Genomic DNA, 144,179 nt, shown 5'->3' on the forward strand with positions numbered 1-144,179 from the left:
AAAATAACAGTCTGGAATGTGTGTGGCATCAATCAGTGTATTAATGCTAGGGAGTAGTAGCATACCTTGAAAGGCACAACATGAGCATCTCTATAGTAAAAGAGAACCACCTGCAGCTCACCGGGAATTCAGCTTTAGCAGACACTGGGGGTGTCAAAGATATGTTTCATTTTTTTCATCATATTTGAGAGTAGTAACTGTGATTTATTTTAATGTATGATTCCGCATTCTTAAAGTGGTGATGTGTCAGAATCAAATATAGGTACTAAAGTTAATCACTTAGTGACATTAGTCAATCTCTATGACCCAAATGTGGTCTTTCGATGTTGAGTTGCTGGGAATTTAAGGAGTTACAATTCATTGTGCAGGTGACTTTAATACAAACACTAATCTGGGGGACATTTCTGGAACACTTACCCTGACGCCGGAGGGTCAACGTTGCTGCCGCCACTAGTGCCGCTGGGTCCCTGACGCTGACAGCTCCTCCCGCCGCCGGTGCTCATCACCTGCACGGCTGCTGCGAGGTGGAACTGCAGCTCCCAGCAGGCATTGCGAGCCCAGCCCAGCCGCTTCCCGTCACCACGCGCCCGGAGGCGCTGTAAAAGGGGGAGGCTCTCTCCGCATCCCGGACGCGCGCGGACGGCGCCGGGCGGAGCCCGGGCAGAGGGCGGGCCGTCCGGGGCCGGTGGAGGCCGGGACGGGCCACGGACCCTGGTTCATCTTCGCTGGACGATACAAACTGTGAGCTATCTCCCTTGTGAACATTAGTGACTGTACCTAAGTACCATCGGACAATTCTGTGTGCATTTTAAATTAAGCTAATATAACTAGGGCCAATGTCTAAAGCGAAGGCTGTAAAAATTCCCCAAGAGACTAGGACAATGGATAATTACCTAGTTAAGGTAGTTACCAAAATTAATAAAGAAAGGCGATTGTCTTTAAACCGGCTAAGCCCGCAGGCCATATCAACAAGTCCAAAATCCCCTGTAGCTGTTTCTGGGTTGGGGCTTAGCCCCAATCCAGACTCACTTGGTGGAAGTTTTATTGATGTTCCTCCAGCTGAAAGGGAGATAGATGGGGAAGATTCACTAGAAATAAGATCCTGCACGCCATCAAGTACTTTGCCTAGGCCCTTAGACACCTCAGATACCTCACCCACGGAGCCGACACCAGTACGTAGGGTTGCGAGGCCGGTGAGGGCTTGCAGAAAGACACAGGCAAAAATGGGAGGGGGCAGAAAAGCAAAAGCAAAGTCTGTGAGGAGCTTACCGACACCCTCAGGGAGCTTGCCAGAAAGTTTAGACATTGGCAGTAATGATGTCACACCTATGACCCCTGCTTACACAGAGCTCCTGGCAGGTATCATTGAGGCCAAATTGGAGCTCATAATTAAACCCTTGGCAGCTAAATTAGATGAGGTCATGTTGGAGGTGACAAGTCTTGGAGAAATTTTAAACTCTCACATAACACAAACCAAACCACAAAGGACCCCAAGGGAACCTAATAATTTGGTGAGTGTTGAAGGCCGTAGCACTAATAAGGGGAGTGAGGGAGGAAAGGTAACACCTACCATTAAACCTGCACCCATACCCCAAACAAACCTGCGTGCTAGTCCAATACCACCACACCAACTCCAACCACCAGTATTAGCGAACCAGCCTTTAACATCGAATCCTGGCAATCGAAACATTAACACGGGGGGGTTAGAGGTGGAAGGGTCGCTCCAAAGAAAAGAGCTGTGGCTAATTTACCTCCTGAGTGTGTTCCATACACAGTAGTTCTAACTAATGTCCCGGAGGTGGATTCACAGCTTACAGATTCTAGACTAGAAACCCATGAAGCACTAAAAAACAAGTCCTTGGCGTGGCTAGGAAAGAACTGTGGTTACCCACATGCCTTTGCTAATGATATTATATCAACCGAGCGAGTTAACTGGGTAGGAAATTCTAAGAAGACCACTAACGGGGATTGCATTATTGTGACCTTTAAGCACCCCCAACACGTGGCGACAGTCCTCCTCAGGGCAGCTTCGCTCCCTATAGGGGTTAATAATGTATGTGCACGGCCACTTGGGTTCTTCTATAACCATCTCACTAATAGCAGGACACCCCAACCGGCCCAGAGTAATAATCCTGTTTTTTGTTATGGGAGTGGACGTCCTTGTTATATGGAAAGTAGTCATCAACCTAGTAGGCAGGATCGATACAGCCAACGTATGGATAGACAGTATAACCCTTTTGTGCAACCCTTACAACTGTCTAATCGATACACCCCCCTACGTTCAATGGAGGAAAATGATTGACTCTTACCAGATCATAGTACCAATGTTGAATCTTTAGTTCCTGCACTTAGAATAGCCACATGGAATGTAGCAGGAATTAAGGCAAAATTGGGAAATGAAGCATGGATTGATACGATAAGAATGTTTGACATTATTGCACTCCAAGAGACTTGGGACCCATGTGATAGATTTTCATTGGATGGTTATAGCCATTTTTGTATTCCGGCAGTAACCGGTGTCGCAGGCAGAGCCAAGGGTGGCTTGTTAAGTCTTTTTAATGTTGATATAAAGGGATCTTTAAGGCAATGTGATTCGGGATCTGAGAACTGTCTTATTGTTGAATTATCTCTCCCGGAACATCCCAAGTTCTTATTTATAAATTTCTATAATTCCAATGCAGTTGAATGTACTTTGCAATCTCTGGATACATTGTAAACCTTTTTGTCAGTTTACAGTGAAAATTCAAATACCTTCGAAATTATATTCCTGGGGGACCTCAATATCCACCCTTGTAATATGCTGTGTATCAGTAATGAAGAAGAAGGCCCCCCATACTGCTCGCCCATCCACCTTGAACATTCCAAGCAGGGGGAGTATTTAGAACATTTCTTAGCCAGGTGGAATTTATGAGTCAGGATGTGGGGAGGGCGGTGAAAGGGTCCCCACTTTTAAGGGAACAGACAACGGCACCATTATTGATTATATTTTTATAACCTCATTTTTATTGTGTAAGGTTTTAATGTACAAAACTGTGGTATCTGTTTTCAGTGATCATAATCCGGTAATCATGGAATTAGCAATTACGGATTTATTTTCCATTAGAAATGGCCCACAAAAGGGCAGTTCTAATCTTAAAGTTAAAGACCAAGGGCGCAGGTTGAAATGGGACAGAGTAGTCCCTGAAACCTTTTTAAGAGAGGTACTGTCTGAAGTTGAGGATGAAGTGGGTGTGTGTTTATCCAGCGGGGCCCAAAATAGTGAAGTGGTACTTGCCTTTGGCAGCATCTGTGGTATGATCGATCTAAAGTTGACCGTCGGCACTAAGCCAAAGACCTCCTCTATCAAAAGATGGTTTAATAAAAGATGCTCGAAAGCGCATGGTGATCTTCTTAGCGCTTTGAAGGCAAAACCAAAAGTTCCTGCACTTATCACGAGCCTTAGAGCTCAGTATAAAAAAGCAATAGTTGACAGGAAAAAAGAACTGAGAGAGGAAGCATGGTCCCAGTTACTTGATCCAGTCACCATAAAAAATAGCGGGGAATTCTGGAAGATTGTTAATCAGCCTTTATTCTCAGGCGAGGAGAACTCCCCGCTTGAGACTAACATACCAGATGAGGGTTGGATAAAGCATTTCAGTCAAATCTACTCTCATCATAGTGGTGGAGCTGATGGGGGACCCGCTGTCCGTATTGCTGAGTGTCAGGCAGTGACCTTTGAGCCAGCAGAGGTGGAAAAAGCTATAGATCTGACCCTAAAAAACAAGGCGCCAGGACCCGATGGGGTCCCTGCGGATGTTTTTAAATGCGCTCCCAAATTTTGGTCAAAGTTGCTTTGTAAGGTTTTTAACACCTTAAGCCATGATAATATCCCGGAATCTTGGAAAACATCAATTATTATTCCTGTGTTTAAAAAGGGAAATAGGCAGGATCCCGCCTGCTATAGACCCATCTCATTAATTGACTCCTCAGTCAAAATACTAGGACGGGTCATTCTAGCGAAATTAAATGAGTGGGCAAATGATAGAGGCGTCTTGACAAATGTCCAATATGGGTTCAGACCTAAGAGAAGCACGTTAGACCAATGCCTTAATCTGCACCTGTTAGTGGAGAAATACACCAAGGCCAGGGAGGGATCCATGTACTTAGGTTTCATGGATCTCTCGTCAGCGTTTGACCTGGTAAACAGATCGAAGCTATGGACCATCCTGTTAGACATGGGCCTGGATAGGGCATTGGTTAACCACCTGGCGGACTTGCACTCGGGCCTTAAAGCCACAGTCAGAGTTACCTCTGCGGGGCGGTGCACAGAACCCTTTAATTCTGAAAGGGGGGTCAGGCAAGGCTGTATTCTGGCCCCCCTTCTGTTCACAATATACATAAATGCCCTGGAACCTGCTTTGAGAGAGGCGACTCTTGACATCCCACGTGTAGGGGAGCTGGGTATACCGGTTCTCCTATACGCGGATGACACGGTCTTACTCTCACGCACAGGGGTGGGGTTACAACGTCTCTTGGACGTTTTTGAGAACTTCATGGGGTCGTTGGACCTTAAAATAAACGCCAAGAAGTCCCAGGTTATGTTAATGGGTAGTGCCGCTAGGAAAAAATGCTCTAAAACTTTCTCCTGTGGACAAGAGAAGCTCTGTCAAGTAGCTACCTTCCCCTATTTAGGGATCACTTTTGATAAACGGGGTAACTGGGGACCTCAGCTAAAGAACAGAGTAATATCTTTGGCAAGAACATCGTCGGCCCTTCATGGTTTTTCGAAGAAGCTGGGCGCTAGGCCAATTGTAGCTCTGATGAAAATTTATAGTGCTAATTGCATCTCAGTCGCATCCTATGGTAGCTCAATCTGGGGATATAGGTGCTCGGACTCCCTTCAGATGACAGAAAATAAATTTCTAAGATCTGTCCTTGGTGTCCCACAATCTACTCCATCTTATATAGTACATGCGGAACTTGGGGAGGGCTATATCACAGACCTGATAAAAACATCACCTTTAGTAGCGTGGATGAGGATATGGCTAAATAAAGAAATACCCTTGAATCATACTATAATGAAAGATTGTTTATGTTTGGATAAAGTAAACAACATACAATGGCTGAGATACATTAAGGACAGTCTTACTAAAGTGGGGAGACCTGAGCTATATTCTGCGCCAGAGATGATAACATCTAAAGACATTGCAACAATTAAGGGTGCAATGCGATATATGTTAAGCCTGGAAAGAGAAGAAATGGAATTGAAAAAACCAACTGTGAGGGCTAGCTTAATCCTGAGTTCATATGGTGGCCCAGAAACTTACTTAAATACTGTGAATCACCCCTACCACAGGTTTCTTTTAACCCGATTTCGTCTTAATTTGATACATTACAATCTTGGTTCCTTCCCTGTATGGAGCACTCCAGAAAAAGCATTGCCATGCTCCTGTGACATGTTTTCCTAACAAAACACAATGCATTTTGTGATGTTCTGCGGTCATTATACAGATGTGAGGGGAAAGTTTCTTATACCTATTCTAAAAGAGGCTGGTTTTATACAAGCCAAACTTGCCCTCCTGTACTTACAGTTATTGCAGACTCCTAGGACTATGTTTTATGTAGCCAGTTTCCTTGTGAGTGCTATTAGGATTCGGAACAGGAACGTGAAAGACAATACCCCAATAATGCAATAATGAATTGATGTGAGTAAAAACTGTATCTTCTGACCACACTAGAAATTGAAATTATGGTAAACATTGACGTGGAACTGTTTTTTATCTTTAGATTTTTATGTTTGTATCTTTAATATTGACTATGTGATTCCTAATAATTATGAATGATATTTTAACCTGTTTTTATTGTGTGTATTTATCTAATGTATTTTATAACTTTTGTATGGTGCTACTGTCTTTATATGATATTAAGTTATCGCAATAAAGTATTTTGACTGACTGACTGACACTAATCTGGGAAGAGATAGAAGCACAACAAATGTAAAGGATCAGTCTATGGCAGCTAAATCTCTGATGCAGTTCCCAGACCTGTTAAAACCGGTGGATATTTGGAAATTAATACATCCTGACCAATCCAAATTCACATTCCACTAGGCGGTACCTAAGGCCTCATTTATATTGGAAAGAGTGCTTACAACCAGGGACGTATTCAATAGTGCAGACAAGGTCAATATATCATCTAGAACCCTATTGGAAAATTCACCTGCCCTGGTTCTTTTGACGCTTCAGCAGGGGTTTAACCCTGCAAGACTTTGAAGGTTTTGTGGCACTGCGTTGTTTGACCCTGTGTTTCGCACAGAGATCGAAGAGGATATTCAACTAAATCTGATACATATTTGGCCTCAAAGAAACTGGAGAGGGTTCTATGGAGTGAACTATTAAGGTGTATAACAGGATAATGTGTACAACTAAAGAGAATGTGATTCTTCTCGAGTTATACAAACTATTAAAGTGGGCAGAGTAACAAAAGGTTTATGTTAAATTCTATTAGAAGAATAAGGTACTTTCCTGAAGAACTATGCAAGGAGTTTCAAAACATTGCAAAGAAGGACTGTTAAAAATGAACCACCTAGGAGGAAAACAATGCGATACAAAGAACATATAGCAGGATGAAGAAACATCCCCTGTTAGATGGAATCAGCCATCAGCTGATCTGGGCTCTGGTGAGAGAGGACCGAAGAAGGTGCAAAACAACCCTGCATTGGGAGTCATCTGGTCAGGATGGGCAGGCTTTCTGATCAGAGCTTTGGACACTGGAACGCTTTTTATTACAAATTAAATACTATAAACATAGTACTCATACGCACATGCCATTCATGCACTCCTCACTGTCATACACCATTTCTAGGCACACTGTTTATACTCACACACATATCATTCTTGCACACTTTTCAAAGTTGTACACCATTTCTATCAACAATGTTAACACAAACACACCATTCATGCACACTTTTCAAAGTCCTACACCATTTCTGGGCACACTGTTACACACACATACCATTTACACACATAAACATGGGAGTCCTTCTACCAGGCACCATACACACAACACGCACTCGACATACGCACAGCGATATCAGCAGAGGGTCTGGACAGGGTATGTAAGCAGAACTTTCCACAAGTAGGCTTGTAGGCATCATGCTCTTACTAGTAACAGGTATAATAGGCTGTCCAGACACTATGGATTCAAAAAGAGTATGCTGCCATCACCACCACTCACTACATCTTCCCCAGGAACACAGGAGGTAGTCTTTTTTAACTAGAGAATATAATTAACCCCTCCTTGACCTCAGAGCCAAGACCTGCATCTCGTGGACAATTTCAGACATAGGCCTCAGCGCCATCACAGGATTTTGTGTTACTGCTCTGGGAGTACACAATACTCTTCTCTGATGAGCAAACGCAATGGAAGACTCAAAGTTGATCATTTGGCCTTCACAGGAGGAATCAAGCCAGTTGCATCAGTGTGTTAATTGATATATAACAATAACATGTTGTACCACGAATTATCAAATGTATGACTAGACTTCTGCACAATAGATAGTTGTCAAGCAACACAGTATTGGGGGACACTAGTGTGAAGTCACAACACAGTAGCATCTGAAACTAACGGCCTGGAATGTTTGTGGCATCAATCAGTGTATTAATTCTAGGGAGGTGAGGGAATACCTTGAAAAGCACCCCAGGAGTATCTCTATAGTGCAAGAGAACCACCTGCAGCTCACCAGGAATTCAGCTTAAGCAGACATTGGGGGTGTCAAAGATACTTGTCATTTTATTCATCATATTTGAGAGTAGTAACTGTGATTCATTTTAATGTATGGTTCCACATTCTTAAGGTGGTGATGTGTCAGAGTCATATATAGGTGATAGTGCTTGGTACTATAGTTAATCACTTAGTGACATCAGTCCATCTCTATGACCCAAATGTGGTCTTTCGATGTTGAGTTGCTGGGAATTTAAAGAGTTACAATTCTTTGTGCAGGTGACTTTAATACAAACACTAATCTGGGCAGAGATAGAAGCACAACAAATTTAAAGGATCGGTCTATGGCAGCTAAATCTCTGATGCAGTTCAAAGACCTGTTAAAACTGGTGGATATTTAGAAATGAATACATCGTGACCAATCCAAATTCACATTCCACTTAGCGGTACCTCAGGCCTCATTTAGATTGGAAAGAGTACTTACAAACAGGGACTTGTTCAATAGTGCAGACAAGGTCAATATATCATCTAGAACCCTATTAGACAATTCACCTGCCCTGGTTCTTTTGACGCTTCAGCAGGGGGTCTAACCCTGCAAGACTTTGACAGTTTTGTGGCACTGCGATGTTTGACCCTGTGTTTCGCACAGAGATCAAAGGGCATATTCAGCTTAATTCTGATACATATTTGGCCTCAAAGAAACTGGAGAGTGTTCTATGGAGCGAATTGTTAAGGTGTATAATAGGATAATGTGTACAACTAAAGAGAAAGTGATTCTCCCCGAGTCATACAACCTATTAAATTGGGCAGAGGAACAAAAGGTTTAATGTTAAATTCTATTAGAAGAATAAGGCACTTTCTAGAAGAACTCTGCAAGGAGTTTCCACACATTTCAAATAAGGACTGTTATAAATTATCCACCTCAGAGGAAAATAAAGGGATACAAAGGACATATAGCAGGATGATGAAACATCCCGTTAGCGCGAATCAGCCATCAACTGATCTGGGCTCTGGTGAGAGAGGTCCGAAGAAGGTGCAAAACAACCCCACATTGGGAGTCATCTGGTCTGGGAGCGCAGACATTTAACTGCACCGGCCACAGGCTTTCTGATCAGAGCTTTGGCGCCGGCACTCTTTCTATTACAAATTAAGTACTATAACGATAGTATTCATATGCACATACCATTCATGCACTCCTCCTCCATTTCTAGGCACACTGTTTATACTCACACACATATCATTCATGCACACTTTTCAAAGTTGTACACCATTTCTATGCACAATGTTAACACGAACACACCATTCATGCACACTTTTCAAATTCGACTCGTACACCATTTCTGGACACACTGTTACACACACATACCATTTACACACACATTCTTCACAGCTGCAGCCCATTTCAAGACACTCTTCACACAATACCATTTCCGCACACACTGTTCAGCCATACACGTTTCCTGTGCACAGATATATAAAATAATTTGCTCCACTGTCATTCGTATACCGTTTTTAAGCACAATGCGGACACACACACCCAATCCCCCACCTTTCCGACAGATTCTCTGCTCTGCATAGATTATCAGGAGGCATCGAACTGTCACAAAATATAAAAACATTTAGAGAACTAAAAAGCGGCAAATTAGAAAACTTGTAAATGAACTGCAGGATAACATCACGCAGGTTAAGATTCACTTTCACCAAAAACGACTCCGCGGAGTTTCAGTTCATAACAAAATAATCACCTTCGGTAACCAAAATCAGCTTAACACATTTTGCTACAGCTTGAGAATTTATTTTGTAACTCCCAAAAAGTTGGACAACTTTGTGCTAAACAAACTAATTAGGAAGCGCCACGTAATTAACAGAACACCGTCGTAGTCCACGCTTCACACCTGACCTCGGTGCGGCAGCACCACGTGGCTCTCTACAAAGCGAGACGTACGCGGAAGGATATTACGTACAGCTCGACGATCCTTTCACGTGCACCCCTCTCCCAGCACGTGCTGCGCGCGCGGAGGGCCTGGGCGAGGTGAACGTCGACGGTGAGAGGCACGTGGAAGCAGTGAGGAGAAATTACCGAGCAGCAAAAATCGACAGCGGCGGAGCCATGGAGCGTACTGGGACGGAGGACTACAGAGAAGGGTGAGGCCTTATTTTATATTAAGTGTCGACTAATTCCGCTATGAACCCGCGAAGGGCATGTTCCGCAACGAAAAGCGCTAATTGGCCGGCAGTCGTAGTGCTGAGAAGAGAGCGCCACGTGCCTAGGGAAACTATGAATGAACTGTGCTTGTTCTTGGGGTCAAACCGCTGAGGAGGAGGACGTGGGAAACATAAAAGCTGCTTAGGATGACACAAAATATTAATTTTTGCACACGTGAAAACATAGCTGCAATGAGAAACACACCGCCTTCGTCCAAATATTTGACGTGATTTTTTTTTTAGGATAATGGACAACTGACGAAGTTTAACAAAGAAATTGCAAATTCAAAGAGTGTGAAGCTATTGTTCAGTTTATGGTATTTGTATCAGGTCTCGTCTTTACATGGTCCTGATATAAAGTTTCGAGTTCCTGTATTATTTTTGAATTCTCAGTCACCGAGTTTGACTTGCGGTAGTTTTTTATGTATTGCCTAAAACACAGGCTTTTTTCTTTACTCCTTTAGTGACAGTTCCTTGTGCCCTCAGCGTCAGCTCTTTGGTAAACCTTGCCCGATATATACATTTATATCATATGTATATGAATCGACCATTAATTCGGCCAGTAGGCTTCGAGACGCACTCAGGAGCAGTTTCCTCTCAGTTGCCCTTCATGCACCTGTTGTTTTGCTTCCACATTTGAACCTTTGATTTGCCCTCCTACGTTTTTACATAATCGGTGCTTCCAATCGTCCCAGAATTTGTCAAGTGATTTTCTTTCCAGTATCGGGGCGTTACTTTGCCTATCAGTATGGTTTCATTCATTTTTATTTTAGTGTCAGAGTTTTCTCGACGTGTTTACTTAGTTTCAGTGTGAGTTAATTCATTTGCCTCTGGCGTCAGTCCTTTAGCTCGTTGCAGTATCGGTTCTTTGATGTGCTGCATTATCAGGGAAATATACGTCTGTGACCCCCTCCACAGCTCTCCCCATCACCCTTTCACCCCTGTCCTTCCGCCCAGACCTCCCTTTGCTTCACCCGCAGGTTCTCTTAAAACTCGGTTTGCAGTGCATGTCCAGACTCTGCCCACCGGGAGTGCAGACCAGCGGGGTGCTGGGAAGAGGTGGAAGGTTCGAGAACTCTGGTGCCTGCGCATAGGGCGTGGCCCGGCTGTGCAGAGGGGGTGCATGTGAAGTGTATGTGCACGGCCGGGGTGAGATGCATAGGCGGATAGAGAGGTGGGCGAGCCAACAGATTATCAAAAGTGATACTTTATAAACAAGAATTTAAAACCATTCTGCTCCCTCCCCCACTCTGGCGAAAGTGATGTTAATGAAGAGGAGAGCCAGTTGTCACGTGAACCCTGCGTGGCCCGCATTCTTGTAGATAGAGCAACATTATAGTCTAGTAAATCAAACACTATGTTTTTCTACAACTGATATTCAGAACACGGGTATTTGAAGGTACTTTCGTTTGCTATATTGAAGGAAAAGGAGGATCGGTAGAAGTAACATCTTTGCCTAATATCTCCCAATATGGTTAAGCAGGGAAGCCGCAATTAATTCAGGTTTTCTTGTTCACTTGGCAAAAATCAGCTACAAAATATGTGTCTGTGTGTTTCTCCTTTTTACCTGAAAGGTTAATGCTTTGTTTTTGATTCGTGCATAAGGGTAGAACAGCGACGGTGGCAGGCAGAAGCAACATGACAACTCGGCTCGTCACGGGCTCGAGGTTGCAACAACAGAACCTAAGGTGAGCCAGAGCCTGGCCCGAGCCGCCAGAGTTCGCCCACATCTGTAGGCGGGGTGGACCAATTTGGTGCTCGGAGGGTTCTTGAAGGGGCTTTGTGCTTGACTTGATGATGTGCGCATTGTGCTTGAGCATTTGCAACGAATGGGTGTGTCAGGCAGGGCTCTGGTTGGATAGTGTTTTGGAATTAGGTGTAAAGTGCCGAGGTAGCCTACGTAGGTTGTATCTGCAGCTGGCGTGACAGCATGTGTGAGGGTGTGTAGTGCATGGCTGAGTGCTCGAGAGTGGTTGCAGTCAGATCCTGCCCTCGGATGTACAGAGCATTGTTGAGGGCGAGAAGTGCTGTGTTCGAGCGACTGCAGAGCTCGGCTTATGCAGTGTTGAGGTGATTCGTTGTACAGGGCTGGGAGGGGGTTTCAAATGTTAATGAGGTCAGGACTAATTTTTTAATGCAGTCACAAGTCCATTGTGTTAGTGAAGTTTAATGTACCACCTTCATCAACTCTTTGACTGGACCTGGCATGAGATGTTTTATTGACTACAATGTTGGCTACTTGTGCAGGCATGTTTAGTTCTGTTCCGTACACCTGTGGGATGTGTAGTTTAGCTGACCACGACACAATGGTCATTTCCGACCAGCACAAAGTATGTTCAGACGGTGCATTAACTGGTTCCCTGCAGAAGCCATATATATATATATAGCGGTACTTGCTTCCAACCTATTGCTTCGTGGGCCCTTTTGCCCAAAGCATTGTTTAAAGCAGCCTTGGTTCCATAGATTATGCCAGGCCTGGCAACCAACCACTGCTTTTTTCAATGTGTCCTAGAAGACTTATCAGTTCACTTCATACCTTTATTCCCAAGGGGGGGTAAAAACACAGTTATTAATCCACAGGAGTCTTTAGCACCCTGCCCAGCAGGTATGGGTTCATTGACAGATCTGGGGGGCTGTCTGCTGAGGTGGCAGCATTTCCAGCTGTGCACTGAGCTCTTTTCCAGCTGTGCACTGAGTTCTCCCTTTGATCCACTTGTGGTTCACACACAAGTCTCAGCAGGACTCACTTGGCCCTTCTGACACCCTGCTTTGAGGTATCACATGAGACCGCCCCAGGGCCTATTTAGCCGTAGATTTCCTAGTAGCAGATTCTGCAGACCACCTTGTACTAGACCTCACGCGCTGGTTTTATTTTTATCTTCATTTCTTGGCTTCCATCCATATGATAATTTTACTAGTATCAGCAATACCATTGATAATGGCATCTGTTACTATGTTTGAAGTAGTCAGAGAGTTTTAGTTTTGTAGACTTTAGATTTTCCCCATGTCAATTGTAACTAAGCAAACGAAAGTTTTTATCACCAAATTCAAGAGTTGTTTCAAATGAGATTCCAATCCCTCTGTGTTCTAAATGGTTACAATATAGTTAGAGAATCCGGTGGCCTCAAACCCATTGTTCTGCATGGTCTTTGTGCTCTGTCCAGTTCTCATTTCTCCAAACACACTTCTGAGGTCATTCTGGCCGCACCCTGTTTCCATTTCTCCAAGCCCCAAAGGCACTGCACATGGCCTCGGCCATGGATGGCAAAGAGTAAGCACAGCTGAGCCTGAGGCGCCCCTCTATTGCCTGTCTGGTAAATGAAGATGCGTGGTAGGTAGCCAGTAGTATAGGTGAAACAGGACAAAGTTTATTCTTCGAGTAGAAGCCTCAGGTTACAGGGAAATTGCGTAGTAAGGAAGTCCCCCCGGGCGCAGCATCCTTGCTGCTCAGCTCACGCACTCCAGCTGACATTCACTCATTCAGGCACCCATCAGCATTTTAATTACATCACCGTCACTCTTGCTGAGCAGCAGGGGACAACACACTAAGGTGAGAATGCATGGCATGGAGGAAGATACCACACAGCCCTCTAATCTAAACCAATTGCGCTTTACCTCTGGCCATGGCCAGTGGTATCAGCACTGATCATAGCTTAAGGGCAGGAACTACACCCAGATCGTGGACCTCTGTAGTCTCTGCAAAGATAGAGGCAGAAAACAGCTGCAAGAGAGAATACCCTTGGTAGAGTGAAAGGTTTTTGGGGCTTAACTTGGACCCGTCTGTTGGAGTTGAGCCTTTTGGAGATTATCAAGGAATTGAATGGACTGTCGCACTACCAGAACTGCAAACGCGGATGGTTTGGCTGGTGAAACTTGGAGTCTGCAAAAATGTGCTACACCAAGTATAAGTTAGGTTTTTCAGGTTGACTGTGACTATGGATGAAATCTTAATAACAAGGCGCAGCAAACAAGACTATCCGTTGAACTTTCCCTCCCAGTCCTAAAATCACCTGTATTGACTTAATTACAGAATTACAACCATGAATGCTGCCCCAAAAATGGTAACAGTTGATCTGTTAATTGTAGTGTCTCATTTTGTATTACGTTACTGTGGTTTCATGGACTTGATAAAAAAAAACACAAAAAAGCAGCTAAAGAGCCTTAGTAAAAGTAGTATATTTCCCTGGAGGGTAGCAACCTCTCTTCCGATGTAATGACCAGATTATCACTTGTCAGCTAGGTTTTGAGTGCTTGAGATGTATCTAACCATAAACCCATACCTTAAATAGAAACAAAATGCCCTTCTAGCCTGTGGACTGGGCATACATTCAGCCTGTGGAAGAACTTTCAGTTTTTTGTGTTCCATGCATGCATGCAATAATTTGCAATTGTTCGCCGTAGGCCAATTGTCCCCATTCAGTGAAGGGGTCTCTTATCGCTTGGATGAGGTTTCTAAAGAATGAGTAGTTTTGTTCAGGCTTAGTGAACATACGTGAGCGAAGGCAATGGTTCACCTGCAGCCTTGTTTGTATTATGATAATACACAGGGCCCTCTCCCATGCATCTGTCTCAGTCATGGAAGGACTAATGCTGGTGGACTGTGGGAAAACAAATACTTTTATGAACTCATCAGAATTAGTAAATTCTGGTTAGCTTCAGCAAGCTAAAGAAAACTCATCCCTTTTTGTTGCAAGTTCACAATGGAAGAAACATGAGAAGAATGTTGCCTGATTTGAGTAAGCCTTACATTTCCTTCAAGGACAATTGCCCTGGCCATTTACATGTGAACTGTCTATGCCGGGTCTTTGGAAAGAGTGCAGAAAAGAAATGACACAGAATTCAAATACCCAATAGTGAGTAATCAAATCTTCCATTTGTCGCCAGGTGTGATTCTAGAAAAGGAAATTCTGATGTTGTCAAAATCTGAGTAGTTTGGACAGCTCCTAGGATATCCACGAAAAAAGAGAAGTGGCTATGAAATTTTTGCAAGAAGGAAGTGTTTGCTGGGGACTTGGAATGAGGTATCGGATCATTCTGAATGACTTTTCAAGCAGTGATTGCAAGTAGATGTTAGCTAGTCAGGACCAAGGTATCAATAAATGACCCCTTATCCCGACAACTTTCATAGTATTTCTAGGTACTTAAATTCCATCATCAGACATCATGGTGTACCCTTGAATAGAAATGTGGAGCAAGTTAATGTTTCCAGCTGATTGTGCTATCACTAAACCATTATACAAAATGCAGGTACAAGGCCCTCTTGGGGTGCACGTTCTGAAACATTTCTTCATAGCCATCTCCCCAAGCCGATCATCAAATAACTGCATGCTCAGTGGCAAAAAAGTGTTGGACAATTGCAATGACGAAGAACTGACAAATCCAGTATGTCAAGCAGTGCATATGTTGGTGGCTGAGCGAAACAACTGTTCGGAAGATGCTAATTTCATCACCAGTAACGTCTTATGTTTTGGATGATGCACACCTTTCTTAAAGGTTTGTGCAACTCTCTTCAAGATAGTGGACACAGAGTAAATTTACTCTGCATATCAATGGATTAGAGGTTGCGGTGTTAAGGTTGGCATTACTGGGTTTTCTTCCTTAAATCAAAGATGCAGACCACCGGAAACTCCCATGCCACACAATATGACTTTGGCACAGACAAAAGCAATGGAAGAGATACAAAATGATGCCTTGTGTGGCAGAAAGTCAGATGTCTATGGCATTGGGCTGTCAAATACACAGCCACAGGCCTACACAACACTGTGGCATTCTTCACAAATAGGTGCTGGATTTCCAGCAGTCTTGAGGAAGAATATTCAGTACACTGGTGGAATGGGATATTTGTGCGTTTACACCCATTCTGATTTAGATACAAATTTATTTTGCATCGTCATACTGGTTGCACTAGTTTGGACCTGCCAGCATTGATTTACAATCCTGTAAAACATGTCTGGATTCTCCTATAGTATTCAACCAAGACTGTCAAATTCACCCCTTTCTTGTTGAACACAGGAACTATTCAGCGTTGCATCTGACAGTCATGCTGCTGAGGACTCCATGGTTTGACTTGTCCATAGCTGCACAAAATAAGGCTGCTCTGTAATCCGGAGGAGAACCTGGACAAACTGTAGCAAAAACAAGTGGTTCATACCTAGCCAATTCTCGGAATGAGTCATATATATATATATATTTGTTTATTCTCAAGGTCTGCATCGTTATATCAACCTATGGTCAAACATAACCGTTCATCTACGCATTCTGCTGAGTTACTCACAGAGAACCACAGACCAATGTATAGTGGTGCAGATATTTTTCGTGAACAAAAAAAAATGTATTTTGCTTGAAGTTGAATAGCTACACTGGGCTCCTGCTGAGAATAAGTAAAATATGAAGCACCTAAATCAATAAACCCAGCTGGTGAGGGAATTATATAGAGTGGTAAACCAGATTGGCATTTGACACAAAACCAGAATATGGTTATACTTGAGTTTATATAATGTTTTGACCCTAACTGTACCTATTCATGGGTCTTTAACCCCTTCGACGCTCATGACGAGCTGGGCTCGTCATGGCGTAGCCTCCTCGCACGCTCATGACGAGCCCAGCTCGTCACGTAACATGCGATTTTTAAAAACCCAGCGTACGGGCGGAATTCCGCCCGCACGCATGCGGTTAAGCAGGACTACCATCAACATAAATGACTGCATTTGTAGTGGATATAGAGCCAGATGTTCAAAGATAAGGAATCACGGTTTCCAAACAGCGATTTTATACGAATCACTCCTTGGAAATCGCTATCCCTTATGTATGACATTTTTTGCTTCATACTTGCAATGCCTAGTGTGTTGCAAAGAGACCTCATGAATATTAATGAGGTGGATCGCAATTTTCGATACATTAGGAATGCCTGCCATCACAGGGATGGTGGACTGCTGAGGTCAGCAGACCACCATGTCTGTGGTTGCACTTGACTAGGTTTTTTTTGTTGGTGTTGAATTACAACCCCTTTTCCTTAACCCGTTCACTGCGGCGCAAATTCCGCCGCGGTGCAGGCAAAATATTGAGTGGGCAGGGTTCGGACTGCCCCCTGCCGTCCTCCGCACACGCCTACTGTGACGTCGGACGACCGGGAACAGTCTGACACATGAAAAGGGTTAAAGGAAAACAGGATGTGCTTCGGGCAAAAAGAAAATGAAGCAAAACTTTTCCAATTTTAAGCTTAGGCAGCGGTCCCTAGGACCACTGTCTGTTCTTAAAAAAATATTCCTGCAACATTCAAAAAGGGGCAGGGGTACCCTTTCCATGTGCAAATATGCATTACCACTAGTTTTGAGTTGGTGGTAAAATATGCAAGCGCATTTCGGTCAACATTGATACATAACACTTGAAATAGTTATTTGAAAGGGACGCCCTAAACACGCCCCTTCCAAAGAGTGATTTCTACACCCATACTGCGATTGTAGAGGATCGCAGTTCGGATGTTTGTACATCAGGAAAAGCATTTTTGGCATCGCAAACTGCCTAATTTTGCAAATGGGGCCGTTTGCGATGGAAAAAATGATTTGTACATATGACCAATAATACAGAGGGGCGGTCAGTTTGGGACAAAATTGTTATGTATATATCCTACGTGTCTATTCATAAATCAGACTATCTGAATGGTTGAAAATTATAATTGGTAGAAGGGCAGTCTGTTTCCTCTTGAATGAATTAGGAGAATCTATAAATAATAGTAAATAAAGGAACTTGGTTATATAAAAAAAACTGAAGTCCGTATAGTAGGCTATTCATTGAGAATTAAAACCTATAACAATAGATAAGAAGTACTGATGTAAAAAATAAAGAGGAATCTGTATCAGTAAGGTGAACAGAGCTAAAACTGAGCTTATGATTCTCAGGAACAACCCAACTCCTAAGCAGTTCCTGCACTAACCGGTATGTCTCTGTCCCCCTCCTGCCTCCAAAACGGTAATAAAAAATCTGGGGGTTTGGTCGGACAAGTCTTTCTCCATGGAAACCCAAGCTACCAAACTTTCAGCCAGCTGCTTTGGAATCTTATGCATGTTGCGCAAGATTTTCCACTTCTCCCTCAGTCCTCGAGGAGGCTGGTAGTCCATGGATTGAGTCTTTCTCGCCTGGACTGCAGTAACTTGCTCTACCTGGGGCTTCCAACGCAGGCATACAAAAATTACAAGTCTTGCTGAGTGTACACTGTTAGTCTGGTGGTAGACAAGGTCTGGTGGATCTTTACTGGCTTCCAGTTGCCCAAAGAGTCGAGTTCAAAGCTCTCTGCATCACACATAGAGCCCTATATGTGCGTGACCCCCCCATCTTATGCCAGCTTGTCACTCCCTACATCCCTAAAATACCACTTAGATCTACCAATTCCCATCTGGCCACCGTCCCCACAAACAGGAGAGCCAAAAGTGGCCTCAGTACTGCCAAACTTTGGAGCTCCCTCTCTGTGCCCGTCATATCCATGAACTATGAGCCGTGCATTCGAAAACAACTTAAGACCTGGCATTTTATTATCTGATCTTCCTGTTGCCACCTCTAAATTAATGGAGTAGCTCTTTATCAGCTAGGCCTGGGATTCCTACAGGTCGCCATGTGCTTTATTAATCCCATAGCCTAGCATGTGCATGTTCAAATTAATTGCAAAAAACAAAGGGGCCAACAAATTGCGGAGTCTTACCCAAGGTCCACAATATGTAACAATGAGACAGAGACATCATCTATCTGAAAAATACGAATAATAAAATATTAGGTGAAAGCACCCTAAGGTGAGAACAAATGCAGCACCAAATATAAGTGACCGCATACTTTTGGCATGAGTTTGTATATATTGTTTTTTTATTTGTTGCAATTCAGAATGGAAAACTTGAATAAAAAGATAATTAAAAAATGAGTTTTATGCTTCTTTGCTTTCATTAAAATGTAAAAACAGTGTGATCGAAGGGTACATGGGCTTAGCAAGCTTGGCTCAGTATACAGCTGTGGTTGGCTGAGACCACTGAGATGATCTTATGCCTGTGCGGAGACATACAAGGTGAGACAAGCCAAAAAGTGAGGTCCGTCCTTTGGACAGCGATAATGGGGCTTCAGTCCCCGTATTGGGCCGACCATTAGTGCCTTACCCTCCTAGAAGCCCCTGGATATGTACTGGTGAGGAGAGGCAGTGATCCAGTGGCATGGAGACCTTAGAGGCTCTGCATTAACTTTTTCGAGCATTTTGGTGGCACGTATTGTGAAAAGGAAAAAGAAGCACAAAAAGGACAGCAGCTGAGTGTCAGAGGACTGAGGAAGATGGAGCGCCAGGGCATGTTCAGGAGACCTCTAAAGTATAGGATTTGACCTCCTTTAAACACTACATCTTTAGAGTCCATGGTGAAATTATATGCAAAGATTTAGGTGTAGAGAATTCAGGGAGATGCAAGACCATGAGAGTGCTGGGCCTTCTAGTGGAAATTAAAGATGATGCCTTACAAGAATGCATGGTGAATCTCCTGGAAGCCAAGATGATATTGACTTCTTGGTGCTACTGAAGGTGGATTTGCTAAAAACATTGGGTGTCAGTGTGATTCCTGAGCTAGAGGGACCTGATCTTAAGAAAAGTGATACAGGAGAAAGCAGTGATGGGGTGCACCCAGACTCATTTATATTTTCCTTAATTTCCGTGGGTGCGGACTTCACGGCTACTTGCGCCCTTTGCTGCTAGGCCTACCCCCACCCCCGTTCTAAGACTTTTTTGGTCTATTTGGGGTAGTTGAGACTTAGGCTCCTGTAACTTTTTGTCCAGATTGTAGGAAGATTGCTCTGTATATACTATACTAAAGTGAGGTATAGTGTGCACAGAGTCCAGTGCAACCCCAAAGGTAGGCAGAGGTAGAAGTAGATAGCACCGTACTCTCTATTTGTGGTAGTGTGGCCGAGCAGTAAGGCTTTATCAGAGGGCAGTGTTAAGCATGTGTTGTACACACTCAATAAGAAAATATCACACACTCAAAGACTGAACTTCATACCAATTGATTTTGTATAAAAATATTCTTTTAGTTATTGTGTTTCCTAAAACCAAGCAAACCTGGCACAGGTAAGTGTTAAATACTTTGCAGTAATAACACAGTTTTGAATTGCAGTTATATATATACTTTGGTTTGGTTATAGTTTAAATTACTGGTAATGCAATACTGTGGAATACTGTACATATACTTTGTATTGAATTTTCATTAGCAGGTCATGTGAATTACTTTTCTGATTACTTTTTTTACACGGTGTAGTATACCTGGATACTACACTGAGATATTTCCTGTAAACAGGTAAGTAATAACATTTTTGGTTATTCGGTTACAGTTTTAAAGATTTTCCAACTCAACACTTATAAACTTTTCACAGAAAAACAGTCAATAATATCCTATGAAGGAAAATGGTGTTATCGGTTCAAAGGTAAGCATACGTTGTGGGAGTTGGCATTCTGGGGGTAGACTCAGGGGTCCTCAGGGGCACTAGGGTGGCCCGGTGCAGAGAGCTGAGGCCCAATGGGGGATAGGGGCCTCCGGTTGGTGGCTGCTTACGAGCAGGCCACAAGGTTGTGAGAGCAAAGCTCCTGGACTTGAGCTCAGGGCAAATGGGGGTTCAAGACAGCACCAAAGGTGTACCCTCAGCAGCACGAGGGCGGCCGGGTGCAGAGTGCTCTTTTGGCATTGAGCGCCTTGTTACTTTCAATGGGGTTTCTCTAGTTTGCAAACACACTGCAGGCTCGGGGATGAAGGACTTCTAGGTGTGACCACCACTTGGAGAGGTAAGTTGGGATGCCGGGGGTTGGCTAGACACTGTTGGTTGGGCCACCCAAGGCCGGGGGGGGGGGGGGGGGGGTAGGGTGCAGGGGTGTCTTTTAGTGTCGGATCGTCTTACCAGCTCCCAGTCGCGGTTGGCGGACCTTCCGGATTTAAGCTGCAGGCGTCGGCTGGAGGCTGGTCAGGGATCTCTGGATCTTGGGTCAGAATTGCCGGGGAGACCTCCTCGTGGACCACTCAAATTCAGGCCGTGGGCGTCAGATGCAGAGTAGTGCAGACTTGAGGATTTCGCCGGAGCTGGAGTCTGTGGATGAAAAAATCCGCTGTTCACGGGAGACAAAGTCTTTACTTTGGAAGGAAGGGCAGGTCCTCAAGGTTCTTGAGGTTGCTGGCTGCTGGACACACTGGTGTTTCGCTTCTGCAGGTTCGAGGTGGGGACAGGCCGATAGGGCTGGGGCCAAGTCAGGTTGCGTCCTCTTCTTCTTCGCTTCGGCACAGCTGTTCAGTCCTTCTTTTCTTCTTGTAGTTTCTAGACTGTGGAGGCAAGGTTCGGGGTGCCCCCTAAATGCTAGATTTAGGGGCGTTTCAGGTAATTAAAGAATGGGACCAATGGGTCCCTTCCTTGGGGTGGGTATTATGCCACCTTCCAGTGTGAGGGGGCATATGCCTCACTCTGGTTGGCTAGGGTACCCATCTGCAAGATGGCGGGGACCAAGAGTTATGCTTCACCTTGTCTCCCCCACCTGAGGGGTGGGGTTTGCAAAAGGGGGCACACCTCTCTTCCTCACTTGGGTTTCCTGCTGATTCTCCTCCCCAAAGTAAGGGTGAGAACCGGTGGGGGCCAGTTACTGAAAGCAGCAACAGGCCTGGGGAAGCTCACAAAGGCAGCAGGCTTTTGAAGCTTCCTCTTCGTGGACCCTGCCCATCCTCGGGAAGGAGGCTTAGCACCTCTTCCCATGATGTGCATTGTTTCAGGCACCCGAGACCTGCAGGCTCTCAACCAAGGGGTCCAGAAACATGTCTGTTGGTGGCAGCTGAAAGCAGCCACTCAGCCTCGACACTAGTGGTAGGTCGTTTTTCAGGGGGTATCTCTAAGATGCCCTCTGTGTGCATTTTTCATTAAATCCAACACTGGCATCAGTGTGGGTTTAATGTGCTGGGAAGTTTGATACCAAACTCCTCAGTTTTCAGTGAAGCCATTATGGTACTGTGGAGTTCTTAATGACAAACTCCCAGCACCATATACTCTTGATGGAAGCCCTGCACTTGGACACTGTCGGGGTACAGGGCTCATGCACCTGTACCCTCACCAGTGGCATAGTGCACCCAGCTAGAGGGGTGACTGATCTGTGCCAGAGCAGTGGGTTGTAGGCATTGCACACAGGGATGTGTGCCATGATGACTCTTCACTTTGTTCTTCACCAAAACACGCAGCCTGCAAAGGCAGTGTGTGTGTGTAAAGGTACAGGGCCTCTAAGGGTTGCACAATAAGTGGTGCAGCCCTTATAGGCCTTCCCTGGTCACAGTGCCCTGGGTACCATTTACCAGGGGCTGACCTGTGGCCAGTGAGTGCCAATTGGGTTGGGTCTTCAATGTAGTTTTTAGGGAAAGAACATAGGTCCTGGGTACCGGTTAAGCAGGAACCCAAGGCACAGTAAGTGAAAGTACATCAGCAGTTCAGTAAAAAGTGGGGGCTACCATGCAGAAAGAGGGAAATTTCTCACACAATCACCCCCCCCCCTTCCCCAACAAAAGAGGATGAGACTAACATTTCCTTAGAAAGTCTTCATTGTCTAAGAGGAAGAACCTGAAAAGTCCATCTGCATTGGCATAGGCAGTCCCAGGTCTGTGTTCCACTACAAAGTCCATTCCCTGTAGGGAGATGGACCACCTCAACAGTTTAGGATCTTTACATTTCATCTGCATTAGCCATTTGAGAGGTCTGTGATCAGTTTGAACTAGGAAAAGAGTACCAAACAAGAATGGTCTCAGCTTCATCAGGGACCAAACCACAGCAAAGGCCTCCCTCTCAATGGCACTCCAACGCTACTCCCTGGGGAGAAGCCTTCTGCTTATAAAGGCAACAGGTTGGTCATGGCCTTCATCATTGGTCTGGGATAGGACCACTCCTATCCCTAGCTCAGATGCATCAGCCTGCACAATGAACTGCTTGGTATAGTCTGGAGCCTTACGAATTGGTGCTGAGCACATTGCCTCTTTCAGGGTGTCAAAAGCCGTTTGACAGCTAACTGTCCAGTTTATCTTTTTGGGCATCTTCTTGGAGGTAAGCTCTGTGAGGGGAGTCACAATGGACCCACATCCCTTCACAAGCCTCCTGTAGTACTCAGTCAAGCCAAGGAATGCCCTGACTTGGGTCTTGGTTGTTGGAGCTGCCCAGTCCAGGATGGCCTGGATCTTGGGCTGTAAGGGTTGCCCTTGGCATCCACCAACAAGGTGGCCCAAGTATACCACAGTTCCCTGCCCTATCTGTCATTTGGATGCCTTTATAGTTAGGCCTGCAGTTTGCAGTGCTTTTAAAACCTTCCCAAGGTGGATCAGGTAATCCTGCCAGGTGGAAGTAAAGAACGTAATATCATCTAGATAAGCTGCACTAAAGGACTACAACCCAGCAAGGACTGGGTTCACCAACCTTTGGAAGGTGGCATGGGCATTCTTTAAACCAAAGGGCATAACACTAAACTGATAACGCCCATCAGGTGTGGATAATGCTATTTTCTCTTTGGCTCCTGGGGCCATGCTAATCTGCCAGTACCCTGCAGTTAAGTCAAAGGTACTTAGAAGTTTGGCTGCGTCCAATTTATCTATCAACTCATCTGCTCTTGGGATAGGGTGAGCATCTGTCTTGGTGACAGATTTGAGCCCTATATAGTCCACACAGAACCTCATTTCTCTCTTTCCACCCTGTGGATGAGGTTTTGGGACTAGAACAACTGGGCTGGCCCAGTGGCTCTCAGAGGGTTCAATAACCCCTAACTCCAGCATCTTGCTGTCACCAGTGTCCACATCATGGGTACGCCAGTTTGTCTGACCAGGGGTCAAGGAAAAGAGCTTAGCATACTGCTGCAATACTTGCTTGCAACCAGTCTGCTGTTGGGCAGTGAGGGTGTCTGGCAGACGCTGTGCCAACGTTGACGACGACATGTTCTATGTCGACGAAGACTACGACGACGACGTCTACCTCGTCGTCGACGCTTCAAGAGGTGAGGCCTATTTCATCTATCTTAAAGATTTCGTCGTCGGCCGTTAAACCTGCCTAGTCGACGCCTGTGCTGAAGCATTCATCGTCGAAGACTCTGTCGACACGCCCTTCGTCGACGGCCTCCTCTTCGTCGACGACAACATCCTCGTCGACGGCCAAGACATCGTCGACGGCCAAGACATCGTCAACAGCCAAGACCTCGTCGACGGCCAAGACCTCGTCGACGGCCAAGACCTCGTCGACAGCCAAGACCTCGTCGACGGCCAGGACCTCGTCGACGGCCAGGACCTCGTCGACGGCTGCGCCCTCGTCGACGGTTACGTTGACGGCAAGATCCTCGTTGACGGTGCCGTCTACGTCAACGGTTCCTCCTGTGTCGACGACTTCATCTTCGTCGACGACTCCGTCGACAGCACGGAAATCTACGTCGACTAAGGAGAAGATATTACCTCCGTCGACGACTCCATTGCCATCTGCTACCATCTCGTCGACGGCGCAACATTCACTCGCTACAGCAACTACTTTCACGGTGGTTACAGCTTCTGTGGTGAAACGGCCTGTTCCATTGAGTCCAATGACTGAAACTCTGCCAACAAAATTGTTTGAGTCTGCAGAAGACGACTCTGATGACGGTTCCTATGTCAATGAAGAATTTCGTTCTGCTAACAGTCCATCTGAACTTAATATAAAGTGCCAGGAAGAAGATGACGAGTATGATGAGGAAGGAGGTGCTCTTTTTCCTGTTCAGGATGCTCGCTTTGAGATACCACATGAACAACGTATGACGCAAATACCGTCTTCTCTGGTGACCAACTTGCGGAACATGTTGGATGATTACAATCGCAGGTTCCCTCCATCTGCGCGTACCTCACCAAGTCCTCATCCTGCACCGCCAACACCTGTACATACGGAAATAACGCAGTCGCCAGCCCATCCGCGAACAGATATGGATGAAGACGCGGATGTCCATCAGGACACTGATCAAAATGACGTCCTTGCGGACTGGGATAATTATAGAGCTCAAATGCCATCTACCCCACCGACATCGCCTTTGCCTTATCCGCCGGTGGACATTGGAAGTTTTCATAACTTAATGGTGCGTGCTGCCAAGCGCTTCCATTTAATGTTAGATTTGCAAAAAACGGATTGCTTCCTCTATGACTTCAAAGATCAGCCTCTTAAACAGACTCATACCATCCCAATCATTGACTTTATTTGGCAGGAATGCCTTAAACTTATGGCACGACCAAACTCCATCCCGGCTGTATTACCGCGCCTGGACAAGAAGTACAAGGCGCCTGCAGACTCTCCAGTATGCCTTGTCTCTCATCCCAAGGCGGACTCCGTTGTTACTCAGGCTGTCCAGAAACATTCGAGGAATCCAGCCACTCCTCTAACCTCCAGACCAAGAGGGACGCCGGTTGGATTCTATCGGCAAGAAGTTTACCACCATGGCTGCCACAACGGTCAGAGCGGCTAACTCCCTGGCCATCCTTAGGAGATATGACCGCCAAATGTGGTCTGAGATTGCGGCTTTGATTAACCAGCTCCCGGATTCTGTCCCCACCGAGGCCCAAACGATAGTCCAGGAAGGAGAAAAGATCTCTGCAGAGATGATAGATTGTGCTGTTGACAGGATTCAGACAACTTGCTGGAGCTGCCGTTTTACGACGCCAGGGCTGGCTCAAATCAACAGCTTTTTGGCCCGAGGTGCAGGCGAGAATTCTGGACTTGCCATATGATGGGGACTCACTTTTTTGCAAGCATGTTGATCACGCTCTTGAGTCTATTAAAAAGGACACTGATACTGCTCGTGCCTTAGGAAGCCTCCAGTACAGAGAGCGGCCCTTTCGAGGAGCACGTGGCAGAGGTAGCTCTTCCAATTTTCGTGGCTTCTCCCAGTATCGCTCCTATAGCGACAACAAAAAAAGGTACAGCTGTCAATCTCAGAATCGACAGTCCGATTCAAGACCTTATCGGAGGAAAACTAATTACAGAGGGGGAAACACCTCCAAAAAACAGTGACTTCCCCGACAAGTGATCTCCGACTCTGAAAATTGGAGGTTGAATCTCCCAAAACTTCTCCAACTGGTCTCGTATCACCTCGGATCGTTGGGTCCTGGATGTCATCTCGAAAAGACATGTTCTGGAGTTTACAAAATTTCCACCCAACCGTCGCCCTTCGGGTCCCCCACCACCTCATTTAAAAGATCTGTTGGCTCAAGTCAAGATCATGTTACAAAAAGGGGCTGTCGAAGTGGTCCCTCGAGCGCAACAGGGAAGGGGCTTTTATTCCCGCTTCTTTTTAATCAAGAAGAAATCGGGAGAATGGCGCCCCATTCTGGACTTACAAGCCCTCAACAAATTCATCAAATCACAAACTTTCCGAATGTTGACCCTCATGGAAAGTTTGCAATACCTCAATCCCGGAGAGTTCCTCTCCACTATCGACCTACAAGATGCATATTTCCATGTGCCAATACATCACAAACACAGGAAATATCTTCGCTTCACAGTCGGATCAAAGCACTTCCAGTTTAAGGTGTTGCCTATCGGCCTTCGATCAGCGCCGAGAGTCTTCACGAAGATCATGGCTCCAGTCGCGGCTTTCCTGCGCCTGCAAGGTGTTCAATTTTATCCTTATCTAGACGATTGTCTAATAAAAGCCCAGACACATCAATAAGCAAGACAGCATACCCAGACCTGTCTGTCACTATTTCACGCCTTAGGCCTTTCCGTGAATCAGGAGAAGTCTCATCTTCGCCCATCACAACAGAGGCGCCTTAATCGATTCTCGTCTGGCACAGGTGTTCGTGTCCCAGGAGCGACAACTTCGCATCCTCAGGATGGTCGCTTTTCTCAAACCAAAAAAGTAAGTTTCTGTCCGGATCCTGAAATCTTTTCTGGGCATGGCCTCCTCTTGCATACATCTGATCCCACACTGCAGACTTCACATAAGAGTCATACAGGAGGAGGTGGACAAACAATGTACACAGATTTCGGGGTCGTTCAACGACAAACTCTACCTGACCCCCCGCATTCAAACAGCTTTGGAATGGTGGGCTCATCTTCCGAACATCGCCGCGGGGCGGCCTTTCCAAGAAACACCTCCTTCACTCACCCTCTCAACGGATGCTTCCTTAGAGGGTTGGAGGGCACACCTAGAAGGCATGTCAGTCAAGGGCAAATGGACGACAGCTCAACGCAGATGGCATATAAATCGTCTAGAACTCTTGGCCATCTTCCTTGCCCTGAAGTCCTTCCGGATACTGATCCAGGGCCAATCACTGCTGGTGCGGACAGACAACACCACCAGCATGCACTACCTCAACAAGCAGGGAGGTACGAGGTCTCTCCTGCTTTCCAAACAGGCGCAAGAAATCTGGACTTGGGCAATCCAACATCAAGTTCACCTGACAGCAGTCCACGTGCCGAGCGTCTCCAACACCCTTGCCCACTGCCTCAGCAGATCTCTGGCAGACAACCACGTATGGGAACTTCACCAACCCATTCTGGACTACATCTTTTGCCAGTGGGGCCAACCACAGCTGGATCTGTTGGCGACTTCAACTAATCGCAAATGCCGACGCTTCGCAAGTTGGCATCCCCACAGAGAGTCGAGCGGGAATGCGTTTTCGATCAACTGGTCGAGCGAATTAGTCTACGCTTTTCCCCCGCTCCCTCTAATCCCGCATCTGCTGCACAGGATGAAGCTTCAACCATGCCATGTCATTCTGATTGCGCCCAGGTGGCCACGTCGCCCGTGGTTCTCGGACCTCCTTCTTTTGTCCATGTGCGACCCAATACCACTTCATCCTCTGCCCCACCTGCTCACCATGCACCAAGGCCGCATTTGCCATCCGGATCCGGTGTATCTCCAACTGCACGCCTGGAACCTGAATACAATGAATTTGCAAGTCTAAATATTGCTCCGGAGTGCAGGGATGTGCTGACTCATGCACGCGCTCCCTCCACCATTAAAACATATCAACTGAAATGGAAACGGTTTTGTGTCTGGTGCCACAAAGAATCTCTTGATCCAATGCACGCTAAGCCGGAGCAAATCCTGCCTTTTTTCTTATCTTTAGCAAAATCAGGACTTTCTCATTCCACTCTTAAAGTCTTTTTGGCAGCGATTTCCCGCTTTCGTCATGATGGCACCACATCTCTGTATTCCTCTCGAATCATTCAACAGTTTTTTAAAGGCCTCTTTCGACTGTATTCGCCAATTCGTCGTCCTCCACCACCATGGCGCTTGAATCTGGTCTTATCTCAACTCCTATTACCTCCTTTTGAGCCAATCCATTCAGCAGATTTTAAATTTCTAACGTGGAAGGTTGCTCTTCTGCTCGCACTGACGTCATCACGGCAAGTAAGTGATATTCAAGCATTCACAATCCAACCTCCATTTCTCCAATTCTCCAAGGACACTGTTACTTTGCGTACAAATCCAAAATTTATTCCCACGGTGCCCTCGGATTTCCATCTGAATGAGCCAGTAGTTCTCAGAACTTTCTTCCCAAATCCTCAGTCTCCGGCTGAGCGTTCTTTACATTCCCTGGACTTAAACCGCTTCCTGAAATTTTACATCCAGCGCACCGCACCTTTTGGTAAATCAGACCAGCTCTTTGTGGCCTATGGCCGACCATGTAAAGGACAGCCAGTCACCAAACAATCCATTACTAGATGGATCTCTTCTGCCATCTCCTTTTGCCATTGCAAAACCGGAAAACCTCTTTCTACTCGCGTACGAGCACATTCGACAAGGGCTGTGGCATTGTCTACCGCCCTCTTTGCTGGAGTGCCTCTACACCAGATCTGCAGAGCGGCAACGTGGTAGAGCAGACACACGTTCACGAGGCACTATTGTCTGGAATCAGCGGACGCCGTGGATGCTGCTGTGGTCCAAGCTCATCTACGAAATCTTTTTAACTAAAGTGAGCCTCTGTTGCTTCCTGCCTCCTGTTATAAAAGGCTTTAAATTATGTTTCACTGTATGCTATTTGAATAATACTATAGTGTTACTTCTCTGGTTTTGCATTGCCTTTTATGATTCATTCATGGAATATTTTACTGCTTTCTACTCTTATTCAAGCATGTGAATCTATGAAAGACACCCCTAATACTGGAGAAGAACATTAGTTACTTACCTGTAAACTGTGGTTCTCCAGTAGAGTTGTTTTTCATAGATTCACAGGCGACCCACCCTTCCTCCCCTCAGAGGCTCTCTTCTCCTCATGCACTCATGGTTACTTTGGTACTACGAAAATCTGAGGGCTTGAGCTTCTGAGGAGAAGGTTCTAGAGAGTGCTGTTGCCTGATTGGCTGGAATGTGGACCATTATAATGACTGTGATATGATACTAAAGTGATTTCTCCCTTTTAGGCTTCTTGGGCCTGTTTTCAGTTCTATGGTACGTTTAACTTTCTGTTATATTTATATATATTTTATATGTATTACATTTTATGTATATGTATAATTATATATAATTTTCAATATGTACATATATATATATATATATATCTTTTTTTTTTATTTTGCCAGTGCTTTTTTGTCAAAGGTGTTTTTATTAGCATTTTTAAGAACTCAGAAAAACATGCGACAATCCCGCACAGCTTCCCACGCAGGGGGCAGATAGGAAATCGGAACACTGTATAGATCAGGGATTCTGGGGGTAATGGAGAGTAAGGCCCGTGGAGACCGGTACATAGAAGAATCCCCGGATCCTGGCATGGGCCCATCGTCGATCAGGCAACCTGCAGGAGTTATGGCCCATAAAAACGTGGAACATTTCTTAGCAAGGGTCCCATAAGACCTGGTCTGTCCGGCCCCCATGGCAACATAAAGGCACTCTTTAAAGTGAAGGATCGCCAGAAACCATAATATAAAGAACAATACCCCCCCTCACACTAAGTCCCCAAAGTATCCCCCCCCCAGTGGTGGTAGCGTTCCTATGGATAGAATCCCATCTGGAGAAAGCATCAATTACAGTTGGAACAAATGGAGAGATCGAACATTGGGTGGGCACACCGCAGATGGCAGCCCGGAGGAAAGAAACCGAACCAGAGGGCCCCAGCGGAATTCAAAGTTTTTAAAATCATCTAGAAAGATGTCCGCCATTCTCTCCACACTCAACAAGCGCCAGAGTCTTGCATGTCAAAGGGAGATCGCCGGGGCCTCTGTCCGCTTCCAAGCTGCAGCCAGGGTTGTCTTGGCTGCTCCTATGCAGAGCCACATTATCTTCTTGTCCGCTTTTGTCTGGAACTCAAGGGTTGGGTCTCTAAGGCCTAGCAGGATGTGATCCAGTGAGTCCGCTATTGGGTAGCCCAGGATCTCTTTGATGTGAGAGAGTATCTCATCCCAGTACGGACGGATAGCAGGGCAGTCCCCCCAAATATGATGGAAATCCCCCAGCATGCCACACCCCCTCCAGCACCTGTCGGTAGAACCAGGGAAGATCCGTCGCAGCCTGGCTGGGAACATGTACCAGTCCATCATTGTTAGAAGGGGCGATCTCAGAGGGCCAGATTGTGCTCACCTGACCACCTCAGGACCCACCTCTCCCACAGATATTGCCGAGTCTTATCGTGAGGCCCCCACCGGGGAGGACTTCGAGTCTAGGATCGTACACACTGAGCTCACACCACACTTACGAACGGACACCACACCGTAGGTATTCAGTAATAAGTTCTTTATCAAACAGTAAAAAGAATCAGCACTCTTATTTACAAGCGATCGAGGGATCATAAAGTCTTTAGGGATTCGGGAAGAGGGAAGCGGGACAGTCTTAGTCTTTAGGTCAGTACGAAGCGTACCCTGCGCACAGCTCTCAATCCTCGAGCCGGGGGATACGAAAATGGTGATCGTACTAGCTGCTTCACTCACGTCGAGTCGGCTCAGGTCGTGATGGTAGCGTCGATGGTCCAGCCGGACCAGAGTACTCCTCGAGCTGCGACGAGGTCAGCAGGGCTCGATCTGGAGATGTTCTAGAGGAGCCGCGACAGCGTCAGCAGGGCTCAGATGGTTTCGAGTTCAAGCTCGAGTCACGACAGCGTCAGCAGGGCTCCGAGGTCTTAGTTCGGTCTTTGAGAGGACGAGCCGCGACAGCGTCAGCAGGGCTCCGATGGTTTAGTTCCGTGTTACGAGAAGGAGCCGCGACAGCGTCAGCAGGGCTCAGCGGTTCAAAAGGTCCAGTTCTCCCAAGGGTCAGCCGCGATCAGATCAGCAGGGCTTTCTTGTCCAGGATACAACTGCCCGCTAGCTGTGGTGCGGGCCTTGATATAGTCCAGTGGCCCTTTGATGTCCGGACCCTAGCAGGCAGAGGCCTCATGCCTTGGGGGCTGGTCGTTGGCGAGGTCCGGCGGTTGGTTCTTTGATCCTTGGAAGATGAGCCCGGAAATTCCCAAACGCCCAGCAGGTCTGGAGGCAGCACTCGGGGAGGCCAGAGGTGCAATCGAAACTGGTCCACAGGGAGAGGCCAGAGGTGTGACAAAAGCCAGTCTCTCAGGGGAGGCCGGAGGTGCCATCGAAACTCCCTGGCTTATCTCACTCGGGGAGCCCTTTACCCCCCCAGCCGGGACGGGCGCGCCTTGGAGTCTGAGTTTCGCTGGGGCCGGGGTCATGCTAGGCCCAGGGAGTCAGGGGGAAGGAAAATGGCTGCCGGGCCTTGTGGGGCAAGTAGGTTCTGGGCGCTCGGAGCCGGGAGCGGGGCGGGATATGCGGTGCTAGTCGTTGATTACGGGGGTCTGGGCGTACAGGGAGCAGGACGACCAGGGCACTCAGGGTGCAGGCTACGCTAACGGGGTGCTGCGCAGGGAACTCTAGGTGTAGGGCTACGCTAACGGGGGGCTGCGGAACGGGGGGAACCACGCCACGAGGCCAGGTCCAACAATCATCGTTTTGAGGTGGGCCTCCCGGAGTTCCACCGAGTGGTTGTGTTTCGCTATATCGGACCACAGATGGGACCATTCAGAGTCAGTAATATCTCGGCCCAGCAGCTCCTCCCATATGGACATATAGCGGGGTCTAGGGGATATGGCAGTAGACAAGAGGAGCCCATAGAGAAAGGAGATGACCCCCCCGCATCGAAGAGGTCTTTGATTGGAAGGATTCGAACGAAGTGGGGGGCCTGGTAGCTAAGTCTCTCACCGATGGGGATAGAGCCCAATGCAGAAGCTGGGCGTGGTGGTATCGTTCTGACCTCTGCACCCCATAGTCCCTCATACAATTATCAAAAGTGAGTATAGCAGAGCCATGAAATAAGTGCATAAGCGCATGGCAGCCCCCCTCCCTCCAGGCATCGAAGGGGCCCTCGAGCAACGCCGGTGTAAAAGCAGGATTAAAGTGTATAGGAGTAAAAGGAGAGGGAAACGTCGTCCATCGGTCATCCCCCGAAATCGAATCCCAGACTCTCAGGGTAGTGCTAGTGGGGGTACTAATGTAGGCGTTCTTGGGCCTATCCCCTTTGGGCTTCCACACTAAGTCCCAGATTGTCCTCCCTGCCACACTCCTGTCCATGTGCAGCCAGTGCTTTTCCGAGGCGGGCTGGGTCCATTCCACTAAGACCCGAAGTTGAGCTGCCTTATAATACAAGTGCATGTCGGGTAAGCCTACACCACCCTCTTTGGTCGGACGCCGTAGTGTAGCAAAGGAGAACCGCGCTCGGCCCCCCTGCCAGATAAAGCGGAGCATCATCGTTTTAACTCGTCGGAAAAAATCTCCCTGAAGGGCGATGGGTAAAGCCTGAAAGAGGTACAGCAGCTTGGGTAGGAGAGTCATCTTGATTGCGTGAATCCGACCCAGCCAAGAGAGAAACATCGGCTTCCAGCGGGTCAGGGACCGTTGAATTTCGGCGAGCAGTGGGGGGAAGTTCGCAGAGTAGAGTTTGCCCACCGTGGGAGTCAATTGTACTCCCAAGTATGTTATAGAAGAGTTGGTCCATGGAAGGGGTGTGAGTGGCTGGAGGTAGGCCACTGCAGCTAAGGGAAGGGTAAGGTTGAGGACAAACGATTTTGCGAAATTGACCTTAAAGCCCGCCCCTCCCTCAAAGCGGTCCAGAGTCGACTGTACTCGGGGGAGAGAGTGAGCCGGGTCCGCAAGCGAGAGCAAGATGTCGTCCGCAAACAAGGTGACCTTGTGCTCCTCTCCAGTGAATGGGATCCCCTTAATAGCCGGATCCTCCCGTATTGCCACGGCCAGTGGTTCAATGCTCAGGGCAAAAAGCAAAGGGGAAAGGGGGCAGCCCTGTCGTGTACCCCGGGAGTGCGAAAAAAGGCAGAGAAATGATCATTGACAGCCACTCTGGACCTGGGGGAGCTGTAGTTGGCCTTAAGCATTGTCAGAAATTTGGTCGAAAAACCGAATGCAGTTAGGGTTTGGAACAGAAACCTCCAGTGCACCCTGTCGAATGCCTTCTCAGCATCTAGGCCTACGAGTACCGCTGGGTTTTTGAATTTGTTGGCCTTCTTGATCAGGTGGATTATCCTTCTGGTGTTGTCGTGCGTCTGTCTACCCTTTATAAACCCAGATTGGTCCGGGTGTACAAGCACCGGCGTCAAATCGAGGAGCCTAGCGGCGAGGATGGATGAATAGAGTTTAGCGTCGAGATTGAGAAGGGCAATTGGTCTGTATGAGGAGCATTGAGAGAGGTCCTTCCCCGGTTTGGGGATGACCGATATGGTGGCCTCCGCCATGGTATTGAAAAGTTGCGTCAAAAATCCAGCCAGCTCGAAGGCGAAGGTCTTGTAAAAGATGGCCGTAAAGCCATCCGCCCCGGGGGCCTTGTGGGGCTTCAAGGCCTTGATGGCAGCAAGGACCTCCTCTCTAGTGAAGGGGGCCGTGAGTGTCTCGTTCCACTCCTTTGATACCTGGGGTAGCGGTAACATGGATAAGTAGTCCCCTTGTGTTTTGTAATTCAAGGTGTCTCCCGTGTGCAGGGTCTCGTAGAAACTGCCAAAGAGATCGGCTTTTATTTCATCAGTGTGCGTTAGGGTCCCATCTACGGATCGTATTCCCCCGATATATTCCTTTTCTCTTTTTTCTCGGAGCTGCCGGGCCAAGTGTTTCCCCACCTTGTTCCCGTGAGAGTAAGATAGTCGCCTCAATCTCAAGAGTGTGTATTCCGCTCTGTTGGTGTAGTGAGCCCTGAGTTTACCCCGCACTGCCGTCAGTTGCCGCATGGTCTGCCTGGAGGGGGTTTGCTTATGAGCCTACTCGAGAGAAGAGAGTTCCTCCTCCAATTTCTCCCAGTCTTGCCGTCGCTGTTTGTTAAGGGTTGCGTTAAGCGCTATACAGCTGCCCCGGATGGAGGCCTTGAAGGCGTCCCACTTGTTAAGGACCGAGGTATCGCTGGTGGGGTTTAGATCAAAGAATTCAGCAATGGCCTTTCGGAGCCTGACGCAGGAGGCCAAGTCCCGTATCAAGGGGGCCGGGAAGTACCACCTGCGGTGGACCGCGGAGGCCATCTCCCATCTGAGGCAAATAGCGAGCAAACTATGGTCAGAGACCGACAAGGGGAAGATCCTGGCCTCCCGCAGATCCCCTCTAAGGGATTAGCTCAAGAAAAAATAATCGAGGCGCGAGTAAGAACGGGTGACGTGGGAGAAAAAGGTATAGTCCCGTGAGCGAGGGTAGAGAGAGCGCCAGCCATCTATCAGCCCCATATCTGTCATAATCCGTTGGGTATCGGCGGAAAACACTCCCGCATCGGATCTTTGGTGGGGAGTACAATTGGTATCTTTATTCCACACTAAGTTGAAGACTCTCATCACTATCAGCGGCCCCTCGATCATATCTACTATCTTCCCCCACAGGTCTTGGAGAAATCTATTTTGTCCCACATTGGGGGCATACACGACCAGAAAGGTGCACACCCTGCCCCTAAGCCTGCCCTTGACCAGGAGCCAACATCCCTCCCTATCCCCTTGCACCTCAAGAGGCTAGAATTGAAGGGTTGAGCGAAACATCAGGGCAACACCTTTGTGTTTGGTGGTGGCTGAGGACTTGTAAATAAGGGGAAATTGCCTATGTTTAAGGCGGGACTCATCCGGTCTTGTGAGATGAGTCTCCTGCAAACCCACTATGTCTAGGTGATGATCGAGTATGTATTTCCAGACTTTCTGGCGTTTATGGGGGGAGTTCAACCCTTTCACATTCCAGGATCCTAATGTGATCGACATCGAAGAAAGAACACCAGGCCGTGCTCAGCAGAGGTGTGCACGTTAGCTTCCCATTCAGGCGCAGACCAGTCTCGCTTCATTTCAGTCACAGCTCCCACCAGGACGCCCGTCTCACACTTGCAAGTGTTCAGCCCACTCAACAGCCACACCGAAATGTACCACACCCCCTCCCATCGTGCACAACCGACGTCCCCCAGCTCTCGCGGTGCGCTTGGAAAGGGCCCTTCGCTACCACCACTGCCCCCCCTCCCCCACCCACCCCACACAACCCCCCTCCCTTCCCCCTCCCCACCCCAACCTCCAACAAAACCTAGGCTTAGCCAGAAATAATAAATGAAACCAACATAAGGACTCCCAAAGGGGGGATCCGAGTGTGACCGTAAGGGTCGAGATGTAGGGGTGTAGTCAATGTCTTCCCATATCCCGTCATGGTGTTCCTCCTCTAAGGAGGGCATGGAGTACCTGTGAGTCCTGGTGGGTTCGAGACCCTCCGGCGCCAGCGGTATCCCCTCTCAGGGGTTCACCTAGCAGGGGGGGTCATCTTGCTTCGTCGCCTCTGTCATTAGTGCCACAGAGGCCACTGCCGCTCCCCTCTCATGAAGGCTAGTAGAAGGGTCTGGTTTCTTCAGACCCTTGTTCCGGCTCACCCTTTGCCAGGCCGGAGAGCGCTGACGTCGTCTTTAAGGAGAACTTGTGTCTGTAGGTGCTGCCGCGGATTCTTCGAGGTTGAGGATCTCCATGGCCGACGCTAGGGACCTCACTTGGACCAGCTTGTTCTCCCATCGGAAAATGATGCGGAAGGGGTGGCCCCAAGAGTAGGCCACACCACGGTCACGCAAGAAGCTGGTGACTGGACGAAACTCCCTTCGCTTTTGCAGAGTCGAAGCTGCTAAGTCTTAGAATAACTGAGGACGATGGTCCCGAAACTGCAGGGGTCCGGCTTCTCGCGCCTTCCTCAGTATGCGTTCTTTTAGTTTGAAGTCATGAACGCAGACCAGTATGTCTGGGGGAGGTGCCTTCGAGCCCCGCGGGAGCCCCACTCGGTGGGTTCTGTCCATGCGTATCTCTGGAGGGTCTTCCTCGCTGAGAACGTGTTTAAAGAGGGCCTCCACATACTCCCTCAAGTCCTTGCCCAAGGCACCGCCCGAATTCTAATGTTGTTGCGGCGTGACCGGTTTTCCAGGTCCTCGGCATGGGCCTGGAGGTCTAGGTTCTGTTCCGTGAGTCGGAGAACGTCTTGCTGCAGGTGATGGACTGCCAATCCCACGTCGTGTTCCTCCAGCGTTGCCACCCGCTATCCCACTTCGTCTATGTCCCTCCTCACCTCGCGCAGATCCGCCGTCAGTTGCGAGCGGAGCTCCGATATGTCCGCTTTGATGGCTTTGAACAATTCGACCATAAAGGCCTTGGTGGCCGGTGCATCATCCTCCCCTCGAGGGGGCGATTTGCTGGGCCCAGATGGCGTTGTCGGCGGAACTCCTTTAGGCAGGCCATCCTTGCCGGGTTTATCTTTACGCGGTCTGCCCGCCATGTTGGGAACTTCAGGGCCTCCGAAACCCGGGCACGGCCTCGTGGCGCCCCTCCTTCCGGCCCTGTCCCTGTGTGGTCCAAACAGAGGTACGCTTGCCCTGCCCCAGCCCAGGCCTTGCGCCTGTGTCTCAGCCTCAGTCGCTGGGGACTCGCCGCTTCTCCGCTCTCCTCTGTCCTCTCCGCCTGTCAACTGCTCCGCGTCTTCTCAAGCTGCGCTGCCTGTTTCCTCAAGCCCTAGGTCCCGTCCTGTCAGGACGTGAAGCGGCCTTCAATGTTGGCTGGCCCACCGATCGCCGATGCCCCACCGTTGCAGGGGGTGAGTCCGGTGCACCCGGGGGACGCTGTACCGCTCTGCCCCTCAGCCTCCCAACCACGAGTCCTCGGCCAGGTAGGCCACACTGGGACAGCTCGCTCGGCTCCTCGCCTGCCTTAAGCCCCGGGCGCGGGCAGGCCTCAGGCGTCTCGTCTGCCCCTCCAGGCAAGGCCCCACAGCAGGTATTCAGGGTGGGTGGACAGGGTGGATCGGGGCACCCGCTTGCAGTTTCTCTCACCCGGCAATGTTCGCTGGTCAGTATCGGACAGGGGGCACAGTTCTACCTTACTTGTAGGCCTCGAGTCCGCGGTCTCCAGTAGCCCCTGCTGCCGTCCCTCGTAGAGCCCGGGTCAGTGGTGTGCACCAAGGGGGCCGCTCTAGGCGTGGATATCTTGGCTCCCGTCTCCCTCTTCCTCAGGCCGCAGCACCGTCTCTGCTCGAGCCCTGTCCCGGGACCTCAGCACCCTTCGCCGTGGGCTCGCTGCTCCTCCGTTTTCCCCCTTCCTCTCTGCCGGCTAGCTGCCGCGTGTCTTCTCTAAGTGTGTGATCCGGTTCCCTCAGCGCTAGGGCTTCGCCACGGCAGGGGATTAGTTTGGTGCACCTGGGGGACGCTGTACCCCTCTGCAGGCCGCCCGACCTATGCGCCCCTCAGCTTCCCAGCCACGAGTCCTCGGCCAGGTAGGCCGCACCGGGATAGCTCCTTCAGCTCCCCACCTTTGGCAGGCCCCGCTCACGGGCAGGCCGTAGTCGTCTCGCGACCCCTTTCAGGCCGGGCCCCACAGCAGGCAAGCAAGTTGGATCAGGGCACCCGCGGTGCACTATCTCACCCAGCAGTGTTCGTTGGGCAGGTCCGGGCAGGGGGCTCAACTCCACCTCCGGCCGCTCGTGTAGGCCCCGAGTCCGTGGCCCTCGCTAGTCCCCGCTGCCGTCCCTCCTCGATCCCGGGGCCAGCGATGTCCACCACAGGGGGCACTCCAGACGCGGAGTCCCCGGCTCCCGTCCTCCTTCGCCACAGGTCGCCGCAATCGGGGATGTGTCAGCAGTAAGCAGCCGGGCGGCAGTCCGGGGTCGGAGAGCGCGCCCTTCTCCCGTGGCGCCCAGGAGCAGTTCAGGCCTCCAGCCGCCGGGCGGTCGCGTTGCCGATCTTAGTCCGTCGGGCACCGGGAGCGACGAAAGAGGCACCAGCGGGATCACGGTGGCGGCGTGGAGTCAACTCGGATGGCCACACGGGCGTATGACGGCCCTGAGAGGTGCTTCACAATGCTATGTAGTTCGTGGTGCCGGAGGGACTCGGGTAAACGTCCTACTCCACCGCCATCTTGGCCACGCCCATATATATTTTTTACTACTATTTTATGTACCGTGGGACTCCCACTTCGACGACGGGGAATATTCAAGCATGTGAATCTATGAAAGACACCAATACTGGAGAACCACAGTTTACAGGTAAGTAACTAATGTTCAACTCCTTCACTTTTTGAGACATCTGGGGCCAGTAAAAGTGGCTAAATAGCCATTCCCAGGTGTTGGTTTGGCCCAGATGTCTAGCTAGGGGGATGTCATGAGCTAAAGTTAGCAGGAACTCCCTGTACTTTTGAAGCACTACCACTCTCCTAATGGCTCCAGGGTTTGGGTCTCTGGCCTCAGTGTACAGTAGTCCCTCCTCCCAATAAACTCTGTGGGTACCACTGACATCTGCCTTTTCCTTGGTAGCAACTTGCTGCCTCAGGTTTTCAAGAGTTGGAAAGTTCTAATGTCCAAGACACAGCTCTCCCCTAGAGGCCCCCCCCTGGGCCTAAGAGGTCCACCTGGTAAGGGTCAAGCTCCATGGGCTAACACTTCTTTCTACCCAGTTTTCTGCTCTGTACTCTTGTTTTTACACACACCATCTCAGGGATGTCCAGCATTGCTGCATGGGTTTTCAATTCTACCTCAGCCCATGCTGATGTTTCCAGTTCATCACCAAGCCGACATGCAGCTGGAAGCTTTGGAGACACCACTACCTGTTTCAGGCCTGTACACTCCCCCCTGCCCCCAGTCTAATGTCACCATGGCATGGTTAGTGGTAACACTGTCAGCATTGGTGACTGGGTAAGTTCTCCCAATCAAGTATTGCTCTGGGGAAACCAGTGTATCTCTCACCATAGTGACACTGGCACCTGTATCACTCAGAGCTTTTATCCTAGTCACATGATCCAAGGGTATTGCCGATATTTATTTAAGTTGGGTGGCCACACAGCTAAAGTGGCGAACTCAACTTCCCCTTCTGTGACTAGAACTGCTTCAGTGTGCAACCTGATTTGCTCTTGGCACCATGCAGATCCCATCAGGACACATGCTAACCCAGGTGTAGCTGTAGTAGGACTAGGGGACTTCTTGTTAGGACAAGTAGCATCTCCAGTTAAGTTTCCTTACTTCTTACAGCTGTTACACCATTCCTTTGGAGCATCAAAGTTCTTTCTCCTGTCCCTATTTTTGGACTGGGAAGAGTTTTTGGACCCACCCCCCTGTGCAGGTTTTTTGGGCCCTGTTGAAGACTCAGGCTTTTTTTTGGGGGGGGGGGGGGGAGGCGGGGGGACTCTCACCACCTTTCCCCTGGGGAGGTTTTTTAACCCCTTTCTTTTGGTCAGTAGTGGACAAAGTCAATTCAGGATTGGTTTTGAGTTTTGTGAGCCCCCTCCCAGAATCTAATTCTGTATTCCTCAGTTGGGAGTCCAAAGCCCTCTGTCAGAGTTCTCTTCATGAGGCCATACGACCCAGCATCTGCGCCTGAAAGGGTCAGGAGTCTGTCTTTGTAGTTACCAGAGACCAGTTCCCACAGGAAATCCCCCAGTGTGACTTCTTCTTCACTTTTCTCATTTCACAAGCCCTCTCAAAGGCTGTGAACCATTTTGTGATATCATCACTCCTCATATTTAGGGACAATCTCTTTGGGAATTTTAGCATCATAAGATTGCTCGTTATCCTTATTAAGTAAATTGCTGCCACCATTGATGGGTGCTAGGCCAATCTCTGCTCTCTCTCTAGAGCCAGGATTCTGGTTTCTAGGTCCAATCTTTTGGTCGACCTGACTAGCAGGTTGTCCTCATTGAGGCTGTCCTCAATGCTCTCAGTAGTACTTGATCCACCTGTATGGGCTCTAGGTACTGAGAGGTTTATTCTTGGATTCAGGGTTACTGGGGTACTTCTCTCCCTATGAAGTTGGGGGGAGGGGGAATTGGACTGTATCCTCAGCCCCTCCATCTTCTTCCACATCTGAAAGGTCTTCACCATTCTCAGAGGGATGGTCCTAGGCATACCCAGCCAACAGCCCCTGGAGCTTGTGTGTGGTCGAATGGGACCCCATGGTTATGTTTTTAGGTCTCGCCTGGAATTCGCATCCGAAGGATGCGTCCAGGTTGGAGGCTTATAGCTAGCTGACTCGGGGGAATGAAGGACAAGAAACTGCCATGCGCTTTTCCTCGGCTGGATTTCACTGCGTGCACGCGCTTTTTTCTTCAGTTTCCTTCAGCATGTTTCTTTCTTTGTGTGAGCGTGCCTTCGGTTTCGTTTCCTGTCTTAGAGCGCGTTTGCTTTCACTGATCGCTTTCGCTGATATGGGCATTTTTAGAACACGAAATAAAGAGAAGTAATACATTGCAAAATGGCAACGTGGACTTTACTTAAAGGTGTCAAGAAACTTCACGAAATAAACAGAAGTAATACATTAAAAGCATTACACAAAAACAAATGGTAATAGCATTTTTATATAGTGCGGACTTTACCCGAACAAATGGCAACAGCTTTTGTATTGCGACTTATATAGCGCACGTATCACCCGAAGGCATCAAGGCGCTTGCCTTGATAACCCGTCCTGGCTTTTCCCTGTGAGATAACCCCTACTGGGTATCCCCAGGGTGAAAGCCAGGCATCCCACAGCGGGTGGGCCGCCATAGTAGAGATTAAGCAACTATTGCCCAGAGTTGCAGCGTGAGACCCCATGATTAGAATAGGCACCGAGGCGAGAATTATCGGGTCCGTGGACATTTGGGGCTCAGGACCCTGCCGCGTCGGGAATTGAACCCTGGTCCCGGACCAGACCTCTGCATCAGGGTCTGCCGCTCTAATCAGTGAGCCACACTCCTCCACTCCTCCACATATAGCGCGGACCTTACCCGACTGCGTGAAAGCAGCATGGACTTTGCTTAAAGGTTAAAGAGACTTCACGAAATAAACAGAAGTGCGTGAAAGCAGCAGCAAGGGAGGGAGGGGTATTCTGATAGATTTCATCGGGGAGAGCTTTTGAATCAAGTGAGGGCAAGAGTAATTACTGAAATAGCATGCAACAGTGAGCCCATGTTAGAACACAGCTGCCAGTAGTGGATTATGGTTAATGAAGTTTAAGATGACATATCCGACAACAGTGGGGCTGTGAATATTGGTTAAATGTGAGGGGTGGAGCCCCGTTTCGCTAATCAAAGGAGGGGGAAAGCCAGACACGAACGGTACGCCTGGCAGGGCTCAGATGGATGTCAGCCTTTGTTTTGGGCACATAGAACTGCCTTTAAAATCACCTAAAATGGGCTGAGGTGAGGAGAGGAAACCGTAAGCATCCAGGCTCGCATCCCCAGGTGAATGCTTGTGCAGCTTTCTCTGAAGTGCAAACTCAACGGGGAAGTCCCTATCACACTGACGCCACGGTTTAACTACTGGCCTGAGGCAAAGTAATTGGGGCCCCACTGCAAAATGTAGGGAGGGACAACCGAGATATCAGTCTCTCAGTGAGATTTATAAGCAGGGTCGGATTGGAACATGTTTAGCCCGGGCACTCACAAAAAAAACAGAGAGTTAGTCTCATTTGAATCTGGCAGGCTACAAATGGCAACAGCATTTTTATATAGCGCGGACTTTACCCGACTGCGTGAAAGCAGCATGGACTTTGCTTAAAGGTTAAAGAGACTTCACGAAATAAACAGAAGTAATACATTAAAAGCATTACACGAAAACAAATGGCAACAGCTTTTTTATATAGCGCCGACTTTACCCCACTGCGTGAAAGCAGCAGCAAGGGAGGGCGGGGTATTCTGATAGATTTCATCGGGGAGAGCTTTTCAATCAAGTGAGGGCAAGAGTAATTACTGAAATAGCATGCAACAGTGAGCCCATGTTAGAACACAGCCGCCAGTAGTGGATTATGGTTAATGAAGTTTAAGATGATATATAAGACAACAGTGGGGCTGTGAATATTGGTTAAATGTGAGGGGTGGAGCCCCGTTTCGCTAATCAAAGGAGGGGGAAAGCCAGACACGAACGGTACGCCTGGCAGGGCTCAGATGGATGTCAGCCTTTGTTTTGGGCACATAGAACTGCCTTTAAAATCACCTAAAATGGGCTGAGGTGAGGAGAGGAAACCGTAAGCATCCAGGCTCGCATCCCCAGGTGAATGCTTGTGCAGCTTACTCTGAAGTGCAAACTCAACGGGGAAGTCCCTATCACACTGACGCCACGGTTTAACTACTGGCCTGAGGCAAAGTAATTGGGGCCCCACTGCAAAATGTGGGGAGGGACAACCGAGATATCAGTCTCTCAGTGAGATTTATAAGCAGGGTCGGATTGGAACATGTTTAGCCCGGGCACTCACAAAAAAAACAGAGAGTTAGTCTCATTTGAATCTGGCAGGCTACAAATGGCAACAGCATTTTTATATAGCGCGAACTTTACCCGACTGCGTGAAAGCAGCATGGACTTTGCTTAAAGGTTAAAGAGACTTCAGGAAATAAACAGAAGTAATACATTAAAAGCATTACATGAAAACAAATGGGAACAGCTTTTTTATATAGCGCGGACTTTACCCGACTGCGTGAAAGCAGCATGGACTTTACTTAAAGGTTAAAGAGACTTCAGGAAATAAACAGAAGTAATACATTAAAAGCATTACACGAAAACAAATGGCAACAGCTTTTTTATATAGCGCCCACTTTACCCGACTGGGTGAAAGCAGCAGCAAGGGAGGGCGGGGTATTCTGATAGATTTCATCGGGGAGAGCTTTTCAATCAAGTGAGGGCAAGAGTAATTATTGAAATAGCATGCAACAGTGAGCCCATGTTAGAACACAGCCGCCAGTAGTGGATTATGGTTAATGAAGTTTAAGATGATATATCCGACAACAGTGGGGCTGTGAATATTGGTTAAATGTGAGGGGTGGAGCCCCGTTTCGCTAATCAAAGGAGGGGGAAAGCCAGACACGAACGGTACGCCTGGCAGGGCTCAGATGGATGTCAGCCTTTGTTTTGGGCACATAGAACTGCCACCTAAAATGGGCTGAGGTGAGGAGAGGAAACCGTAATCATCCAGGCTCGCATCCCCAGGTGAATGCTTGTGCAGCTTACTCTGAAGTGCAAACTGAACGGGGAAGTCTCTATCACACTGACGCCACGGTTTAACTACTGGCCTGAGGCAAAGTAATTGGGGCCCCACTGCAAAATGTGGGGAGGGACAACCGAGATATCAGTCTCTCAGTGAGATTTATAAGCAGGGTCGGATTGGAACATGTTTAGCCCGGGCACTCACAAAAAAAACAGAGTTAGTCTCATTTGAATCTGGCAGGCTACAAATGGCAACAGCATTTTTATATAGCGCGGACTTTACCCGACTGCGTGAAAGCAGCATGGACTTTGCTTAAAGGTTAAAGAGACTTCAGGAAATAAACAGAAGTAATACATTAAAAGCATTACACGAAAACAAATGGCAACAGCTTTTTTATATAGCGCGGACTTTACCCGACTGCGTGAAAGCAGCATGGACTTTACTTAAAGGTTAAAGAGACTTCAGGAAATAAACAGAAGTAATACATTAAAAGCATTTAAAAGCCACACGCACCCCCCCCCCCCCGTCGCCGCACCTACACACACACCAGCGCACCTACACACACACACGCATGCACACATACAAAAACCCCCCGCCACCCCACTCACCGGCTACGCAGGATTTCTCTTCTCTGGGGCGGCGGTAGTGGGGCTCTCCCGATCCCTGGGAGCCCCGCCCGACAGCGCCTCTGTTCACCCAGTCCCCCATCTCGGGACCGGGACTCAAGGTGGGGCGGCCCGGGGCTCTCCCTAGCTCACGGGAGCCCCGGGCCGCGGGAGGACTCGGCCTCTTTGCTCCATCCCGGCGGGCAGCCAATCACAGCCCAGCAGCAGGCGGGACTTCCTGCTCGCTTCTGGCCCGGCCCACGTCTTCTCTCCCGTTGCCTGGCTTCCTGCCTCAGGAGTGTGTATGTATGTGTATGTGTCTTGTAAAGCGCACTGCTGCCCTGAGGCGTCGTGGCGCTGTAGACCGCTGGGGAACCCGTCCTGGCTATCCCTGTGAGATGGTCCCTACTGGGTATCTCCAAGGTGAAACCAGGCATCCCTGGCGAATGTGGGGGGCCGTTGTAGAGATGAGGCGAGCTAATGCCCAGAGTTGCTGAGTGTGATCCCTGGTTAGAGTAGGCACCGAGGCGAGAATTATCGAGTCCGCTGACCCTGGTCCACGACCCTGCCGCGTCGAGAATTGAACCCTGGTCCCGGGCCGTTCTCTGCTTCCGGGTCTGCCGCCTCTAACCAGTGAGCCACACCACTCCACAGGAGTCCGCCAATGGCAGCGCGGCCCCGAGCAGGGAGGCGGACACAGCGTTTTTTTGTTTCTCTTTTTAAGTTTTCTGACTATGACAATTTAAAACAAGAAAGAAAAGATTCCTGAAAGTGTGTAAACATCAGGGTGAGGCTGGACTACGATTATAACAAGGTTGCTGCAAGTCACAAGTGCAGGCGACTTAAATATAACGATCGTATAGGTCAAGAGGGAGCCCACTTAGCTAAAAAACCGAACGATAGACAGTTTTACAAATAAGAAACACAGAGTACCTGCGGGGGGGCTTACCTGTCCGTCGGTACGCAGCAATTTGTAGAGCCTGAAGCCGGAGGGACCGGGACTTTTTCAAGCCTCCTTTTGAGATAATATTTCTATATATCAATAAAATTTGATACTTTTGTACAAGCCATATTTTATATGTTCCTTTTTATACAACAAAACTTAACTACTGCATAAATAAAAAGACATTGCCGTTTACAATACTAAAAGCTCAAACTTTCCTAATGCGAGACCTATTGCATTGCAAATGCTTGTTAATTTTGCATAGGGACCATACCTCCTTGAAAGACAAGTGGAGGTAAGGGGTGAGGTCGAGCTCTTCAACCTGGTCCTCTATGCCATTGTGGTTATCCTCACTAAGAGCTGGGTTCTTGTTAAGAGATATTGTTAAAAGAAACTTCGAACCCCTCCTATCCCTAGCTGAATCGACTTTTTTCCCCCTAAAATTCTAAAGGAACTTAGCCAAGGCCCCAACAAGACTTTTGGTAATTTGGGAAAATTTGTCAATTCAAAAATCAGAATTCTAACGACACCCTGGGACACCAGTAAAGTCAGGCAAAGCCGACTGCACCATACCTGGGGCAACCTAGAGGTCAGCTCTTCCAATGGCAAGCATTACAACCCAGACGGCTCTTGCTGCACTATCGGCACATCAATGCCCTCCTCTAAATAGAGCACGTAATCTGCGCTAAGAGTGGATTCCTCATTCGATGATTGCTCGTGCACAGAATCTTCCACTCACTCCTCTGCCTCAGATGCAGAGTCAGTCTCTGAACCATGGTCAGAGGAAGACTCAAAAAGCATATCAACAACCTACTGAGCAGTAACCCTGAGACTAGCCCTAATCCTAAGAAAGGAAACTTCTCCAGTATTAGGGGTGTCTTTCATAGATTCACATGCTTGAATATTCCCCGTCGTCGAAATGGGAGTCCCACGGTACATAAAATAGCAGTAACATATGCATACATAAGTAAAATTATTATAATTATAAAATACATATACATATAAATATATATATATCTATAATACAAAAAACTCAAATGTACCATAGAACTGAATAGGCCCATATAAAGCCTAAGGGAGAAACTCAACTTAGCAACATATCAGTGTCATTATGGAATTGTGGTAAATAAATAAATAATACCCTATTTTTTAATGTATAAATGAATAACAGATAGCTCAATAAATAAGAGTCAAAATTCGAGGTAGTAGGAGTTTCGCAGGTTTATTACAGCATAAAGGGCAGGAACAGGACAACCTGCATAGGAATAGGATGGCAGGGCCCAGCAGCGCTGCTGGTGTCAGGATCGGGACAAGGAAAAGGATGACTTTTTTAATAACAGTGCATGAGCATATATACATAACGCAAACACATAGCATTACATTGCAATAGGCGTAGCAGTGGGTGGAGCAGAAGGTGTGACGCGTAGCAGTCGCGAAAGATAAGGGTGAAAAGAGGTGTAACAGGGCGTATACATAGACATGTGATGCAAACGTAACAGAATATGTCATGAATGGGGCGGAAACCATGGAGGGGGCTACCTAAGGAGCCGGGACCTCTAACCTGATGGTGCGCGCAAACTAGCAATGACGTATCACTAGGAGAAGCTGGGGGCTATGAACTCTGTGCTAGGAGCAGAGACTGAAGTCTGGAGAGTCAGAGCGACATGTACCTAAACAGTATCTAGTATCTGATGTTTAGAGAACATGTTGATATAAACTAGAAGTCAGGAGGGGAAAGGCTAACTTGATTCTAAGACTGGACCATGCATTATTCTACATGTAGTGCGTGATGAAGAATATTAAATGACCATTAATACAGTATTTCTCTAACGTGGAGACGTGAAGGCTAGACAATGACGGAAACTATTGATGCGATTCAGTAATTTAGGAATGCAGAGAAGGAGGACTGAACTGATAACTGGAATCATAACATACTCTTGGCAGACTCAGAGGCTGAGCCAGCCTGAACCGGGCACTGTGAGGCAGGAAGTAAGTGAAGGGTCGAGGATACAGGTGGGGGCTGTATCGCTCCTCAGCGAGGGCTCAGGAGACAGGAGCTGAATCTGGTGTCCAGGCCCTTTTGAGGCCTAGAAACAGGGACTTTACAATGAAATAACGTGCACACTGAGAAACGTGGCAACGTAGCTTTACATAGGCCTGATATTCGTAGTATTCACGAGAACTGGAAACTGGCATACTAGAGGTGGACACAACTATAATTGTGTCTTGAATCGAACATGGGGAATACATATGCATATTAATCATGCACACATAACATATGATGGATGACACGTAGTGACACAGAACATGGCAAAATTTACTTTTCCACATTCCCTCCTTGTCACTACGTTTCCATCAGGAAACATCAATATTCATGATACCATCTATCATTTCATACAGTATCATTTGCTCGTCTCGAATTATCCTGGAACGGGATTTAGAACGGGGCTTGGGACTAGGAATACAAGAGGTAGCACAAATGCCGCAAATCGCAGGGCCACATTGTATACAGAGGCAGCAGCTGAATATGATCGCTACTGCAATACCTAGAAAGGACAATATTTTCCATCCCCATGCGGAAATTATATTCCAGAACCAACCGGACCATGTCCAGGTGCCTGGATCTTGGTGTATCAGATGGGCAATTTTATGGAGTCGGGTTATAGCTGAATAAACAGACGGTGCGTTATTTGGAATGAAAATGCAGCAACTAGATCCGATGACTCTACAGGCCCCGCCCCTATCGGCCAGTATGACGTCAAGGACGAGACGATTCTGTAAAACGACAAATCTCATAGCAGATTGCTCTTCGGTTAAGTTACCTAGAGCAGAGGCAGTCTCATTGACTACTGCTTCAAGGGTTCTGGTTAACCTACGGATTAGCTTACTATTCTGGATAGGTCCGATAAAGAAAAAGAAACCTCTGTTGAAATCTGTATACTGTTCTAGAGCAGTTTCAGTATAATCGACAATTGGGGACTCCCTTCTATGTCTAATGTGTACTAGATGTGTGTTTCTATGATAATCAGATGGGGCTAGGAAAACTGGTGGCAGTAGGAAGGCAATGTAACAGGTTCCCTCCCAATCGAGGGGCAGACGAACATATGCAGTTTGACCACAAATAAAATAAGAATGACGTGAAGCTTTGAAAATAGATTTCCCACTGTCACTATACTTGACAATAGTAGTACAATCACTATGACCTACATGTACGGAACCATTATTTCGGACACATAATTCACCTCTGACTGGTAGTACTGAAATAGCAGGTAAGTCTGGAGTAGTATCAGACTGAACATTCAAGACCATGAAATTCGAAGAATAGTTACCTAAATTATACACTTCATTTTCTAGATCTAAACCTGTTCTGTGGGGGAGACCTTGCTTGTCTGGAAAGCATGTACTGTTAAGAAAAAACATATCTGTTGAGGATGACGTTAACGTGGACCATGCTCCACACGAACCATTATGTGAAAATGGATAAGGAAAAAGTGGCAGAACTCCCTTCGGTGTCTGGAAAGGGGGGAGTCGACCACACACCCAACAATTAGTGGCATTGCTGGTCTGGTGTGAGTAATGTAACATGCGGATGAATGAGTTATTTCGCATAGCGAGGCGGTAAGAGAGTTCATGAGGAGGCAGATCACTAAACGTGTGCTCTACTGTAGCATTAGCAGACTTATTTACATGAAGAACTGGGAAATACAAGAAAAATGCATAACTGGTGCAGGAAATCATAATGCTGAGAAATAATATGAAACATAGAAAAATGATACATCGGATTGAGTTTTGGCTAACTCTCTCACTATGGGGGTCTATTTTATACATGTCAGAAACAGTCTAACCGTTTCACCTAGGGGAGGACTTAGACAATCAAACTGACTGACTTATTTTACTAGACCGGAGTTTGAGTTTATACTCCTGTTGCGGAGTTTTCTCTAACAGGGGAGGGTTTGTAGCAATGTCTTTTGCGGGACAGTCCTTGAGAACAATATTTTGGCAATCCTTCAAATCCTGGGAAATGTTCTTTGGGACGGGTTTTAGTCCATTAAACTGTTTTACATGAGAAAGGTGCACCCAGCCTTTGCGACCTTCCAACTTCACGGCTGTACGGGTGGTGAGGAGGACCTGTCGGGGCTCTTTCCAGCGAGGCTCCAGCGGACTTGATCTGTCAAAATTCCTCACCAACACCATGGATCCTGGAACGATTTCATGCGGTGCCACCTCGGTATTGTCTGGAAATGCGGCTGTAACCTGTGAACGACATGAGTTGAGGGCAGACATCAAGGAAGCTAGGTAATCTGTCAGCATATTACTTGAAACATCGGTAATACTTCGGGGTCTAGGAGTACCCCACATGTTAGGGGGGCGGCCGAAAACGACCTCATACGGGGACAGACCTGATCTGGAATGTGCGACCATGCGCATATAAAATAAAGCGACTGGCAGAGCTACTAGCCAGTCCACACCTTTCTCTTTACACACTTTGGCAATTCGGATTTTCAGGGTCTGGTTATGTCTCTCTACGAGACCGGCTGCTTCAGGATGGCGTACACAATGGAACTTCCACTGGTACCCCAACAAAAGGGAAACATGTTTCATCAACTCAGATGAGAATGGCTGGCCGTTGTCAGAATATACGACTCTAGGGAGTCCATAACGGGGGAAGAACTCACGAACCAACTGCTTAGCAGTGGTCGCGGCTGTGTAATCTGGGACTGGATATGCTTCTGTCCACCTGGACAAAGCGCATACAACTACAAGGACATACTTGAAACCTCGACATCGCTCCATCTGAATATAATCCATCTGGAGGACTTCAAAAGGGTGGTCAGGGGGCTGGAATCCACCTTGTTCCACCGGGACACTTTTACCTGGATTAAACTGACAACATATCATACAGGTACGGACTTTCTGCTTGGCTGCAGCTCGTAAATGCTTGTTGAACCAAATGTTCTGGATACTGTCTAACATAGCTTTTTCTCCTAAATGTGCTGGACTATGTGCGGTATTAATAATGACTTGAACCATAGAGTCGGGGAGAAACCATGTGGCTCTACCCTTCGTTAACCATCCTTGATCTGTCTGGACCCCTCCTTGTTCGGACCATTTCTTGATTTCTTCGGGAGTAGCATGTAACTGGATATCTATGACATCTTGTGTAGGGTCCTTAACTGTCATGCATGTGGTCGGATCTGGAGTATGTGTCTGATTAACTGGAATGTCTGGAGTCTGTGCTGTAAACTTGGCTGTGCGATCTGCTAGATCATTACCTTGGGAAATAATGTCAGTAACCTTCGTATGTGCTTTACATTTCATGATAGCAATAGATGTCGGTAAATGTATGGCATCTAACAGAGTTTGAATAAGGAGACCATGCTGAATCTTGGTTCCATGAGAAGTCATGAAACCTCTCTCCTGCCAGAGCACTCCGAAGTCGTGTACAACTCCAAATGCGTAGCGTGAATCTGTGTAAACATTAACTTTCAAGTTCTTGGCGTGTATGCAGGCTTGGGTCAGAGCAACTAGCTCTGCTGCTTGAGCGGACAGGGTGTCAATGCGGTGTGTCTCAATAACTTCAGTATCAGTAGTCACTGCATACGCGGCGACTAGTTCTCCTGTACTTGTTCTCATACATGAACCATCCACATAAAGTGTCAGGTCGGGGTCTGGTAACGGAATATCTGTCAGATCTTGTCTTGGCTTTGTCGTAATGTTAACTACTTCCACACAGTCATGTGTGGCAGAATTCGGAGTAACTGATGGTAACAGTGTAGCAGGATTTAAAATGTTGCAGCGTCTGATTTCTATGTGTGGCTGGAACAGTGTCAATTCATAACCTGTTAAACGTGCAATTGTCAAGTGCTGAGTCTGTGTTCGGTTTAAAAGAACTTCCACGGAATGTGGAACTTGTACTGTCAAGGAGTGTCCTAAGACTATGGAATCACTTTGTCTGATAGCTAGTGCTGTGGCTGCAACTGACTTGAGGCACGCAGGCAGAGCCTGGGCTACAGGATCTAATGTGCTCGAAAAATAAGCACAGGGCTTGTATTGTCCTGCTTGATCTTGTGTGAGAACAGATAATGCTGTACCTTCCCGTTCAGTTACGAAAAGTGTAAAAGACTTACTGTAGTTCGGTGTCGCTAGAACTGGAGCTTGGCATAGAGCTTTCTTTAACTCATTGAAACTAAGTGTATGTTCAGATGTCCAAGGGAGGACAGTCGATACGGCTGCCTCCTGTGTCGTTAACTGTATCAGTGGCTTGGCTAGAAATGCATACTGGGGAATCCATTGTCTGCAGTAAGAAGTAAGGCCGATAAAAGCACGTACCTCCTTCTGGGTCTTGGGCTGAGGAAGACTCGCTATTAACTGGATACGGTCTGGTGTCAACTGCCTACCCCTCTTGGACAGTAAGTGTCCTAAGTAGACCACTTGCTGGACACAGAATTGAAGCTTAGAAGGGGACACCTTGTGCCCCATCTCGGCTAGGAAATACAGAACTGTCAGTGATGCTCGCTCGCAAGCACGTTCAGAACGGGCTGTGATCAGTAGATCATCGACATACTGGAGCAGGGCAGTGTCAGTTGGCATGTGAATGTTGTCTAGTTGTCTCTTGAGTGCTTGACTATAAATACTAGGACTTTCTGTGAAACCTTGAGGAGCTCGTGTAAACATATAGCTCCTTCCATTTAAACAAAATCCGAAAAGGAACTGGCTGTCTGGATGAATAGGGACACTGAAAAACGCGTTCTTGAGGTCTATGACAGTGAAGAACGTGGCTTCGGAATCAATGGCCGTTAATAGGGAAGAGATGTCTGGGACAACTGGGTACTGAGGAATAATACACTTATTAAGCTCTCGTAGGTCAATCACTAATCGATATACTGGGGGTGCATTTGGATCAGTACGTTTCATGACTGGAATGATCGGAGAATTACATACATTGGAGTCAGTTTCTACAACCACTCCTTGAGCCATGAGCTCGTCAATAATTTTGGATAAGGCTGCTACAGCCTCAGGTGGCAATCTGTACTGTCTGATTCGTGGTAACACTACACCTGGCTTGAGAGTCACACGATAGGGTGTGATTTGCATATAACCAACATCAGTTGGACCTTGCGCCCATAGATGCTGTGGAACATTAGACAGTCTTGAATCAAAATCTCGTAATACATAGTGACCCTTAAAGTCACGTAGGAACAATCGTATTCCCTCTGGGGAACAGCATATAACTGCACCTAACTCTTTCAGTGTTTTAATACCTAATAGATTTTCTGGACATGACTTAGTAAGTAACAGATCAGTAGTGCGGGACAATGGACCTACTTCTAGAGAAACTGGTTTTGAAATCTCATTTACGATAGGTTTTCCTGAAAATCCAAGGGAAACATTTCTTGAGCCTGAGAGCGGAGCCCCTGGAACTTCGGCGTGACTAATTGTGGTCCTACTTGCCCCTGTATCAATCAAAAACTTTCTGTCTTTCCCTAATACTTGACTGTGAACATAGGGACCTTCTTGATCTACAGGTATCTCGATGAGAGGCAAGCCTACCTCCCTCTCTAGGCTGTTTCATGAATACTGCTGGTACTCTGGATACTCAGACTGTGCATACTGGTACATCTGCTGTGTAACGTGCTGTGTTGCAGCAATAGGCTGCGGTGCGGTAACTGTCTGTGGTGCATTCTGTGGCTGAGGAATCTGTGAAACTTGTTCTTGTCTAGGCGGACGTGGTCTTTCTTTAGTCTTACCAGTAGCTATGTTGTGTTTCAGAACTGCACACTCATTTATAAAATGACCTGGCTGTTTACAATAATTGCAGTTCCCTTTAACGGGAGCTGCAGGATGACTGGCTTGATTCGGACCCCTCTTCTGACTGTCTTGAGGAACAGATTGTGCAACTAGTACTTTCATTTTCGTGTCTTTCATACGTTTTCTCTCGTGTTCTTGTTCTTCTCTGATTCTATTCTGGTGGTATTGAAGCATCTGCAACATCTGGGACGGGGTATTAGCTTGCCAGGTACTTTCGACTTTCAAAACTCGATTTTTAATTTGTGGACTTGAATTCTCGACTAATTTAGTAACAAAAAGGTGAGGGTATGACTCACTACTTGTCTTGAGGCCACTGTTGATGCTAAAACATTTTTCAAATCTAGAATAAAAATCACTAATATCTTCGTCTTGTTTCTGTTTACAGGCTGAGATTGCATCCCAGTCTTCTTTTCTAGTTGTCAATAATCTGGGTAAGACTTGTATTAATAATTCAGGTAATTCTTTACATTTATCCCCGAGACCGGTACCTGGTACTCGTGCCTTATCTTCAGCTTCTAGAACTGCCCAATCGATCTTTTTCTCTCCCACCTCCCATTCTTTTTCCTTGAGCTTTTCATACACCCCTGCGGGCAGCAGAACCTTTAACATTTTAATTATATCTGGATACGTGTATTCTCCCATACGGAGCATGTCTTTTAATTCTCTATGGAACCCTGCTGGATCTTTATCATGACAGGGAATTAATTTCTTCATCTCGAGGAGTTCCATCTTTGTAATCGGAGTGTAAACAAACACTCGTTCTAGTTCGCCACCCGTTCCTCTAACTGGGTGGACTTCTCGTAACGGATTCTGTCTCTCTATGTAAAATGGTTTACTTTCTGGGGGTGAGACATGAACAAAATGCGGGTTCAGAAACGTTCTATATTTGTGGCGCTGTTCTAGAATGACACTAATTAAATCGGTACCTAGACCTCTCCATCTATACTGGAGTAACTCGTTCAGGATATCATGTAACGGACCTGGATCAGAGTGTTGACCCTCATACAAAGTAATGAGGTGCTGAATCATATACATACCCACCAGTCGTTGTTCGGCTGGGGGCATTTTCAGAAACATTTGTGCCACTATTTCGTCTGGAAAAGTGGTAGAATCAGTAATCCATCGGACTGCTGATCGGGCTAGTTCTTGTTCATGCATGGTACTTAACTCACTGTAACCGATTCGTGATTTCAGAATGTGATCGGTAACTTGAAACACTTGTTCTAGTGAACCTTGTTCTGGTGCTGGAGAATGAAAAATAGACTTGTGTTCTAGGCGTAAATGGCGATCTGGAAATCTAGATTTTCCTACATACGCTATTCTGTCGGGATTCTCGTCCTCAACCTCTTCCGGATCAGAGTTACTTTCTTTCTCGCTTACTTGTGCTGCTTTACGCTGTTCGTGTAACTTTATTATTTCTTTACGGATTTTCTTGTACATACTCTCCATAGCACCGACGGTCTTGTGCTTACCCTCGGCTATATTATCACTCCACCTTGTCAGGGTTCTCATTTCAGCTGGATCTTTAGACGGGTAATCTTGTTCTCTTATTAGACAATTTATCAGAAACTTTAATATCATGAGCTGGATCTCGGCTTTCCTTTGAGACATGGCCTCGCTAATGCTTTCTGGATCATCCCCTGTACGGATGAAACGATATATTCTGTCTAGATCTTCTTTCATATTCGGTAAGGTGACTAGATACTCGGCCACCTTTCTTACGCGGAATGAATATAAAACCATATTATCCTCGCCTGGGACTGGATCATAGCCGCATTCGGCAAGGGATTTTCTTATTTCTGCTACAGTCTGATGTCTGGGCGTACGCTGTGACGCTTGTGCATGTAATTCGGCTGTCGTTAAACGCTTGTGTGGCGGCGGGGTTTGAGGAGTACCTCCCCCTGCGGCCCCTAAACTAGAGTCGTCTACTGAGGCTCTTCGTCCTGGCAGAGTGGGAAATGGAAATGCAGGCTGGACTTGTATGGCGGGCTGGACCGGGGGGACCGTAGCAGGTACTCCGGTGTCTGGAGGAGCGGGAAGTGCCTGATTTACAGGGACTGGCGGAGCGCGAACAGGATTTGCATATTCTGGGACTGTGTCGTCCAAATAGGACGAAATAAAAATATCAGCTGCGGTCTGTTTGTGACGTAGCTTAGTCGGAACTAATGGTGGCGGGAAATTACTGGATGCCTCTGGGGTCGCTTTTGGCAAGCCCTCGGCAAGAAGAGGATACATACCCCTAATAAGGGCATGCCTCTGTCTGTCTGACTGTTCGGCTTTGACTTGTTCACCTATCTCGATTAGTTCTTTTTCTTGTGCTCGTTCTAAGGATTCTCTACTTAATTCTGACTTTCTGATTTCCTTTTCAGTTCTTTTATGAGCTTCTTTGCGCCATAACTCGATGGCATCTTTCTGTGACTGTCTGGCTTTCTTTTTCCATAATGCTTCTTCTACTCGCATGATGCATTCGGCATCCCATGTACCCGATACGGGCCATCTATACTTTTCTTCTAACTGTTTGGTATACTCTACCCATAAATCTAGATACAGTACGGCGCTTATGCCATGCTTCTGATACATAAAATTACCTGGACTGTCCCTAGGCGGAACTGGAACTGCTGCTTCCAGCAGACCCTTTCTGGTTTTTAACTGACGTAATTTCGAAAAGAGCGGCATGACTGAACTATAATCTAGACACAATACAATACACAATAAACACGATACTTATTCCCCATTCATACCACGACATTAAAATACATGAAGAACATTTAAAAATAACAGTTCGAACAGAATACTACCTGGAATACGGAACACAGAATACATGAATTTTCTCGAGAACAGAACTGACTAGAACAGGAACTAGATGCACTGCTGAAACAGTACGAAACTTACCGGTCTCATAAAGAGACACGTCAGGACCCGCATCCACCGAAGTGGACACTTCGTTTGTGGGTCTGTGTACCACCAACCCACGGACCAGAGTCAATTAAATTGACCCTGTCTAGATACTACCCCAGTAACGGTACTCACCGGGCAGCAAGAACGGAAGGCCTCAGACTGGACGGGACTGCTTGGACGTCGGACGGACGAACTTCGGACTTCTGTTACGGGTGGGCCTCCGGATACCTCGGACCTTGAACTCTCGGCTTGGGCTCTGGTCGGGACTCGCCGCGTTCCTCCACCGTCTCGTTTGGATGCTGGACCGCCTCCTCCGTCTCCTCCGTGGGCCTGAGGGATACTTGAAGCAGAAATATCTGCCGGTGCGCAGAAGAGTTCCGTCACGACTGCAGAGGGTCAGGGGGTCGGCGTGGCTTCACCGACGCGTGGGGAAAGGGCAAGTCCCTATTCGGGCGCCATTATGTGGTAAATAAATAAATAATACCCTATTTTTGAATGTATAAATGAATAACAGATAGCTCAATAAATAAGAGTCAAAATTCGAGGTAGTAGGAGTTTCGCAGGTTTATTACAGCATAAAGGGCAGGAACAGGACAACCTGCATAGGAATAGGATGGCAGGGCCCAGCAGCGCTGCTGGTGTCAGGATCGGGACAAGGAAAAGGATGACTTTTTTAATAACAGTGCATGAGCATATATACATAACGCAAACACATAGCATTACATTGCAATAGGCGTAGCAGTGGGTGGAGCAGAAGGTGTGACGCGTAGCAGTCGCGAAAGATAAGGGTGAAAAGAGGTGTAACAGGGCGTATACATAGACATGTGATGCAAACGTAACAGAATATGTCATGAATGGGGCGGAAACCATGGAGGGGGCTACCTAAGGAGCCGGGACCTCTAACCTGATGGTGCGCGCAAACTAGCAATGACGTATCACTAGGAGAAGCTGGGGGCTATGAACTCTGTGCTAGGAGCAGAGACTGAAGTCTGGAGAGTCAGGGCGACATGTACCTAAACAGTATCTAGTATCTGATGTTTAGAGAACATGTTGATATAAACTAGAAGTCAGGAGGGGAAAGGCTAACTTGATTCTAAGACTGGACCATGCATTATTCTACATGTAGTGCGTGATGAAGAATATTAAATGACCATTAATACAGTATTTCTCTAACGTGGAGACGTGAAGGCTAGACAATGACGGAAACTATTGATGCGATTCAGTAATTTAGGAATGCAGAGAAGGAGGACTGAACTGATAACTGGAATCATAACATACTCTTGGCAGACTCAGAGGCTGAGCCAGCCTGAACCGGGCACTGTGAGGCAGGAAGTAAGTGAAGGGTCGAGGATACAGGTGGGGGCTGTATCGCTCCTCAGCGAGGGCTCAGGAGACAGGAGCTGAATCTGGTGTCCAGGCCCTTTTGAGGCCTAGAAACGGGGACTTTACAATGAAATAACGTGCACACTGAGAAACGTGGCAACGTAGCTTTACATAGGCCTGATATTCGTAGTATTCACGAGAACTGGAAACTGGCATACTAGAGGTGGACACAACTATAATTGTGTCTTGAATCGAACATGGGGAATACATATGCATATTAATCATGCACACATAACATATGATGGATGACACGTAGTGACACAGAACATGGCAAAATTTACTTTTCCACAGAATGGTCCAAATTCCAGCCAATCAGGCTGCAGTTCCCTCTAGAACTTTCTCCTCAGAAGCCCAAGACCTCAGATTTTCTACCGCACGTCGTGTGAAGGGAGTCTCCCTGAGCTCTGCTCAGTTTTTCTTCTACTCTAGCTGTTATTTCTTCAAAAATGTCTTCAAATAAGAAATCTTTGTTTAAAGCCTGCCCTTCCTGTGGAAAACTGCGCCTTTTTCATGAGGATCCTCACAGTAAATGCATTTACTGTCTCTACCCAGACCACGAGGTTAAGAACTGTAAGTACTGTCGCACTTTTCCTCCAAAGACTGAGGGATAGAGAGGCCCGTCTCCTTCTGTGGCTACAGAAGTTGAAGTCTTCGGAGTCTGTGGTTTCTGATGTGGAAAATTTTTCTTCAGGCATTTCCAGATCCTCTCAGAAGCGTGGGTCTGAAACTGAGGTTCCATCTCCTTTTCTTAAGAAGAGTAGACTGTTGGATTCCTCCAGGACTGTTTCCCCACAGGATTTGCTTCAGGGCACGTCTACGGGACCTGGTTCTCTGACGTCTGCGCCCAAAGCCTTGCCTTCCACTCAGAAATTTGGCATTGGCTCGTCGACGCGATCGTCGGCGTCTTCGACGAAGGCTGTAACCTCTACGACGACATGTTCTATGTCATCCACAGCTCCGTCGACGAGGATCACCTCGTCGACGTCAGCCTAAGAGACGAGACCCATTACGTCGATTGTTAAGATCTCGACGACGAGTGTCAAGTCGGTACCGTCGACGAAGAAATCCTCGTCGACGCTTCTAACGTCGACGCGGACACCGTCGACGGTTTCTTCGTCCAAGCAAAAATCGACGACGAAGACTAAGTCGTCTACAAGAAGCTCGTCGATGACAACCTCATCGACGGCGCCTCCGTCGCCGGCCATCACATCAGCGACGACGGCTATCCCGTCGACGGTTACGTCGTCATCGACGACCAAAACTTCAAAATTGTCGACGGACAAGAAATCTTCGTCGACGACGAAAAAATCTTCAATGGCAGCGCCTCAGGTTGGTCGTCCCACTACTGCTACAGCTACCACTTTTACAGTGGTTACTGCTTCTACCTTGAAAACAGTGCCTCTCATTCAATTAAGTCCAATAAGGAGTGGAGCCAGTCTTCCAGAAAAATTGTTTCAATCTGGTGGAGAAGACTCCGACCATGATTCGGAGGTGGAACAACTGGTTGAACAGGCATCTAGTCCCTCTGATTTGAACATAAGTGCAAGGAGTACAGTGATAAGGGTGACGATGCGGAATACGTCGAAGGTGGGAATGGTTTATTTCCTGTTGACGATGCAGAACCAGTCACTTCAGAACCAGTTATGCAAATACCTTTGTCTTTAGTCAAAAATTTGCAACACATGCTGGATGACTATAACCGCAGGTTTCCCCCATCTACACCTGCTTCTCCAGCACCACGACCACCTCCCCAGCCTCAACCTCCACAAGCACCTGCTCCGGTTCCACCCGCGTCACCTGAAGGAGCTCGTCCTGATACTGACAATGAGGATCCTGCTCCTCACGATACTGATGACGACGATGACGTCGATATGAATGAGTGGGACAATTACAGGGCTCAAACACCCTCCACTCCGCCCACCTCACCTCTTGCATCGCCCCCAGTGGACATCGCAAACTTCCATAATTTAATGGTCCGTGCTGCGAAACGCTTTCATCTCACTGTCGAGAAACAGCAACATGAGAGTGAATGCTTCCTGTATGATTTTAAGGACGTGTCACAAAGACAATCACACACAATTCCAATTATTGACTTTATTTGGACGGAGGGCATTAAACTTATGGAACATCCGAATTCAGTCCCTGCAGTCTTACCAAGATTGGACAAAAAATATAAGGCTCCAGCGTCCGCTCCAGCCTGTTTGGTATCACAGCCAAAACCACTCGGTTATTACTCAAGCAGCACAGAAAAGATCTCGTAATCCGGCCACACCACTCACATCTCCCCCTGATCAGGAAGGCCGCAAGCTGGACTCTATAGGAAAAAAGTTTACTACAATGGCGGCCACTACTGTCAGAGCAGCAAGCACCTTGGCTATTCTGGGCCGTTACGACCGCCAGATGTGGTCCGAGATTGCCGCACTAATTCCTCAAATGTCTGAGACAATCCGTGCAGAAGCACAGGCCATTATCTAGGAGGGAGAAGTAATCTCGTCTGAAATTATCGAATGCGCGCTCGATATTTCATCAACGGGCTTTCGCCAATTGGCTGGAGCAGCGGTCTTGAGGCGTCAAGGCTGGCTGAAATCTACCACCTTTCGCCCAGAAGTACAAGCAAAGGTCCTTGACTTGCCGTACGATGGAGATTCTTTGTTTGGCAAGCATGTGGACGATGCTCTAGAGGCGATCAAAAAAGACACTGACACCGCAAAGTCCTTAGCTACTCTCCAATATAAAAAGTGGCCCTTTCGGGGAGCGCAAGGTAGAGGCGGTGGCTCCTCTACTTTTCGTGGATCAGGCCAGTATCGCTCATACAATACCTACACCGATAACCGGCAGAGAGGTTCTTACCAAAACCAAAATCGTCAGTCTTCCTCCAGACCTTACCAAAGGAAAACAACTTATAGAGGTGGTGCAAACAACAAAAAACAGTGACAGTTTCAGTTCCTTTCGTCTGCCGACTGTGCATCTTGGAGGTCGCATCTCAAAGTTCTTTTACAAATGGTCCGAAATCACCTCCGACCAATGGGTCCTGGACGTTGTTTCCCAAGGCCATACCCTGGAGTTCACAAAATTCCCTCCCACTCGTCCACTTTCGGGGCCACCCTCTCCCCACCTCAAAGAACTTGTGGCCCAGGTGAAATTAATGATCCAGAAAGGGGCCATCGAGGTAGTGTCGCTAGGTCAACGTGACAAGGGATTCTATTCCCGCTTTTTCTTAGTCAAGAAAAAGTCGGGAGAATGGCGTCCAATTTTGGATTTACGGGCCCTGAACAAATTAATCCTTTCCAAAACTTTTCAAATGTTAACTCTGCTTCAAATCCTGAATTACCTCAATCCAGGGGAATTCTTCTCAACGATCGACCTCCAGGACGCATATTTCCATGTGCCAATTCACTCCAGACACAGGAAGTATCTGCGCTTCACAGTCGGACACCTGCACTTCCAATTCAAGGTCCTACCATTCGGCCTCCGTTCAGCACCGAGGGTCTTTACCAAGATCATGGCCCCGGTAGCTGCCTTTCTACGCCTTCGAGGCATACAATTTTATCCATACCTGGACGACTGTCTCATAAAGGCTCCGAATCTTCAACTGGCAATCCAGCATACACAGTCTTGCCTCTCCCTGTTTCAAGACTTGGGCCTTTCCATCAATTGCCAGAAGTCACACTTTCGCCCATCTCAACGGCGAGATTTTCTAGGAACCTCGCTAGATTCTCATCTGGCAATGGTTTTTGTCTCCCAGGAACGACAAGACCGTATGCTCCAGATGGTACAATCACTCCAGTCAAAACGGTACGTTTCAGTCCGGATGTTGAAGTCATTCCTCGGCATGGCCTCTTCTACCATACAGTTGATTCCCCACTGCAGACTACATATGAGGGTCATCCAAGAGGAGTTAGACAAGCAGTGGAAGCAGATCTCGGGATAGTTCAACAAAAGGACCCTTCTCACGCCCCGTATCCTAAGGGCTCTGGAGTGGTGGGCTCACCCTCCAAACATTTCAAAAGGTCGGTCTTTTCAAGACACTACTCCAACTCTAACGCTTACGACCGATGCATCCTTGGAGGGCTGTGAAGCACATATCGAAGGCCTATCAGTACAAGGAAAATGGACCGCGGTCCAACGCACTTGGCATATAAACCGCCTGGAGCTTCTGGCGATCTTCCTTGCCCTGAAGTCTTTTCAAAGGATTGTTCAAGGTCAATCTCTGCTGGTGAGGACAGACAACACAACCAGCATGCATTACCTGAACAAGCAGGGCGGCACCAGGTCCCTTTTGCTTTCCCAACAAGCGCAGGAGATATGGAATTGGGCGATTTGTCATCAAATTCATCTCACAGCCATCCATGTGCCGGGTGTTTCCAATGTTCTGGCAGATTCACTCAGCAGATCTTTCTCGGGCAATCACGAGTGGGAACTCAATCAACCAACTCTCAAGTTCATCTTCCGCCAGTGGGGCCAGCTGCAAATGGATCTTTTTGCGACTTTCACCAACAGGAAATGCCAACGCTTTGCAAGTCTTCATCCCCACAGAGAGTCATGCGGAAATGCATTTTTGATCAGCTGGTTGAACGCATTCAGCTACGCTTTTCCTCCGCTTCCTCTAATTCCACGCTTGCTACACAGGATGAAGCTTCAACCCTGCCACATCATCCTGATTGCACCCAAATGGCCGCGGCGCCCATGGTTCTCGGATCTGCTCTTGTTCTCCCAGAACGAGCCAATTCCGCTTCATCCACTGCCTCACCTCCAGCTCCATGCCTGGAACCTCAACACCATGAAGTTGCGCGTCTGACCATCTACGCTGACTGTAGAGATGTGTTGGCGCACGCCCGTGCTCCTTCCACCATAAAAACCTATCAGTTGAAGTGGAAGCGTTTCTGTGTCTGGTGTCACACCAAAGCCTTGGATCCGATGACCGCCAAACCAGAACAGATCCTGCCTTTCTTCCTATCCCTTGCAAAGTCAGGACTTTCCCACTCCACTTTAAAAGTATTTTTAGCGGCTCTCTCCCGCTTCCGCCATGATGGTTCGACCTCACTGTATTCATCTAGAATCATCCAACAGTTTTTCAAAGGTCTCTTCCGTATGTTTCCACCCATTCGGCGTCCTCCGCCTGCTTGGCGCTTGAATCTGGTTTTGTCTCAGCTCCTCCTACCTCCTTTTGAACCCATCCACTCAGCAAGCTTAAAATTCCTCACGTGGAAAGTTGCCCTACTGCTCGCCTTGACATCATCCAGGCGTGTCAGTGACATTCAGGCATTCACAATTCAGCCTCCTTTTCTTCAGTTTTCAAAAGACACTGTTACATTACGTACTAATCCAACATTTATTCTGAAAGTTCCCAGTGATTTCCATCTCAACGAACCAATCATTTTAAGAACTTTCTTTCCTAATCCACAGTCTCCTGCGGAACGTTCATTACATTCCCTGGATGTGAAACGTTGCCTTAAATTTTACATTCAGCGCACTGCATCCTTCAGGAAATCTGATCAATTGTTCGTGGCCTACGGCCCGATCTGCAAAGGACAACCTGTTACCAAACAAACTATTACTAGGTGGATTTCCTCCACCATTACCTTTTGTCATCAACGGGCTGGCAAGCCTCTTCCAGCTTCAGTACGTGCTCATTCCACTAGAGCTGTGTCAGCCTCTACTGCCCTCTTTGCGGGGGTACCTTTGCGATACATTTGCAGAGCTGCTACGTGGTCAAGCAGCCATACTTTTACGAAGCACTACTGTCTGCAGTCAACAGACGCCGCTGATGCAGCAGTCGGACAAGCGGTGCTGCGGAATCTTTTCCATTGAAGGTGAGCCTCTGTTGCTACCCGCCTCCAGTCATAAAGGTTTTTTCTCTTTAATACATATATATTTATTATATGCTTCAATTTACTGTTACCTTTATGACTTATATGGTGCTTACTGCTTTCTACTCTTATTCAAGCATGTGAATCTATGAAAGACACCCCTAATACTGGAGAAGAACATAAGTTACTTACCTGTAAACTGTGGTTCTCCAGTATTGGTGTCTTTCATAGATTCACATGCGACCCTCCCATCCTCCCCTCAGAGGCTCTCTTCTCCTCAGGCACTTTTGGTTACTCTGTGCTACGAAAATCTGAGGTCTTGGGCTTCTGAGGAGAATGTTCTAGAGGGAACTGCAGCCTGATTGGCTGGAATTTGGACCAATACATAATGACACTGATATGTTGCTAAGTTGAGTGTCTCCCTTAGGCTTTCTATGGGCCTATTCAGTTCTATGGTACTTTTGAGTAGTTTTTTGTATTATATATATATATATATATATATATATATATATATATATATATATATATATATATATATTTATATGTATTTTATAATTATAATAATTTTACTTATGTATGCATATATTACTGCTATTTTATGTACCGTGGGACTCCCACTTCGACGACGGGGAATATTCAAGCATGTGAATCTATGAAAGACACCAATACTGGAGAACCACAGTTTACAGGTAAGTAACTTATGTTCTTCACAAACAAGTCAACAACAGCCTACACTGTGCAAAATAAGTAATAAAGTGTGGCTTCATCACAAAGATCTATATACTCAAAAACACAGTAAAAAACAATGATATCCCACTAAAAAGTTAAAATAACAATAACTCACAAGCAATGTTCCCTCTAATTTTTTTCCTCTGTGTGCGGCAGTGTAAGGTCTATGTGCGCTGCAACCAAGGCTGTGTGCGCCAGTAAGCATGCGCGGGTGTGGGTGCAGCGCTCAATATTACTCCAAACTTTTGCTTAAAAAAGTGAAAAGATGGTGCGTTTCCGCACATACAGATCCATGTGAACGGTGTTAAGGCAGGTTTAAAACCGTCCCACATAGCAATTTGAAACCTTAGCAGCTATGTTGCTGCATTCCTTTTCTTAATAGAGCTGGGCTGCGGGGTGATTTTGTGCATTTGTTCAAGTTTTCATAATGATTTCAGCTCATGATGGGTGCTGCGATTAACATGAAATCTTTAACCAATGCTCTCTTTGAGCAGGAAAAATAAAATTATAATACCGTTATTATAATTTACTTTTCGCAGTTTCAGGGCTGGGTTGGGGTAGGGCCGCATCAGGCTTTCGACTAACACATTTTAATGCTAGTGTCTGCATCACCGCATTAAAATGCATTAGTCTCGTATTCTAGAGCCCCTCTGACAATACTGTAATTGAGGCACACTGCCAATGAGGCAGCACCAGCACGCTAAAATTGCTAAGATTCCGTTCCCCATCTTTTTTATTTGAAAAATGTGTCCCAAGATGGCAGAAATAGCCAAGGCCCACAGATAAGTTTCGGCGTTCATGGCAGGGCGGGTAGAGAAGGAAAAGGACTCTGTCTCTTCCTTCTTGCCCAGAGAAGACAAGGACAGTGTCCACTTTTGCTCTGCCGCTGGCAAAAGCACTCACTGATATTCGAATAATTCACGTAAAAGCGTCAAGGTAACCATGTTGTTCCTGCTTACATTTCACATGCTTTACTTAAACTTGCATTTCCTATGAATGTTTGCTTTTTCCATGATTTTGTAACTTTTTTTTTAGGCAGCATATTACTCTTGTCTAATGCGTAATTTGAATTGTGTCGCATCCAGGAGTTTATAGAGGGCCACAATTGGGTTGTAGCTGAAGGCAGTGCAAGTTTCTATCAATAGGGCAGTATGGTGTTCAGTGGAGGAGAGGAAGTGGCACTATGGTCAGAGCTGCCGAATTTGGAACTGGGGAACCAGGTTCAGCCTTCAAGGCCAGTCCACCAGAGCACTCTCCTGAGGGAGCACATTCCCTTGCTAGACCTTAGAAGCCCTGGTGTCTTTGCACCATCATGTGTACTCTAACGGTGGCAACTGTGGGTTAACCTTAAAGGCCTGTCAACCACAATCCATACCGAAGTTCACCTCCAGTCTTGCGGGCAGGCCTATGAAGCAGCACACCCTAGCGCGACAGTCACAGAGGAAACAGGACCCTTGAGCAAGGTGGCTCTAGGGCAGTGCGATCACACCGGGTGCTGACTTCAGGTGGGGTGTTATGCTTGCAAGTATATTATGTTTCTAAAAGCACTTGCTGCCTCCTTCCTGGCCTCCAGCAATTTTAGGCAACAATAAAGATGGCATGATAACTCTGGTGATTAATGTTCTTTCTGAGAGAGATGGTGTGTCAAGTGGAAGGTTTGACTCAAGGAAAGGTAGCGCAGAGGGCTAATTTGCCTGCTGTAAAGAAAATGTACCATCCAGATCACAAAGTGCACATAATGTAAATGGGTCAGTGGGTTACTGCTTTTATCAGTGAGATCATTTTGGTACTTACAGTTTATAAATAAAAATCCTAACATAGAACAGTGAACTATTAACTATCATCTAAGAGCTGCATGTTTTTTCCCCAGTCTGATTATCCTAATGTTGCAAAAAAGGTTCATTTGAATAGAAATCAATTCTGGTTATTATAGAAAACCCCTAATCATCACTATTAAACGATACTGCCTACTCATGGATGTCATGTGACTCCTACACCTTGTAGTCCTTTGTCTTATGTAACATTTCCTATACAGAGATTTACACACATATGATTAATATTGTCTCTGTGTAATGAGTGTGATGTAAAGTGCTCTGACACCCTACACTGGTATCAGTGGTGCTGTAAATCAAGTTAAATTCATCTGAGCAAGAGTATTGTTATGGAGACTTGAGGGGCACTGTTAAAGGGTGGTAGTGAGGGAATCAGTGGCGGAAGGAGTCATTGGGGGGGCACCAACAAACATTGTCCCACAAGACCCCACCAGCGCTAAAGCTGGCCCTGCCCTTGAGGCCAGGCTGCATCACCCGTTGGTCCCTCCGTTGGCCCTATTTCAGCAATAGTAGCTGTGACTCACCAGGGGTCAGCAATGCCGGATTTGCAAGCACACCAAACATAGGGGCCTATTATGATTGCGGTTTTTCCGCATCCTCCGGGCCGGCGGAAGCCACCGCCGGCCCAGAGGATACGGAAAAACCGCAGCGGACCCACCAAAGACCCACCGCCACATTAGGATGGCTGGTGGGTCCTGGTTTCCGTCCGCAGCTTTTCCGCCGCGGTTGGCTTACAACCGCGGCGGAAAAGCTCTAATATGGTGGCGGTGTCTCTCAGACACCGTCCACCATATTAGGAAGGGCTTTAAAATATACTTTTCCGCTGCGGGTTTTCCACCGTGGAAAAGCATGTGTAACTTCACTGCGGGGGCCCGTTGCGGGCCCCCTAGGTGAAGAGGGGGTGGGGGGTGCACATGGGGGTACCTATGGTACCCCCCTGCATTTGTATGCAGAAATCGGCAGGCACTGCATGGTGCCTGCCGCTTTCTGCATACAAATGCAATCTATGCATTTTTACCATTGCGGCGGATGCAGCTTGAAGCCGCACCCGCCGCAATGGTAAAAATAGAGGATGTGACCGCCAGGGTGGCGGTCACATCCTAATTGCACAGGAGGGAACTCCGCAGGCAATGCGGAGGTTCCCTCCTGCTCTATGGTGGTGGACGGACTCAGGTCCGTCCGCCATCATAATCGGCCCCTCAGTTCACAAACATCACAATCTCTCTGCTTCATGCACAAGCCCTTTTAACATGTGCTGCCTGCTTTGGGGCCCCTGGAATTATGCAGCAATGGAGGAAAAAATTATACCACAGTGTTGACTAAATTCTGCAGTAAAAAGAAGGCTGCAGCGTAATGCAGTATATTTTCTGATACTTTATTACTTTTACAGATGGTAACAGTCTCTGGAAAAATGTTGCCTTATTAGAATCAGTGTAACATACAAATCCAGCAGTGACAAAGGTGATCAGACAACCTTTGCAAAGGGCCTTCCATTTCGCAGAAACACTAGTCAAATGTTTTAGTAATTTTTTATCCGTTTGCGCTACAAACAATTTTTTTGTTAAAATCATCAAATTATGCAGCATATGGTGCATTATGGGGAAAATATTGCAGAACCAGAAATATATAGAAAACATTTGCAAACTAGGATATTTTGCCATTCATGCTTGAACTGCTCTTTTTGAAAAAGGGAGGAGAAGTGCTGATGACAGAAACTGCATGGCTCGGAGACAAATGGTTTGTGCTTCCACTTTTAAGCTTATGTCACCTGGACAGAGACATTTTAAGGCATGGGCAATGGTTTGTGCTTCCACTTTTAAGCTTATGTCACCTGGACAGAGACATTTTAAGGCATGGGCAATGGTTTGTGCTTCCACTTTTAAGCTTATGTCACCTGGACAGAGACATTTTAAGGCATGGGCAAAGTGGGCTCTGGCCCTCTGAAAGAGCCAGCTCTGTTCTGCAAGGCTTGCATTGACGACCTTGAATAATTCATTGACGACTTTGAATAATTCATCGACAGATTGTTTTAAATACTGCTTCTCTTTAATTTAGTTCATTTATTTATTTATTATTTATTTAAAACATTTGTAAAGCGCGGCTGACACCTTGCAGGTTTCCTGGCGCTGGAGAATACTCTTAACTAAGGGGGACTGACTGCGAGGAGCAAGTGAAATTGGGATTTAAGGGAATAGCCAGGTTTTGATGCGTTTCCGAAAGGGGAGGAGTTGTGAGATTTGACGGATTTCAGGAGGCAGACTGTTCCACAATTTAGCCGCTGCGACTCTGAAGGATCTGCCCCCCGTCCTGACTTTGTTGTATCTGGGAACATTTACCAGACAGACAGAGGCTGAGCGTAGGGTTCTGGTAGGGGTGTACCAGGTAAACATGGCCTGTAGAGGTTTGGGCCCAGCTCCGTGGAGCGCTTTGAAGACGAGGCAGAGGGTCTTGAAGGCCACTCGTTGTTTAAGTTGTGATGTGAGTGGTGCGTGAAAGCCTATTACAAAGATTTTGTAGCAAAATGTGTTTACATAGTGAATGGCGAGCGCTTTATACTCTCCCTTCATTGGTGCAACATGCATGTAAGAGCTGGATTTCATTTTAGAACGTGAGGAACACTTTTCCCTTTGGCATACCTAGTGTGCAGGGAGAGCTTCTGGTTTCCCCCAACAGACAGCGGGGGTCCAGTGCTACAGATCACATAAGTTCGTGGAAATCCTCAAGTAGCGTGTGCTGAGGGCTGTGGCCTTAAAGCTTGGTGGTTGCAGTTGCGGTGGTTCTCTGATGAGCAGGAGCCGAACCAGCAACAGTTGCCCAGGAGTCCCCTCCATTCCCAAGTTCACCCCCTTTACCTCACCTACTCTCCAAACCCCACAGTCTCCCTGCTCTCTCCTATCCTCGTATTACAACCTTCCTCAGCCTCACAGACCCTTCCACTTCTTCTCTTCCTCACATACTCTTTCTCTCTCTCCATCCTAAAAGTCCCTATTGCTCCCTCTTCGACGCACGCACTGTCACCACAGTCCCCATCACTACTTCTCTCCCATCCCCACAGACCTTCGGTCTTCCATCTGCAAAGATCCTTTCACACTCTCCCATTCTCAAAGGCATATAAAACATGCAGGGAACATCCTTTACAACGCGGATTTTACACCGCAGTTCCCTTACGACGCAAGTTTTACAACGCAAGTTGTAACAACGAATTGCGCTGGGGGGTGCTCCAGGATAGTAAATAGTTTAATTTACTATCCAACTCCTTCCCTACTATCCACGGGGACTGGAGTTGGAATAGTAAATTAAACTATTCACTATCCAGCCCCCAACAACGCAAGTCGTGGTAACGACTTGCGTTGTAAAACATGCGTCGTAAAGTACTGAGATGTAAAACATCGCGTTGTAACGACGTACATCCAAAGCATACACCTTCCATTTCACTCATGATCTTATCTTTCTCCCATTTACCCCCTTCCCGTTCTCCATTTACAGTTACTATTTGCACCCCCTGCTCTGGAAGGAAAAGAGGTGCACTTGGGGCAGTTGTAAGATAGAGTTATAATGGATAGCGGACACGGGTTTGGCATGGGGCTCTCCTTAGCCCCCTCATTACCTTAAATACTGAAAGAAAGCTCAGGAAAAATATAATTGCAGCACTTCATCTACGAAGTCTAATGTATTCAGTGTCCCAGTTAATAAATGTGGTTCTGCCAAAGACATTTTCAGAGCTGATCCTTCCAGCTATCCTTTGTACAGGTGATGATCGTGGCCTTGGCTGGTAGATCAAGGCTTGGGAGTATAGGTGCTGAATGGGTCATGATGGCACAGAGCTGATTACTGGCTCTGTGTCTCTTGGGCACTGTACATAGTGGCGCTATGTAAAGATGATCGCTCTTTTAAGGTTTCTTTCTTTAGGGTGCTGGTTGTTTTTAGTGCCCTGTAGGGTCATTTCTGCGCCCTGCCGATTTATCCTTATGCTTGTTATGTCACCACATCTACGTACCCTGCCGTTTTCTCCTGAACCTCTATCCATCACTGCTTTTTGCCTCTTATCTGTCTCCCCATCCTCTACATGCCTTGCGCGTCTCCCTTTTCTCAATACCCGGTGCCATTCATCATCTTCTTTCTCCTTCTCACAGTGCACTTTCTTCCTTCCACCTTACGGATTCTTCTCTTTTGTTTGGCCGCAATTCTTCTTCTTTGCCGTTACTGAGCATGGAACAGTGACACAGTCCTCAGTCAGCGCAGCTATGGGGCCCTCCTCTCACTCTACTCCAACTTGTACAGATGCATCCCCCTTGAGCTCGGCACCAGTGGGTGGTTTGTGTGGGGACCACATCCTCCTGCCGCTGGGAAATTATCGTCTGCCTTTTAGGTTCGGGTCCAGATTTAATGGTAGGCTATCGCTAATCACAAGGTTTATAGAGCTCTCTGCTCGGGGTCAAGGGGCAAAGTCTACAGATACACAGTTTAATTGTTTCTTAGACAGTTACGTGCTTTCACCAGAAAGGCTCCCGGTTATGCACTTTAGCCCTGCAGCGCTAGTGTTAGTTACCTCGCACGTCGCAGCGCCAATCTGAATTTCGAGCGCTAAATCCACTACTCTTTCGTGCAGAAAGTGAACATAAAATGAACTAATTTTAACACGCAGATCTTCTCAAAGCTCTTCCCAACATACCTGGGGTGTAATACAGAAATGGTCCAGGTAGTGTTTTTAAAAAAAATTAAATTGAGTGCCATTTTACACATGTATTTTATTGTGTGTTGCTGATTTCGTCCTGTGTACATGCGAGACAAAGCACCGCCCCCTGTCAGCGAGTAGTGAAGTTGACAAATTACCATGTAATAGGTAATAAATAGGAGCACCGGGGAACTGGGTGCTATCCTTTCTGGGGATTCATGAGTTTGTGTGCACTACCTAACTGCTCCCTATTCATGCCCTGACGATTGTGGTGTAAGCTTAGAAACACAGTGTGGGCTTTTAAGTGATTCTAAAAGCACACGCTGTGTTTGATGCTGCATTTCTTTTGTTTTCCAAAGCGTGGCTGTGGGCAGATTTGTGCTCCCACAGCCGCACTCTAGAAAACAAAAGACATTTAGCAAGAGGATGCACTTGCTAAATGCAGCGGCAGCGCGAATACTTTTGGTGATGTGTGCGCGCCACAGACACAGCAGTGCGCGCTCCGGGGCACAGAGCTGAGCGGGCGCGCGGCTTCGTGGGAACACAGCTCACAAGACAACAAAATACACATTGAGCACAAATGTAAAAAGATTTTCACACTCAATAAAACAGAAGCTAAACATACTGCTATTATTACACCATACATAAAAAACACATTCATGCAGGGAAATGAAACGCATTAAGAGTAAATAGTACAAAAACTGTTGTTACCTAACACATGCCTACATAAACTGCAGAACCACCAGTGACGAAACTACAACCTGAAACATCAGTAAAAGAAGTAAAAGCCTTGAACTAGAATAAAACATTACAATTGCAATTCACAAGTAATAAAACAATTAACATTATAACATGCAATGTCACTCCCCAAATGGCCAGTCTGTCAGATGGGCCTTCAAATAGGACCGACAAGTATCAAACCAAGCATTTGCAATGCAATAGGCCTCGCATTAATTACGTTTGAGCTATTGGCATTGCTAAATATTGCAACACCAATTGCAACAAAAGTCTATAAGTTGTAGGCCAAAAAAATGTGTATTTATTTTTGTAGCAATGGTGGTATGCTGCGCTTCAGATGAATATGTTTAAAAGTAAAGTGCGCCGTACTGCGATTGCTACAATAGTTAATTGTGGTTGCGTTAACAATTGATGTGTGCACTGATGGCTGGCGGTGTGTGTGCCTGGTGGAAGTGTGCACTGCCGGCTGGTGGTGTGTGTTCCTGGTGGAACCGTGCACTGACGGCTGGTGGTGTGTGCCTGGTGAAAGTGTGCACTGACGGCTGGTGGTGTGTGCACGCCTGGTGAAAGCGTGCACTGACGGCTGGTGGTGTGTGTGTGCCTGGTGAAAGCGTGCACTGACGGCCGGTGGTGTGGGGTGTGTGTGTGCCTGGTGAAAGCGTGCACTGATGGCTGGTGGTGTGTGCCTGGTGGAAGTGTGCACTGACAGCTGGTGGTGTTTGTGCCTTGTGAAAGCGTGCACTGGCGGCTGGTGGTGTTTGTGCCCGGTGAAAGCGTGCACTGACGGTGTGTGTGCCTGGTGAAAGTGTGCACTGACGGTGTGGTTGTGTGTGTGGTGTGGTTGTGTGTTGTGTGTGTGTTATGTGTATGTTGTGTGTGTGGTTGTATGTGTGGCTGTGTGTGTGATTGTGTGTGTGGTGTGGCTGTGGTTGTGTGTGTGTGTGGTTGTATGTATGTGTGATTGTGGGTGTTGTTGTGTGTGTGGTTGTGGGTGTGTTGTGTGTGGCTGTGTGTGTGTGGTTGTGTGAGGTTGTATGTGTGTGGTTGTGTGTGTGGCTGTGTGTGATTGTGTGTGTGGTGTGGCTGTGGTGTGTGTGGTTGTATGTATGTGTGATTGTGTGTGTGATTGTGTGGTGTGTGTGTGGTTGTGTGTGTGGTTGTATGTGTGTTTGTGGTTGTGTGTATGTGCAGTTGCGTGTGTTTTGTGTTTGTGGTTGTGTGTGTGCTTGTGGTTGTGTGTGGCTGTGTGTGTGTGGTTGTGTGTGTTTGGTAGGGTGTGGTAGTGTGTTCTACACAATGACTTATTTCCCTAAAGAAGCACCGGGAGTGGGTGCTGCCGCTTACCAGCACACACAACCCTCTCAAAGGACAGTCTGGGCTAGGTGGAGGCCCCCAGGAGAGAGGGTCTTATTTGCAATGTTTACATAGGCTGAAAGTATAAATCTCTTGAAAAACGAACCCGGGATTTCCAAATGCAGATAGCCTGTAATAAACAGACTATTTCCGGTCTGCCTGGGCAGGGAATGAGGAGCGCTCCCCGTAAAGGCTGTGACTAATGCTCCAGGCCTAATCCCCGGACCCGCCGCTGCTGTGGGCAAACTTTACGCTTCAGATTATCACCGATTTGGGCGATAAGTCACAGGCTAAGTGGGTCTGAATTGGTGCCACTCAGTAGAGAATAATCCCCTGGAAAGGAGGATTCAGAAAATGAGGGGAAAAAAGAGAGTCGAGATGGCAAAGCTGTGTTAAGGATAGCAGGGGTGCTTTCTTTTTAGTATAACATATATTTCTTTTTAATATAAAAAAAACAAGATGCTGTTCGCCATAGCATTTTAAGACTGGGCAGGGAAGATGAGATCCTGAAGCCGAGACTCGAACCCGGTTCCCCAACTCCAAAGTCGTCAGCTCTGGCCGAACAGGAAACGTATAAGGAACAGTCTCAAAAGAATAAATACTTGCACCTATGTCTTAAAATGGCATGGACACTCTAGTGGAAACTGAGCTGCTTAAAAGGAGAGCGTGAGCTGGTTGTCGTATGCTATAATTTCTGACAGACCTATGAAAAGAACATGTACCAGTAGGTGGCAGTGTTGCACCACCTTGCCTCTGCATAGCAACATGATCAAAACACGCAATTCAGCAGCAGGCCTTACATTGCAACCGTCAAAGTATATTAAGAACATATTTTTGCTTGTTTTTGTTTAAAGCTAAGTACACCGTAACCTTTTGAACAAACATTCTGATGTACAAAGAACATGCTGTTTATTGTATGTAAGAAAGCAATGCGGTTGTCCGTGTTCGCTTTTCTAGAACATATGGATAACATCTTTTCTTTTTTTCTATAAACATAATGAGAACACTTTTCAGTATATGGTGCATCAATCTCGAAATGTTGCTGACAATAATCATATTTCCCTGTAGAAGATGTCTGGGCGACGAGGGAAGGCTTACATTTCTAATAAACGTGTTTACCAGATGCAGAATGGATTACGGTTGCCTGACCGCGCATTGTTAAAAGAATTCTCAGTGTAAACACATGCTGGCAGGAGAGCGAAGTAAAGCCACAAAGAAAACTGGTGTGAAATAGCAGCAGGAAAGAGGGCGGAGAGGAGGCTCTGAGGGAGAGCGACTTAAAGCAATATGGCAGCTTTTTTGCGCGTGCACGCCTCGTGCACTGTAGCTTAATGCCAGCAATGCCAGCTGTAGCACTTTGAAGACTCCCTTACTAAATGTCTCGCTAGCAGCGCATGCGCGCTGGCTCAGCGAGACCTAAAAAGGGGTGGGGGAGGCAGGAAAAAGGGCGATTTAAAATGCCCCCATTTGGAAAATTGGGGGATTTTTCTTGCCCAAGGGATCACCCGCATGCACTTTAAATAAATAACCCTGGGTCAAGTGGGGTTTTCTGTACACATCCCCCCCTTCCCAGTGGCAGAATGCCAAAATAACTGGCAGATCTGTTCCCCACCAGAAACAGCAGAGTAATTTTCACCCTTTAGGAGCCCCCCCCTGGGGGGTGGGAGGGGTGGGGTGGGGGCAGAAATGTCAGAAAAACGGTCTGGTCTGTCCCCAGGTAGGGGCAGAAGCCAGCAGAGAGTAATTTTTCCCCTTTGGAAGCGACTCTTGACCAAGGAGACGCTTCCATCTGTAAAACAAATGAATCCCTGATGCCTAGTGGGGTTTTCTGCGCACTCCCTCCAAGGGGCAGAAATGATAACAAAACTGGCGGATTTATCCCCAGGGGTAACAGAAACAAGCAGAGAAAAAAATCTCCTCCCCCTTTGAAGGCGACCCTTGCCCAAGGGGTCCCGCTTCCGTCAGCAATAAAATAATCCCTGGTGCCTAGTGGGGTTTTCTGTTTAGGAGAGCAGAAAGGCCAAAAAAAGGGCAGATCGGTCACCGGGGCAGAGAGTTAGGGGGCAAAAACTAGCAGAAAAAAATAGCCCCCTTTGGAAGCGACCCTTGCCCTAGGGGTCGCTTCCATTAAAACACAAAATAAATCCCTGGTGCCCCATGCTATTTCTGCTGCTGCTTAGTCTTCACCTATTACAATGGGATTTCACCATTTGTGGTAGGAATGTATTTGACATCAAGTTTAAATAAAGTTATCAGAGGCACATCCAATGCTTCAGGGAATACTGGTCCTGAAGTACAAAGTCCAGGCCACAACCAGTTGGTGTTCTTTACACATTGATGAATTGGTGACCTGGACTTCATTTTGCGATGCCACTGCTGCATAAATCAGTTACATCATAACATGTACATACATTTTCAAGAGGTGTTTTGTGACCACCTGTGAGCGCAGAGATGGAGGTCTGCGAGAGACAGCTTTGAGGGACATGGCAGTTTTTTTTAAATAAAAGTTCACATGTAAGGAATGGCATTTTAGCCTTCTGCTAGTCTTTACTTGTAGCCAACTGAAGTGGAAGCAGATTAATTGTGGTTCAAAGTCAATGATTTGCATCCACATTTGTGGTTGCAAACCATGGATACTTTCCTTCACGACTCAAAAATAGAAGAGGAATGTTTCTTTCATAGCACACTTTTTTGACTTGCAAAATGACTTTTGCGCATTGCGACTAGTGATTTTGGGATTGCAAAGTGTGTGATCTTACAAATCACAAGCTTAACAATGGCAATATCACTTTATACAAAGGACCCACAGTTCTTACTTCAGTAACATTGATATAAAAACATTTTTCTGATTGCCTGCATAAATATATTTGAGTATTTGATATTGTAAAGGCCTAGCTTCAAGGAGCCAAAAAGCCATTTTTAGGGCTTGGCTGAACGCGCGGAAGCGCGTCTCCGCCGAGAACCCTATTGTGGCCGTGTCTGCTTCCCAGGAGACAATGCTGGCCACGCGCATGGCGATTTGAAACTGCCACGCGAACGCGCGCTGTGGCCAGGCGCTGTCTCCTGGGAAGCTCGAATCACCACACGAAACACCACACACGCATGCGCATACACACAGACACAAGCGCCCATGCACGCACGCACATACATACAGACACCCCCCACACACACACATACACACACACAAGTGCACCAAGGCCCCCCCCCTCCCCTCCCCTCCCCGCCGCCGTCACCGTCGCACACATACATACACACACGAGCATACACACACGAGTGCACCAAGCCCCCCCAGCCCTTTTGAACTTACCTGGCCAATCTCGGGGGACTCTGCTCTCCGCACGCGGCGCACAACCTCCTGCTGGCGCGGACCCGGGGCTCTCTACCGCTCACAGGAGCCCCGGGCGCGAGACGCATGGACTCTGCCTGCCTCCTCTTCCGGTCCGGACGCGGCCCCGCCTCCGTCACAGGCGACCTTGCCTGACTTCCGTTTTTCCGCTTCTTGTTTTTCACTGCCGTTCATGCCCAGAGCACTAGATAAAGGTAAAAACTTTAAATAGCTAATGTGGCCAGTCAAGGCAAGTGAGCTGCAGCAGTCCATGGCTTGGCTTTTCAGTCAGTAGATCCTCGAGCCACGCTGATCAAGCCACTTCACATCAGGGATGAAGTTAATGTGTTAAACTTGTTTCGAATTTTGGGGGAATATATTTAAAAAAAAATACAGAAAATATCTAACTACATAGGCTCGTTAGGAGCCGTGTTATTATGCCGCAATGAAAGATTGGTGTAACAAAGACTGTGGGTCTGTATATTCACAGAGCACGATTCTGTCACCTTCATTGGACCCCCGCTCACTTACCCAGACTTGGCTGAGTTTACAAATGTCCTATCAAAACATTCTGAACACCTATCTGTACATAAAGGGACACCTGAACTCACTCCGAGCACCTGTACATTCTCTGGAAAGTTAACCATTATCTAGCGGTGACCTCATTGTTCAGGGGAAAGTCTTTTTTGTTGTTGTAACTGTAGACTTGCATAACTTGTTTTCATTTTTTTTAAATTGCGCAGTAAATCTTGGCGAGTATTTATTTTTCCATGCCTCTGTGACTTTCTGAGAACACAGTAGCTGACCTGCCCTGTTTTCTGGTCTTTACTTGCGGATTTTTCCTGGAATGAAATCTTGTGTTTGGCATGCAGGGCACACGGGGTTCTGACCTGGGAAGAGATTGCGGGCTCGTATGCCGAGTTCAGTGCGGTCTTGGAGTGTGTGTGCTAAGTCTCTGCTCGGCTCTCACAGCTGGAGCTTCGGGACTGGCATCCAGTTCATTCTGTTCTAGACTTGCCTTTAATAACATCGAGTTAATCCAAGAAAAACCAATTCTCCGTATTTTACCATCGCTGCCATAGCGACATTGGTTCTGAGGTTGTTTTTTTGCTGCCGCCATGGTTCAGACGGTCGAGCGACTTACCTAGACTAAATCACCTATTTCGTCTCCCTATTCAATTGCCTTGTAAACTTGCAAGTTGCGTTGTCTGATGGACCTCTCTGAGAAAATCAGAAATTAGTTTCAGATGGTTTACTATTCTAGTAGATGTATGTGGGAGAGAAACTCTTGAGCAGACCAATAGCCATAAGTATAGAGTGTTCAAATGGTTCATATTTTCTCTCCACGTTTTATGAAACACATTTGGCCTTGGTGTGGAGGAGTGTGGCTCATTGGTTAGAGCGGCAGACCCTGATCAATCAATCAATCAATCATGGGCATTTATATAGCGCACTACTTACCCGGAGGGTCTCAAGGCGCTTGGGGGGGGGGGAGGGGTGCTGCTACTGCTCGAACAGCCAATTCTTGAGCTTCTTCCTGAAGGAGAGGTGGTCTTGGGTCAGGCGCAGGTCGGGAGGGAGGGAGTTCCAGGTCTTGGCGGCCAGGTGGGAGAAGGACCTTCCTCCTGTTGTTGATCTTCGGATGCGGGGGACGGCGGCGAGGGCGTGACTGGCTGATCGGAGGTGGCGTTTGGGAGCGTAGAAGTTGATGCGGTTGTTGAGGTAGCTCGGGCCTTGGTCGTATAGGGCTTTGTGTGCTTGGGTGAGGAGACGGAAGGTGATTCTCTTGTTGACGGGGAGCCAGTGCAGGTCTCTCAGATGTCCGGATATGTGGCTGCGTCGGGGGATGTCGAGGATGAGTCTGGCTGAGGCGTTCTGGATCCGCTGGAGTCTCTTCTGGAGCTTGGCGGTGGTTCCGGCGTAGAGGGCGTTGCCGTAGTCCAGTCGGCTGGTGACGAGGGCCTGGGTGACCGTCTTCCTGGTCTCGGTGGGGATCCACCGGAAGATCTTTCGTAGCATGCGCAGGATGTTGAAGCATGACGAGGAGACGGCGTTGACTTGTCTGGTCATGGAGAGGGAGGAGTCCAGGATGAAGCCCAGGTTGCATGCGTGGTCTGTCGGTGTGGGTGCGCTGCCCAGGGCGGGGGGCCACCAGGAGTCGTCCCAGGCGGAGGGCGAGGAGCCCAGGATGAGGACTTCCGTCTTGTCTGAGTTCAGTTTCAGGCGGCTGGTCGTCATCCATTCGGCTACATCTTTCATCCCTTCGTGAAGGTTGGCTCTGGAAGCGGCGGGGTTGTTGGTCAGTGAGAGGATCAGCTGGGTGTCATCGGCGTAGGAGATGATGTTCAGGTTGTGTTGGCGTGCGATGGGCGCGAGGGGGCTCATGTAGATGTTGAAGAGGGTGGGGCTCAACGAGGATCCTTGAGGGACGCCGCATATGACTTCGGTGGCCTCTGACTTGTACGGTGGTAGGCGGACTCTCTGTGTTCTTCCGTCGAGGAAGGAGACGATCCATTCCAGTGCCTTCTCCTGAATTCCGACGTTGCTGAGGCGCTGCACTAGGGTGCGGTGGCAGACAGTGTCGAATGCCGCGGAGAGGTCTAGGAGGATGAGGGCCGCTGTTTCTCCGTTGTCCATCAGGGCTCGGATGTCATCGGTGGCAGCGATCAGGGCGGTCTCGGTGCTGTGGTTGGCTCGGAAGCCAGACTGTGAGGGGTCGAGGGATCCATTCGTCTCGAGGAAGGCAGCCAGCTGTTTGTTGACGGTCTTCTCGATGACTTTGGCTGGAAACGGGAGGAGCGAGATGGGGCGGTAGTTCTTGAGTTCGGTGGGGTCCGCTGTTGGTTTCTTAAGTAGAGCGCTGAGTTCGGCGTGCTTCCAGCTCTCCGGGAAGGTGGCGGTGTCAAAGGAGGTGTTGATGATGTCCCGCAGGTGGGGTGCGATGACAGCGTCGGCCTTGTTGAAGACGTGGTGAGGGCAGGGGTCGGTCGGAGATCCGGAGTGGATGGAGTTCATCATGCGGACGGTGTCATCGGTGCTGATCGGAGTCCAGGCGCGGAGGGTGGTGGTGGGTGGCGTTGCTGCGGTCGTTGTGTGCGATGGTTGACTACTGAAGCTGTTGTGTATGTCCGCGATCTTGTTGTGGAAGTAGGAGGCGAGGGAGTTGCAGAGGTCTTGCGATGGGGTGATGTCGTTGTTACCGGCGTTGGGGTTGGAGAGCTCTTTCACGATGTTAAAGAGTTCCTTGCAGTTGTGTGCGTTGTTGTCCAGTCGGTCCTTGAATGCAGTTTTCTTGGTGGCGCGGATCAGTTGGTGGTGCTTCCGGGTGGCAAGCTTGAGGGTGGTCATGTTGTCCGGTGTAGGTTCCCTTCTCCAGACTTTCTCGAGGGCTCGGCAGTTCTTCTTGGAGCTCTTGAGTTCGTCGGTGAACCATGGGGCTTTCTTGCTGCCGGGTCTGCTGGGCGGGGTCCTCAGAGGGGCGAGTTCGTCCGCGCAGTTGCTGATCCACTTCGTGAGGTTGTCGGCGGCCTGGCTGGGGTTCGCTGAGCTGGCGGGAGGGTGCTGACTCAGGGAGGCGGTGAGCTGGTCGGCTGTGATCTTGTTCCAGCTTCTTCGGGCAACCTGTTGCTGGTGGTGGTGGGTCGTCGTTCTTCTGAAGGTGAAGTGGACGCAGCTGTGGTCTGTCCAGTGGAGTCCTGTGGCGTGGCTGAAGGCGATGTCTTTGCTGGATGAGAAGACGGCGTTGAGTGTGTGTCCGGCGAGGTGGGTGGGGGTGGTCACCAGTTGCTTGAGTCCCAGGTTGGCGAGGTTTTCCAGCACGGTGGTGGTGTTGCGGTCGTCGTTGTTCTCCAGGTGGAAGTTGAGGTCACCGAGGAGGATGTAGTCGGTTGAGGGGAGGGCGAGCGGGCTGATGAAGTAGGCGATGTCCTCGCTGAATTGTGTGCGTGGTCCCGGGGGTCTGTAGATGAGGGTGCCTCTGAGAGTGGTCTTGGGGTTGACGTGGATCTGGAAGTGCAGGTGTTCGGCGGGTGCGATGGTGTTGGTCGTGATGCGGATGGTGTTCCTGTGAAAGATGGCGATGCCCCCTCCTGTCTGGTTGACGCGGTCTCTCCGGATGATCTTGTAGCCGTCCGGGATGGCGATGGCGATGTCGGGTGCTGAGGAGGCGTTCATCCAGGTTTCCGTGAGGAAGGCGACGTCTGGGGCTGTGGTGTCGAGCAGGTTCCAGAGCTCGACGGCGTGTCTGTGGACGGAGCGGGTGTTAAGCAGGATGCACTTCAGGTGGCTGCTGCTGGAGTTCGGCTTGGTGGGTGCTGGTGCCGTGCCGGTCCGGGTGCAGGAGAACTTGCAGGCCTGGCAGATGAAGGGTCCGTGGGTGCGTCTCGGGGTGGCTCGGTAGCATCCAGGGGTTCGGCCGGCGTTGAGTGCGTTGAGGGTGGCGGCGTCGTACGTCCGGCGGGTGGGCTGGGGTCTGCGGGGGCCAGGGGTCCTGGCACTGGGCGCGGTCCAGGCGCGGACGGGCTTACCTTTGGCGCACCTTCGGCGCTCAATCGGTGCTCCCGCTGCGCGCGTCCGCTGCGCGGTCGCTCTGGGGGCGTCATAAGAGGGGAGCCGGGAGGGAGGGTGTGCGGGGAGGCGGGGATCGCGGTAGCCAATCGGCGTGCGGGGGGGCGGGGTCTCGTAGTGATCCGGCGGGAAAACCTGGGCGCTCGGCGGCGGCCCTGCGGTGGCTGGGGCGGCGCTGGGACGGCCCTGCGGCGGCTGGGGTGGTTCAGCGGCGGTCCTGTGGCGGCTGGGGCCACGTGAAGAACGAGGCACAGGCAGCAGGTAGGAGGAGCAGGCGGGGGGTGTGGGGGCGACCAGGCCAAGGGTGCAGTGGTCGCTCCGCTCCTGATGCAGAGTTCTGGCCAGTAACAATGCTAATAGCTCTAACTTTTGCAATGCCGAGACCGTTGCATTGTAAATGCTTGTTTTATTTTTGTAAGCAAATCATTTCAAACATGAACTGTGTGTTCATATTATGGTGTCTGAAGCCGAGCAGATACATAGTTATCCAGTATTGGGGTATCTTTCATAGATTCACATGCCTGAATCATTCCCCGTCGTCGAGGCGGGAGTCCCACGGTAAATAAAAAAGCAGTGCCAAAAGCACTTTGCAGTAGTAGGCCCTAGAAAAAAGGCCTGAGGCCTATATTATAGTAGCCTATCTACCTCCTTATGCTAAAAGACCCAAAGTCTTTGCTCCAACCAATCAGCTCACAGCACCCTCTAGAACCTTCCCTGCAGAGCCAGCTCTCCTCAGATTTTCACCGCACGTCGTGTGGAAGGGAGTCTCCCTGAGTCTTGACTCAGTTTTTTCTTCAGAGCTTCAAGATGTCTGACAAGAAGGCCTTGTTCAGACCCTGTAGAACATGTGAGAAGAAGAGGGTCCATGTGGATGACTTACACAAGGACTGCATTTATTGCCTTTATCCCAAGCATGAGGCAAAGACCTGTAAGATCTGTGTTACCTTCCCTGCCAAGACCTTAAGGGATAGGGAAGCCAGAGTCCTTTTGTGGCTTAAATCCTTGACAGAGCCTCTACCTCTAGCAAGAGGGCGAGGTCTCAAGAGGATAAGATAAGTGAGGGGAGAAAGCATGTTAAGGCCTCCCACTCTACTTCAGGCTCTTCACAGAGATCCAAACATTCTGTCTCTGGAGCCTCAGCCACCAACGATCCGGCAAAGAAAACAGTGAGTAAGACTTCTACTGTCTCCTCTCCAGTTACCACTGTCTCCACTTCAACCTCTTCTTCTATGGATATGATATCCACTACGTCTATCACTACACCTATTGTGTCTACTAAAATCAGTATCGTGACAAAAAGAACTCTCGTAGACGACTCGTCGACGAAGACGCCGTCATCATCAAAAAACTCGTCATCTAAGAAGAGCCCGTCGACGAAGTCGGCGACGCCGCCGTCGACGACTGCCTCGTCGACGAAGAAAGCATCAACGTCTATCCCGTCGACGACGAGCCCGTCATTGGTTGCCTCGTCGACGACCGTCCCGTCGATGGTGGCTCCATCGACGACGAGTCCATCGACGATTGTCCCGTCGACGTCCAGCCCGTCGACGACAGTCCCGTCGACGGCAAGCCTATCGTCGACGATGCCCTCGTCGTCGATCTCGTCGACGATAAATCCGTCGACGACAACATCTTTTCAACAAATGGATGCGCCTTGGTCTCAGGGGTCATCAAGGTCGATGGAACCAGCTTTATTAAGACCTGCCACTGGGAATCAGGCCTTTTGTACGCCAATAGCGACAAAAAACTTTCAACTGGTGTCTTTTAAGAGGCAACAAGGTTCATACATATCTCCACTTCTGCCTTCTCATCTTCTGGAAACCTATGTGGACGATGAAGAAGATGACTATGAGGATGATGATGATGAGGGTGCTTTTGGTGTGGCACGTCATCCATCCGAGCTTGTCATCAAGTGCCAAGATGATGATGAGGAGGATTCATACGCTGAGCACTGTTACCAAGAGGATATCATAGTGCCTCACTCATTGGATCATCAGAGAAGGCCTAGAGTCCCGGAAGTCACTCAGTTGCCGCCTAATTTGATACAGGATTTACAGGCTATGCTGGCGGATTACAAACAGCGTTTTCCTCCGCAAGTACCTCAATCTGACACGGTAGCTCCTCCTCGGCAACAGCCACCGGCTTCTCCAATTGTGGACACTCCACAACCGGTCTTGCCTCCACAAACTCCGGATTCATCATCAGAAGAGGAGGTAGAAGATGGAGAGTTGCCTAACATTCCTTCATCGGACCCATGGGATGAATATGTTATTCCCATGCCGTCCCCTCCGACTCCACAACCTTCAGATTCACCGCCTGATGATGTAGGTGGTTTTCACAACCTGATGCAGAGGGCATCAACCAGGTTTAAGCTCCCTGTTACAGTGGAGCAAACGGAGTGTTTTCTCCATGACTTTAAAGAGGAAACAAGGAAGATATCTAGAGCCATTCCCATAGTTGAGTTTATTTGGAAGGAAGGCATAAAGATAATGGAAAACCCCGCATCTGTGCCTGCTGTGTTACCCAGAATAGAAAAGAAATATCGTGCCCCGCTTTCTAGTCCGGCGTGTCTTATTGGCCATCCACGCCCGGATTCAGTAATCTCTCAAGCGGCGCAGCAAAGGTCAAAGAACCCAGCTACCCCTATTTCTACTCCACCAGATAAAGAGGGACGAAGATTAGACCTTATTGGGAAGAAGTTCTCCACTATGGCTGCAGCATCCATCAGGATAGCAAATTCAATGGTGATTATTGGACGCTACGATCGCCAAATGTGGTCAGAGATGGCTAGGTTCATAGAGCTATTGCCAGAGGACTCAAGGCAAGAAGCCAGGAAAGTTTTAATGGAAGGAGAGCGGGCAGCGGAAGAATCCATCGACTGCGCTCTAGATATGGCGAATACGAACTTCAGGCAGTTGGCTGGAGCAGCCGTCCTGAGACGTCAAGGGTGGTTAAAAGCCACTACGTTTCGTCCGGAGGTTCAGTTGAAAATTCTGGACATGGCTTATGACGGAAAGTCTCTCTTTGGTAAACATGTCGATGAGGCTCTCCAGACGATTAAAACTGACACGGATACCGCAAAGTCGCTGGGATCCTTACAATATAAAAGAGGTTCGTTCAGAGGAGCTAGAGGACGAGGTTATTCTTCCAGGGGAAGTTATTACCAACAAGGCAGACAGTATCAACCACAATACCGTCAAAACTACCAGTCTTCTTACAGACAATCTGGATCGGCTGGTTTCTCTCGTCAAGGAGGAAGAAGGCGCGCAAACAACCAAGGACGAGACAGTCACAAGAAACAGTGAGAGCAATTGGGCGCCGCCTCCAACCCCTTACCTTCCCGTGGGCGCGAAAATATCTGCTTTTCAACAACAATGGCAGAATATAACATCGGATCGGTGGGTGTTAGACTTGATCCAACATGGTCACACCCTAGAGTTCATCACCAAACCTCCACCAACTCCGCCCAGGGGCCCCCCTCCCCCTCGTCTTCACTTATTGTTCAAGGAGGTTCAAGCTATGCTACTCAAGAACGCAGTAGAAAAGGTTCCAATCCATCAGAGAGGGACGGGTTTCTATTCCCGGTTTTTCCTCATAAAAAAGAAAACCGGGGAATGGCGACCGATCCTAGACCTGCGCAATCTGAACAAATATCTCAAGAAGCAGGGATTTCGAATGGTCACCCTCTCGGACATTCTCAGTTGCCTCAACGAGGGAGATTACATGGCCTCCTTGGACATGGAAGACGCATACTTCCACATCCCAATCCACCCAAACCATCGGAAGTACCTCCGTTTCACTGTGGCAGGCGCCCATTATCAATTCAAAGTTCTCCCATTCGGCCTCAAGTCGGCCCCAAGGATTTTCACGAAGTGCCTGGCCCCGGTGGCAGCAGCTCTTCGGGCAGCAAAAGTGCAGGTCTTCCCGTATTTGGACGACTGGCTAGTCAAAGGTCCTTCAGAAGCCAAAGTGAGAGCCGACATTACGGCATGCTGCAATCTCTTCGCATCGCTAGGCCTCACAATCAACAAAACCAAGTCTCAGATGCATCCGGAACAAAGCCTGTTGTTCCTAGGAGCTTGCCTAGACACGGTGGAATGCAAGGCATCCTTGTCTCGAGAGAGACAACTCCGTCTGCAGGTGTTAGCCAGAAAGCTGGCAAGAAGAAAGTCACTTTCAGTTCACCTATATGCATCACTTCTGGGGATGTGTTCTTCAGCCATCAACCTCATTCCATTGGTGCGTCTAAAGATGCGACCGCTGCAAGAGGAGCTAAACTGTCAATGGCATCAAGCGACAGGTTCATTCGAGGACACCATCACAGTCACCAACAGGATGGTACACGCACTCCAATGGTGGTCTCAGATCAGCAATCTGGAGCAGGGGCTTCCATTCTTGCAGAATCCTCCGGATTTTATTCTTACAACGGATGCGTCCATGGAGGGTTGGGGTGGTCACCTCCAGGAACTGCAAGTGCAGGGACGATGGTCTCAGCAAGACAAGAGATGCCACATCAACAGCCTAGAGCTGAAAGCCATTTGTCTGTCTCTTCAAGCGTTCCTCCCCAGGATAGTGGGATCCTCGGTCTTAGTCAGAACGGACAACACCACAAGCATGTTTTATATCAACAAGCAGGGAGGAACGAGATCGGCAACACTATCCAAACAAGCCCAAGAGCTATGGAGGTGGTTAACAGTTCACAACATAACCCTCAAAGTGGAGCATGTCAGAGGCCTCTACAACACCTTGGCAGACAAACTGAGCAGAACTTTGTCAGAGTGCCACGAGTGGGAACTGGACAACGGCCAGTTGAACTATGTGTTTCAGAGATGGGGCAAACCCAGGTTGGACCTATTTGCGACCCAACAGAACAAGAAATGCCGGTTCTACGCCAGCAGGTATCCTCAACAGGGGTCAAGGGGGAATGCCCTTTCGATGCGATGGTCAGGGACATATGCATACGCTTTCCCTCCGATCCCTCTGATTCCACGAGTGGTGCGCAAAATGAAAGTGGAGAGTTGTCGCCTTCTCCTCATTGCTCCCAAGTGGCCTCGCCAGTATTGGTTTCAGGAACTCATGCTACTTTCTCAGGAGCCACCGATCAAGCTGCGGGTAGTTCCGAAGCTACTATCACGCAACGAGGGTCAGGTACTTCACCCAGATCCTCAATCACTGAAATTGCACGCATGGCTCCTAACTTCTTAGAATTTGAGCATCTTCAAATTCCTCAGGAATGCCGGGACATTCTAGAGAAGGCAAGAGCCCAGAGTACATTAAAGACTTATCGTCTCAAGTGGAAGCGTTTTTGCGCATGGTGCATCTCTAGTGCTTTGCACCCTATAGAGGCATCGGCAGAAAAGATATTGCCCTATTTGTTACACTTAGCGCAATCTGGCCTTTCTTTTTCATCAATAAAGGTCCACTTAGCGGCTTTATCCAGGTACAGAAAGAGGACCAATGCTCAGTCACTCTGCTCTTCATCGCTAATCAAGCAATTTATGAGAGGTCTGTTCCGGGCTTATCCACCAGTCAAGCCCTCACCACCGGAATGGGAGCTCAACACGGTTCTATCACAACTGATGAAACATCCGTTCGAGCCTATCCATAGAGCCGACCTAAAGTTCTTAACATGGAAGGTTGCTTTATTATTGGCGCTAACTTCCGCAAGAAGAGTGGGAGAAATTCAAGCTTTCACTATAAAGGAGCCCTTTTTGCATTTCTCCCAGGACTATGTCACTTTACGAACAAATCCAACATTCATACCGAAAGTGCCTTCCCAGTTTCATTTAAATGAACCTGTCAAGCTGAAAGTTTTCTTTCCAAACCCGTCAACCCCGGCTGAAAAGACATTGCATTCTTTAGACATCAAGAGATGCTTAAAATTCTATCTTCAGAGAACCAAAACTTTGAGAAGGTCAGATCAATTGTTTGTGGCTTATGGTCAAAATACTTTGGGGAAAGCGGTCACTAAAGCCACAATTTCAAGATGGATCGCATCCGCGATTCAATTCTGCCACGTCAAGGCTAATCGACCATTGACAAGGTCTGTTCGATCTCACTCCACAAGAGCTGTAGCAGCGTCTGCGGCTTTATTTGCAGGAGTGACGCTTGAGAACATTTGCCGTGCTGCGACATGGAAGAATGTCCACACGTTTACAAGACACTACTGCCTACAATCAGCAAATCAGGATGATGCGGCAGTAGGTCAAGCTGTTTTACGTCACCTGTTTCCATAAGGAGAATGTTCAGGTACTGATGTTCACTTATTTCATTTAAAGTATATGCTTTTATTAGATTGTATTGATATATATATGAAAGCATTTAACATGTTGTGTTTTTGTTGTATGATGCCTAAGATTTCTTTCCAGAAAGAAAATGCGTAATGTCAATGTTGAACTTGAACGTGATGTAGTAATGGTTCAATCTCTAAGCGTTTGTTGGTTGTTGACGATACACTCATGGGGGTGCACTGCAATAAGTCTCCCACCATCCGCAACCGACTTTGCCTGGCTTACTGCTTGCTATTCTGATTCAGGCATGTGAATCTATGAAAGATACCCCAATACTGGATAAGAAAACAAGTTACTTACCTGTAACTTCAGTTATCCAGTATTGGTATCTTTCATAGATTCACATGCAACCCACCCTCCTCCCCGGAGAGTCAGTTCTCTAAGTTTGGGATACTTGTTCCCACTTGTGCTACGAAAATCTGAGGAGAGCTGGCTCTGCAGGGAAGGTTCTAGAGGGTGCTGTGAGCTGATTGGTTGGAGCAAAGACTTTGGGTCTTTTAGCATAAGGAGGTAGATAGGCTACTATAATATAGGCCTCAGGCCTTTTTTCTAGGGCCTACTACTGCAAAGTGCTTTTGGCACTGCTTTTTTATTTACCGTGGGACTCCCGCCTCGACGACGGGGAATGATTCAGGCATGTGAATCTATGAAAGATACCAATACTGGATAACTGAAGTTACAGGTAAGTAACTTGTTTTCTTATAAACTCTTAAAAGGTGATCGAGCTGGGTGGACACTATGTACAATTTTAAATAGCACATATATTCAATTTGAGGCATGAGAAGCTAGATTTGCCTAGAAAGACATGATTTCAGTTCATGACCCGGGGCTACCATTATGCATTAGAACATTGGAATGTTGAGAGCTCCATTGGAAGACAGTGGGGTGCTACGGGCTTCTAATGGCCAGTAAAAGTCTGGAGTTCCAACATTCCAATGTTTGTCTTTCACAGGGGTTGCTACGGTGAGCCCGAGGGGATTTAAATCTCCACTGGCACATTAAAGCCTTTGTTTAATTTGTTAGAACAATCTGCCCTCTAGTGGCATAATGTTCTAATAGCCTTATAGCTGGGCTATACTAGCAATTAAAGGTTTGCTCACTTGTTGAAGGACCTCGCCTTTGGCTCGGGCCTTTCACATTGGAGCGGGCCTTTAATGGCTGTTATAGTCTGCTACAGCGGACTATAAAGGCTATATTAGAACAATGGAATGTTGGAAGCTCCATTGAAGACAGTGGAGTGTTCCAGGCTTCTAATGGCCGGTAAAAGCCCTGAGATACAACATTCCAATGTTTGTCTCTCACAGCTGTTGCTGTGAACTAAGGCTTCATGGAGCCAGAGGGGATTTAACCCCTTCCATGCTCATGACGAGCTGAGCTCGTCATGAGTTGCGCCGCTCGCATGCTCATGACGAGCTCAGCTCGTCATGTTACGCTGTGTTTTTTTTAAAAAAGCCGCACAGCGCGAAAATCGCGGCCGCACGCATGCGGTTAAATACCCTCGGGCTCACTGAGGCCTTTGTTTTATTTGTTATAACATTCTGCCCTCAAGTGTCTAAATGCCTTTCAGCCCGCTGAATGCTGGAGTGGGCCTTTAATGGCTGATAATGCCCAGTGGACTATAAGTAAGGCTCCCTGTTTTCCGTTTTACTTATAAATACAGACAGAAAACAATGTGTTTTAAGTCTGCATTTATTTTTAAAAGTGGATAAATACAGAAAATTGTGCTCCTTTTAAGTGACTCTCCATGCTGTCTGATGAATTATAGGCCAGCAAGCTGAGCATATGGACAGCATGGGAAATTGAAAATAGGATGAAATGTATTTCAATAACAGCATATGTCATCATGCATTTTTGGTATAATGATAGTATTTGCCAGTAGATGTTTTGTTATGTAATATTTGACAGCTTAAATAGCTAAAACACGACAGACATCAAAGTATGAGTGTGTGTCAATCAGTTAAATAAATATGGAAATGTACAGTTTCTCAACTACATTTATATGCAAAACATAATAAATATGGATAAATACAGAAAAAATGGCCCAAATATAAATAAACACAGACGGAAATGTTAAAAATATAAATACAACAATACTGGGAGCCCTAACTATAAGGCTGTATTACATCCATTAATGACACTTCTGCAGCACCTTCAAAGAACCTTACAACAATAAAATTAATCTAGAACCAGAACATGTAGTCCATAAATATCCCCTTCACTGAACATTCCTCTTCTTTTAATTGCTGCTCTTGGAGCGTTAAGTACCTTTATTTTAAATGCAAATGTATTTTTAGGTTTTAGATCTTTTTTATTATTAATTGAAAAGGTATGAGATACAATAACAGCCCACCAACATCCACTGGCTGATTGTGTACTTAACTATAAGGCATATGTGTGTCAAATGAAGGAAGAAACATAAAAAGATTAAAGATAGAGAGGGAAGACAGCAGGAATGCTGGGTATAGAAAGAGGGGCTATACCATTCAGGACATGTACTGACAGAGATGCGTTAAGTAGCTGTCAAACAGGTAAAGGTCATGAGAAAGGGTCACTTGTTGAGGTTAAATGGAGAATTTGCAAATAGAGTTAGCAGTACTATTCGCAGTATTCTTCCGAGAGGTATTGAGTGCATGGTTGCCACATTTTGTCAAATAGGGGAAGGTTATGTGTGGCGACTGCCGTTAAGTTCTCCATTCCCAATAACCCCCATACTTAGTGTAACAACTCTAAGTGTGTTGGCATGACCTCTGTGCCCCATTTAGAGTGAAGAATCTGTTTAGTGGCTCCCAGTGTCAGGGCAGTCGCCCTGCCTTTACTTGATTTCAGTGGATATGTTATCGGATTGAGAAGACCCAGAAGTTTATAGCTAGGAAATCTAGGGATATCAGTATTGAATATAGTGTTCACCGCCCCAGAAGGATTCTAGTTTGAGACACTGCCATAATATGTGTGTAAGGGTGCCCCGCTGGCCACACTGGTGCCAACAATTTCCATCCTTGCTCGGATCCCACACTGCGATCCTGGCCGGGCTAAAATATCAGTAGTGGACAATTTCCAAGAACATCTCCTTACTGGTGATGTTGAGGGTGGACACACGAGCACAGTGAAAAATGTAATTCCACTCCTTATCTGTGAAAGTACGGCCACACTCCCCCTCCCATCCGGATTTCAAGTGACAGTGATAAGATCTTCTTGTCTGAAGAGCGAGTGAGCAGCTACTTGACGTGAGCACCTGGCTAGCTTGTGAGCAAAACGAAAGGCTGCATCACCCAATAAGAGACTACCATGTATTGCCAGCGCACCATGTTGGGGAGACCAAAAGCTGATTGAAGCGTGGGGAAGTCGATAAGATCACTTATATCGAAAAGAACTCCTACTTACTTGCGGTAAGCCTCCTGCCAGGCTGCGAATGCAAACCCTTTTACAGCCAGAGGAAAATCCTGATTGCCTGTTATCGGTGTTAGTGAGGACAGGGGAGTAGACAGGCCATGTTTCAAATGTACTCTATCCCAAACCCCAACAGTGGCTCGCACCACCAGGGAGATATAGACTCCCACTGGCCTATGAATCTTCGGCAGCCAGGGCACCTTCCAAATGTGGATGCCAGCGACAGCCTGGTCTATGAGACACCAATGTTTTACACTGTAAGGTTGAGGCCATTGCATCATATAATGTAGCTGTGCGCTTGATAACACTGCAGGTTCGGGACCACCAACTGCTTGCGAAAGGTACGCGTGGGCCCTGGTCAACTGTGCCTCTTGCCTTCTCAGATTAAATCCCAAATAAGGAATTGCAGATTATCTAATATTCAGGGGGTTGGCTGTAGGGGTAGGGTCCGCATTACTTAAAGGATCTTGGGTAGAAGCGTTGTCTTGACCGCTGTCGAGTGTCCTAGCCAAGAAAGGCCATGGCCCTTCCATCTTGTAAAATCTGATCTAGTGGTTGCTAAAAGTCTCCATAATTATGTGCAGCCATGTTTTTGGGTGTGGAGTGAATCTGTAGGCCTAGATATGATAGTCCCTGATCCTCCCTTCGAAAGAGAAACTGGGAGGTCAGGCAGGCCTGTGCTAGGGCGGGAATAATCAAATTAAGAATGAAGGATTTTGGGCAAGTTGGTGTTAAAACTGGATGCTCCACCGAATTTGGGCAGTTCTGCCATCACATCCTCCATTGAAGTACGGTGGTCAGTTAGAGTCAAAAGGACGTCGTCCGTGTATAAAATAATGTTATGCTCCCTGCCTTCCATTTGGATGCGAGGTATTTGGGGATTGCCACAGATTCGTTCTGCAAAGGGCTCCATCTACAGAGCAAAGAGATGGGTTGATAGTGGACAGTCCTGCCTAGTCCCACGGGTATTGGCGAAAGACGCGGACAGCACTCCATTCATCCACTCTTTAGCCCTGGGGGAGGTGTAGAAGCAGTGAACCAATTGACGGAATCGCTGGCCGAAGCCTATACCCTCGAGGACCAAGTGTAGGCAGGGATAATGCACCTGGTCGAAAGCCTTTTTGGTATCAATCGACAAGAGGAGGCCTGTGTACGTTGCACCATGTCCAGTAAATGACACAAATAATTATACTATTCATTTACTAGCTGTTTAAATGTCCTATTAGAAAAACAAACTGACATTTTACAGCTTTTTTGTTTACAGTTATTGTCAGGTAACTCACTTTGCAGAAAGCACTAACTATAATAGGAGAAAGAAAAGTAAAACACATTTTCCATGAACAGATAAGCAACAGTTAGTAAAAAGACAAACTGACATTTGACCTCAGTCCTTGAACTGACAACAATGTGTCAAGATAAAAAAATGTAAAGGCGTCTTTATTGCTCATTCACTTTCTGAATGAACATAACACCAGTTCCTTCAAGCTTAAATGAACTCCCCAGCACGGTCGAGTAAATGCTAAATATAGCTTGACCTGCTAAAATCTCACTGGACAAGTGGATTTTTTGAGGCCTGCATATCTAGTGCTCGTAGTTGCTTCTGTGCTACCAGCCGACGGCGAACTGCCACTGAACCAGATTGAGTGTGAGAGACTTCCAATCCCTTAACCTGGGTTTCCAATTGAAGCTGTTTGGTGTGTGAATCTCTATTGTAGTCCGCAGCAATCGCAATAAAGTATCCCAGCACAACCACCTTTACGGGTCTCCCATAGGGTAGAGACAGAGGTGCCTGATGTGTTGTTAATCTGTAGAAATAAGGTTATGACTGATAGTGTATCTGTTAGTATGTGATCATAGGTAAGGAGTTTTGTATTGAGCAACCAGATCTTGGGGACCGGTGAGTCTCTACAAGGCTCATATCATACTATTAAGTTAGGGAGTGATTGGAAAGTGCTGCCGCATCAATATTTACAGACACTGATTCCTGCATTACTCGCGGTGATGTGAGAAAGTAGTCAATATGTGTGTATGTTTGGTGTGCGACTGAAAAAAAAGTATATTCAGTGGATGTGGGATGCATGTACCTCCATATATTCGCTAGACCCGTTTCCCCCAACCACTGTCTAGTGGCTGAAGTAAGGCCACCAACCTGACCCACCCGTGGTGTGGACCTCTCCCTCTTCACATCCATCACGATGTTAGAATCCCCGCCCACCACAACCTCTCTTCTGGCGTGGCTAGCAGCTGACCCAGGGAGTCCCTAATAAAGGATTCATTGATGGTCATTGGGCACATATATAGTAGCCAGGGTGCACCCAATCCCCTTCACATCAATATGTAGGGACAAGAGCCTGCCCGGTATCTCAGTGTAATCCTATACCACTCGTCCCGAAAAATGTGTAGCGAAGAGAATCGCAACTCCAGCCTTCTTGACCACCCCGATGAGGAGAAGTATTAGTGGTCAAACCAGAAAGAGCGCATCCGCCTCCAATCCACTTGCAGCAGGTGGGTTTCCTATAACAAACATAAATCGCATTTGGTGTCGCTAAGGAATGAGAGGAGTGCCAAACACTTAACCAGTGCATTAAGGCCTCTTACATTAAGGCTAAGTATGGATAGCACGACGCGAGTATGCGTAGCGGTGCAATAGGCGGCCTGTCTGTCGCCTGCAGTGAAAGGTATCTGGAGCAAAATATCGGGGAGAGGGTAAAAAAAAAAGGAGAAAACATAGGAGAGGAAAGAAGAACTTTGAATCAAAAGCGTCCATCGCCTGGGGACAACAATAAATATAATATGAGGGTCCTTGTCATTGGTGAAAACAATGTACAATCAATCGCTACATAGGGTTGTGGAGCCCCGCCATCAAAACCTGCAAGTTTGGAACAAGGGGAGGTCACTGCTAGCCTGGTTGAAACTGAGTCCAAGAAGTAAGTGGGAAGCCCTTCTCATGGAAGTTAAACAAAGGCGAAAGCAAAAGAGAAGTTAGTGATCGCCATCCGCTCCTGCAATATCGTTCACCTGTTGTTGCTTGAGTAACTGAGCACATTCCCTGCAACTATCAGCTGTGGAGGGTTTATTCACAGATTTCTACCTGTGCCTGGTGGAACACCGGGAATCAGAACCAGCAGCCACCAGGTCCCGGGACTCTGCAGTGACCCACAAACCAGATTGAAAATTAGGCAATTCTGGAAGGGAACGGGCATCTTCAAGATTGTGAACAATAAGAACCTCGTCCTGCCGAACAAATTGAAGGCAAAAAGGGTGACCCCATTTATACCTGATGTTCTTCTCCCAAAGAAAGTCCGTCAACGGCCGAAAGGCCTTCCTCCGCTGTAGAGTAAGTGCAGAAATGTCTCTGCTAAAGTCACAACCTATGGCCCTCAAATTCAATGACTGTCTTGTTGTGTGCCGCAGTCATAAAGGCCTCTTTCTGGTGGTTGTTGTGCAGGCTGGGTGCCAAGCTCGGTGGGTGCAATCAAGAACCATCTCCTGGCCCCCACCAATTGAGTCACGTGTCTGAAAAGACACAAGGTTACCTTAACCTGCCTGCAGGAGTACACTCTTAATGAGTATATATGAGAGTGCCGAGACCTATTTTCGAGGTCTTCAAGTAGATAGAGAAGCTCTAGATTATGATACTGAAGCTCCAGTAGTACACGACAATGGCCGTCCAGCCACTCCGCTCAAGCGTCCTGTCCCTGTTCCATCGAGTTTGCCCTGTTGCCCAGATCCTCCACATTTTGCAGAATGTCCTTAATCTCTGTGGCTATGTCCTGTTTGAGGCCTGTGAAGTCGTCTCAAAGAGTCCCAAAGAGCTGCTCCAAAAATGCTTTCGTTATAGGGGCATCTCCCTGGTTGATCTCGTCCATCCGAGTACAATCAGTGAGTCACGCAGATACCGCTACTTCAGGCATCTGGTCTGCCCTCTTTATCGAGTTCTGAGCACAAAAATCCTTCAAAGAGGGATCCTTCTACGTAGTGTCTTGAGAAGACATGGCAACACAGAAACTGGCCCCCCAGTGACAGGTGTGCCACCTCAATATACCACCAGGGTCTCCCGGAGCAAGGATGTGTACCCGGCATAGGTGTAGTCAGGGGCCCAGCAGGCATCCAATCAAGATGTCCACTGCCGCAGGGTGTGGGCAAGGTATATATGCAGAGGAACGCAGGGCGTGTGGGGCTCCTCCTTCCCTGAAATCACCAGGTGCTGGCACTCTTGATTACTGGGGCCGCGCAGTTTCAAATGTTGTGCCTTCTCCTTCCTCCTTGATCCCCAGCAGAGGCAACAGAATGCCAATTACTTATAATTGTGAAGGGATTGCCACAATAACATACAGCTGCCTCAGTATGCACCTAATTCAGCTCTAGTTTTGCACATCAAATAGTCCCAGGAGTCAGTTGAGGGGGAGAGGGAGGCCTACTATAGAGACATGCCAGCCCACCGCCAGCGGGCTGCAGAAGGTCCTAATCAACTGATCCTTGTTTCAGGCCTCTCCCCCAATGAGGCCATAGAGTCATGCGGGGGGAAGCAGAGTCACAGTGGCATGAACTCCATGATCCCCACCGTGCCGCAGTATAATGGGGCCCACCGCACATAGGCCCAAGCCAAGAATCATCCACCAGTCGCCACACTTTCCAGGCAAACGGGGGGAGAGGCAAAGTGGCAGCCTCTAGTCCGTGTGGACAGTTGGGGCACGAAGGACCAGCGGGCCGCCGATTATCCAGTGACTCCGCCACTTCAGCACCACACACACAATGTACCACAGGCACAGGGAGACCGCAACCACTGACAGCTGCGCTCCGCCCCGGATCTACAAACACACAAAAAGCGGGCTGGGGGGGTGCCGCCGATTTAAGCAGGTCATAAAATACCTCTGGATGTTGGGGAGCGGGCATACCGTGAAAGTCCTCTGAGCCAGTCTCATCACGCTGATCCCGCACCCTCCCATTCTGGTCACATTGACTCCGATGGACATGGGGAATTCCTTGGTTGCTCGGCAATATTCACCACCCTAATTGGTGAGGCAGGTGCCAAATGAAGCAGGGGCACCAAATGTGATGCTGGGGCTCCCAGTTGCTGCAGGTTCCACCCTTCATTGGAATGTTTACAGCCGAGCTCCTAGAGACGCATCTCACTCTGCCGCCATCTTAGACATGCCCCCCTGCAAATGTATTTTGAATAATATTTTTTGTTACAGTTTGTATGTAGGGAAGTATGGTTTGAATTAATGTGATGGTTTAAGTTCAGAACCAAAGCTTCTAATTTATAGAAGTGGGTTCTCATTTTTAATTATGTTAATTATATTGGGAAACATCAGGATTTGAGGAAGTAGCAAGAGTAGACTGTTTTAATATCGAGCTGCAAGATTTATGAAGCAGAACTGTGCTTAACGCTAGAATTAGGAGATAGTTTAAAGTAAATCATTGAGGCACAGGGAGGTTTGTTTAAAACAAATTAACGGTTTACCGACAATTGGTGGAGCCGCTCGAAACACAGCTCATGGCATGCGCCATACAGGTGTAGTCTCGTTGGGTTTACATGGAGGCCGGTCATGAATCTCAGAGAGCTGAACAAATGTTTGACATACAGACATTGCAAGAATCCATTGTATAAGGGATTTATTGATGGTGAAGGATTGGCTAGTGAAATAAATATTTACAATTGAGGTGGAAAAATAAACTACATCCACTTCAGTGCCTTCTGTTTGAACTATCTTTAGCACTTTTGTGTTTTACGAAGGTGATGAGAGAGGTCCTGTCATATTTCAAAAAGAGGGGAATTCACATGATAGTTTACTTAGTCAACATTCTTATGTCACAGGATATGGAAGAACTGAGGAAGGATTTGACCCAGGTGTTGAGTATGTTGGAAAGTGTAAGTGTTTGGGTGAATAAAGAAAAAACAGTATTAGTACCTTCACAGACAATAGAGGTTTTAGGTTTCCAGGTCGATACAGTTGAGAGTATATTACAGCTGCCAGAGAGGAAGATAAGGATGACAAAGAAAGAGATCCTTCAGATTCTAAAGAGAGAGTCTTTAACCCTGAGAGAACTGGCAAGGATAGTAGGTTTGCTGTCTTTTTCAATACAGGCAATTTCTCCAGGACCCACCCATTACTGGGCAATGCCGAAGCTGAAGGGGGAGGCATTGGGGAAAGGGTAAGGGGTGTGGAGATAGATTTTTATTGAGTGGGGATCGAAAGAAGAGTTAGATTGGTGGATGAACAATATGGAGGCCTGGAATGGTTGTTCAAATCTTGTTTGGGTTTTAAAGTCTGTTCTGGAGACAGATGCAAGACTCAGCAGTTGGGGAGCACGTTTAGGAAAACAGCAAACAGGTGGAATTTAGATAAAGGAAGAGAAGGTATGTCCCATAAAATGCTTAGAGTTGAAGGCTGGATTGTATGTGCTGAAAAGGCTCAGGAGGAGTTTAACCCGTTGCGTGCTCGTGAGGGAACCGTTCCGTCACGAGCCTCAGGTGGGCTGTGCTGGTGACGGAACGGTTCCGTCACGGCATGCTCGCCGCGCCTGCGCGGCGCGAATTCCGTGCCTGCGTTGAGCGTTCTATTAGGCGGGCAGGGCCGTGACAGAATCGTTCCGTCACAAGCACAGCCCACCCGAGGCTCGTGACGGAGAGTTTCCGTCACGAGTACGGGAGCGCCGCGCGCCTTCCCCCTCCCCCTTAGCGCAGCGGCGGAATAGCCGCCGCAGCTAAGGGGTTAAAAGGGCAATATGTGTTGATGAAAACAGACAATGTTTCAGCTGGTGCTTATATCAACAGATTGGGGGAACCAGATACAGTGCATTGGCAGAGTTGGCAAAGAGTTTGAGGATTTTGCCTAGAGCACAGGATAGCACTAAAGGCAGAATACCTTCCAGGGGTGTTGCATTTGACAGATGATTGGAATTCAAGACATTTGAGGGATTACAGCGACTGGAAGTTGGATCAAAGTTGATTTTACAAGACAGACGAAATTTGGGGTTCATTGGTTATTTGCTAGTTGGATAACTTACCAGATAGAGAATTATTTTAGCTGGATGCTAAATGCAAAGGCATCAGTGGTAGACGCATTTCAGCAGATATGAGAGGGAAGCCTATGCATTTCCTCGTTTAATGGTGATTCAGAGAGTGCTCTTAAAGCTGAGACAGGAGTGATGTCAGATAGTGTTGACACTGTTATGGGTTTCACAGGTTTGGTTCTCTACTGTCATGGAGTTAGCATATGCAGTACCTTTTTTTATTTCAGCGAGGGAAGGGTCACTAAAGAATGGAGTAGGAGAAGATAATCCTTTGATTCAGAGCAGGGTGCTGAACCTTGGAAGGTGTCAAGTAGGGCTGCAGAGTTGCTTGAGGAGTCCTGGGTTCCAGGAACTAGGAGAAGATATAAGGGAATATGGAAAATGTGGGCATGTTGGTGCATGGAAATGAGTCTGGATCCTTTGGATGCTCCTATGGTGGGAGTAATACATTTTTTAGTTGAAATATTTGAGAAAGATTTGGGATATAGGATCATGAATTGTTACAGGTCAGGGGGCGTGGCTAAGCACGCAACGGGAATGGCCGCCTTGGAGTAGAGCTCCACGCCGAGCTCGCCTTCCCGGTGCATTTATCCGGTAAATCACCGCCTGCAGATGGCAGAAAATCACTGGCGCTGCCGCCGGACACCATTGCCGACCTCCCGGCCGACTTTGGGGAAAATCGACACACCCGAGGTGCACCGGAGGTTCCGCGGCGCAACGGCCGCAGACATCGCTCCCGATCTCGGGAGGCGTCCAGGAAAGTCCGAGGCTTCGGCTGGAGCTGCAGGCCCGAAGATGAGACCTGCACGCACTGAGACCACGCGACGCTGGGGTGAGTGCGGAGACGAACTGCGATACCTGGCCTAGACCGATCGGAGGATCTGCTAGCTGAGTGCTGCCTGCTCAGACACCACACCAGCAGTACAGCTACACGAGGCCGGGTGGAGCCGCTCTGACCGGCACGACCAAGGGGCGGAAAGAGCGGAACCGACCCACCGGCCACAGAGGCATACCCCAGCCCAGACGCCCTGCTCCTTTGCTAAGAAGTTAACGGCGACGGGGCTAGACGACCGCGGAAGACCCGTGATGCGCGACAATGCGGCAGCGCCAGCCTAACCAACGACGCATTTGATAAAACGCGCCCACGTGTTGGCCAGAGACGGTGGGACCATACGGGCACCCTCGGCCCAGGAAACAAAACGCTCACAGTACCACCTACGCCATGAGAGTACCGCTACAACCCACATGGCCCACCACAGTGCTTAACCCACCACAGTGCGACACACGCTAACCCTGCGCCACGCACCAACCCAACCACACCAACCCGACAGACGCAAGGCGCCTCAGGCCACTGACCCGAGCGCACGCCCACTTGGGGGCCACGGACACTGTGCGGTGGTCACCTACCCCGCGGCTGGACAGCCGAGCACCGGGCTGGTCCTCTGAGGGTGAGACACGCTACTGGACCAGGAACGACGAGGTGGTGCAGATGTCTAACGGGCCCAGAACAAGAACTGGAACCGGCAACACTAACCCGAAGGCCAAGATGGACAAGACCGGGAAGAACGCTGACCCGGACCAAACGGCGGCTAAACTGGACACCATGCTGGCGGCGATGGAGAGGCTCGAGGAGTCAATAATCCTAACCCGCACCTCCTTGGCCACCAAAATTGACAGCGTGGTGATCGACCTCACGCACCTGAGGGCAGATCATAAAAAACTAGCGGAACGCACCACTGCCCTAGAAGGCACACTACAGACACTTCAGCCTCAAACCGACCAGTCACATAAGCACATACAGGACTTATTGAACAGGGTGGAGTTCTTGGAGGACAGGGCTGAAGACGCGGAAGGTAGGACCCGTAGGAACAACGTACGCTTGGTCGGGGTTCCGGAGAAATGGGAAGGGAGGTCCCCAGAAGAACACATGGAGCAGTGGCTGAAGGGCATACTACCGGAAGGATCGCTCTCCCCGCACTTCGTTATAGAACGAGCTCACAGGGTCCCCACCAAACCTCTGACGACGGGCTCCAACCCGAGACCCATGCTGCTCCGCATAATGAACTATCGGGACAGAGACTCCATACTGCGAGAAACACGCAAGCTCCAAGAGGTCCGGATCGAGAACGCGTCGGTGATGTTCTTTCCAGACTACACTGTACAGGTCCAGCGGCAAAGACATGACTTTATGGCGGTGAAAAAGCGGCTGAGACAGATGGGCCTCCAGTACTCACTGCTATTTCCCGCGAAGTTGAGGGTCGTGGTGGGAGAACGGACTCATTTCTTTACGGACCCCACGGAGGTGGAAACCTGGCTGGACAGCGGAGTAGATACAGAACCCAAAACGACAGCGGGTCCTGTGCCCCGGCGACAATCCGGTAATCACAGGCGAAGATGACGACCCCGCCGGAGTTCTCAGCCGGGATCGCGAGCAGCGACAAGAACTCCCCCTCCAGCGGATGCCAGACGGCAGGAGAAACAGGACGCCCTCCGCCTGGTGATGGAACTCAGCGGATCCCCTGCACAGAGCGAGGTGGCGGGCGGCAGCGCACAGGACCTCCAAAGTGACGATGAAGCCATCTATGGTGTGCCGGACTCCCCGACCTCGGAGGACCGACCTGATGTCACTCCCCAAACGGCGGACTACATCAGCTGACCACGCGACGAACACGGCACTCTACAAGAACGTTTGCAACTGACCACCACAACGGACCTAAGGCAACGCAGCTGCAGCGAGACCTGATCATGGCAGTGGACTACACCCCCAACCCTACATGCTGCGCACGCGGCTCACACACGCCGAACAACCCACCAATGAACATGAGTCCAGGAATCGGCGGTGGTGACCTGCGCTCGATCGGAGTGCAGCTACAGGGACGCTTTGCCTTGCCTGGTGGCGGTTCGATTGGAGCACGTAATGTATGGGGTTTTGTGCATGTGCATGATGGGTTCACTGTCTGCAAGGGCGGCCTAGACTGATACATTCCTCCCGGGAAGGCAATAAGCCTTCGTTCAACAACCATATTGACACAGACCAACTGATTTCGTGCATATAGCACAACCACCCCCTTAGACTTGAATTTTGTTGCTCTCCTAGAGAGTATGGACGGGAGCACGTTTCGCATCCGACCTTTTGGTATTTTGAAGGTTCATATTGTTCATTGGCTTACTGTTCCGTTAGCCATGTTTTTTTCCCCTCCTATGGTCACAGTGAAGTGGTGTGCCACATAAGGCGCTTACTTGATGGCAGGGACCGTTTACATGACGGCGGGCACAAAATGCATGGGGTGGTGGAGGGAGAGATGGGTGGGGGGTTTTGTTGCAATATTGTAATGTCGGCCATTAAGATATGCACGTGGAATGTGAGGGGTATACATACGCCATCCCGACGTTACCAAATCTATTCATACCTCAAACGCCATCACATACAAATTGCCCTCCTACAAGAAACACACCTTAACACCACGGAAACTCCCACGCTACGGCGCAGGTGACGCGGACAGCTCTATGCTACAGGGTTCTCGTCGTACGCTCGGGGGACACTGGTATGGGTCAAGCCGGGCACTCCATGGACCACACAAGATGTACACATAGATCCCGAGGGCAGATACGTAGCAATCCACGGCAGGTTGGATGGCAACCCACTGGTAATAGCCTCAGTATATGCGCCTAACGCGGGGTTAGCAGACTTCCTTACCCAATTGTCGCACACATTGGCCCCTTGGCATGGAATCCCCTGGGTACTTGGCGGGGACTACAATAGCTCACTAGATTTGGCACTAGACCGCTCTCATCCTACACCACCCAACTCACAGGCGCAGACCACTGCGAAAGCACTGCAGGCGTGGTCCACACAATGGGGTCTACAAGATGCGTGGCGCACTCGCAATCCACACTCCAGGGTCTACTCATATTACTCGGGAGCACACGCCCTGCATGTACGCCTTGATCGGTACATGGTCTCCAGTGAGCTCCTACCTAATGTCACGAACACCTGTTACATGGGCCGCACACACTCCGACCACAACCTGCACCTCTTGGACCTGATGTGGGACCAACCTCGGCCACCGATACCCACATGGCGGTTGCAACCTGACCTATTACTAGACGGCACATTTAGGGGTTCCATATGCACACAGACAGCGCAGTATTTCGAAGACAACGCAGGCTCGGCATCGACACCACAGATTGAGTGGGACGCCTTTAAAGTGGTCCTCAGGGGGCAATGTCTAGGCACTCAGGCCCACTCCCGACGGCAATTAGAGGCAGATCTCCGACGCCTAGAATCAGACTTGCTGCGACTGGAGCAGGCAGCAGCCACAGACACAAACACTGACTTATTACAGGCGCGGGCAGAACATGAAAAAACTGATTGACAGGTTGAAAAACATCAACTACAAGGCCCACTCGGCCCGCTCACATCACACTGGAGACAAACCTGGCAAGCTGCTGGTGTGGCTGATACAACGCGAGAACCGCGTAACGCCAGTGACAGCGGTACAATCGTTGGCTGGCCCAACGGTGTACACACAGGTGCAGATACACGAGGCCTTTGTGACACATTACAGCGCGCTATACAAGTCCCGTCTGCTGACCACACGACCCGTCATAACTGCATATCTAGAGGATGTCGCGCTGCCTGCCCTGACAGATGATCAACTGGATGACCTGGGGTCGCCGTTACTAGCAGAGGAGCTCCAAGAGGCCATCTCTGCCCTCTCGAATGGCAAAGCCCCGGGCCCTGATGGGTTGCCGGCGGAATATTATAAAGCATGCTCTGACATCCTGATTCCAGAGCTCCTAAAGGTATATACGGCGGCGCTGGAGGACTCGACCCTACCCCAGTCAATGAATGAGGCGACATTAGTGTCCCTTTTAAAGCCAGGTAGAGATGGTACACTCCTCGGCTCATATAGACCCCTAGCACTGCTAAACACGGATTATAAAATACTGGCTTCGACTCTCGCCCGACGACTAGCAGGACTGGTGCCAGACTTGATACATAATGACCAGAACGGCTTTGTGCCCACCAGATGCACCTCCCACAACATACGGAGGCTATTCCGAGTACAAACATACGCAATGCAAGATTGGCCTAGGTCGGGCTGCCTAGTCCTTGACCTAGAGAAGGCATTCGATTCGCTCGAGTGGCCCTACCTCCTGGCTGTGTTAGGCAAATTCGACCTTGGGGAAGACTATATTGAACTAGTGGGATTGCTATACAGACACCCAGTGGTGCGAGTCCGCACAAGCGGGCTACTATCTGACGCCATTAGGGTGCAACGCGGCACCAGACAGGGCTGCCCATTATCCCCATTACTCTTTTCACTGGCGATTGAACGCCTTGCTGAAATATTGCGCAATAAGGGCACGCACTGGGGCATCCCACTAGCAGATGGCATACACACAGTCTCGCTATATGCAGACGACCTCCTTTTGTACGTTAGGGACCTTACTCAAATACCACTAGACCTCTCGGAGATCTTCAAGTCCTTCGAGACCATGTCAGGTCTCAAGGTAAACTGGGCCAAGTCAGGGGCATACTCGTTCAACCCAGACATCCCAGACCCTGAATCATGATTAATGGTGAGCGATTGCCGTGGCACCTCACCACGTTCAAATACCTAGGAGTATACATCTACAGGACGCCCCAGGACATACTAGACGGCAACCTGACACGCGCCATAACGTCCATAAGGTCCCAAATTGCCTTTTGGAAATCCCTACCGCTCAATGTCCCGAGCAGAGTGACGCTGACAAAAATGATCGTACTCCCTAGGCTCTTATATTACTTCGCCAACATACCGGTATACGTGCGGGCACACACCTTCAAGGAACTGGCCTCCATGATCAGGGACCTGATATGGAACACTGGACGACCCAGAGTGGCCCTCCAAAAACTATATGCGCCAGTCGATGAGGGTGGCCTCGCGGTACCGAACCTCGAACTTTACTATCTGGCAGCCCAGCTACAATGGGTCACTGCCTGGCTCGCGGGAAACCACCTGGAGGACACAGCCACGATTACGGATGTGCTGTCCTCCACACAAATACATACCCTATTCCACCCCCTGACACACCCAAGGAAAAGGGCTCAACTACATGTGGGTGTAGCGGTAAGATGTTATGTCAGAAGCCTGCGGCTCACGAGACTGACTAAACCATATGCCCCAGCGCTCCCGCTCCTAGGCACCCCCAAGTCCACCTCTATAGTCACGGAAACAGCACTGGAACACTGGACGCGCACTGGAGTAGACACCATGGCAGACCTATACGCCGATGGTGTCCTGATACCTTTTGTGACACTGGCTGCTGACACGGGTCTCCCACCGGGACAGTTTTTACAACACGCCTCCTTACTTTTAGCATACACGCAGCGGTGGGGTAGCATCACTGAAGAACTGCCAACACATCAATTGATACAGAGCCTACATGTCATGGCAAACGGTACACACGTGGTGCACTGGCTACATCAGGCGCTATTGTCACACACGCAACACTCGTTACAACCGCTACGTGACAAATGGGCAACAGACAGGGGGAGGAACTGGACAGATAAGGAGTGGACAACGATACTGCTGGGCCCCAGGCACGTTCCCCGCAACGCACGCTTCAAACTGATACAGTTCTATATACTGCATAGAGCATACCTCTCACCCAGTAAAATTAACCAATACTTCCCGGATGCTACAGCTAGCTGCCCGAGATGTGCACTGGAAGGGGCAGACCTGCTACACATGCTGTGGCAGTGCCCACAGATTCAGGCGTACTGGGGGGCGGTACTGGTGACACTAGACAAATGCACGGACATGGTGATACCGCACACGTGGGAGGCATGCATACTAGGCCTATATAAACGAACTAAATTGAATAAAGTCCCCTCTCGTTTCTGGGACCTTGGCCTCCTCACGGCAAAAAGATTGATTACGAAACACTGGAAGCGAGCTACTCCACCACTAACGGAACACTGGCACACATCCCTGGACACCTGGGCGAAAGCGGAAAGCACCACCCTCCATAACGAGGAAATAGCAGGTCTACGACAGTTCCCAATTGCGGTATTATGGGATGTAATGCTCAACTCCTTTCATAGGGAATGCCATCTAGCACGGAACCCAGCAGATGTCAACCACCCGGATGATGCCAACGGCACACCCCCTGCTGATACTCCGTGCGGACAGACTTGATGATGCTCCCACCAGCACTCCCCTCACACCGAACACCTACCACAACTGACCCATTGTCCCCCCCCAAAGCCATGCTCACTCCATTAGTCAATTTTAAAATGACGCCTCCCCCCCACATCGATACACCCTCAACTAGACGCACACGTCACACTCTCGAATCAGATGACCATAGCCAACCCTTCCCATTTCCCCCCTTATGTCCTCTGTTCTCTTTCCTTCCCTCCTTCCCTCACTGTTTATCTCAGAAAGTTATATCCTCTGTTGCGCTAACATGGTTTGGAACATTTGTGATGAAAAATAGCCATGATGTATGAGGCGGAGAACTAATGCATTGGGTGATATGCCCCGTAAACATGACAGACATCTCTGAGATGTAGTACTATGTATATTGTAACATTCATGTTTTATTCCTCCTGTGACTCTAATAAAGGATATTTAAACAAAAAAAATGAATTGTTACAGGTCAGCGATTTCGGCAGTTCGTGCACATATTAATGGTAGGTCGGTAGGTTATGGTTTGGGGAATTTTTAAACGTTAAGAAGACCACCAAAGTCACAATACAGTGTGTTGTGGGAAGTCAACGCAGTGCTATCATAGTTTTTGACATGGCCTGCGATAAATATTTGGACTTGAAAAGACTTTCCAAAAAATTAGCAACTGTACTATGTTTCATTCCATGCCAAAGAGTTCTAGATATGATAGTGTGAGAGGTAGGTCAAGAAAACAAAGACCAAGTAAGTCAATCTAAGATTTACAGATGAAAAAAAGTTGTGTGTGGTGGATTGTATGACTTAATATGAAAACAGAATTGGAATTTCAGAAACATGAAGAAAGTTAAATATTGATATCTGACGTGAAAACCTATGGTGTAGTAAACACTGCAACAATTGCAAGCTGGGTGAAAGATATCAATGAAGGAGTTATTGATGTGAGCCTGTTTAAGTCACACTCATTGCGAGGGGCGTAAGCCAAGGTTTCAGATTGCTAATTTGTAGCATTTCCTTAATTTCAGTGAAATTATGAGTGACATTAAATGACTATAAGTGACACTTTTTCGCAATCAAAATCAAGCAATGAATATGAGGTAAACCTATAAATATGAGAAATTGCACCCATTTGAGCAACTGGAACTGTAAACAGATCTTAAAACTGCTGAAAAGCACCAGAAATGGAAGGGCACCTTAGTGCCAGCTCTGTTGTGCCATGAGATACTGCAGGACACTGTGGGGCAAGCGTTTTGCCGAAAAATAACAACAGCAACGTGTCGCCATAAGGACATAGGAGGAGGGCACTGTCTCTGCCGGTGCTGTGGGTCCAGATAAATGATGTATTTTCTGATATTTACCTGTTCCCATTGACTTCATTGCTTGGTTTTAATCGTGAGAAAGTGTCACTCTAATTGTCATACAATTGGTTTCTGAATGCCACTTAAAAGTATACTAAAACCATGAAAATGTCACACATAAACCATTTGAAAACGTGGCAGCTATGACAGTGCTGCTCAGCTCTGTGTGCCTGCTATTGTGTGCAGAGGACTTCAGTTATAGAGTTAATTAGTCTTAACTGCTGCAGTGCAGTGCAACCCGACTCGCTGCTGGAATATATTGTACTGTGAATTTTTAAATTGCTCAATAAACCACAGTCAACCCATCCGGCTCAGAGAGAGCTAATCACACGCCCTCTTTATTTCCCTCAGTGAAACATTTGATACGTATAAACCTCTCCAGCAATAAGAAGCTCTAAAAAGATCTTGAAACTGCGAAAAAGCAACCTGAAATGGAAGGTCTTTCACCCACTTCCTCTTTGTAAGCGGATTGTATTGTAAAACAGTTGCGTAATCATGCTATTAAACAATAAACAAGTCTTTCAGAGGAAGTAAATTGTTTTATTAAAGAACCGATCACATTCAAATCAATGATGGGCCTCCCCCCACAATACATCATAAGTGCAGGAACTGCTCTGTTTTCCTACCGACTATAGAGGGTTCTGAAATAGTCCACAATCAACAAAGAATTTAATTTTTTGAGTTCACAAATTGCAATACCACAACTGTACTGTACTTTAATCAGCTGCTTGTGCAGCAAGGCGTATGTGGGAATCACAATACAAGAGGTACGAAAACAAATATTTCAAGACAAGGCTAGGAACCATAAAAACAATCTTGAATGCTTTGCTAGCTTCATATTTTGGCAATTATAATTGCAAGGAAAATGATTTAGCGTTCAGAGTCTTAAAGCATGACGAAAGAGCACTACTGCAAGCCGAAGCACAGCTTATTTGAAAGTTGCGAACAGCAGAAACGGTATTAACCCCTTCGATGCGGATGACAAAGCCAGCTCGTCATGGGCGTTACCTGCGCTACGCGGATGACGAGCTGGCTTTGTCACAAACCGCGCGATTTTTTAATTTCAGCGCACAGCGGGAAAACCCGCTAGCGTGGTAGCGGTTAAATGAGATATCCAAAATTAGTTACACTTAAAGATAACATTCTCCAGTATTGGGGTGTCTTTCATAGATTCACATGCTTGAATATTTCCCGTCGTCGGAGTGGGAGTCCTACGGTAAATAAAATAGCAATAAAATGCTAAATATATATATAAACATATATATATAATCAGAAGAAAAAACCTGAAATATGTATCAGAAAAGGCATAAACTGCCTACCCAAAATTCTACATAGGAATGCAAGGGAAGGAGAAGACCATATGCAGCCTATCCTTATCATTATGTTAGTCCAAACTGCGGCCAATCAGGCGACAGCAGCCCTTTAGAACCTTCTCCTCAGAGCTCAGTGTAAGGGAGTCTCCCTGAGCTCTGCTCAGTTTTTTCTACTCTTCTGCTTTTGCTTGGTGTTTTCATCATGTCTTCAAGTAAGAAGTCCCTCTTCAGAGCTTGCTCTTCATGTGGAAAGCTTAGACTTTACTCAGAGGATCCACGCAGTAAGTGCATTTACTGTTTATACCCGGACCATGAAGTGGGAAGTTGTAAGTTCTGTAGAACTTTCTCCATTAAGACTTTGAAGGATAGGGAAGGCCGTTTACTCCTCTGGCTCCAGAGACTTAAAGATAAGGAGCATGTTCTTTCCGATGCTGAAAGCCTCATGTCTGGCCATTCCCACGCAGCCTCAAAAAGAAGTAGTGTGCAGGAGTTGCCTTCTCCGTACTTAAAAAAGAAGAAAATGACTCTTTCTTTGGCCCCTGCGGTGTCTCCACCTTTTCCTCCTACTTCTGGGCCCACGAGACCTGGCTCTCAGGCTTCTGCTGCAATTTCCACAGGTGTTTCTGTGAGGAAAACTGTTGCTCCGTCGACGACAGTGTCGACGACTTCCGTCGACGAGATTGGCTGTCTCTAGTACCTTGACGACGACGGTCACGACGACGCTGGCTCATCTACGGCCTTTCCGTCGACGCCCGCGTCATCAACGATGAAAGTGATCCTCAGTTCCAAGACTGTGTCGTCAGTCATTGCTATTTCGTCATCGTCGACGAAGAAGATTCCGTCGACGAAGAGTGTGAAGATGATAGCTCCGTCGACGCCCTCGACGACAAGAGTTCCGTCGACGAGTGTTCCGTCGACTGCGGCCCCGTCGACGAAGAAGAAGTCTTTACCATCGATGAAGGTCCCGTCGACGGCTACGTCGGCGAAGGTTCCGTCGACGGCTACGTCGACGACTACGTCGACGAATTTACCGTCGACGACGATTGCAACGACGACCAAATCCAAGAGGTCTTCCTCGTCATCGATGCTGACTACGGCGGGATCACTGCCGTCGACGATGGAGTCTCCAGCTGTGCAAACAGTGACTTCGCTGCCATCTACATTTGCCTCTCTTCCTTTGCTACCACTGTCTTCCACCGCAAAAGAGTCTTAAGGTTCCAAGTGCGCAAATCTCACTTCCTGGTGACACACTGCCTCCCTCACCTTTGTTCGCTACTGACTCAGACCAGGAGTCTGAAGTGGGTGTGCATGAGTCTTTCACTGACGCTCAAAGTCCATCGGATTTAATTATTAAATGCCAAGAATTCAGCAATGATGAGGAGGAACACTATGGCCAAGACAAACAGATGCCTGTTCAAATTCCTACTGCGACGTTGCCTTTGTCGCTCATTTCTAACCTACAGAACATGTTAGACGACTATAACAGGCGTTTCCCTCCATCGCCACAAGTATCTGCTGTTCCTTCCGTCCTTACGCCTACGGCGGAACCGTCAGCTACTCCATTCGTATCTCAGTCACCTGAAGTTACTGAGCGACATACACCCATTCAGATACACACTACTTTGTATCAGGATGAGGAGGAGGAGAACCCACCTGATAGAGAAGATGGGGAGGTAACGGATGTGGATGCTGATGATAATATGGCGGAGTGGGATGACTATCGGGCTCAGACACCGTCCCCATCTCAAGGGCCGCAAGGGGATTCTCCTCCAGTTGATATTGCCAGTTTCCATCAACTCATGGACAGAGCGGCTCAACGTTTTAAACTGCCACGAGTTCAAAGAGAGGAGGATTGTTTCCTATATGATTTTAAGAATCAGCCTTTCAAGCAGATTCATACTATGCCTATTATTGATTTCATCTGGGCTGAAGGTGTAAAATTTATGAAAACACCAAATTCCTTGCCTGTCCAGTTGCCAAGATTGGAAAAGAAGTATAAGGCGCCTGTAGGAACACCAGCTTGCCTCATTGGGCAACCGAAACCGGATTCGGTTGTTACAAAGGCAGCCCAGCGAGGATCCCGGAATCCTGCATCCACGATCACAGCGCCACCAGACCGTGAGGGCCGTCGCCTTGATGCGATAGGCCGCAAGTTCTCCACGATGTCATCCACCACAGTGAGGGTGGCTAATGCCATGGCCATTTTAGGTCGTTACGACCGCCAGATATGGGCAGACATGGCGCCTTAGGTGGCTATGCTTCCGGATGCTTCCAAGATGGAGGCGTTGCAACTCCTCCAAGAGGGCGAAAGAACATCCGAAGAACTAATTGATTGTGCAGTTGATGTGGCCTGCACTGGGTTCCGACAGCTTGCTGGAGCTGCTGTCTTACGAAGACAAGTCTGGTTACGCTCCACTTCCTTCCGTCAGGAAGTTCAAGCGAAAATACTTGATATGCCTTATGAAGGCGAATCACTTTTTGGGGCACACATTGATGAGGCACTGCAGTCAATTAAAAAGGACACGGAAACAGCACGTGCCTTGGGGACTCTACAATTTAAGAAACAGCCCTTTCTGGGTGCTCGAGGACGTGGCACCAACTCTAATTTTCGTGGGGGAAGCAATCAGTATCGCCCCTACAATCAAAACACTGAGTGTTACTCCTATAATCGACAGCAGTCGTCTCGCCAACCACCAAACAAGAACTACATAGGGAAGTCCGCCTACAGAGGATCTTCCAATAAGAAACAATCACTTGCCTTTGACCCTACCAATTTGAGGTCGAATCTCTCTGTTTGGTTCTCAATGGTCCTCCATCACCACGGACCGTTGGGTTCTGGACATTGTGAAAAACGGCCATGCCTTAGAATTCGTCGAAATCCCTCCTCCGACTCCACCGTCCGGACCACCTCCTCCGCACCTCACAGAACTTTTCCATCAGGTTCGCCTTCTGATTCAAAAGGGTGCAGTAGAGGTAGTGCCAAAATCTCAAAGGGGAAAGGGGTTTTATTCCCGTTTTTTCCTGATCGTCAAGAAGAACGGAGAATGGCGACCAATTTTGGACTTGTGAGCGCTCAATCAATATCTCAAGAATCAATCCTTTCGCATGCTAACGCTTACAGACATCTTGCGTTTGCTCTCAGTCGGAGATTTCATGGCTACGATCGACCTCAGGGACGCCTACTTTCATGTCCCAATACTTCCAAGTCATCGGAGGTTCCTACGATTACAGGTGGGGCAACAACATTTCCAGTTCAAAGTACTGCCATTTGGCCTCTGCTCCGCCCCTCGAGTCTTTCCCATATCTCGACGATTGCCTTCTGAAGTCGCAGTCCCGCTCACAATTGCTGCGCCATACCTCCCTGTGTCAGAAGGTATTTCGCTCCTTGGGTCTGTCTATCAACCTGGAAAAATCCCAATTGTGCCCTGCCACTTGCGAGGGTTTCCTAGGGGCCACGTCAGACACCACGCTAGCGAACACATTTGTATCCCTGGAACGTCAACAAAGGATCCTTCGTCTAGTGTTTCTTCTGTCAAAACAGTGCATTTCAGTTCGACTGCTGAAGTCATTTCTAGGGATGGCATCATCGTGCATCGCGCTCATCCCACATTGCAGGCTACGGACACGTCCTATTTAGGAGGAATTAGACAGGCAGTGGCGTCAAGTCACCGGATCCTTCAACGATCTGATTTTTATCATGACCCGCATGAGAGCAGCGCTCCAATGGTGGACACAGCCATTGCATCGTGCAGCAGGGATGTCGTTCCTATCAGACACTCCAGATCTTACGCTCATAACAGATGCTTCTCTGGAGGGATGGGGTGCGCACCTTCAGGACCTGTCCATAAAGGGAAAGTGGTCGGTACATCAGAAAACCTGGCACATCAACAAATTGGAGCTCATGGCCATTTTCCTGGCGCTCAAGTCTTTTCACCCCGTGCTGCACGGAGAGTCTGTCCTTATACAAACAGACAACACAACCTGCATGCACTACATAAACAAGCAGGGCGGAACGAAATCTCCGGCGCTGTCTCGCCTGGCACAGGCAATTTGGGACTGGTCGCTCAAACACCAAATCACGATCACCGCAGTGCATCTCCCAGGGTTGTCCAACCTCCTGGCGGATTCCCTGAGCAGATCCCGATCATCAACCCACGAGTGGGAATTACATCAACCAACTCTTGACATGATATTTCGCCGCTGGGGTTGCCCAACACTAGATCTCTTTGCAACACCGGAGAACCGTAAATGCCCAGCTTATGCAAGTTGGCATCCCCACAAAGGGTCACAGGGCAATGCCCTTTTGATGAACTGGTCAAATCTGTTTGCATACGCTTTTTCTCCAATCCCTCTAGTGCCTCGGGTGCTTTGGAAGATATGGAGAGAACCCTGCCACATCCTTCTCATTGCTCCCAGGTGGCCACGACAAGCGTGTCTCTCGGAGTTGCTCCTTCTGTCTCAGTGCGAACCCATCCTTCTACATCCTCGGATGGATCTTCTTTCCATGGACAGGGGTCTAGTTTACCATCCGGACCCCTCTTTTCAGAGCTTATCAGCCTGGAACCTGAACACTGTGAATTTGCGCATCTGACAATTCCTCAAGAATGTCGAGACATCCTTGCTCAGGCCAGAGCTCCTTCAACTATAAAGACTTACAAGTTGAAATGGAAGCGTTTCTGCCATTGGTGTGCTGCTGCCGGTGTGCATCCCTTGCGTGCAACGCCTGCTCAGCTCCTCCCTTTCTTCTACCAATTGGCTCAGTCAGGATTGTCTCATGCGACTTTAAGAGTTTTTCTTGCAGCGATTTCACGTTTTCGCCACGATGGCTCCACCTCTCTCATTTCATCTAGGATCATACGCCAATTTTTTCAAGGGACTATTTCGTAAATTTCCACCAATTTGGCGCCCTCCTCCTGTGTGGCGCCTTAACATTGTTTGGCACAATTAATGACTGCACTGTTTGAACCAATACATAGAGCTGATCTCGAATACGTCACCTGGAAGGTGGCTCTTCTTCTTTCTTTGACGTCATCGCGTCGAGTAAGTGACATTCATGCATACCATCAAACCACCATTTCTACAGTTTCAGTCGGATTGTGTGCTGTTACGCACTAACCGTACTTTTCTTCCGAGAGTGCCTTCAGATTTCCACATTAACGAACCTGTTATTCTGTAGTCTTTCTTTGCCAACCCGCAGTCTCCTGCGGAACAACGCTTGCACTCCTTGGACATTAAGCGGTGCTTGAAGTTCTACATCAGCAGGACGGCCCAGTTCCGCAAATCTGACAAGCTCTTCGTAGCTTATGGGCGTTTTCACAAGGGACGTCCCGTTACTACACTTACGATAGCCCGCTGGGTGTCTTCGGCTATTGCTTTCTGCCATCAAAAGGCAGGCAAACCTTTGCAAGCCTCGGTGAGGGCCCATTCTACAAGATCCATGGCGTCCTCTACTGCACTGTTTGCCGGTGTCTCGCTGCATCAGATCTGCAGAGCAGCCACGTGGTCCAGCAGGCACACGTTCACGAAACACTACTGTCTGGGTGCCATGAATGAAGGAGATACCGCAGTAGGACAAGCTGTGCTTCGTAATCTTTTTCAATAAGGTGAGCCTCTGTTCTACCCTCCTTCCTATTAGTTTCCAAATGTTTATTGACTGTTATATAAATAGATATATATTTTCTGTCTTTTTGTTATGCATTGTGATTATGGAAACTTTCCTTGTTACTGACTGCTATCTATTCTATACTCAAGCATGTGAATCTATGAAAGACACCCCAATACTGGAGAAGAACAATTGTTACTTACCTGTAAACAGGTGGTTCTCCAGTATTGGTGTCTTTCATAGATTCACATGCGACCCTCCCTCCTCCCCTCAGAGGCTCTCTCCTCCTCATAGACTCTTTGGTCACTCTTGTGCTACGAAAATCTGAGGTGCTGAGCTCTGAGGAGAAGGTTCTAGAGGGCTGCTGTCGCCTGATTGGCCGCAGTTTGGACTAACATAATGATAAGCATAGGCTGCATATGGTCTTCTCCTTCCCTTGCATTCCTATGTAGAATTTTGGGTAGGCAGTTTATGCCTTTTCTGATACATATTTCAGGTTTTTTCTTCTGATTATATGTATATATGTTTATATATATAGTTAGCATTTTATTGCTATTTTATTTACCGTGGGACTCCCACTCCGACGACAGGGAATATTCAAGCATGTGAATCTATGAAATACACCAATACTGGAGAACCACCTGTTTACAGGTAAGTAAAAATTGTTCTTCCTCTGGAATGACTTGCACTCATTTAACCCCTCCCATGCTCATGAGCCACGGTGCTCTTGTGCTCATGACGAGCTGAGCTCGTCATGGCCGTTAAAACGCTCACACACGGGATAATTCCCCTGCTGTGCTGAGCGTTCTAAGGAAACGGGTGTGGCCGTGACGAGCTTAGATAGTCATGAGCACACGAGCACCGTGGTTCATGACGAGCTGAGTTTCTCATGAGCACCGGGACGTTGTGCGCGCCCCCCTACCCCTAGCACAGCAGGAGAATAACACCCGCAGCCAACAGAACAGGTTAAAGGTCATGAACATCAAGGCCTCCAACCGCGTCAAGTCACAATTTGTGCTACTGACAAGCCTGTCCATGATAGAAGAGTGATGCTATTAATGCACAATCTTTTACATTATAGGATTCACGCAAGTTGAACACGAATGTTGTATTTATTGAAATCAGAAAAGCGAGACTGAGGGTAGGCGGTAGCATCATCGCTTATCATGCCCCGGCCCTTCAGGGAGTTTTAAATTCTGCACCACTCTCCGGTTAACAGCTGATGGTGGCTGTGCGCGAAGTGGGGCAGAAAGGAGTTTAAAGGCTGGAAGATGACTGTGGTGACAAAGCAGGCTGTGCCAGGGTGAGGGAGGGGGCTGGGACTCTAGGGTTCACAATCATGCTCTTGTCTGTCCCTTTAGAGGTGCCCTGTTGTGCAGCCCAACCACGGCTGCCCCAGACCTTATTGGGCACTCTTATGCTGTGCTGCTGTTAATGCAGCGCGCGGATCAGGAGAGGTTATCGCTCGTCGCGGTATGTCACCAATTCATTCTTGTATTTTTTTAGGGTCTTTTAGGGCTTTGGGGCCAGGATTCTGCAGTTTTTTTCTGTCCCGTATTGCAGGAGCCTCACACCAGTGCGGTCATCTTCCTGGGCCGCCTTCTAGCGCCCCCAGACTAGCTAACCTGTAACCATGACAACATCAGCCAAACACACAAGATGATGGACGGAATGTTGCACAATGGCAAAATATTCACCCCCAGTCACAGATCTGATTTTAATCCATCGTTATTTTGCTCACCAAGCCATCCCAGTTCAGACATGGCCATATGCAAATCAGTCTTGACCCTGTGTCTCATGGGAACAGTCCAGCCCGAGCTGCCAAGCCATGTCTTCCCTGGACCGGAATCAAGCATCCTAGGACCGGTTTCTGGCTATCAGCCATCTTCAGCCAGGATAGCTTGACTCCAGCGGCTTAGTGAGCAAGCCTGGCTAGCACCCTGTAACAGTAAAGCGAATGTACCTGTAAGAAAAACTCAATAAAATACTTTGAAATAAAAAAAAGTCAGTATGATTGTTTGCTGGTGGTGAGAACTATAAGGAGAAACATAAAATTTGCCATCATATGTGCATATTTCCATATCATTATACAATGTAAGCTGATTTATGGTAGGTCGCAAATGTCCTGGCCTGTATTTAAGTAATATTTCAAAATATTAGCCATGTTTGTGCACCCGTGCAAAGCTGCTGAACAGTGTCCGTACGTCCAGTTTAAACACAACCCCTTGCAAGTATTCCTAATCAAGAACCTTCCCGTGTTTGTTGCTGCTTTCTATTATTTACTTCAAAATCACATTTCAACAGAACATGTACTCACTGTACTTGATTTGACACAACCATATTCCTTGAGTATGGCTTTCACACATAAAATTGAGAAATATGTTTGTGGCCTAACAGCTAGAGCTGCTGACTTTAAATCTGAGTAATCATTTTCAAGTCTTTGCATAGCCTCACCCTCCTTTGATTCTGGCCAAATCACTTAATCTCCTTGCTTAACATGAATCTGACCTTGTGTTATGTAATCTGGAGCTCTTGTAAAGTGCACCAATGCCCTTAGTCTGTGCTCACACTGTATAAAACTACAAAAAATTATGTATATATGGATTCCAAAATGCACCACTGAGCCTTGTTTCCACACAAAACATGGATTTGAGGCTTCCCCCTATACTCTGCTATAAAAGTTATTTTTCAAAGTTGCTAACATTACTAATATCAACACCAACTTTTGCCATTTTTATGGGCAGGTCAGTACCTTAGACACAGTCCGATATCAAAGTGCGTGGTCAAGGTTGTGATACAAACAATAGCTGTTATTACATTTAAAAAAAAGCCTGCCTCGTGTCTATTAAAGCTAGGTGGGTCACGAAAATCTGTTGTAAAAATAGCGTTGTGGTTCTAAAAAGTTTAGGAAGGCATGTATTACTATGTTAGCATGTCCAGGAATTATTAGAAAGGTAATTCAAATACTTCTTTTTTCTTTGCAGAGGTGACAATAACATCCATGCACCCACCATCCAAGAGATGAACAGCAATGTTAAGCACCCTGTGCAAAGCTCTGTGCCATCAGACAGCAACAAAGCTCAAGAAAAGAAGCGGAGTGCTGCTTCTACCAAACCACCATCCACTGGTTCAGCCCACCAAAAGGGAACACATACTGTGGACAAAGTGAGTCATCCCTCTGCCGTCATCAACCCCGTTGTGGATTTGCAATCTTCTGTATTTGGTCGTTCAAATTCCTCCTTATCTTCTATGACTGTGCCAATACGTCTTGATGCACTTTCCTATCTCCTTAACAATGCTCTTATGGGTGCCTATAGAATGGCTCCTCCAGTGCCTATGTATGCAAACCAATGTGCCATGCCTGTGTGCCAAAGCCCAGGTCCTCTCTACCCCAACCCGATGGGACAGGTTGCCCCGACAAATTGTGCAGGACACGGATGTTGCTCTGCACATATTGCAGCTCCGGTGTGCCCTACAGCTCAGTTGTTAACTCATCAACCGCAAGTGTATCCAGGGAACACATGCCCAGATCCTTCAAGATTGTTGATTAGGCCAACAGGAACGCAGAATGAGACCACTGTACTCTACCCACCAGCAGTTCAACGAGACCCAAATGCAGTATCAATGAATACAAGTGCAGGGAGCTTTGCACCGAAAAATGAAACTGCAAATGTGATAGAGCCAAATAAGTGGAACAGCAAGCCTGTTGAATCAAATCTGGAAAATCAAAACCCCAACTTTGTGCAGCCAAGGGGTTCCTTCTCTGGCAATTCTGATGGGCCGAACATGTCTCCCAAAAGAGGCTTTAGTAACTCGTCACAGGGAAGCTTTGGGAGCTGGAAAGACAACCAAAGAGGCAACAATTGGTCTGGGCGTCAGCAGAGAGATTTTGACAGACCAATGGGGCGATCCAATGACAACTTCGGCTCTGGTTCCTGGAGGGGAAATTCAAGGGATCAAAGCAGGGACTCCGGATTTGGAGGAAAACCATGGAACTCTGATTTTGGAAATCGAAAGAGAAATCAAGATGAGAGTTCCTGGTCTCAGGATGAAGGCCAGGGTGGCTTCAAGCAAGGGCGCTGGTCCGGTGGTAGAGGAAGAGGAGGTGGAGGTGGAAGAGGTTCATGGCAGCAGAGATCTGATGACTCGACAACACAAAATGAATTTGGAAGTTTCAGAGACAGGTTTAAACCAAGTGCAAGTGCAACACCCAGTCTTGCATCTTCATTTTCTAAAAATGATAATTCCAGTGATGATTGGGAGACATCCTACAAACAAGATAAAAATGAACAGTCAAGTTCATCTACTTCAAAGATTTCTTTAACAGTTGACAAAACGCCTTCATATTCAAACTCCAGACCATCTTCAACACCAAACGCTGGCCATGCATCTATATTTCCTGAAAAGGAGAATTCAAATGATGACTGGGAGACAGACTATAAATCAGAGCAGTCAAGTAAGACAGTTGCGAAAGTACCAAGTGAACTGGACCAAACACCACTGGACTTAACAGCTCAACTGGCCAACCGTAACAGAGAAGATGTGGACACTGCAAATGCCACTGTGGCTGAAGCCCCTAAAGCAATGGAAATTGCAGATAAAGGGGAGACTGGGAAAGACAGTGCTACTCTTAAAGAGGAAAGCAATGCACCTGAACCTAAAACACAAAAAGATGGAGAAAAAAGCATATTCGACAAGCTTATGTCATCTTTTCTTTCAGATACAGCACCAAATAATGGCTCTACAGGTCAGTCTTCTGTACATCAGATGGAAGAAGGAGAAGTGAATGACACTTTGATAAATGTCAACTCAGAGCACTTGCACATGAAACCTATCAATGAAACAACCTTGTGTTCTAGGATTTGTACCTCACCATTACAAAGTGAAACAGAAACCTGCTGTAGGGAAGTTCTAATCTCCGAAGATGTAAAAACACAGACGGATTCTATAAATGCATCTACATTGTTTGAGGCAGGTGTCTCCCAAAAAGAATTGCCAGACACATCTGCCAACTCTGCAACATTACCAACCCATTCATTCTCAACACCATCTACAATCTCTGAGACTGATTATTCACAGAAAGAATTGTCACTTAAATCTGCAGTTGCTGAAGTAGGGGAAGCCGCAGTGGAATTATCCATGGAAGCCTCTGAAGTAGTTATTGCAACAGTAGATATTGCAGATACATGTGCATTCAATGAGGTGCTTAAAAAACCAGAAGCCAATACAAAGAAATCTCCTGGCCTAGTCTTGGTTAATTCTGCAAAAGACAATACCAACAAACCTGTACTAGATGAAGATGTTAACCGACCAGATGACCCAACAAAAAAATGTGAAATCACTGAGACAGTTAGCACACAACAGGACATTACAAACAAATCTGAAGTCTCTGAAGCTCTTACTCAACAGGACATAACAAATGAACCTGAAGTCTCTGAAGCAGTTATTACACAGCAGGACATAACAAATGAAGCTGAAGTCTCTGAAGCAGTTATTACACAACAGGACATAAGAAATGAGGCTGACGTCTCTGAAGCAGTTGACGCACAGCAGGACATAGCAAATAAACATGAAGACTCTGGAGCTGTTAACTCACTGCAGGACAAAACAAGTGAACCTGAAACCTCTGGAATAATTGTCGCTCAGAAGAACAACACACAAAACTCTGTAGTGCCTGAGGAAAGTAAGACAGAGAAGGGCATTGTAGTTTCAGACACACTTATGATTAATGACTTAACAAAGATATCGTCTGTCTATGAAGCAGCTGTCATGGTCACAGAATTGACAAAGAAGTGTGCAGACACCAATGCTATTAAGAAACACATGGAAATCCCTAACACATCTGCATTCTCGGAAGAGGTTGACACAGATGACATCTTAAGGAACAAAGAAAGACAAATTAGGGATGAGGAAGTTGTCACTTTAGTTTTTTCATCAGCTAGCGACAGCAGCAAACACATTGTAATGGAGATTAGAGAGGCTACGGATGGGTGAATAAATGATCAAAAGAAATGGTAACTTTCCCCTTTAGCAGATTAGCTAAATCTTTGCGTAATTAGGGCATAAAAGTTATATTATTGGAAGTAGATGGTTATAGTTCTGGTTAATTTCCATTCAGAGTGTCTTACACAGCACCACTCTAATCACTTCATTAGGTAAACACTACTTTATGTAAAACCTGGGACATAGCACTCATTGGAATGTTTGTGATCTTTCCTGTTAAGTTGCATCATACGTTTTTTTAACCATTCCATATAAAGTCATGCATAAAAATGAATACAAAAACACAAATAACATGTGCATCCAAAAACAAAATACAGATTACGGATTTATTTATAGCCTCTAGTTTTCAAAGGCAAATTTCTGTGGAAAACGTGCACATTATGGGCTGCCTTTCCTTACACCTTTGTTTTTAATAAAATTGGAAGAAACAAAAAGTCTTCCCTTCCATAAATAACCCAAGACTTTTATTTTGTTATGGCATAGGAACGAAATAGGGAATAATCTATAGTTGGTCACCATGGGGTTTAAAGATGGGACGTTCTGTACAAGGTTACTGCACCATATTAGATATTTACCCAGACCCTCATTCTCTAATGTGATGAACTAGGCTGAAACTCTCTTCTGGTGCCTGCACCCTGTCACAGAATATAACCCCAAAACATGGAAGTGCCCAAACACCAGATTGAGTTGAACCCCACAGTGAGCCTAATTTCTTCAGGGCCTCAGAATTTCTCGTGCTTTGCCAATGGAAATGGTGGGATATAGGAGAGATAAGGTGTCACCATTAGGAAAGGGTACATTTGAAGCTGCATTCAACAGCTTCAGTAAGTAGCTTTTCGTAGTTAAAGGATGATCTAGCATGCTGTAAAGATTTTCTAAAACAGTGGAGCATATTTTGTTTTTTAATACACATGTTTATGAAACGATTACACAAATGAAACATTTGTGAGTTTGAAATATCCGGAGAAGTATAATTCACCAATAGTTTTCTCTGTAGATGTTTGTCCATTAACAATCCCAGTTCCATCACCCGCCCAGGATATCACTACTGTTCCCCATGTCATAAAACATTGGGATGTTCAATAACTGAAACAGCTAAAATGGGTTTACTTACAGGGGACATCTTTTGTTCTGTTTTGTAAAGTAAAACTATTGTGACCGCAAGTATTATACACAGTAAATGTTGAATATAGCATTTGTCAGTCATTGGTTAAGTAGTTAGGACATGTTCACTCTTGACACCCCAGGTGCTGTGTATGTTGCACTGTAGTGCTGCATCAGGTACATTGTTCTATTTTGTTCTAAAGCACCCTCAGTGCATGAACAACTATAGCAAGACTAGAAAATGTGATCATTGCCTTTTAGTCTAGACTTCATTTTATGTGTTTTGATTGCAAATTGGAGACAGTCTGCATTTATATGCTAAGGCACCATTGGTCCATTTGAATGAATACTGTTCTACTTTTTTATTAAAGTTTTTTTGCTGAGACTGTTTGTGTTGTTCATTTTCTCATTTCAAGAACAGGAGTTGCCTGATAGTTCCTGATACTTCTTGCAATAAAATATGGTTCCAGACAAAATATGGTTCCGGACAGTTGCAAGCGTTTGGTTTTCTGCCCTGTCACTATGTTGCATTTTTAAAAATGTGTCTTTTTGGATGGTTTATGCTGCATTTTTATGGCTAAATGTGTGATTCAATCTATTGGACTCAAAACAGTGACTTAATTCTTGTCCTTACTGCCCATTAGCGTTTTTTGCAGCCTCTGTTTTTTATAAAACTTCGAAGCATATAAACAGAGGTTCAAGAGTAAAAGCCACATGTTTAGCAATACAGTCAATATTACCATCAGCCTGAAAATGTGTAATTGATTGTATAATAGAAACATTGTATAATTACTTAGGGGCCTAATTTCGAGTCTGGGGTCTTGATCACCAGACCCGCAGTTGCGGTCCTGCATCCGCCTGGCAACTTTCAGGACCGGCCACAGCTGCACCGGCTGTGCCAGGGTACCACGTTCCCTGGTGGTGGCGCTGTGCAGAGGGCCTATATAATATGAAAGGCTGGACCGCCACAGTCTGCCGAGCATATTATAAGTTTACCCTCCACAAGCCTTTTCATAGCAGGTTCACTGCCATTAAAAAAGCTGGCGGGGCGATGGGGCCCTACAGGGCCCCCATGCCGCCCTGGGGATGCATGTACCCTCCTTTCTGCTTGCACCCCCAGTTCCAGCACGGCTTGAACATCACAGTCCATGCCGTTCTGGAACATTTTTGCAGTGCCCTTTTTAAGGCCACTGCAGTGGGAATTGCAAAAGGACCGCCCGCCTGCCTACTCGAGTTCAATTCGTAATCAGGTTGGCAGTCTTTGAACGGCTTTGGCGCTGCCGTGCCGTTGGAGAGCCGGCACAGGAGCGCCCAAGTCGTAATCGGGCGCATAGTTACTTCCAATGTGCCTGAAAACTTGGATGCGTACGTATCCTCTAAAGTTTGAAAATAATCGATTTAGCTAAATTGATATTCTCCAGTATTAGGGGTGTCTTTCATAGATTCACATGCCTGAATCATTCCCCGTCGTCGGAGTAGGAGTCTCACGGTATATAAAAAAGCAATAAAATGCCATAAAATATATAGCAAATATCAGAAATACCAAACCAGGAAGTAAGTAGCCCCAGCTACAGTAGAAAAAACTTCCATACTCGTGACTATCCAAGTCATTATGTGTTAGTCCAAACTGCAGCCAATCAGGCGACAGCACCCACCAGAATGTTCTCCCCAGAGGCTCAGGCTCTCAGATTTTCTACCGCACGTTGTGTGAAGGGAGTCTCCCTGAGCTCTGCTCAGTTTTTTCTTCTATATCACTGATTTCTTCAACTTTCACAGATGTTTTCATCTAAATCCCTGTTTAGAGCCTGTGATTCTTGTGGGAAGCCAAGACTTTTCAAGGAGGACCCCCACAAGAAATGTTTGTATTGTCTTTATCCTGATCATGAGGTGAAGGAGTGCAAGATCTGCCGGACTTTCCCCTCCAAGACCATCAAGGATAGAGAAGGGCGACTTCTATTGTGGCTCAATAGACTAAAGAACAAGGATGACCCTGTCTCTGAGGTAGGAAGTTGTTAGACTAAAGAACAAGGATGACCCTGTCTCTGAGGTAGGAAGTTGTGGCTCCGGCTCTTCATTTCTTTCAACTAAGAGGAAGACTGAAACTGATGTTTCATCTCTGAGGGCGAAGGTGGTTAAGAAGTCTAAATCTTCTCAGGATGCTCCTGGGCCTAGTTCTTCAAGTAAAGTTATCCCACTTTCCAAAGGGGATTCTACGCCCTCTAAGAAGTCTGGGACTAAGACAGTGCCCAAGAAATCTTCTACATCTGCGCCTCCTCAGTTGCCATTATTTACAATTTCAACGTCAAGGAAGGACTGTGTTTCTTCTCATGTGGCCACTTCTACCACCTGCACTATGACTTTCTCCTCACCGAAGCCTACACTTGTCATGTCTTCAGCTTCTTCGCCTACACTGGTTCATGTCCAAATTAGGCCTATCTCGTCGTCGACAGTTGCCCCGACGACGACGGCCAAGGTACCGTCGACGATTTTGTCATCTTCATCTTTGAGATCCCCGTCGACGATAAAATTGGCACCGTCGACGAGAACATTGACGTCGACGGCCCTCCCGTCGACGGTAAAATCCTCGTCGACGACGAAGACTCCGTCGACGACGGCGAAGCCACCGTCGACGACGAAGCCACCGTCGACGACTTCGACGACGAAGCCACCGTCGACGGCCTCGACGACGAAACCACCGTCGACGGCCTCGACGACGAAACCACCATCGACGACCTCGTCGACGAAGAGATCCTCGTCGACGGCAAAGCACTCGTCGACGAAGCTACTGTCTACGAACCCGTCGACGGCCCCGTCGACGACGATACCGTCGACGAGACAGCACTGTCAGCAGTATGCAGACGTCCCGTTGACGCCGCCTCTTTCAAGCTGCACTACTTTGCAGGTTTGGTCTGCGCAGACAGCAGGGATTCCATTGCCATCTCCTGCAACTACAGCTACTTTGTTAAAAAAGAGAGCTACTGCGGAATCTATTTCTACTACCCTTGTGGTGCCTGACAAGCTCTTGGATTCAGATGAGGAAGGATCCTATGAAGACGAAAATTTTGGGGCAGCTAGAAGTCCATCCGAACTCCATATTAAAGTTCAGGAAGATGTTGAGGATAACATGGAGGACGTTCAGCCTGCTCCGCCTGCTGACAGACCTGACACTGATATGCAATTGCCTGAAGATTTATTCCGCAATTTGCAGTACATGCTCAGTGACTATTATAGACGTTTCCCACCTTCTGAGTCTGGTGACTCAGTGATGTCTACACCTTTGCCGCAGGGAAGGCCTTCCCTCTCTCCGCGGACACGACCAAAGGCTACTAATGCGTTGGAGGACAGTCGCTCAACGTTGCCTACGTCACCAGTTTCATCTCCTCAGCCAAGGGAAGAGGAGCTCTCGGAACAGGAAGATCAGGAGGAAGGAGAGCTGAATGAAGCCTGAATCGTCGGAGTATGAGGATTACAATGCGAACACACCCTCTCCGGCGGAGCCTACTACTTCTGAGTCACCACCCGTGGACGTTGCCTCATTTCACAAGATCATGGATAGAGCAACTAGGAGGTTTCTGATAACCATAGAAGCAAAACAAGAAGACTGCTTTTTGTATGATTTTAAATCTACCCCTCATAAGCAGAGTTGGACCATTCCAATTATAGATTTCATCTGGAAGGAGGGTCTTAAGATCATGGCCAAGCCGAATTCCTTACCAGCAGTGCTCCCTAGAGTAGATAAAAAATATAGGGCGCCTACTTCTTCTCCAGCATGCCTTGTCGGACAAGCTAAAGCCGATTCTGTGGTGGCACAGGCAGCGCAGAAGAGATCTTCCAATCCTACGTCTCAGGTCTCTGTTCCTCCAGACAAGGATGGGAGACGCCTTGATTCCATTGGCAAGAAGGTTTCTACCATTGCAGCCACGACCATCCGGGCCGCAAACTCCCTCGCCATTTTAGGGAGATACGATAGACAGATGTGGTCGGACATCTCACCGTACATGGACAAGCTTCCCGAGCCTGATCGCACTGAGGCCAAGAAAATCCTTCAGGAAGGAGAGTGTGTCTCCTCGGAGATGATTGACGCTGCTGTGGACGTTGCTGCCACTGGCTTTCGACAGCTTGCGGGTGCAGCTGTTCTTAGACGGCAAGGATGGTTACGAGCAACCTCCTTTAGGCAGGAGGTTCAAAACAGAATCATTGACATGCCTTTTGATGGGGAGTCACTATTCGGCAAACATGTTGATGAGGCCATGGAGGCAATAAAGAAAGACACTGAAACAGCACGTTCACTGGGTACCCTTCAATACCGGAAATCTTCCTTTTGTGGTACAAGAGGAAGGGGGAATTTCAATAATAGAGGAGGATACGCCTAACAACGCTCTTATTCCTCCACCCAGGGAAACCAAAGATTTCAGCCTTACCGGCAACAAACCTATGGACAAAAGAGAGGAAATTACTCTCAACCTCGAGGAAAATCTAATTATCGAGGAAGAGACAACAAGAAATGAGGCACGCATCCTGCCACCACTTTGTGCCAACCCGAACCAAATTGGAGGACAAATATCCCAACACTACTTAAATTGGTCCGAAATTACTACAGACAAATGGGTCCTGGATGTAGTAGCCAGAGGACACATTTTAGAATTCGTGAAAATTCCCCCAAATTGCCCCCCAAAAGGACCCGATCCAGCGCACCTCAAGGAGCTATTCGTCCAGATCAACACCATGATCCGGAAGGGGGCAATCGAAAGAGTGCCTCATCATCAGAGGGGACGAGGCTTCTACTCAAGGTTTTTCCTTGTTCGCAAGAAGTCAGGAGAGTGGCGCCCCATCCTCGACTTGTGAGCCTTGAACAAGTTCCTGAAGAAGCTCACATTCAGGATGCTAACACTTCAGGAAATCCTCCAATTTCTTTAGGCGGGAGAGTTTTTGGCAACACTCGACCTTCAAGATGCATACTTCCACGTACCGATTTTCCCACGGCATCGGAAGTTTCTCAGGTTCAGAGTGGCTGGCAGGGACTTCCAGTTCAAGGTCCTCCCATTCGGCCTGCGTTCAGCCCCCAGAGTGTTTACGAAGATGCTGGCCCCAGTAGCGGCCCATCTTCGGTTGCAATCGATTCAAATATATCCATACCTGGACAACTGCCTTATCAAGGCCAGTTCTTTCGACACGGCCCAAGATCACGTTCAAAGAACTTTGTCTCTGATGCAGAACCTAGGTTTCTCAATAAACTTCGAGAAGTCTCGTCTCACACCTACAACGAGAAAGGACTTCTTAGGAGCGACACTGGACACCAACCTTGCCCAAGTATTCATTTCAGAAGAAAGACAAGTCAAGATTCAACGACTCGCGACGACATTGTCACTAAGAAAGTGCGTTTCAGTACGCATATTCAAGTCATTTCTCGGAATGCTTTCTTCCTGCATTCTGCTCACTCCCAACTGCCGTCTTCGGATGAGGCCCTTACAGGAGGAACTCAGTCGCCAATGGATCCAAGCCACAGGATCTTTCGAGGATATCCTCCACATTACACCTCGCATGCGACAGGCGATCGCATGGTGGACCCACCGATCCAACTTACAAGTGGGATGCTCCTTCCTAACAGAAGTTCCCAGGTTCATAGTGACGACCGATGCATCAATGACAGGCTGGGGTGCACACCTCCAAGGCATGACGGTCAGCGGGAAGTGGAACCAGATCCAAATGAAATGGCACATCAACCGGCTCGAGTTACACGCCATATTTTTAGCCCTGAAGTCCTTTCAAGCGACGCTGCAAGGTGCCACAGTCTTGATACGGACAGACAACACCACCTGCATGTATTATCTAAACAAACAGGGCGGGACCAGATCAGTCCGATTATCTCAACAAGCACAAGAAATATGGAGTTGGGCCTTGACTCACGATATTCATCTGTCAGCGGTCCACGTTCCGGGGATTGCGAATGTATTGGCGGACTCTCTCAGCAGGTCCGGGGGCTGCACTCACGAGTGGGAACTTCATCTCCCATCTCTACGTCGCATCTTTCAGATGTGGGGGCATCCGGACTTGGACTTGTTTGCAACCTTCCAGAACCGGAAATGCCCATTCTTTGCAAGCTGGGTTCCCCACAAGGACTCGTGTGGGGATGCCCTTTCGCTGAACTGGAATCAAATATTCGCGTACGCCTTTCCACCGATACCTCTGATCCCGAAAGTTATCAGGAAAATGAAGAAACAGCCATGCCGGTTGATCCTAATTGCTCCTCGATGGCCCAGACAATACTGGTTCCCCGAACTACTCATTCTCTCGGAATGCAACCCTATACCACTACCACGCATTCCGCAGCTTCTATCCACCCAGCAAGGCAGGGTATACCATCCGGACCCGAACTCGCTGAAATTGTCAGCTTGGCTCCTCAACACATGGAATTTGCACACCTAAACATTCCACAAGATTGTCAGGAGGTGCTGGCAAAAGCCAGAGCTCCATCCACGATCAAAACATACAAACTCAAGTGGAAACGGTTCTGTGCGTGGTGCCAAGCTAATGACTTACATCCCATTCAAGCAACACCAGAACAAATCCTTCCTTTCTTTCTGCATCTAGCCAGATTGGGTTTGGCGCACTCTACTCTTAAGGTCTTCCTAGCAGCCATCTCTAGGTTTCGCCAAGATGGATCAAACTCCCTGTTCTCTGTACGGATCATCCAACAATTTTTCAAGGGCTTATTTCGCATGTTTCCGCCGGTCCGAAAACCTCCTCCGGCATGGCATCTGAACATCGTCCTATCTCAGCTCATGCGACACCCCTTTGAACCGATTCATAAGGTGGACCTGAAATTTCTGACATGGAAAGTATCGTTGCTCCTGGCTTTGACATCTGCTAGGAGGGTCAGCGATATTCAGGCGTTTACATCTAAGGCACCTTTCCTTCAATTCACCACGGACTCAGTGGTATTGCGCACTAATCCCACGTACATGCCTAAAGTGCCGCTGGACTTTCATCTAAATGAGCCTGTTGTCCTTAAAACATTCTTTCCTAACCCACAGTCTACGGCTGAGAAAGCACTGCATTCTTTAGACATTAGAAGATGCCTTCGATTCTATCTCTCCAGAACTTCGGCCATCCGCAAGACAGACCAACTGTTTGTGGCTTATGGCCGGCAACGCCGGGGTTGTGCTGTTTCAAAACAGACCATTGCTAGATGGGTCTCCTCTACGATTGGACTTTGTCACCAACAGGCTGGTAGACCCTTACAAGCATTGCCAAGAGCACATTCAACCAGGGCAGTTAGCTCTTCCACTGCCCTTTTTGCTGGTGTGCCACTTCGACAGATCTGCAGAGCTGCCACGTGGTCTAGCAGGCACACCTTTACTAGACACTACTGTCTGGACTCGGCAGATGATGCAGATGCTTCGGTTGGGAGAGCAGTGCTTCGCAATCTTTTCAAATAAGGTGAGCCTCTGTTTCCACCTCCTCATTTATGCTCTTTAGACGTTTGCTCAGAACATGTTGATTACTGTTATGCATGTCCCCTATAATATATAGATAGGTGTATCTAATTATATGCATACATGATATTCTGACGTCTACGAGCGTTATAATGTGAGTACTGCTTACTATTCTGATTCAGGCATGTGAATCTATGAAAGACACCCCTAATACTGGAGAAGAACAATAGTTACTTACCTGTAAACAGGTGGTTCTCCAGTATTGGTGTCTTTCATAGATTCACATGCAACCCGCCCGCCTTCCCCCAGAGACTCTCTCGAATAGCATGGGACTTCACTCCTGTGCGAGAAAATCTGAGAGCCTGAGCCTCTGGGGAGAACATTCTGGTGGGTGCTGTCGCCTGATTGGCTGCAGTTTGGACTAACACATAATGACTTGGATAGTCACGAGTATGGAAGTTTTTTCTACTGTAGCTGGGGCTACTTACTTCCTGGTTTGGTATTTCTGATATTTGCTATATATTATGGCATTTTATTGCTTTTTTATATACCGTGAGACTCCTACTCCGACGACGGGGAATGATTCAGGCATGTGAATCTATGAAAGACACCAATACTGGAGAACCACCTGTTTACAGGTAAGTAACTATTGTTCGTATTCATCAATAACTTAATAGCCACTGATTTTTCATTCACATACCAAGCACAATGATTTCAATTCAATATACCTTTATTCGGTCTAAATAAAAAATAGGCTATTAAAGTACATAGAAATTTTACACATAGTTATAGTCACACATAAAAGTCTAAAAAAAATGATCATTCATTAAAAACAATTAAAAATGAAGTGCATAAAAGACTAGGTTCATCCACACGTAAAATAACTGCTTGAAATGAGCAGAAAAGTGCGAGTCGAAGTCAGATTTCAAAGCTTCATTACAATGTTATAGGCAATAGACAAAGCCAATAGTCCTGGCTTGTTGTAGGTGTAATGTTACTTGTTGTATCATATATGTGGATGCTATGACAGAAGCAGCAAAATAGCAGTAGTGTGGCATACAATGCTAAGCACAGATGTTTAGCTTACGTCTTTTAAGCCAAGCCCTTTATTAGATTGGCTATGGCCCTTTGAGACCTCCCCCCAGTTTCTTCTTCTTACTAGTTAGAAGTGGGCAGAACATCTGAGCAGGAGGGAACAGTGCCGAACACAAAAACGCAGCACAGAAGTGGCCAGAACAGGGCAACGCAAAACTGGATAGAACAGAACAGCGCCCAAAAGAAAAAAGCCAGCAGAGAAGTGGGCAGAACAGGGCAGCACAGAACAATGAAAAATAGAGCAGGGCAGCACAGAACAGTGCATAATAAAACAGGGCACCATATAACTGAACAGAACATTGGAAAATAGAACAGAACAGGGAAGCACATTGAAGACCAGCAGAGAGCAGAGCGGAATAGAACTACAAACAAACGGGAGAGCTTGCATTGGGAACAGAAAGGAGGAGACGCGGTTTGTGACGAAAGAAATGAAAAGCGAAATGGGGAAAGTGAAGGACAGAGACGGGACAATAAAGAAGGGAAAAGAAGTGAGTCAGTGTGTTGAACTGCGAAAACAAGAAAATAGTGAATAAAAGAACCTCGTTAGATGGCAAGTCTATTTTGGAAATGTTAAAGGTCAGGCTACCAACCAGATTAAAAGATCCTTAAGTATTGCCCGGCGGTGTCGCCTCCTAAACCCACAGATATTTAATCAATGAAGAGGCAGGCGCTGGAGACTGGAAGGCAGGAAACAAGGGTTTTTATTCTCTCCGGAGGAGAACACTTCAGATCGGACAGCAAGTATCGTCACGAGGTGCTCTAACTGCATCTCTGAGGCCTGGCCTCTTATACACAAGTTTATTGCTTTATTACATACAACACATCCATGGCAATGCTTTGATGTACGGAAAGGATATCCTCCGAATCTCCCCTTCAGGACCGTTCCCACACACAGTTACAGTTGAAGTCCCCACCCCGGTCACAACAGGTGATGATTATCGCGCAGCGGGACATTCCGCCGATTCACGGAATGTGGGGGGTTTGATCGGATCTCATAGGGTGGGGGCTTTGATCAACTCGAGGGTCCTTTAATGAGGGAAGCTTCCTACTGTACGGGGGGGGGGGCAATAAACAGTATCCGCAGAGCTTAGGTGGTGGCCTGGGAACGAGGAAGACAAACGGGCACACAGGAAAAGGGGGTTTGCATCAAAGGGCCTGGGACCATGAAAGGAATGAAGGGAAGTGTCGCGCTGGGAACAGGATGGGGTTCCGAGGCAGAGCTGCGCTGAAGAGGGGTTTATGACCCAAAACATGTGTGAGTGGAGGGGGGGGTTGTCAGCGCGCGGGGGTTGCCTGCGAGGTCGGGAGAGAGAGAGAGACGCTGGCTATCGGCGAGGGGCAGGGAGGCCATGGTGTACAAAATGGCTGCCGCTTACGCGCACGAATGGGCCCAAGGAGAGCAAGATGGTGCCGATAATGTTGACATTCTCAGTCTAACTTTTAACAGTCCTCCCTTTTCAACATATCTAGCCAACTTGCCTACTCAATGTCAATCTTCATCAAATTCCCAACCTCGGCATCATATAATGCTCCCATGCGTTCGTTCCCAAAGTCCACGGCCTTAGGGCAAATACAGTTTGCACATAATGAACACAGGGATGGCAGACATTGAATTCCTAAACATAGGCCACATATTACTACTACAGGAATCAGGATAATGGTGAACAGTCTCCAGCCCCAGTTCTTAACGGTGTTCCAGAACCAACCACCAAGCGACCATTCTTCCTGTTCCTGGTGGACTTCCGAAGAGAGTCTGTGAAGATGTTCGATGGCTTTGTACACTGAGGGCGAGTTGTCCGGTATGTATGTACAGCAGCTGGACCCAATAATGCGGCATGCTCCACCACGGTCCGCAAGAACCACATCTAGGACAAGGCGGTTCTGTAGGGCCACCAAGCGGACCGCTTGGAGTTCGGCGGTGTTGTTGGCAAAGATACCAGCTGTGATATTCATTGTTGTCTCAACTGCCTGAGTCAAATGTCGGATGGCCCGGCTGTTTGCCATCGGGCCCCAAAGAGGAACAAGTCCCTTCATAGCATCGAGGAACTGTGCTCCTGTTGAGTCGGCTTGCTCGGTGTCCTTGGCTCGTTTTTGTCTATGATGATTCGCTGGGGCCACATAAGTTGGAGGAAGGATGAAGGAGATGAAACAAGTGCCCCCCCAGCCTTTGGGGAGCCAGGTGTAGGCTTTGGTGCCGCAGACGAAATACATGTTTGGGGACGACACAAAGGAAGGTGGATCCGTGGAGTCCAAAGTTCTGGTGAAACGACAAGCACTGTGGCCCACCAGCTGTGTCCCATGTCCTTCTATGCACATGTGGCCTGTGACGTTGATGACTGACAGGGCCACAGTCAGGGTGGCAGCCGTTCGTTTCCGCAGGTAGGAGAAGGTGGGTCTGGTTGGATTGTTGAACACCTGCATTTCAATTTGTTCTTTAGCAGGGATGTCCATGTGGATGGAGTCGTTGGAGGTCTGCGGGCAGAAGTGTGTCTTTGTTTTGTTTCGCCGGACCCCGTGGGAGAAAGGCGTTTCGATTTTGCTGGAGGTGGCATTGTCCTTGTAGCTTTCTTGCAGGAGGATCAGCCACGCAAGGCAGGAGCCATGAACCGAGAAGGGTGAGGGGATGAATGGTATCGAGTGTCCAGTGGCGTGGGGTAGCAACCCACAGATCCAACAGTTGGTGGCATTAATGGCGAGATTGTGCTGGTGAAGGAGCTGTACGAAAGAGTTATTCCAAAACTCCTTTCGCCTCTCTCTGAGTTGAGGAGAGAGCGAAATCAGATAATGTTCCTTCATGGTGGTAGGCTGAGCAGTGGTCAGGAATGTCTCATGAGCAGGTGCATTTTCTTCCACAATCCAGAGTGTGGTCATGAGGAGAAAGCAAAAAAGGATCGCGATGAAGAGTGCAATTGTCTTTGAGCTGTGGAGTCTGTCTGTTCTTGGGTTTCTGTAGTGGGTATTTCCTGTTGTCTCCATCATCTTCTTATTTGGCGCTTCCATCATCTTCTTATCTGGCGCTTCCATCATCTTCATTTTCAAGGTGCTCGGTAGTGGGCAGAACCACAGACTTTGTTTAGCTTCTCTCCAGGCAACCCTTGATTGCTTTGGGTCACCGTTTTGAGATTCAACTTAGTTTGTGGTCTACTTAGCCGAAGCTCCCTCCTTTCGACGCAGGAAATACCCTTCTCTGGATGGCACAGTGGGATCAGAGAATTTTGAAAGTTCAAGTGCTTCGGTATCAGGATAGCAGGTTAGTGACGGTCGGTCCTTGTTCAGGAGCTCTTCTTGGTCGCCGATGTTTTCTGCCGTGGCCAGGGTCGGGGAGACCTTCTTACAGTGGTGCGCGGGCAGCCAATGCCTTTTCCCCTCCACACGAAGAGCCGTCCGGGTGGTGATTAACACTTGCCAGGGGCCCGTCCACCGGGGTTCCAAACTCTTCGTCCGCTGAAAATTTCGGATCAGCACGAAATCCCCGGGTTGGATGGCGTGACCCGGACCCCTGGAAGCATCGGGGATGGCCTGCTGCACCTGCTGATGAATGACAGACAGAGTTTCAGTCAATTTATACAGATAATCAGACATTAGGACGTCCGGGACGTCATGAATGGAAGTTGGCTTCGGTGCAGACCAGATACTCATGGGTCGACCGAAAACAACTTCATAAGGGGTTAAGTGATGTCTGGTGGGGGTGGAACGCATCGATAGCAATGCTAGTGGGAGGGCGTCTGGCCATTTCAGACCCGTGGTAGCTACTATTTTGGCCAGTTTAAGCTTTAGTGTGGCATTGTGTCGCTCAACAAGTCCAGCGGACTGGGGGTGAAAGACTGCATGAAATTTCTGCTTGATGCCCAACCCCTTTAAGATGAACTGGATGACTTCGGCTATGAAGTGGGGGCCATTATCGCTCCATAAAATACGACAAAGGCCGTAACGGGGGAAAAACTCCTTTAACAGTACTTTTGCGGTGGCCATAGCAGTGTTGTCACGGGTTGGGTATGCTTCCACCCATTTGCTAAAGGCGCACACCACGACAAGTACATATTTCAGGCCTTGGCACCTATCTAGCTGGATGTAGTCCATTTGCAGGACCTCAAATGGGTGGTTTGGGACCCCAAATCCTCCCCGGGGCACTACAGTTCCTTTCCCGGGGTTGTGTTGCAGGCATATCAAGCATTGTTGGACCAGACTTTTGGCGGAATCTGTGATTTTATCATTGTGCCAAACTCTGGAGACAAGTTCGATCATGGGGGCTGATCCTATGTGGGCAGGGGAGTGTGCCATAGCCAGTATGGGAATCAGGTATGAATCAGGTAGCAACCATTTGTTTGTGTCTCTTGTCCGCCAGCAGCCTTCATCGTCTTTTAATCCCACCCGTGTCCATTCAGTCAACTCGTGTTGTGTGCTAGCCGTTTGAATGTCTCTAATAGTGTCTCTAGCGTCAGTCCATTTTTCTGCTTGTGACCTGGTCACGTACATATGTGTTGTCGTCCTATTTTCAGCTGTCGTTCGGGCAGTGACGTCAGCTAGCGCATTTCCCTGCCCAATGATGTCTGTCACCTTTTTGTGTGCCTGGCATTTGATGACTGCAAGCTTGTTGGGGAGAAGGACGGCCTCGATCAAGGCGGAGACTAGATCCCCGTGCAAAATGGGGGTGCCGTGGGAAGTCAAGAATCCCCTTTCCCTCCAAAGGAGCCCAAAATGGTGAACCACCCCAAAGGCATACTGGCTGTCGGTGTAAATGTTCGCTGTAGTTCCTGTTGCCAGGATGCAGGCTCGGGTCAGGGCAATCAGTTCCGCTGCCTGGGCAGATCGTTGCGTGATACGGGCTGTCTCAACTACAGTTCGGGCCGTGGTGACTGCATAGGCAGCGGAAGTGGTGCCATCGGGGAGTTTGATGCAAGAACCGTCCACCCACAGCTCTCCGTCAGGGTTAGGGAAAGCCGTGTCTCTGAGGTCAACCCTACTTCTAGTCTGTTCGTCCGTAAGAGTCACGCAGTCATGTACAGGGTGCACGTTGGGATCGTTCTCTGGCAAGGGTAACAGAGTTGCCGGGTTCAGTGTGGTGCATCTTTTCAGGGCGATATGGGGTGCAAGCAAAGTCAGTTCGTATCCAGTCAGTCGTGCACTCGTCAGATGTTGCGTCTTGGTTTGGTTCAGGAGGGTGTGGACTGCATGGGGTACCAGTACCGTGAGGGAATTCGAGAGTACGATCCCCTCACTCTGTCGGATAGAGATCGCAGCAGCAGCTACGGCTCGAAGGCAGGCAGGCAAGGCTCTGGCTACAGGGTCAAGAGTGGCAGAGAAGTAAGCGCACGGTCGTTGCTTAGGGCCAATGGCCTGTGTCAGGACAGATAAAGCGCACCCCTCCCTTTCGTGAGTGTAAAGGGAGAAGGGCTTTTTGTAATCAGGGGTACCTAGGACGGGGGCTGATCAAAGGGCATCTCGTAGTTCCGTGAAGGAGGTTTGACACTCAGGGGTCCAAGGGAGTGGGAAAGGGACGTCTTTACCTAGCAGAGAAAGCAGTGGTTTCACAACGAGGCTAAAGTTTGGTAACCACTGTCGGCAGAAGGAGGTGAGGCCTAATAGGGAGCGGACCTGCTTCTGGGTCTTAGGGACAGGGATATCTAAAATGGTTTGGATTCGATCAGGAGTGAGTTTTCTTCCTTCTTTGGACAAAAGGTGGCCTAGGTAAGTGACCTGGGGTTGGCAGAATTGCAACTTCTTCTTGGAGACCTTGTGGCCATTTTCCGCAAGGAAGTGCAGGAGTTGAATGGTGCCTGTGACTGCTAATGGAGTGGTGTCGGCTGCTAAGAGGATGTCATCGACATATTGCACTAACACCACTCCGTCGGGTAACTGGACTTGATCCAGTTGTCTCTTGAGGGCCTGGCTGTAGATGCTAGGGCTTTCTGTGTAGCCCTGGGGTGCTCGGCAGAACCTATATGAGCGGTTTTTCAGGGTGAAGCCGAAGAGGTATCGGCTGTCTGGGTGGATGGGGATGGAAAAGAATGCGTTTTTGAGGTCAATGACAGTGAAGGTGGTGGCAGTAGAAGGAATCAAAATCAGGATGGTGGTGATGTCCGAGACCACAGGGTACTGGGGTACCACCACTTTGTTGATCTCTCGAAGGTCAATGATAAAACGGTATGCTTTCTCATCTCCCTCTCCCTGTTTCTTGATGATGGGCAAGATAGGGCTGTTGCAAACGTTGCTAACTACTTCCTCCACCACTGCAGCGTCGACTAGCGACTGAATAATTTTTACCAATGCCTTCTCGCCCTCGGGCGATATCCGATATTGTGGAAGTTTTGGGAGAGTTGCGTCTGGTCGGACAGTAATGTGCACTGGGTCGATCAACATGCGCCCTACGTCCGAATCCGTCTTGGCCCATAGATATGGAGGCAGAGTGTCAAGCAGGGATGTGTCAGTGTCGGTGATGGAAAACATGCGTCGGGGAGGGCAATGTCTAAGCAGGACAGGGTTGTCGTAAAGAAAAACTCGAACTCCGTCTTGAGAACATCTAATCGTCGCTCTGAAGTGTTTCAATAGGTCAAGTCCCATAATGGCGTCAGGGCTATTGGAGGAAAGCAAAAACGTGGTGTCAGTGGTGTTGTTTTCTACGTCAAAGAGGATCGGGGCAGACAAAGGGTTAGTGGAGGGCGTTCCATCGAAACCTGTCGATGTTATAAGTGAGCCAGACAAGGGTGCCCCCGGAATCAGTCGTTTAGATAACGCACTACGTGTTGCGCCAGTGTCTACCAGAAATGGAGACTTGGTACCCAGGACCTTAGCAGTGACGTAAGGGCCTTGCTGGTCAACATAGAGCTCGACTGGATCCCTCCCTTGCCCTTGGCAGTCCTATGCAAAGTTGTGGGTGTCATCATAGTCAGATTGCTGGTATTGGTTCTGTCTGGGTCGATCAAATGTATTTGGTCTACCTGATCTGTCGTTAGTCGTGTCATTTGGGGGCCCTCGCTGTTGTCCCTTATTTCTCGGCCCATTTGCTATGTCCTTGGGGTCTTTGTTTCTGACCATGTCCAGAAGAACTGGGCACTGGGATTTCCAATGGCCAGTCCCTTTACAGAAAGCACACTGGTCCTCTCTAATGTCGGTACGTCCACTGTGGGGAGTCGAAGTACGGTCTTGGGACTTAGGGGCGTTCGTCTGATAGTTTCCCCGGTATTGGTCTCGTCCTATAGTCACCCCTTGCAGCTGGGCTATCATCACCCTCTCTTTCAAATCCTTCTTCTTTCTCTCGGTTGCCCTATCGTTTTCATTTTTCTGATGTTCATAATATTGGGCCATCTGGAGGATAGCCGTAGGTTTGGAGGCTGCCCAACTACTCTCGCTAGCCTGCAGTTTCTGGGAGACCTCGGATGACAGACCCTTAACATAATTCTGGACAAACAGATGGTGTCCGGTTGCAGTGGTCATGTCCTGGCCGCTGTAATCGGAGAACACTGTTTCGAACCGAGAGAAGTATTCCGATACATCCTCCTGGGGTTTCTGGCGACAGGCCGTTACTATCGACCAGGCCACTTTCTTTTCTGGAATCAGGGTTTTCAATTTCTGTACGATTTTATCTGGGAGGTCTAAAATGGATTTCAAAGGCTTTTGTCCCGGTCCTCGTTGTTTGTCAATTTCCTCGAATTGTGTCCAGGTATGTCCGAGCAGCTCATGGTGGTCGACTTTCCGGATTTGCTTCCACACATCAGCTGGTAGACATAACCCGAAAAACAAGTCGATGTCAGCCAGGGTCATAATCGTTGAACCTAGGGCTGTACCCAATTCAGTATAGAAGGCAGTGGGGTTTTTACGTAGGTCGGGTAGAGATTTCCGGAATGTCAGAATCTCTTGTCGGTCCCATGGCTGGTAGACCCAGTTGTACACTACCCTTCCTTTTGCATCTTGGTGGTTTGCATCATCGTGAGTCCCTGCACCTCGTGGAGGCACCCAGTAAGGGGCAGCCTCTCGTATTGGCATCATGGTGCTAGGTTGCTCAGTTGGTGGTTCGGTCGCCACGGATGTCGTGGGTTTAGTTCCCGATTCTCGTTCAGTGAGGTGGCGGAAAACCTCAAGCGTACGCGTAAGGAGGTCCGTCACATCACACTCGCCCTCATCCCCGATATCGACCTTCCGGTACAGAGTCGTTAGGCTCTCGGGACCTTGGTCTCGATATCGGTCCTCGTATGCGTTCAAGACATGGTAACACAGTCGTACAGTAAAGTGTCGTCTGTGACTCCCTGTATATGATTTAAACATATCCGTGATGTACTCTTCACCTTCCTTCCTTTCTACCAGTGTCCTTACTATCTTGTCGATCCCTGTTCGCTCATCTTTGCTTAGTCTGTTTATTCTTGCGGAACCGGTCCCTCGGGTCTCAGGGTCGCCTAACGTTGTTGTTTGCGGAGTATTTGGTACAAGGGGTTCGGCCGGCACAGAGACCATGGGGGCCGAAGCTGTGGCACTACCCTCATTTGCACCTAGGGGTGGTGGGTGTTGTGCTAAGGGTTGGGAAGGGGCATATGGAGGGGGCATGTAGATGGTCGGAGGGCCTAACAGCAGATCATCGCTCGCTCGTTTTTGTCTCGAGGATAAATCAGGGTAGAGCATGGAGGGCGTTCTAACCGGGCACTGGCTCGATGTTTCCATTTCTAGTTTTTGTTTGGCTTTCTCTCTTTCCTTTATCTCTCCTTCTAGCTTCTGAGCAGCTAGGTGGGCTGCTTTTCGCAGCTCTTTTTCCAACCTACTCTCAATTTTCCTTTTATGTTGTTCAGTTTCTTTGCGCCACATGCCAAAACTATCAAGCATAGTGGGCGTTGTCTTATTTTTACCTAGGGCTGTTTCTAGCGCGTTTATTTTGTCATCATCGAAGGATCCTATCAGTGGCCACTGACTTTCTCCATTCTTTTTCGTATATTTATGCCACAGTTTGTTATAGGCTATAGCGATCAATCCATGCTTCATGAACATGTCCTTATTACGGGTGCCTTCCGGTGGAGCCGGATGGTTCATCTCTAATAAGCGGTCCGGGCTAAACAGGCTACTGATCAGTGGGGAGAAGACAGACATGACGGCTCGTAACGAGGGACAAAAAGTCAGCACTGCCTATCTTATCACTGTGTGCAAAGACTAGACAGAATATTTCTATTCTACGTTGTTTGCAAGCAGTGAATACCTCATGAACCAATAAAAATAAAAAAACAATTCAGTGGGGAGAGTAAGTAGGCTCGCAAAGGTCTGCGTTACCTACCCTTTCACTATCTGTAAAAAGGGGGGGGAGAGGGGCTCTTTCCTGTTTGCAGACAGAGAATCTCCAGAAAACAGTCTGTGAACAATAGTTCAGTTTCAAGTAATTAATCAGTGGGGGAGAAAGATAGACACGAAAGTTGCATTACCTATCTTCCACTGTTTGCAAAGATAGAGCCTGTTGTTTCTCCGTTTGCAGACAGATGATCTCCAAATAAATTAACAAAGAGTAATACTAGTATTTTCTGGACAATTCAAATAACCATTTCGTAATTCGTCGTGTTTACACGACCTTACCCGGACCGCATGGACAGTTTCTTGTCTTCCGAATCCAGCGCCCGATCGTCCTCTTTTCCTCGTATTCCTCGCGGCACTCCTGATGGTTCCCAGTCAGGACCGTAGATCACTCGAGAGAGGTCTGTTCGGAACCAGTGAAGTTCGGATGATCGGCTGTCAGACGAGGGTCTATCGGACAGGCGCGCTCCCGATCGTTGCAGTCGTTCACTCTGTCGTCAGGACCTCTCCCACTGGATCCACGAGTCACTGATGGGCCCCACGTTTGGGACGCCAATTGTTAAAGGTCAGGCTACCAACCAGATTAAAAGATCCTTAAGTATTGCCCGGCGGTGTCGCCTCCTAAACCCACAGATATTTAATCAATGAAGAGGCAGGCGCTGGAGACTGGAAGGCAGGAAACAAGGGTTTTTATTCTCTCCGGAGGAGAACACATCAGATCGGACAGCAAGTATCGTCACGAGGTGCTCTAACTGCATCTCTGAGGCCTGGCCTCTTATACACAAGTTTATTGCTTTATTACATACAACACATCCTTGGCAATGCTTTGATGTACGGAAAGGATATCCTCCGAATCTCCCCTTCAGGACCGTTCCCACACACAGTTACAGTTGAAGTCCCCACCCCGGTCACAACAGGTGATGATTATCGCGCAGCGGGACATTCCGCCGATTCACGGAATGTGGGGGGTTTGATCGGATCTCATAGGGTGGGGGCTTTGATCAACTCGAGGGTCCTTTAATGAGGGAAGCTTCCTACTGTACGGGGGGGGGCAATAAACAGTATCCGCAGAGCTTAGGTGGTGGCCTGGGAACGAGGAAGACAAACGGGCACACAGGAAAAGGGGGTTTGCATCAAAGGGCCTGGGACCATGAAAGGAATGAAGGGAAGTGTCGCGCTGGGAACAGGATGGGGTTCCGAGGCAGAGCTGCGCTGAAGAGGGGTTTATGACCCAAAACATGTGTGAGTGGAGGGGGGGGTTGTCAGCGCGCGGGGGTTGCCTGCGAGGTCGGGAGAGAGAGAGAGACGCTGGCTATCGGCGAGGGGCAGGGAGGCCATGGTGTACAAAATGGCTGCCGCTTACGCGCACGAATGGGCCCAAGGAGAGCAAGATGGTGCCGATAATGTTGACATTCTCAGTCTAACTTTTAACAGAAAGACAATGCGGATATTATGGACCGGGGATGCGATTAAAAACAGAAGCTGCTGCAGCACTGACGGACCAAAACACAGTAATTCTTGGTAATAAACAGTGAAAGAACAGAGCCAAGTGGTAGCGAGGGCCTCCTATGAATCCGATACCACAAAGTGCTCCGTGATTGTGCACATAATAACAGATGTTATAATACACAAATCAACGGATTCACCTGAACAAACGCAAACACACCAGGAGGCCCCAGCAGACTCAACGTATGACCTCTGGGTACACTGAAATCTCTGCAGCAGGAGCATTAATCCAATGAGGTCTTGTAGTGAAAACTGACACGTAGGATTCAAGAAGACTGAAGTTTTATTCAGAAATTATACCAGACGATGACGAAGCAGCTTCCAGGTCCAGACCACGCCCAATCTGACCGATAAGACTGCTAACCGTCATCCACAACCATAGGCATTAATTAAAACCGGACTGTAAGCAAGCGGGTCGCATAACTAATCGCATGTTAAACACTTTTAATAGTAAACATTCTAAACATTCTTCTCGTTCCTCGTGAAGGCCAGGAAGAGCTTCACGAGGAACGGAAACGAGAAACACTACACATCCCCCTCCTTTCTCAAAACAACAAAAATACTAGTACACCTAATTACAAATATAATACTGTAAAGCACGTGGAGGCTTCATAACCCTTTTTCCAAGTATGTTCTTATTGCCGATGTTTTCCATGAAGCCATCTGAACTTTGTTGAGATTCGCCGATGATTTCTTTAGTGCCATTGTTGATTAATTCTTTGATACCATCTGAAATCTGTTGGAAATCAGCTACAACAACATTATCATGACCATTACAAACTGGTTGTTTACACACTGCAACTCTTTTGAGATTCCAGCATTTTCCATCGTCTAAAATTACAGCATTTATATTGATTCCACTATATGTTGTGGATCAAAAAATGTGCTATTCCCTTTTAAAATGAAACCAGATTTTTTTATTCTAACCCATTGACCAATGGACAAACCTACATCATGAGTAGTGTGTTTTTTATCATACAATTTTTTGTATTCTTCATGTTTAGTAAACAGATTTTCCATGACCTCTGCAGAGTACCAACTAACATCTCCAAAACCTTTAATCCAAGCAGGAAACCATTTGGATCTAGGCTTCCTTCCCCTCTTTAGTTCGAAAGGAGAACATTTGGAAGAGTCAGAGATAGAAACCCTATAAGACCAAAGAGTTTTGAACACGGATCTCCCAGGGAACATTGGTTTTAAAAGCTAATTGAATAGCTCCTTTCAAAACTCTGTTATATATTTCAATTAATCCATTTCCGCTTGGTTTATATAAAGAAGTGGTCTTATGAGTAATGCCACATTTAAACAAATAATGGGTCATGGTTTCAGAAGTAAAGTGTTCTCCATTATCGCTAATGATCATAGAATGAGTCCCTTCACTGAGAAACACTTCAAATATTTTTATAACAGTGTTAGTATCAAACCTCTTTATGATTTTGATTACAGGCCGTTTTGAAAACATGTCCATCATAGAAATATTATATTTACTGGAACTACCAATAGGACCCATAATGTCTACTGCAACATTCTCCCAAGGATATTCCGGACACATGAAATCACTCATAGGTGGCCTTAAGGTTTTAAGTGATTTATCAGCCGAGGCACACAATGCACACTCTCTAACAGCTCTCTCCACTTCGAAGTCCAATTCCGGCCACCAAAATCTACTCTTGATGAAGGATTTTGTTTTATAAATTCCAAGATGACCGTCGTGACATAAAGCTATAATCTTACTTCTGAGGCTAAAAGGTGCCCCTAATCTATCTCCTCTAATAAGATTTCCATCCAGACAAGCCAATTCATTTCTAACTTCCCAAAATGTTTTAATTCTTTAATCTCTATTTTGTATAGCCAACAAGAATTAACAAATTCCCAAAATTCCTTTAAATTGTCATCCTTATCCAAAGCCTAATTCCACTCTGACCTTTGAATAGACTCAACACCATGGTCCCATAACCATGCGACCTGAACGTCTTCCATGAGGTCATCCTGATTCTCAACTGTGAAGGAAAATCAGCGACTGCATTATCTTTACCAGGAATGTAAACCACCTTGTAGATATAGTCTAAAAGTCTCATTGATATTGTCGCTAACCTAACTGTAGGGTGGTTAGCATTGCCGCCACCTGTTTTACCATCCTAAGGTGGTTTCGGAAGATCATCTGGATGCTCCCTGACTCCACTAAAAGAACGGTAGTCCAGGCACTTGACACCTCTCGCCTGGACTACGGTAACGTTCTTTATCTGGGTGGAAGTCAGGAGGTATTGAAGAAGCTCCAGGTGGTCCAGAACTCCACAGCCCGCCTTCTATGTCACGTCCCAAGAAAAACATCTATCTCTCCTTTCCTTCGGCACCTGCATTGGCTCCGCATTGAAAACCGTATGAAATTTAACACTCTGTGTTTTGTCTTTAAAATCAAACAAGGGACTGCTCCTATCTACCTTCAGGAACTTATCCATCCTTATGTCCCTTCCCGACCTTTGCGTTCATCCACTCAAGGTCATTACGCAACACCTAGGTTTAAATTAACCAGAGTGGGTGGTCGCTCCTTCTCATGTCTTGGACCTAGGCTTTGGAATTCCCTCCCCAGTTCTGTGAAACACGAATCTTCTTACCTCAAGTTTCGTCGAGATCTCAAGACTTGGCTCTTCTCTCAGTGATTAGCCCTTCGTTTACTCAGTCTGCAGTAGTGGACTTGCCTGCGCCGGGAAACCCTGTCTAGGGTAGCTGTGAGCATTACAAATTTAATTTAATAAATAAAAAATAGGGGACAAAGATCTTGATGCGTAAGCTACAATGTACTCTTGTCCTTTCTCATCCAATTGTGAAAAAACAGCACCAATGCCGATGGCACTGGCATCCATAACTATGATGTTCTTCCCACAAGGATCAAAACCCTGGAGAGCAGGAGCATAAACAATAGCATTTTTTATGTCATCAAATTCTTTTTGGCAAAAACTAGACCACAAAGATTCTACTTTGGCTTTAAGGAGTTGTCTGATATGAAATGTTCTACTTGAGAATTTTTTTATGAATTTAGAGAAAAACTCCACCATGCCCAAAAAAAGATTTGACATCATCTTTGCTTTTTGGGTTAGGGGCATCAGTTATAGAGGAAACTAACTTTGCCTTGGGTCGAATGCCCACTGTGCTAATTTCATGTCCCAAATAATTTACGCTAGTGGCAGCAAATTTACACTTAGAATACTCCACAGTTAATCCAAATTTGTTTAACAAAGGAATTACATGAACCAGTTTAGCTTCATGAACAGAATTGTCCTTCCCCCATAACTAGAATATCATCCTGAAATATAAGGACATAATCCAAATGACCAAAGATAATGTGCATGAGGCGCTGGAATACAGCAGCCGCCGAAGCCAACCCAAATGGCATCCTAGTGTATCTAAAACACCCAATATGAGACACAAATGCTGTGAGGTCTTTGCTTTTGTCTGACAAGGGAATTTGGTGATACACTTGGGATAAGTCTATAGTAGAAAAAACTTGCATACCTTTAGTTTTAGAAATCATCTCGTTGATTTTAGGAAGCAGAAACGGGTCAATTTGAATATTGGCATTTAAATGGTGTAAATCAATGCAGAGCCTAATTTTTCCATTGGCCTTCCTAGCTGCGATCAATTGAGAAATCCATTGAGAACTCTCAATTGGCTCAATAACACCATCGTTGGATAATCTATTCAACTCATTTGCTACATCATCCCTGACTGCAAAGGGAATATTTCTTAATTTATGCATTTTGGGAACAGCATCTGGTTTCAACTTGATACAATGTTCAAAACCATCAATTTTACCTAACGTGCCTGAGAAGACGTTTGTGAAATCTTTACATAAACTTTTCCCTAAGGAATCGCCTTCATCTACAATCCAAACTTGTTCAATGCCATTTGGGTCTAAAATGATGTTGAGTTTCTTTTGGTCCTTCCAGCCAAGAACAGATGGACCCTTTTTTGATACATACATTTTACTCAGAGCACTTCTATGCTTAAACCTGGGCAAAAGTTTCCTAAAACTCAATAATTCAATGGGATCTCCATTAAAACTCTCAGGAGATATATCAGGAAGTAACAGATCTTTTTGATAAATTTATCAAGCCATACAGACTCATTAATAATTGTAAAAGGAGACCGTGAATCTGCAGCAATATGAATGCTAACACCACCCATAACATTGAGCACATGGGCTTGTTCGATTGCTTATTACTGGAAATGTTGAGTACGACTCTACTCGACTTTACTCCCAGATGTTGAAACATCATAATCATCATCATCACTGTCCTCATTGTTGAGAATATAACTCCCTTTCTTCAACACATTTGACCTTACTGGTTTTCTTATCATGACAAACTTTGCTGAAATAACCAACTTTTCCACAAACTGAATAACGACTCTTAATTGCAGGACATTTTTTGTCATTAGGTAGGTGATTTTTACTGTTGCATCTGTAACAACGTAACTCCTTTCTATTAGAAGTATTTTCTTTTCTACTACTAACTCTATTAGGAGCATTGATTTTGGTTCTGTTAGATAAAACTCTGGCCACAGTTTCTCTTTTAAGTGTTCCTTGTTGAGAAACTTCTGAACTTTTGAGTGCCTTAGGTGAACTGCAAGAACATCTTTAAGGGGATTATTATCATTTACCCAAAGTCTATCTTGAATAGAGGGGTCAAAAGAATGCATAAAAATGTGGTCCCTTATTAATTCCTCTTCAATTAAATCAAACCTACTATCAACAGCCAATTTTTGGAGAGCCATGGCATAATGTTCAATAGACTAATTTTTAAGTTGCTTCCTCTGAAAGAACTTAAAACGAGTGACCCCAATACATACTTTGGGAGAAAAATAGTTCTCTAAATGCTTAATAGCTTGATTGAACACATTGTCATCACCACCAGCAGAATCTTTGTTTACTTTGTTGTAAATTCATAACCCTTCCGGACCTAAACTATGCATTAACAAACCTTTTTTTCTTTCATTTGATAGTTTGTTGGCGTCGTCAATAGTAAAAAGGTAATTAATAAAATATTCCTTCCACTGTATCCAGGGAACAGGTGGATCACCAGGAATACATAAAAACCTTCGGTGGGTTTACAGTAATGTAAGTCAGTGGGGCAGGCATAATAAAAATATGAACTAACTAGTACATAGGATTGGTAAATGTTAAATAAATAAAGAAAATGGCAATATGTATATAATTAGTAATGGTGGTAGAATTAAAGTGCTTTAAAATGACAATTGTGTTATTTAAAAATAACTTATTGGAGCTGGTCAAAAGAAAAGAGGCACACCAAAATGAGTCTGTGTGAATCAGCGAAGAGTTTATAGTTCAAATAACTTGCTGGTTGAATTCGAAAATGAAAAAGTCTCACCTTCTTGTCGGGATACTTATGGACGAACTCACCACCAATTAATTGCACTTGGACTTGGCTAATTGTAAGGAGCATCGGAGGTTTACAACCAAAAAAACGGGAAGGCTACGTTAATAATAATTGCCTCAGAAAAATATTGAGCAACTGCGCCGTGAAGATTATGCACGCACTGCACAGCCGTAGCTCCGGCAATGTTCGCCAAGGGAATTTCCTCAAATGCGCCGTGAAAATCCATAAACACGCATTGCTCACACGATTGGTGGAAAGATAAAGGGTGAATCCAATCAC

General features: G+C 47.4%; 1 protein-coding gene across 1 annotated transcript; it reads left to right on the top strand.

Annotated features, from left to right (window-relative positions):
- The first annotated feature begins 9,709 nt into the window (after window positions 1-9,709).
- On the top strand, window positions 9,710-119,588 carry LOC144770711 (uncharacterized). Its single transcript, XM_078655441.1, has 2 exons — window positions 9,710-9,846; window positions 115,081-119,588. The coding sequence occupies exons 1-2, from the start codon at window positions 9,812-9,814 to the stop codon at window positions 118,088-118,090; spliced, it is 3,045 nt and encodes a 1,014-aa protein (XP_078511567.1). The 5' UTR covers window positions 9,710-9,811; the 3' UTR covers window positions 118,091-119,588.
- Window positions 119,589-144,179: the final 24,591 nt, after the last annotated feature.

Source organism: Lissotriton helveticus, chromosome 7 (assembly GCF_964261635.1).
Source record: "Lissotriton helveticus chromosome 7, aLisHel1.1, whole genome shotgun sequence".
NCBI lineage: Eukaryota > Metazoa > Chordata > Amphibia > Caudata > Salamandridae > Lissotriton > Lissotriton helveticus.

What these genes read in the sequence shown, in the direction of transcription:
- LOC144770711 (XM_078655441.1), top strand. Translation starts at nt 9,812, where the DNA reads ATGGAGCGTACTGGGACGGAGGACTACAGAGAAGG. An exon ending in ACGGAGGACTACAGAGAAGG is followed by an intron (nt 9,847 to 115,080) that starts GTGAGGCCTTAT and finishes TTTTCTTTGCAG; the next exon opens with AGGTGACAATAACATCCATG.